At 33.6% G+C, this 144,179-nt stretch overlaps 4 long non-coding RNA genes across 4 annotated transcripts; 2 read left to right on the plus strand and 2 right to left on the minus strand.

Moving 5' to 3' along the window:
* Positions 1-18,102: 18,102 nt before the first annotated feature.
* On the plus strand, positions 18,103-20,653 carry LOC148764171 (uncharacterized). The gene is made up of 4 exons (XR_016024833.1): positions 18,103-18,199; positions 18,848-18,931; positions 19,766-19,831; positions 20,571-20,653. It is a non-coding gene; the product is annotated as an uncharacterized LOC148764171 (long non-coding RNA).
* Positions 20,654-25,700: 5,047 nt separating this feature from the next.
* On the minus strand, positions 25,701-105,824 carry LOC148764172 (uncharacterized). The gene is made up of 7 exons (XR_016024760.1): positions 105,664-105,824; positions 104,932-105,015; positions 103,999-104,062; positions 33,875-33,958; positions 32,939-33,006; positions 26,787-26,870; positions 25,701-25,918 (listed from the first exon to the last, which is right to left on the minus strand). It is a non-coding gene; the product is annotated as an uncharacterized LOC148764172 (long non-coding RNA).
* LOC148764173 (uncharacterized) lies at positions 74,977-76,814 on the plus strand. Its single transcript, XR_016024447.1, has 3 exons — positions 74,977-75,022; positions 75,673-75,756; positions 76,615-76,814. It is a non-coding gene; the product is annotated as an uncharacterized LOC148764173 (long non-coding RNA).
* On the minus strand, positions 81,350-85,125 carry LOC148764174 (uncharacterized). Its single transcript, XR_016024821.1, has 4 exons — positions 85,010-85,125; positions 84,280-84,364; positions 82,283-82,368; positions 81,350-81,453 (listed from the first exon to the last, which is right to left on the minus strand). It is a non-coding gene; the product is annotated as an uncharacterized LOC148764174 (long non-coding RNA).
* Positions 105,825-144,179: the final 38,355 nt, after the last annotated feature.

Genomic DNA, 144,179 nt, shown 5'->3' on the forward strand with positions numbered 1-144,179 from the left:
AGAGGACTGTGAACCTACGGTTTGGAAAATGCATATCCAATGGTAGTCCTCGATGAGATCAGCTATCTACAGTCTATACTGAACCTGAAATGGGTGGAAAGGAGTTGGGTGAGATTTTGTAATCCCAATTAGTAAACAGACATTATCATAAATATCTGAAGGCGAGTAAAATGGAGGCAAGTTTAAACAACAAATTTCAACCCATTTCATAATGTTTTCAATTTGTTTCTTAAACCATAAAATATTTGTAATTTACCAAAACAGTTGTTAAGGCTTATGTCTTTTATTAAAACAAGGCTCAAGCCAAAACTAATCCTCGGGGATACCTTGGCCGAGGCATCTAACTGAGTCCGCCAAGGGTGTTAAAATATTCACACGTGAAACACATTTTTATTTTTAAAACCAGTCGTTCATTGGTGTTGGCCGAGTTACACATTCACGTGGGGATTCGACGTGAAGTGAGCTCTAATACTACCCCGGGAGTTACCCTCCTCGCCTCTACAACCGGAGTAACTATATAATTGGGTTTACCGTACCCCTCTAATAGGCAATCCACGAAAACCCGTCACTGCAGTGACTAACCCACCAATTTTAATAAAATTTCGACAGTATAACGTGGCTTTTATTTATTTATCCAGCCTGCATAGTAAAATCAACTTACATAAATTTTCCAAATGCACTCACAAAATATAGCCACATATACTCATTTCTCATAAGCCATTCCTAGGAAAATATATATTTTTCAAGTCAATTTGCAGCCTCCAATTACTCAATTTCATAATCAATACAATATATTTTTATTTGTCACATTTATTCCTAAAACATCAAAAATCTCGTTTTAATCTCGTTCTCATTTCATAAAATACATAAAGGGCATTTAAAAATAAACTCTAGATAATTTACAATAATAATAAGTTTACTCACCGTTTGTACAAACTAAAAGCTTTTTAAGCGCCCCGATCACTACTCGTCGGGTACGACTTCTTTGCCTTTTCCGAAAGGCTCTCCTCCTAGACACATTAAAAAAATTTACACAATTCATCACATTGATGCTAAATCACTATATAATTAACTTAAATCCTATACTAATGCATGGTATGAAATGCAATAGCCTAAAACGGCTTAAACACGGTATTAACCTATTTTTGGCACTTTGCCCGATAAATTGCTAACGCGCTCCATTTTAGCTCTAAATGATCCCATTCTCTCTCCAACATTTCTAACCATTAAATATCAGCCAATAACCTTCTAAAAACAACAAAATCAGCTCACTCCCTTCCTTGGAAAATTCGGCCAAAAATGGGACATTAACTCGGTTAATTTTCTACTTTATTTTTCTATCACGTTTAATCGTTTTTCATCATTTTCTATTCATTTTCCTTAGAATAAAATCAATTCATCATCATTGTACAGCATTGAGCATCCAGCAAAGAGTGGGTATTGTGAAAATTTAATGATTTCTTGCCCAATTTAATTTCTAAACACATTTAACTAACTAAAACTATCAATTTAACTAAAAATCAAAACCTAAAAATTTCAATTTCTCTCCCCTAGAATTTCGTCCAGACCTTGATATCACTTTTTGATCTCTCTCCTCAAGCATGCTAAATGGAAATAAAGGCATAGGAAAGGTAGAAATCAAGCTAAAATCGAAAAATCTTACCGTTAGACGCGTAAACGATCGAAAACCGTGAATTTCCCTTTGAATTTTCTTGTTTCTCTTTGGTTTTTCTTTTTTTCTTCCTTTCCACTCTATTTCCTCTCTTGTTCTTCCTTATGGCCGGCCAGCACTTAAAATTTGGGTTTAAATGGGCTGACTTTTCATTAAAATAATATTATATCATTAAAAAAATGCCACATGTCACTTTCCCATTGGCCCATTTTTAAAATTTCATCCATTTGTTTCCAAATTTTCACCATACACTTGTCTCATATATTCATAGCTTAGATAAAATTCTCAGACTCATCCAAAGTCTCGGTGGAGTAATTTTTGAAATTTACACTTTTGCCCTCGTAAAAGTCAAAAATTACATTTTTGCCCCAAAAATTGAAAAATTGCCCATAGACATATTTTTCATCCCTTATACTCATACCATTCTCCAATTTGTCAAATTTGATCTAAATTCTCTCAAAATCTCAAATTTTGTTCGTGGATGGCAAAATTACGATTTTGCCCTTACACTCCAAAAATCACCAGAATTAAACTTTTTCAGTTCCTATCATTAAATTATACTTCAAATAGTTAATCTTGGTCAAAAATTGCACTCCATGATCAAATTATTATCTTAGGTGGTAAAATAACGATTTTGTCCTTGAATATCAAAATTTCTAATTTTACCCCAAATGAACCCTCGAACTCCGAACAATCATTTTTTGTCATTCCTGGACTATAAAATATTAAATTTCATCCTAAAATTCCTATTTGAACTAGTTCGAGGTTAAATCAACTCAAGTGTACCATTAGGTACAATACCGAGTTTCGTCTATTCTTAGGTGCTTTTCCTAGCATAATAACATACTACTCAGTGCATGTATGTCATGACATGTATTTATAGGGTCGGGTTTTACAGAAAGAAAGTGGACCCACAATGAAGATGTTGTACTAATATCATGTTTGGTTGATCTGCGCAATAAGGGAACATATAATGTAGACACCGGTTTCAAATGTAGTTATTTGTTAACGCTTGAACGAATGATTGCAAAAAGTTTGCCAAATGCGAACTTGAAGGCCAAACCTCATATAGAATCAAGGATTAAGACCTTGAAGAAATAATGGATAATTGTATATGATATGGTACAAGGGAGAGATACTAGTGGATTTGGTTGGGACCATGAAAGGAATATGGTTATTGCTGAAGATCTTGTATGGGATTCTTATATAAGTGTAAGCATGTTGTTTAATTTTTTTTCCATATTTGTATTTATTTTCTTATCAATTATTATACCTAATTATATTATTTATTTACTTTGATTAGAGTCACAAAGATGCTGCTTAGTTCAGAAAAAGGAGTTTTCCTTTTTTTAATGAGTTGTCTGATATTTATGCTAAAAACCAAGCAACAGATAAGATGCTCAAACTTCTACAAATGTCCTAGATGAAATTGAAGAAGATGTTGCTCATGGGATAGATTAAGGTTCTGCATGTGAACATCTAATTGGTTTGGATGATGGGGATGCCTTTGCTACCCAACCTCATCCATCAGTTGGTAGAAGAAATCAAAATTCTACAACAAGTAAGAAGCAAAGGACCAATGACATGAGTGAAGTGGATGGGTTTGAAAAATTTATGGATGCTACCATTTTATTGAGTGAGAAATTAGAAAATATTGGAAATTCATTGAGCCATGCTTTGGGGACTGAAGTTCTTGTGCATAAAAAAAAATCTTCAAGATTTGAATAGTGCATTACGTGAGGTTATGGGTTTGACAGAGGATGAAATTGATGAGGCATCTTACAAACTTACTAATAATCCATTCCAAATGACTTACCTTTTTACTCTTCCCCCTAGCAGCAGACTTAGATGGTTGAGAAAGATTATCTCAAGGCCTTGATGCTAAATATTTTCATCTTTCAAGACTTTGTTGTTAATTGTTGAGAACTTAAAAACTCATTATTAGTTGGTTTGTTCTTCTAGGACAACAATATTATTAAGGATGTTTGTGTTCTTCAATATTATTATGAATGTTTGTGTTCTTGAATGTTATTATGGATTTTTGTGTTCTTCATTAATAACTTCGCCAATCTCGTATCATTATAGATGAGGTTTTTGTAAATTGTAATCTATATGATGCCTTAGAATATTTCTCAAATTATTTTTTTTCTCCCTTGTTCTAAATCCAATAGAGACATGTGGATTTGAAGTAGCAATGAAGTAGTTTTAATGCTAAAAAAAATAGAAATTAGTTGCCAAACAAAACAAAATTAAAGAGCATGTATTATTAAAAAAAATTATTAAATTATTTTTCTATTATGATAAAAAAAATTACTTGTTTACAAGAAAAAGTATTTTTTTTCACATCATAGTAATTTTTTTAATTAAAAATCTTTAAATTTTAATAAAGGGTATTTTTATTATTTATTCATTATTCTTTAACTATTTTTAAAATTATTCCTGCCAACCAAACAATGGAATAAGCAATAATAAAACTTTTCATCCTATTCCATTCCCATGAACCAATCTACATAATAATTATTTTTTCCCTATTCTATTCTCTTAAAATGACTATTCTGTTCTCATTATATTCTTTCCACTGAACCAAGCATGCCCTTGGAGTTATATTTCTGAAGCAAAGTCCCTCACAGATCACACTTGGTTGCCTTTACTCGCAAAATCCATCAAGTCTCTTGAATATTATGTCTGGCGGAGCATAGGCACTATTTGCCAGCAGAGAAAAGCTTCACGCCACAAGCAAAACCAGATAAAATTAATCAGGCTCAAGGAAGAACATTATTGTAGAAAATGCAAGAAAAAAAAAAACTAACTTCTTACCTATATATAAAAATGTTGGAAGGCTGAAGTAGTCCGAAATACAGGGCAACAGAGCAAGGGCAATAAGTGTCTGTAAAATTTTTCCGAATGTTAACAAATAGTCCATTAAGATGAGCAACAAGAGCCTTAGATTTTGCTTGTGCAGTTTGTATTTCATAATACATACTATAACCAAGAGTTTAAAATCTTTTCCTTGTGCAGCATGGTAGAATTTTGCCAACAAGCCTTTAATTTTCTTGAATACAGATATAACTTTGGATTCTGATATCATAATTTCATCGAACCTTGGAGGACTCCTGAATGTGAAGAACAAGTTAGGGTAGCCAGTGTTCAAAACTTGTACCGCTAATTTATAATTCATGTGTTTTTCATTACCAGTTGATTAGTCTTGCTTCTGCCGCTTGTGACCAAACCAAGAGGAAGAGCATGGAATAAAAGAGTAATTTAGAAAGAATGGTAATCAAATACCATCCCCTGACCTGGAAAGCAAACCATGCGATTGAGAATAGGCATATGATGCAAGCATTGTTGTGTTTGTTCATGATCAACATCCGTATTTCATCAACTGCAAAATAAAATCAACTCAATTGTTATAATTAAGTGGATATGCTTCCACTTCTTTTTCTTCAATTGCCTCTTCTACACTGTTGTCACTTGTAATGAGATTCCAATATTGTTAACACTGTCGTTGGCAATAGCTTGTTGATGTGTATACATCAACAACAACGTTAGGAAAAAGAAAAAGTGAAATTTGTTTAATTTGTTTAATTGGATATTGATTCAATTAAAATTTTTGTATTTAAATAATAATTTAGAAATATAACAAAACGTTTATTTTTTTTGGTTCAGAAATCATTTACCAAAATGCAAATGTTTTTTTATATATATTAGCACATGGACTTAATACGTTTTTATACTATAAATTTGACGCATAAAGAAGTAGTTTTTAAAATTTTAGTTTATAAGTAATTCAATAATAATACAATTAGATTGAATAAACCTAGATTGAAAATAAAAAATATATATATAAATGATAGTGATCCACTTTTTCTAAAAATCATATCTAGCTTAATTACTAAGTTCAATTTTTAAATATATGTATAGATTTAAATTTTAAAATGTAAACTTTATATAAATAAATAAAACTTTAATTTTTTTTTACTTTATTTCAAGTGAATTTTAAATTTATTTAGAGGAAGTTACACTATATTAATGACTAATACTGATTATTTCTAACGAAAATATTGACAAAAATTAGTTACCTTTTTTTAAAAAAAATTAATTATAATATTGACATATTCATTGGATGTTAGATATATAGCAGAGATAATCGTTATAAATAAATGACTTCTTAATTATTGTAAATATCCTTTTCATTTTATTTCAAACGTTTTTAACTTAATATTGGTTACCATTTAAAAATATAAGAAATAAAAACTTTTATGTGAAATAAATCATTTTCCAGTGAAAGTGATTCAAACTAAAATTAATTTTTTTCTATACATCGAATTAATCTTATTATTATAAATTTATAATCACAATTAAAAACTATAATCAACAAAATGTATTCAAAATAACATTTAAAAATATAATGGAAAAAAATATCATTTTCATCAGTCAAAAGTTTTACACACGTATGTACATTTATATATTTTACAATGATGATAAATTATAAATTATGAATTATTTGTCTTACTGAATGCAACCATATATAGTTTATTTGTCAAACTTTTAAATGCTTAGTAGCTAGTTTCGTAAATTCATTTAATAACAATCTCTTCATGTTCCGAATAAAGAGCCAGAAATCTGATGGAGGGACATTGAGCTTTAAATGATGAAACAAGCTAAATATTGCAACAAAGAAATCGTTTGAGATTTTATTTCTTATTAAAAATATAAAATATTTCTAACTTTTCTCATATTTTTAAGATGAATTTCAGAATTTTGAGTTTTATTTTTTTAGAAAAGAATTTGGAGTTAAAATGTTACATGGATAGCAAATATAGAATAACAACATTTTTCTGGATAATAACAGATAGTTTTATTGGATATTTTCAATTATATATAACTATTAAAATAAGAAATTAAAAATATTAATGTTTACAGGAAAACTTTTGGATACTTGAATGGTACATATGGAATACCACTTTTTCTTTCTATTTCTTTATTTCCATCTTATCAAAATATTAAAACTATTACAACTACCTTATTTACACTTCGTTTAATTTATTTTTTACAATTGATTTTTTTTCTGTTACTTTACGAAAATTTTATAAAGCAAAAACAAAAGGCAAAAGTAATACTCTAATCGATTTACAATGCAAAAATAACTAAATTACAACAACAATTACAACATAATTAGTTTATACGAAAATAGAAAATGAATTTTGTTAAAATAAAAAAGCATTATGTATTTTATTATAGTCTTTCAAAATTTTAATTTTCTTTTTATATCAGAACGCACTTTATTATTATTAATTTTTTTTTTTACTTTCAAATGCAAGAAGCAAAAAAGTAAAAGATTAATATCCAAAACAGCAACCAAACATATCTTTTGGAATTTAATAATTTTAAAAATATGTAAAAAAATGGTTAAAAATACGAGAGTATTACAAGTTCACCTAAAAATTCAGTTCTTTCGTGACATACTCTTTTCCGTTTTACTTTCAATATAAAAATTGCAATTGTCTAATTGAGAAAATAAAAAGAAGAATAGGATACATCAAAGAACAAGTTTTGTGATTGTAAGAGAAAGGAAGAAACACCTTTTTGCATTCCATTGCCAAGCACAGCATGCACAATAGCTAGACCACTTTCCAAATAAGTGTCATAAATCGCCATGGTTTCGTTTGGATGCTACTCTGCCTCAATTCCTGAAGATTAAATTTATAGCAAAGAAACTTAATACAAGGGAATTAATAAGAAAACATGTGTTTGGCATGGGTTGGATCTCATAATTAGTGAAGATTTAAGGCATGCTCTCCGGGAATTTTTGTTATCCTTTATGAATTACAGATTCTAGTGACATGGGTTTTCGGTTTGGGTCTAGATCCAATCTGAGGCAGTTCGGTTTGGTAACAGGTTGGGTAGTTGGGATAAATGGGTTCATCTGGATCCTACGATTTATTTATTTATAAATTCATTAAAATTAAAAGAGAAAAAACATGTTAAAATGTTTCCATTTGAAGCAATAAATATTGAGGACAAATTATAGCATTTTATGTTAATGCATACGCTACGAACAAAGTTTTTTTTTTAATATAAAAGTAAAACTCGTTTTTTTATTATTTCCAACCTGCATAATTTCAAAATGTACTAAGAATTTTTTATTGTTTATAAATTCTAGTAGAAATGATAGTCTCAATGTGTTAAACAAAAAAAAAAAAGTATTAAATTAAGAATCACTACCAAAAACAATTTCTTTAACAAAATTTTTCATTCAAAAAAGTATAAAATGTTCACTGAACATACTTTTTTCCAAAGATTTTTTTTTGAAAATTCCATTCGATATACATAAATCGATAATGCATTTCATTGAAAATGAAAAATATACCATCAGTTATAGTTTAAAATCAATTTGTAATCATTTTTATATATTATTAAATTTCATGAATATAGTTGATAAATTTCATTGAAAATTTGTCGATAATAATTATGATCAGTAATCCATGTTTGTCAATATTTTCCATCCAAAGATTTTATAAAACGATAATGTAGTTTAGTGAAATTAATAAATTCTGTCAATATTGAATTTTTTTAATCTTATATTATTTTTAATATTTTTCTCTAATTTTTTATATATACTTTTAAAGTAATTACATGAAAATTAAAAATTTACCCAAACAGATAAAAGTGAAAAACAAAGTAAATTTCTCCATTTCATTAGTAAAAGATAATATTTTACAAAAATTTCAGAAAACAAAGAAATGGAAACCCTAAAACCACCCGAAATTTCAAGCTCAACAACTACATAAGGTTTAAGTAGTTTATCACCAAATGCATGAGAAATAGTAAGAACACCACGAACACACCACGTCTCTAAAATAGTTTTGAAACAAAAGAGCGGAATTAGTTAACTTTTGTTGGCAATCAAAAACAAAGGAATAAGGGTTAAAATTTTTAAAAACTAATATATTAAATTTAACTAACAATAAAAAAATTAACAAAATTTTTATATAACATGTAAATCAAGAAAAGAAAGCATTACAATAATCTTTTAGTAAAGTTGCGCTCGATGATGTTTTCTGAATTTAAATTCATCAATTATTGACTATGAAATACCCCATACTTTGATATGGTGATAAATAAAGCTTATCGATGCTAATTGAGACAAAATAAGATATTTTAGGTACCGATGAGACAAGATAAAATTTTTAGAATAAAATAATATTTTATTAATAAAATATTATTAAAATATTAATATTTAACTAGGTGTCGAAATTAGTCATGAAGAAGGATCATATGGTTGATCCAAGTGAGGGAGAAGAAATACAACTAAATTTTTGTAGAAATAAGCGACAAAAGTGAAATACGCGTGTTTTGTTAAGTCGAACCAACGCGGATAAGTAAATATTTAAATATTGTGATAATACCGCGTTGAGGTGCAATTTTTTTATATTTCGGTGGTACACGCACCGAGAAAGGAAGTTAGATAAAAATTGAAATTTTTAGACGCATCGAAAAGGATCGAAATTGAAATATAAAGATTAAAGGATATGTAGTGAAATTAATGAGAGAAATAAAATGAACATATAGTAAAGTAACAATAGTATATAAAAAAATATATATTAGAAGACCAACATGGGTAGCCGCCCATGTGGTCAATAAAAGAGTCAAAGACTCTTTACTTGGTTAATTGGAAGGGGTCGGCCATGTGGAGCAAAAAGGTGAACGGAGAAAAAAATTATTGGAGGGGCCGGTCATGTGGAACAATGTGGAAGATTCATAAAGGCATAATATATATATATATATATAATTGAATGAGTTAAGAGAAGAGGACAAAGAAGAAGAGAGAGGTCGGTTGTGAGGGAAAGTAAAAGAGAAACAAAAGAAGAAAAGGAAAGAAAGAGCCAAGAGAAAGAAAAACAAAAACAAAGAGAAAGCCGATAGAGAAACAAAAACAAAAGGAAAAGAGAGCTAAGTTGAGGGGCCGGTTTTGACACTATTTAAAAAGGAAAAGAGAGCCATTTAAAGGCTGGTTTTGGAGGCTGAAAAGTGTAAATTTTCTACTGATTTTGGAGGCCAAAAAGTACAAAATTTTGCAGTAAAATTTGAAGGTTGTAAAGTGCTGTTTTGGTGGTTAATTGTTGTTGTTTTGGCTGCTAATTTTTGGAGAGAAAAGTGCAGCTTAGTTGCTGAATTTTTAAGGAAAAATAGAGCAGCTTTAGCTACTGAAAAATTGAAAGATAAAAGGCAAGAAAGTGTGGCCGGTGGTGAGAGGAAGAGAGTGGGACGGTTTGTGCACGTGAAGAGAAGAAAAAGAAAGATAACAAGGGCTGCTGGACGGTGGAAGAAAGAAAGAAAAGAAAAGAAAAAACAAGAAAGGAAAATGGGCATGGCCCAACAAGCAAGAAAAATGGATATGGTCCAATAAAGGAAAAATTGACATGATCCAATAAAGGAAGAATGGGCATGGTCCAATCAAAAAGAAATGGGAGAAGTCCATAAATAAGGATCCAAAAACACCAAAGGAAGAAATGTCCAAAAGAAAAGGAAAGTGGAGACTTGGGCCAACCTAGCTTAATTGGGTAAAATTCTTTAGTTTTCTTCATGACTTATTGTGAAATTAGACTATATGGAGGCTAGCTTATTTTATTTAATTATGCATTGGCTAGTTGGTGATATGAAATAAATCTAAGTTGCTTAGAAGGTTGAAATAGACACTTAGTACCATAAATAAGTTACTGGTGTTAATAATCTAAAGAATTACGTGCACGAAGGATGCAATTAATTATAGTAAAAATATATTAAGATGTAAATTAGGTGAGTGGATTTATAATAGAATGAGAGAGAGAGAAGTGGAATTGATGCACTAAATATATTGGATTCAAATTGTTGTTAGGAAAGTTGTTGTGGGAGCGCGTCGAATGAAGTATAAGATTGGTAATTAGGAATAATTGTACGCGTATACGAATCAATAGCGACGTAAAAATCTCGCTATTGTGAGGTGAGTAACCTTACCATCATTTTAATTATCTAAAGTATGTTTTTTAATTGATTTTGGTGAAATTTTATGAAAATGAGTTTAAATGGTAAATCTTTGTGTTTTACAAACAAAATGTGTTTACATGAAAAGATTTTATAAATTGTCTTGAAACTAAATAATGATTTTGAAAAATAGAGTAATTGGAGACCACTTGTTATGTTGTAAAATTTATGATTTGAATCGAATGGCTTATGACAATATTTGCATGAATGGCTGAATTGATATTTGTGTTGAAATATATGAAATGTGTATTTAGCCTTAAAAGGCTGTGAATTACAATAATTGCCATATCATGTTATTGAATCTTATTGATTGGTGGGATAATTATTAGCTTACTGCAGTAGGCGGGTTTCTGTGGACTATCCTATTAGAAGGGCATGATAAATCCCGTTATATTTTACCTCGATTGGAGAGGCGAGTAGGGTAACTCTCGAGGTATAACTTTTAGGGTTCACTTCACGCCAAACCACCACGTGAGGTGGAACTCGGCCAACGCCAAGGAACGGCTATATTTTTAAAATCAAAACACGTTTATGCATAAGTAACTTTTTAATAGCCTTGGTGGACTCGGTTTGGGATAGCCTTTGGCCAAGGTATCCCTGATAACTGAGTATAAGAATAATTTTGGCACGAGCCATGCTTTTAAGAAATTCATAAGCCATACTGATTACTTTATTTAAATAAAATTGATTTCATTTGGTTGAAATAAGTTGAAAGGTGATAAATTACAGTTTAATGAAATGTTTTAATAGTCTATTTTTACTCGACTTTAGATATTTTGAATGATGTTTGTTTACTCACTAGGATTTCATAATCTCACCACCCTCCTTTCCACCCATTTCAGGCTCATAATATATTGTAGATAACTGATATCGGCGAGGACTATAGTTGGACTTGCCACATCCAAAAACTGTAAGTTCATTTCTTTTGATACTTTTAGTCATTCGTGGGCTCACGTGTCACTGTAAATTAAATTTTATACCTTGGTTATCTGTATTACAGTTGTAAAGCCCGACCTTATAAAATACTATTCATGACATTCATGTGATGATAGCATGATTGCATGCTAGGAGAGTCCCAAAAAAATTTACAAAAGTCGGTATTGTACCTAGAGGTACAACAAAGTTTATTTAATCATCAAACTAGATCAAATAGGAATTTTAAGGTGAGATTAAGAGTTTCACAGTTCATGGATGACTTAAAATGGTAATTTGGAGTTTGAGGATCAATTTGGAGTCAAATCGGAATTTTCACTAACTAGGGGCAAAATGGTCATTTGCCACCTGGGGACAAAATGAGAATTTTAGAAAAGAATTTGTTGGCCTCATTTGACTTATTGGAGTATAATTTGACTTATTGGAGTATGATTTGAGGTTTATAAGTGAAAAATTTTAATTTCGGTATAATTTGGAGTATAGGGGTAAAATGGTAATTTTACCACCTCAGGGGCAAAATTGTAATTTTCCACCACCAGGATATTTTTTCCAGCACATGGTCTTCCTTTGTCTTCATCTTTGACCCTTGACTAAACATGTGGCGGAGATAAAATGTTTAAATTTTTAAAATTTTAAAAACGGACCAATGACATGATGCCACGTGTCATGCCTTTATTAATTTATTATTTTCCTTTTTAAAAGGCACAAAAATCAGCTCATCTTCCACCCCATGGCCGGCCAAACCAGCAAGAAGAGAGAGAAAACAAAAACAAAACCCTAGAGAGAGAAAATCAAAGAAAAAGTGTGAATGTTCAAGGAAATTAAGTGAAAAAGGTGAGATTTTTCTATTAAGCTTGAGTTTTCTTATTCCCAAGCATTTCTCTTTATTTTCCATGATTAAATTACATGTTTTTATGATGAATTCAATTCTGAAAAAAATGGGTTAGGAGAGAGAAAGTTGTTGGATTTATTTGATTTTAATTTATGTTAGTGTTTTTAGTTAGTTTAGCATATTTGGAAACAAAACAACAAGAAAAGAATTTATTTTCTCCCCCAACCATTAATGGCTGAATTTACCATGTAGTGAGTGAGGATGCGTTTGATTTTATTCTAGGAGAATTGGTTAAGGAATAATGAATTATGAGCCTAGAAAAATAATGGGAATTTTCAGAGCAAAAATACGAATTTTTACCCACTAGGGGTATTTTCGTAATTTGCTATTGGGACTGATAATTTGCACCACACTGAGGGACATTAAGTTAATTTGGGTGCAATTGAGGTATAGAAACTGAAAAGAATTAAATTGGAGTTTAAACGGACGCGTTAGGAATTTAATCGGGTCATAAGATGAAATAGGCCAATATTGAGTTTAGATAGTTACCAATGCATTTTTGCATTCCATATCATGCATTGGTAGTCGAAATTAGTTTAATTTTGATTTAGTACCAACTTGGTGAAATTCTCGATTTTGTACTGTGTCAAGGTGGTGAGTCCTCCGATAAAGGCAAGGAAATTGCATCCGAGGACCAGTAGACAGAGTGCTTCGAAAGTCTGCATTCTAGACATTGTGAGTAAACTTACTATCATTTTAATTATCTAGGGTGGTGTTTAGATGCTTTCATGAATTCTATGGAAAAAGGAATTTAAAAAGATAAATTTTCATGTTTTATGAATAAATGAGTTTCAATGAAATTAAATTATAAATTATTTTGAAATTAATAGTGATTTTGAAAAATAAAGTACACGGAGACTGTTAATTGTGGCAATTTGATTGTTTAAATTAACTGGCTTATGATAAATCGAGCATGATTGGCTAGTTGGCAATTGTATTGAAATGCGAATTATTTGGTTACCTTGAAAAACTGCGAATTACAAAATTGCCATATCATGTTATTGAGTTTTATTATATGGTGGATTATATATTAATTAATCACTGCAGTAGGGGGTTTTTGTGGACCAGCCTTTTAAAAGGGCATTGTAAACCCCATTATATTCTTACCTCGAACGGAGAGGCGCGTAGGGTATCTCCTGAGGTAAAGTTTAGGGTTCACTTCACGCTAAACCACCACGTGAGGGGGAACTCAGCCAACGCCAAGGAACGGCTATGTTTTCAAAACAAAAACATGATTTATGTGAAATGTGAATTTTAATAGCCTTGGCGGTCTCGGTAGGATGCCTCGGCCAAGGTGTCCCTGAGAATGGATTTATGGCACAAGCCTAGATTTTTATGAGATTCATAAGCCTTTTTACGTATTTTGAACGAGATGTGTTCTAATTGTATAACCTAGTTTATGATGATTTACTTTATTGTCTCCATGTACTCAACTCTAGATGTTTATGATGATGTCTGTTTACTCATTGGGATTTTATAATCTCATCACCCTCTTTTCCACCCATTTCAGGTTCAGTATAGACTGTAGATAGCTGATCTCATCGAGGACTACAACGGGATCTACATTTTCCAAACCGTAGGTTCACAGTCCTCTTTACTTTTGTTTATTCGGGGGCACTCTTGTTATTGTAAATTAAATTAAATATTTTGGCTTACTGTATTTAAGTATGTATAAATTTATTTAGCTTTTACGCTATAAAAATTATTCACGTATAACTCTATAAATATTGTTTTATAAGAAAATAGGATATTTTACTTAATATTTCTTTTATTTTCTTATTATATTCAAATAACCATAATTTTGTTTTAAATGAAGATTTTAGACTTTTAAACTCATTTTGAATATGAATTATGTGTTTTGTACTTGTATATTACGTTTTAGCCAGTTTCAAAATTTTTGAGAAAAATGACCAAAATACCCCTGTGAGACGAAAAATTAATATTTTATTTGTTTAAAGTTGGAAACAGCTTAAAATCTTTTAGAACACAATATTTGACAATAGTTGCTCACAAGGGAATAGAGAAACTGATAGTAAAGCCTTACGGGGTTTCGGGTTGACATTTCGAGCAATAAGTGTCTACAGGGACACCGCGGCGGTTGTCACGGGCTCTAGGGGAGTACTGGGTCGTGACAACAGTATGTATGAATTTATTTTGCTTTTACGCTGTAAAAATTATTTACGCAGTGTTCTAAAAATATTGTTTTATAAGAAAATAGAATATTTTGCTTAATATTTCTTTTATTTTCTTATTATATCTAAATAATCATAATTTCGTTTTAAATGAAGATTTTAGACTTTTAAACTCATTTTGATTATGAACTATGTGTTTTGTACTTGTAAATTACATTTTTAGCCGGTTTCGAAATTTTTGGAAAAAATAACCAAAATACCCTTATGAGACGAAAATTATTATTTTATTTGTTTTAAGTTGAAAATAGCTTAAAAGCTCTTAGAACGTGATATTTGGCAACGGTTACTCACAGGGGAAATGACAAGTTGATATTAAAGCCTTGCGGGATTCCGATTGACATTCTAGGTAATGAATGTCGATTGGGACGTTGCGGCGGTTGTCACGAGCTCGATGGGAGTTCCGGGTCGTGATAGACTCTGTATTGAAAAACATCTATTTCTTTATGATTGAGTCTTGGACATTTTGATTCACATTGCTTTTATTCATGAGTTGAAGTATTGAGGCTTCGTGGTTGAAGTGTAAGATAATCATTTGGATAATTTGTATATTTTCTTTTAAAGAATTTGTCAATTATTTTCAAATTACTCATACTTTAATTAAACCTGAAAAAAGTTAATGTTGTCAATATCCACTATTCTTATTTTATTTCTATTTAAACTTATAATGCTAATATAAAACTATAATGCATAAAATATAAATAGTTAAATACAATATACAAGATTAATAATTTCCTCTTATATAATCAAGATTGTTTAAAGACTAAATACTCAAGATAATTTCTTCTTATATACTCAAGATAATTTCCTTTTAACTAAATATGAAACATAAAGCAAATAAAAAATGATACATTGATGAAATTTTAAGTAACAGTACAATACAACAAATTATATTTGAAAATTACATAATAATTTTTTAATTTTTAAAGATTAAAATGATAGAAAATAAAATCTACATAACAAAAAAAAGAAGAACATAGCAAATAAAAGATAGAATGCACATATGATATACCAAAAAAGAAAAAAAAGAATATGATTGATGGTTCATGATTTAGAGAAGAAATTTATAAAAACTTAGAACATATGAGCAAATAGAATAGAAATGAAAAAAAATAAACAAATATAAACAATAATAATATAAATTAAAAGAAAAAGATAAAAAAAAACTTTACCTTCCCTTTTGCACATAATGGTGGTGAGTGTTTCCCGTTTTTTCTTGTCCAAGTTGGCAAGCTTATAAATCTCTCTTAAAGAATAAAGTGTGTTTTGGTAGTAAGTTATAGAAAATAGAGTAAAATAAAGATGAAAAGAACAAAAGAGAAAAAAAAAAGAGAGAAAGAGATGTGGAGAAACTTAAGAGTTAAAAGAGGAAAGTTAAGTGGGGCATGTGTAGTCATTTTATTATTTTTTATTTGTATTAATTATTAAATAAAAAAATTATTTTGAAGAGGCCGTTAAGAGAAAATATAAAAAATTTTAAAAATTTTTTATGATATAAAAAGATTTTTAAAAATTTTAGGGCGACATAGCCTCCCATAACTACAAAAGGATTCACCTCTTTTGAAACACATTAGGAAAATCTTCAGCATAAACTTTAGTTCCATTCTGTGAGAAATACTAAGCAATTCATTGAAATCTCGACTAGTTTGATGCAATGAAGTGCAAAATCAATTCATAAATCAAACAAAAAAAAAATCTTTAGTCAGATGATGAAAACCTTTAGGGTATGTTCTGTTTGTGGAATGAAATAGAATGAGAATGAAATAGAGATTTCGTAGGAATTGAATAAGGGAGGAATAACAAATATATAGTTTGGTTCATGAAAATAGAATAGAATGTTTTCAAGAATAACTAAGGAATAAATTATAAATTACTAAAATACCCTTTATTAAAATTTAAGGTATATTTTACCAAAAGACAAAAACTTCAAACAATATATGATAAAGATGAAAATATCATTTATTATATTTGAATAATATTTTATAAACATTAAACTAAAATATGAACATAATTAAATTAGCAAACTAAGGAAACCCACACAAAAATGTAGAATGGGTTCTTGTTAAGAAAAAAAAAAACTTTACATTCTTGGGCAAAAACATACCAAAATTTGAAATTAATCATTAAATAAAAAAAATTCATTGACCTGCAAGTGAATAAATAGCATTTTCGTCTTCTTTTTGCTATGAGATCCCAAAATTCATAACCAATATCAGATCCTACAAGTTCGTGACTTAAGCTTCACAAAGCAAAAAGAAAATGGGAATTGTTTCTTAAAAGGAAATGATAATTTCTTAAAATGAACAAAGAGGTGCTGTCAATTGCTGCAAAAAAAAGCTACAATATAATCCTTTTGCTTTTTTCTTGGATAAAATTTTACTTCATATGTTCAACATAATTTTTAGACTTTTATTAGTCTTAAAGCTTGAAGGGATGATGTTGTTGGATTTACCACACAAATGCACGTATCATTAACAAGTAATATAATAAAGAATAGAGTATCATTCTCACAAAAAATTGCTCCAAAATCTTTTCACCAAAATCTTTTGCTATATACTAAAATTAACAAAATTTAAGTTTATCCAAACAACCAATTTTTAAAGCTACTAAAAATTAAAGAAACTAAATCTAAGAACAAGAATCACAATTTTGATAGAATTAATTAATCAAATAAAACCTAGAATTAAAATATCCTCTTAACACTTCATTTAAATCTCTTCTACTCTGTAAAGCCCGACCTTATAAAATACTATTCATGACATACATGTGATGATAGCATGATTGCATGCTAGGAGAGTCCCGAAAAATTTACAAAAGTCGGTATTGTACCTAGAGGTACAACAAAGTTTATTTAATCCTCGAACTAGATCAAATAGGAATTTTAAGGTGAGATTAAGAGTTTCACAGTTCATGGATGACTTAAAATGGTAATTTGGAGTTTGAGGATCAATTTGGAGTCAAATCGGAATTTTCACTAACTAGGGGCAAAATGGTCATTTGCCACCTGAGGACAAAATGAGAATTTTAGAAAAGATTTTTTTGACCCCATTTGACTTATTAGAGTATAATTTGACTTATTGAAGTATGATTTGAGGTTTAGAAGTGAAAAATTTTAATTTCGGTATAATTTCGAGTATAGGGGTAAAATGGTAATTTTGCCACCTCAGGGGCAAAATTGTAATTTTCCACCACCAGGATATTTTTCCCAGCACATGGTCTTCCTTTGTCTTCATCTTTGACCCTTGACTAAACATGTGGTGGAGATAAAATGTTTAAATTTTTAAAATTTTAAAAACGGGCCAATGACATGATGCCATGTGTCATGCCTTTATTAATTTATTATTTTCCTTTTTAAAAGGCACAAAATCAGCCCATCTTCCACCCCATGGCCGGCCAAACCAGCAAGAAGAGAGAGAAAACAAAAACAAAACCCTAGAGAGAGAAAATCAAAGAAAAAGTGTGAATTTTCAAGGAAATTAAGTGAAAAAGGTGAGTTTTTTCTATTAAGCTTGAGTTTTCTTATTCCCAAGCATTTCTCTTTATTTTTCATGATTAAATTACATGTTTTCATGATGAATTCAATTCTGAAAAAATGGGTTAGGAGAGAGAAAGTTGTTGAATTTATTTGATTTTAATTTATGTTAGTGTTTTTAGTTAGTTTAGCATATTTAGAAACAAAACAACAAGAAAAGAATTTATTTTCTCCCCCAACCATTAATGGCTGAATTTACCATGTAGTGAGTGAGGATGAGTTTGATTTTATTCTAGGAGAATTGGTTAAGGAATGATGAATTATGAGCCTAGAAAAATAATGGGAATTTTCTGAGCAAAAATACGAATTTTTACCCACTAGGGGTATTTTCGTAATTTGCTGTTGGGACTGATAATTTGCACCACACTGAGGGACATTAAGTTAATTTGGGTGCAATTGAGGTATAGAAACTGAAAAGAATTAAATTGGAGTTTAAACGGACCCGTTAGGAATTTAATCGGGTGATAAGACGAATTAGGCCAATACCGAGTTTAGATAGTTACCAGTGCAGTTTTGCATTCCATATCATGCATTGGTAGTCTAAATTAGTTTAATTTTGATTTAGTACCAACTTGGTGAAACTCTCGATTTTGTATTGTGTCAAGGTGGTGAGTCCTCCGATAAAGGCAAGGAAATTGCATCCGAGGACCAGTAGACAGAGTGCTTCGAAAGTCCGCATTCTAGACATTGTGAGTAAACTTACTGTCATTTTAATTATCTAGGGTGGTTTTTAAATGCTTTCATGAATTCTATGGAAAAAGAAATTTAAAAAGATAAATTTTCATGTTTTATGAATAAATGAGTTTCAATGAAATTAAATTATAAATTGTTTTGAAATTAATAGTGATTTGAAAAATAAAGTACACGGAGACTGTTAATTGTGGCAATTTGATTGTTTAAATTAACTGGCTTATGATAAATCGAGCATGATTGGCTAGTTGACAATTGTATTGAAATGCGAATTGTTTAGTTACCTTGAAAAACTACGAATTACAAAATTGCCATATCATGTTATTGAGTTTTATTATATGGTGGATTATATATTAATTAATCATTGCAGTAGGGGGTTTCTGTGGACCAGCCTTTTAGAGGGGCACGGTAAACCCCATTATATTCTTACCTCGAACGGAGAGGCGCGTAAGGTATCTCCTGGGGTAAAATTTAGGGTTCACTTCACGCTAAACCACCACGTGAGGGGGAACTCAGCCAACACCAAGGAACAGCTATGTTTTCAAAACAAAAACATGATTTATGTGAAATGTGAATTTTAATAGCCTTGGCGGTCTCGGTAGGATGCCTCGGCCAAGGTGTCCCCGAGAATGGATTTATGGCACAAGCCTAGATTTTTATGAGATTCATAAGCCTCTTTACGTGTTTTGAACAAAATGTGTTTTAATGCTATAACCCAGTTTATGATGATTTACTTTATTGTCTCCATGTACTCAACTCTAGATGTTTATGATGATGTTTGTTTACTCATAGGGATTTTATAATCTCACCACCCTCCTTTCCACCCATTTCAGGTTCAGTATAGACTGTAGATAGCTGATCTCATCGAGGACTACAGTGGGATCTGCATTTTCCAAACCGTAGGTTCACAGTTCTCTTTACTTTTGTTTATTCTGGGGTACTCTTGTTATTGTAAATTAAATTAAATATTTTGGCTTACTGTATTTAAGTATGTATAAATTTATTTCACTTTTACGTTATAAAAATTATTCACATATAACTCTATAAATATTGTTTTATAAGAAAATAGAATATTTTACTTAATATTTCTTTTATTTTCTTATTATATTCAAATAACCATAATTTCGTTTTAAATGAAGATTTTAGACTTTTAAACTCATTTTGAATATGAATTGTGTGTTTTGTACTTGTATATTACGTTTTAGCCAGTTTTAAAATTTTTGAGAAAAATGACCAAAATACCCTTGTGAGACGAAAAATTAATATTTTATTTGTTTAAAGTTGGAAACAGCTTAAAATATTTTAGAACACGATATTTGACAATGGTTGCTCAAAAGGGAACAGAGAAACTGATAGTAAAGCCTTGCGGGGTTTCGGGTTGACATTCCGGGCAATAAGTGTCTACCGGGACACCACGGCGGTTGTCACGGGCTCGAGGGGAGTACCGGGTCTTGACAATTCGATTGGTATCAGAGCTTTTGGTTTTCAAGATCAAAGTTTTTAGTTTTAAAGTTGTTTTAAATATTTACAATATCAGTGTGGCCCCGGATTAAGTTAAGTTAGGTTAGGTTGAATAGAATGCATGCATTTGCATATAGAGCCTAAGGTTACCTAAACTTGCTCGTATTTTTTTTATAGATTATAATGCCTCCTCGACGCGGACGCCCACCTCTCACTAGATCGGTTGGGAGGGGAAGAGGTCGTTCCCAACGTCATCAGCCAGATACATTAGAGGAGGAATCAGCTGCATCTACCATTCGGGCAGCACCTGCTGCTGAGCAGGCCGATAGTCCTCCACATCCTCCATCTCCTCAGCCACCTACTGGTATTCCCGCCATGCCTACTGAAGCAGCACAGGCATTGGCAGCTTTCTTTGCAGCAATAGCTGGTCAGGCTCAGACTGGTCAAGTTCCACCTGTAGTGCCTCCAGCTACTCATTTAGTTCCACCACCAATACAGGATGTATCCATTTCAAAGAAGTTGAAGGAGGCTAGGCAATTGGGTTGTGTATCTTTCACTGGTGAGTTGGATGCCACTGTGGCAAAGGACTGGATTAATTAGGTGTCCGAGACTCTTTCTGATATGGGATTAGATGATGACATGAAGCTGATGGTGGCTACGAGATTATTAGAGAAGAGGGCTCGTACTTGGTGGAATTCGGTGAAGTCCCGTTCCGCTACTCCTCAGACATGGTCCGATTTTCTCAGAGAATTCGATGGTCAGTATTTCACTTATTTCCATCAAAAAGAAAACAAGAGAGAATTTCTGAGTTTGAAATAGGGAAATCTAACTGTAGAGGAGTACGAGACTCGTTTTAACGAGTTGATGTTATATGTGCCGGATCTGGTGAAATCTGAGCAGGATCAGGCTAGCTATTTCGAGGAAGGGCTCCGTAATGAGATCAGAGAGCGAATGACAGTGATTGGTAGGGAGCCACATAAGGAGGTGGTACAGATGGCTTTACGGGCTTAGAAGCTCGCGACTGAGAATAGAAGGATTCGGACTGAGTTTGCAAAAAGGAGGAATCCTGGTATGTCTTCTAGTCAGCCAGTAAAAAGAGGCAAGGACTCAGCGACTTCAGGGAGCACTACTTCTGTTTCCGTGACATCTCCTCGACCTCCATTTCCACCATCACAGCAGAGACCTTCGAGGTTTAGCAGATCTGCTATGATTGGTTCTGGGAAGAGTCTCGGAGGTTCTGACAGATGCAAAAATTGTGGGAATTATCATAGTGGGCTATGTAGAGGGCCAACAAGATGTTTCCAATGTGGACAGACGGGTCACATTAGGAGTAATTGCCCACAGTTAGGACGAGCCACTGTAGCTGCATCATCTCCACCAGCTCGCACAGATATACAGAGGAGAGATTCTTCTAGGTTACCACCGAGACAGGGAGTAGCCATACGGTCTGGTGTGGAGAGTAATACCCCGTCACATCCACCTTCGAGACCACAGACTCGTACCGCGACAAGAGTTTTTGTTGTGACAGAAGATGAGGCACGAGTCCGACCTGGAGCAGTGACAGGTACTATGTCTTTATTTGATAAAGATGCTTATGTTTTGATAGATTCTGGCTCAGATAGATCTTATGTGAGTACGACATTTGCATCAATTACTGATAGAAACCTGTCACCATTAGAGGAAGAAATTGTAGTGCATACCCCTCTAGGAGAACAGTTGATTAGAAATACTTGTTATAGAGACTGTGGGGTAAGGGTAGGTGAGGAAGAATTTAGGGGTGACTTAATTCCTCTAGAGATCTTGGATTTTGATTTAATATTAGGTATGGACTGGTTAACTGCACATCAGGCGAACGTGGATTGTTTTCGAAAAGAAGTTGTTCTTCGGAATTCGGAGGGAGCAGAGATTGTGTTTGTAGGGGAACGTCGAGTATTACCATCTTGTGTAATCTCGGCCATCAAAGCTTCAAAATTAGTGCAAAAAGGGTATCCGACTTATTTGGCATACGTGATCGATACTTCAAAGGGGGAACCTAAGTTAGAGGATGTCCCAATAGTAAGTGAGTTTCCTGATGTATTTCCTGATGATTTACCGGGAATACCTCCTAATCGAGAGCTTGAGTTCCCTATTGATTTACTTCCGGGTACCGCACCTATTTCTATTCCTCCATATAAAATGGCTCCAGCAGAGTTGAAGGAACTGAAAGCCCAGTTGCAAGTTTTGGTGGATAAAGGTTTCATTCGCCCTAGCATATCTCCTTGGGGAGCACCAGTCCTATTTGTAAAGAAGAAAGATGGCACTCTTCGATTGTGTATTGATTACCGTCAGCTGAACCGAGTGACCATCAAGAATAAATACCCTTTACCCCGGATAGATGATCTTTTTGATCAATTACGAGGTGCTATGGTATTCTCTAAGATTGATTTGAGATCTGGGTACTATCAGTTGAGGATTAAGGAGCAGGATGTACCTAAGACTGCCTTCAGGACGCGTTATGGGCATTATGAGTTTCTGGTGATGCCGTTTGGTTTGACTAATGCCCCGGCAGTTTTTATGGATCTTATGAACAGGGTGTTCCATCCATACTTGGATAAGTTTGTGATAGTATTCATCGATGACATCCTGGTTTATTCGAAGAATGATGATGAACATGCTGCCCATTTGCGCATTGTGTTGCAAACTTTGCGCGAGAGACAACTTTATGCCAAGTTCTCTAAATGTGAATTCTGGTTGAAGGAAGTGGTTTTCTTGGGACATGTGGTGTCCGGAGCTGGAATTTATGTCGATCCCAAGAAGATTGAGGCAATCTTGCAATGGGAGCAACCGAGAACGGTAACTGAGATTCGTAGTTTCCTTGGCTTAGCCGGTTATTACCGGAGATTTGTTCAGGGATTTTCTTTGATAGCAGCTCCTCTGACTCGTTTGACTAGTAAAGGAGTTAAGTATGAGTGGGATGATGTTTGTGAGAATCGATTTCAGGAGCTAAAGAACCGGTTAACCTCCGCTCCCATTTTAACACTTCCTGTTAGTGGAAAAGAATTTGTGGTATATAGCGATGCATCTAAGTTGGGATTAGGGTGTGTGTTGATGCAGGATGAGAAAGTAATAGCTTATGCTTCCCGACAGTTGAAGAAGCACGAGACGAATTACCCTACTCATGACTTGGAGTTAGCAGCAGTAGTATTCGCATTGAAGATTTGGAGACATTATTTATATGGTGAGCGTTGTCGGATTTTTTCTGATCATAAAAGTTTGAAGTATTTGCTCACCCAGAAAGAGCTTAACTTGAGACAGAGACGATGGTTGGAGTTGATTAAGGATTATGACTTAGTGATTGATTATCATCCGGGAAAAGCAAATGTTGTAAAGGATGCTTTAAGTCGTAAATCCTCATCGTCGTTAGCAACACTTCGGAGTTCTTATTTTCCGATGTTACTTGAGATGAAATCTCTAGGGATCCAGTTGAATAATGGTGAGGATGGAACCCTACTTGCTAGTTTCATCGTGAGACCTTCATTGTTGAATCAAATCAGAGAATTGCAGAAATCTGATGATTGGTTGAAACAGGAAGTTCAAAAGCTGCAAGATGGAAAAGCTAGTGAGTTTAGACTCAGCGATGATGGTACTTTGATGCTTAGAGACCGAATTTGTGTCCCTAAGGATGATCAGTTGAGACGAGCTATTTTGGAGGAAGCTCATTCTTTCGCCTACGCTTTACATCCCGGAAGCACCAAGATGTATCGGACTATTAAAGAAAGTTATTGGTGGCCGGGTATGAAACGAGACATAGCAGAGTTTGTAGCGAAATGTCTCACCTGCCAACAGATCAAGGCGGAGCATCAAAAACCGTCAGGTACTCTTCAACCTTTACTGATTCCTGAATGGAAGTGGGAACATGTGACTATGGACTTTGTATTGGGTTTGCCGCGGACACAAAGTGGGAAGGATGCTATTTGGGTGATTGTGGATAGATTGACTAAGTCCGCCCATTTCTTGGCTATCCATAGCACGTATTCTATTGAGAGGCTGGCAAGACTTTATATAGATGAGATTGTGAGATTACACGGAGTCCCAGTTTCTATTGTGTCAGATCGAGACCCTCGATTTACTTCTCGATTTTGGCCGAAATTTCAGGAAGCTCTTGGAACTAAATTGAGATTTAGTACTGCCTTTCATCCACAGACAGATGGTCAATCTGAGAGAACTATTCAGACCTTGGAGGATATGTTACGGGCTTGTGTCATTGACTTTATCGGGAGTTGGGACAAACACTTGCCATTGGTGGAGTTTGCTTATAATAACAGTTTTCAGTCTAGTATTGGGATGGCACCATACGAGGCTTTGTATGGAAGGAAATGCCGAACTCCGCTCTGTTGGGATGAAGTAGGTGAGAGGAAATTGGTGAATGTGGAATTGATTGATTTGACAAACGATAAGGTCAAAGTTATCCGAGAGCGATTAAAGACAGCTTAAGATAGGCAGAAGAATTATTCGGATAAACGAAGGAAAGATTTGGAGTTTGAAGTCGACGATAAAGTTTTTCTTAAGGTTTCTCCTTGGAAAGGTAATAATTTGAAATTTCCAAGTATTAAATCTTATTTGATTATACTATTGTGATAATTTGTGGTATTTATTGGATGATGAAAGGTGTGATTCGATTCGCGAAGAGGGGAAAGCTCAATCCAAGATACATTGGACCTTTTCGTATCATTGAAAGGATTGGGCCAGTGGCTTACAGACTTGAATTACCCCCAGAGTTAGATCGAATTCATAATGTCTTCCATGTCTCGATGTTGAAAAAGTATGTTCCCGATCCCTCTCACATTTTAGAGACACCTCCCATTGAGTTGCATGAGGATTTAAAGTTCGAGGTGCAGCCTGTACGTATTCTAGATCGAAAGTGTCTCGACCCGGAACTCCCCATCGAGCCCGTGACAACCGCCGCGAAGCCTCGACGAACATTCTTCACCCCGAATGTCGATCGAAACCTCGCAAGGCTCTCGTATCAGCTTTCGCACTTCCCCGGTGAGCAATAGTTATCAAATAATCAAAATACGAAGGATTACAAATCATTTCCAAATCATAACATAACATATTGTTTTTTTTTTTTTTTGCTCACAGGGGCATTTTCGTCATTTTTATCGAAAACCTCGAAACTTACTAAAAATGTAGTAGGTAAGCAGAAAATATATATTTAATGATTTAAAAACAATTAAGTATCTAAAATGTTCATTTGAAGTGAAAATTTGACCATTTGAATATGATAAAAATATTCAATAAAATAAACTATTTTCTTGTAAAATAATTTTCATAAAACTATCGGTACATAATTCTTATAGCGTAAAAGATAATTATATTCATATATACTATAAAGCAAATAACCAAAGCATAAAATTTCTTTTACAGTGACACGTGGGCCCATATCTATCCAAAATGCATCGAAAGCTGGAAACCTACAGCTTTTACCGATTTGAGTCCAAATGAAGGTACTTGTTCAAGTCAGCTAACTACGAAATTCCCTGAGCCTGAAATGTGAGGAAATGAGGGTGGTGAGATTATAAAATCCCAGTGAGTAAACAGATACCATCTAAACTATCTAAAGTCGAGTAAATGGGGACAATTAAAATAAATCATCATACTGTAATTTCATTACCATTTAACTCATTTCAACCAAATAAAATCAATCCATAAAAATCGAGTAATCAACTTGGCTTATGAATTTCTTAAAACTTTGGCTCGTGCCAAAACTCATACTCGGTGATACCTTGCGCAGGGCATCTAACCGAGTCCGCCAAGGCTGTTAAAATTTTGTGTACACTTAAAATATATTTTTGTTTGAAAAAAATACAGCCGTTCCTTGGCGTTGGCTGAGTTCCCCTTCACGTGGTGGTTTGGCGTGAAGTGAACCCTAAGCTATACCCCAGGAGATACCCTACGCGCCTCTCCGTTCGAGGTAATAATATAATGGAGTTTACCGTGCCCCTCTAATAGGCTGGTCCACGGAACCCCCTCTGCAGTAAATAATTAATATACAATCCACCAATCAATAAAATTCATTCTAGCATGTCATGGCAATTTATCACAACCTAGCCTCTCAAGGCTGAATACACAGTATAAATAATTATAACACCAAAATCAGTTTAGCCATTCATGCTCATTTATTGTCATAAGCCATTCAATTCAGAACCATAAATTTGCAACCGAAACTAGCAGTCTCCAATTACTCTATTTTCAAAACCAATATTCGATTTTTCAGAAAATTTATAAAATCATTTTATAAAATCACAATTTCCCTTAAAACATAACAATTTACCATTTAAACCCATTTTTCATAAAATCACATAGTTGTATAAAACTACTCTAGATAATTAAGACGATAATAAGTTTACTCACAATGTCTAGAATGCAGACTTTCGAAGCACTCTGTCTACTGGTCCTCGGATGTAATTTTCTTGCCTTTATTGGAGGACTCACCACCTTGACACAGTACAAAATCGAGAATTCACTAAGTTGGTACTAAATCAAAATTAAACTAATTTGGACTACCAATGCATGATATGGAATGCAAAATTGCACTGGTAACTATCTAAATCCGGTATTAGCCTAATTCGTCTTATCACCCGATTAAATTCCTAACGGGTTCGTTTAAACTCCAATTTAATTCTTTTCAGTTTCTATACCTCAATTGCACCCAAATTAACTTAATGTCCCTCAGTGTGATGCAAATTATCAGTCCCAATAGTAAATTACGAAAATACCCCTAGTGGGTAAAAATTCGTATTTTTGCTCCGAAAATTCCCATTATTTTTCTAGGCTCATAATTCATTATTCCTTAACCAATTCTCCTAGAATAAAATCAAACTCATCCTCACTCACTACATGGTAAATTCAGCCATTAATGGTTGGGGGAGAAAATAAATTCTTTTCTTGTTGTTTTGTTTCTAAATATGCTAAACTAACTAAAAACACTAACATAAATTAAAATCAAATAAATCCAACAACTTTCTCTCTCCTAACCCATTTTTTCAGAATTGAATTCATCATGAAAACATGTAATTTAATCATGGAAAATAAAGAGAAATGCTTGGGAATAAGAAAACTCAAGCTTAATAGAAAAAATCTCACCTTTTTCACTTAATTTCCTTGAAAATTCACACTTTTTCTTTGATTTTCTCTCTCTAGGGTTTTGTTTTCTCCTTTCTCTCTCTTGTTTCTTGCTTGGCCGAATGTTGAAGAAGAAGAATGGGTGGGCTGATTTTTTTTATGCATTTTTATTGTTTAATGAAATAATATTATTTTATTCATATTTTAAATATTTTATTAATTCATTTCTTTTTTCTAGCCATCCACTTGTCCTATTTTCTTTCACCATGCATTCCCTTTGACTTATCCAAGTCTTAAGTGATATTTCCAGATTTTTCCAAAGTTTTGGTGGAGCAAATTTTTCAAAATTACACTTTTGCCCCCGAACTTTTCAAAAATTACATTTTTACCCCAAAAATTGAAAATTTTCCATAATGCATAATTTTCACTCCTCATACTCATTTCACACTCCAAATAATTAAATTTGATCAAAATCCTTTCAAAAAATTAAATTTTCGATTTCGAATGGTAAAATTACCATTTTACCCTTTTACTCCAAATTATACCGAAATTAAAATTTTTCACTTCTAAACCTCAAATCTTACTCCAATAAGCAAATGGGGCCAAAAATCTTTTCTAAAAATTTCCATTTTGTCCCCAGGTGGCAAATGACCATTTTGCCATTGGATAGCGAAAATCCCAGTTTGACTCCAAATTGATCCTCGAACTCCGAATCACCATATTAACCCATTCTGGGACTTTAAAATTCTTAATTTCATTGTAAATTCTCTATTTGATCTAGTTCGAGGCTTAAATCAACTTTATTGTACCTCTAGGTACAATACCGACTTTTGTAAATTTTTCGAAACTCTCCTAGCATGCAAACATACTATCCATCACATGTATGTCATGATAAATATTTTTATAGAGTCGAGCTTGTCATCTTCTCCCCCACTTGGATCAACCATATGATCTTTCTTCTTGATTGACTTCGACATCCGGCTAAATATTAATATTTTAATAATATTTTATTAATAAAATATTATTTTATTTTAAAAATTTTATCTTGTCTCTTTGGTACCCAAAATACCTTATTATGCCTCACTTGACTTCCAAATCGCCTTTTATCTCACAACTTCTCCTCTGATAAAATTATTATTATTTTATTATTATTTTCTCACTTGCGAAACATTTTATCCTAAACTACTCCTTTCGTCTTTTATCACTTCTAAACATTTTAATTGACCTCAATATGCATTCGATCAATTTTATTTATCACCATATCAAAGTATGGGGTATTTCAATCTCCCCCACTTAAATAGAATTCGTCCTCGAATTCCTGTCGATGTTGCATTATCAATCTCCTTCTATGATCCTACTCCTTGTTCCTTTTATAGGGACATTCAATTTATTTCCCTCGTTCACCTTCAGTTCAATTAAATGCTTTATTTAAAGCAATTATCATCCTTTGGAACCAGATCAGTAATACTTTTCACAACCATGATCTCTTATATCTAGACACTAAGCATGCCTTTATCTCCATTATTACATTTGAACCATAACTTCATCTCAATTATACCGATTTCGATCACATATCATACTTACTTATGTATACCTATTCATCGTTTTATTAATTTGCTCCATACCAATTTTCTCAACCTTGATTCATCCATCTTATACTGGTCCAAACCCTTCCTTTAATGGAGTTCCATTAAAAACTTAAACAATTTAAGGTTTACTTTCAAAGTCATTCATAACTTTAATCGTTCATTACATGTCTGTTAACACTTTAGCTCACTAACCTCTCTGGACACTATTTCAAAATCTCCCAATTACCGAGAACCATTCTTCACTTCAGTTAGTAAAATTATCAATTTCATATATACATATATACATGCATTTTCAAATGTCAACCTCTCTCTTTATATATAGGAATCCATGTGTTCACATGCCTTGGACTACATTCCCCCATTATTCATCTGTATCCCAATCCTAGTTTCAATATAATAATTCTTATAGTGCATGTCAACCTTCTTATTATACTTGTGTATAACTTCATATCATTCATATCATTTCCAACCATATGTTTGAGTTTCCTTATACTATATATCATTCATCACAATGTCATCTCCATTGAATTATAATCTATTATACGTGTATGCTTTATAATCCTATTGATGCCTCAAAGATTTATCTCAACTTGATCATTGCATCTCATGCAATACCACAATTCCTAAGAGTCATCCTTTTTGTCCTTAATCATCTTTCATGCCTCTATATTACCTTGTATCTTTCTTGCATTACGATATTGATTTGTCACTTAAGACTCAAACCCATTTGAATCATGTATGCCTTAAGCATTTTCGAATTCCAATTTCCATAATATATTAGGAAAGTTTCATTATCTGACTTCATTTTCAAGGTCAACTTCTATCATCCTTTGTTCCACTCCTTCATATGAACATAACATCATTCTTCCTTAACTAATTTATAAATTGTACTTGAAATTGTAAAACTTAAAACTAGATTCTCCTCAAGTATTTTTCAATACTAATACTAATATCACTCTCAGCTTACAACTTCTTTTTATAATCACATAACTTAGTGCTTGCTTTAACGAGATCCACAGCAAAACTTCTCTTGAGTATTTCCTTGGGAATATCTATCTTAAACTTATGTCTCACAGCATGTGATCCCTTAACTTGTGATTTAGCCGTTAGGCTTCTCAGCAAGTTTTTAAAAATTTTACGTTTCATACTTGCTGTGTATGATTATAATCTCTTCTCAAAGATGTTTATGTATTCCTAAAACATTTACTCTTAAAGATATATAAATACATACTCATCCATTCAATCCCTAACTCATCTTCAAAGGTTTCCAGGGTGCCACACAATTAGCCTCTTGTCGTTACTAACCCTTGTCATTTTACTGTATCAAAACAGATATTACAAATTCTCATAATGATATTCTATATAAACTGATTTTTTTATACCAGTCTCGTAATTCTTCCTTCACACTTTCATTACTTGGTATCTCATCTCAATATAGTCATCTCAAGAATCTTTCAAATTTTTTTTTAATTATATGCCCATATACAACGCAATAAAGAAGTTTTTCAATTCATTTGGGTAAACATTCTCCAGAATATTTAAGACTCCCAGATAACAAAACACAATGACCAACAACCAAAATTCAATTTGTAAGCTCATTATCATGTCACTCCCATCTTACTCATGCATCATAAGCGTGAGGTATTTGAAGCAGTATAGCGTTGAACAGTCAATGCTGAAGTATTGTAGCTATAAAAATTTTCTCATCAAAGCTATTTGTTTGCATTCAAAGTCACCACATCAATCATTCTCAACCAGTGGTTTCCCTTTTAGATATATATCATGAGTTCCATAAGTATAGGTACCTTCTATTTTCTTGTCATACACACTAAGCTAGATTAATACTTTCATCTCATGTCATCTTTTGACGTTTATCAACATTCATAAAATTCCACCTCAAAACATCCTTTCCATACAGTGTAATAAGTTCATGATAAATATACCACTCCACACATAAGTTGCTTACTATCTACAACTTTCCTCAAATTTATTGTCATCCTTATCCCATTTATCTTCTTTGTCTTATACTCCAATAATCTTATTGACTTTCGATATAATTAACTACGAAAACAGCTCAGCTTCCTCCTTATTTTATTCTCACAATCCTTACTGAATCAAAATTTTATATTCCCCATATTCCATAATTTAACTTCATTGGGTTATATTTGTGCCCAACTATTACCTCATAGTGTCATAACATCACTGAATAATCCCCTTCATGCTTAAATTACAATCATTAACTTAATCACATTATCCATTCCGAATGTCATTTATAACCTTATTGCTTCCTTCTATAACCTTCCTCAATAATTATATTACCAATTTATCTCTGTTATACTAAGAGATTCCCATACATATCCAATTATTTAAACTGCTATTTTACATTCCGTTCGAGTCATACAAAATAAAAGCCACTCCTAACTCCTTTACACAGGTAACTACTACATCTTCCCTTAAACGACACTTGCCTAGATTTATGACAATACAACTTCAACTAAAGTATTAAACATCTTTAGGTTCCTCATTGTCCTGATCCGGGCACATCAATGGATCCTCTTCCTCCTGAGATTTTCTCATTTGTTCTTCAATCCAGGCTTGTTGTATTCTCTTATATTCTTCATCACTCACCGGTGTAGCATTTCTTCCACAACCGGGAGGAAAATGTCGTACACCTGACACTTTTCTAAGAGGTTTACTTGCCACTGTTACTTTCTCCTTATCCTTTTCTGGTTGTCCCCTTACATTTCTCCCACAACTTGGTGGAAAGTGTCGGACTACTGTCACGCTCTTCCTAGAACAAATACCTCCTTCGGCTATCCTTAATTTCCCCCTTTCTTTAACATGTTCCTTAGATTCTCTCAAAAGGGAGCCTCTCATGCTAACATTAATATTATCACTATCTGCACTTTTTGGACTACTCGATTTGGGTTGCCATCGGCTCTTAGCAGTAGAATCTAGCGATCCCTCGCTAATACTATGAGAGGCGTCGGGAATACCGTCTCTCCTAGACATGGTGTATGTGTCACCAGCGCACCTCAAAACCTATATGCAATCAAATAGTAATTGTTTAATTATTTATGCATCTAAAAAATAGGTAGATTTCTATATGTAGATGCATATATTCTATTCCATCTAACCTAACTTAACTTAACTTAACTTATCTTAACTTAACTGGACTTGGGGCCACTCAGTGTCAGTGTAGATTTCTTAAAACAACCTTAAAATCAAAAACTTTAAAATCCAAAGCTTTAAAATCAAAATATCTGATCTTTAAACCATGCTCTGATATCAATCTAAATTGTCACGACCCGGAACTCCCCATCGAGCCTGTGACAACCGCCGCGAAGCCTCGACGAACATTCTTCACCCCGAATGTCGATCGAAACCTCGCAAGGCTCTCGTATCAGCTTTCGCACTTCCCCGGTGAGCAATAGTTATCAAATAATCAAAATACGAAGGATTACAAATCATTTCCAAATCATAACATAACATATTGTTTTTTTTTTTTGCTCACAGGGGCATTTTCGTCATTTTTATCGAAAACCTCGAAACTTGCTAAAAATGTAGTAGGTAAGCAGAAAATATATATTTAGTGATTTAAAAACAATTAAGTATCTAAAATGTTCATTTGAAGTGAAAATTTGACCATTTGAATATGATAAAAATATTCAATAAAATAAACTATTTTCTTGTAAAATAATTTTCATAAAACTATCGGTACATAATTCTTATAGCGTAAAAGATAATTATATTCATATATACTATAAAGCAAATAACCAAAGCATAAAATTTCTTTTACAGTGGCACGTGGGCCCATATCTATCCAAAATGCATCGAAAGTTGGAAACCTACAGCTTTTACCGATTCGAGTCCAAATGAAGGTCCTTGTTCAAGTCAGCTAACTACGAAATTCCCTGAGCCTGAAATGTGAGGAAATGAGGGTGGTGAGATTATAAAATCCCAGTGAGTAAACAGATACCATCTAAACTATCTAAAGTCGAGTAAATGGGGACAATTAAAATAAATCATCATACTGTAATTTCATTACCATTCAACTCATTTCAACCAAATAAAATCAATCCATAAAAATCGAGTAATCAACTTGGCTTACGAATTTCTTAAAACTTTGGCTCGTGCCAAAACTCATACTCGGTGATACCTTGCGCAGGGCATCTAACCGAGTCCGCCAAGGCTGTTAAAATTTTGTGTACACTTAAAATATATTTTTGTTTGAAAAAAATACAGCCGTTCCTTGGCGTTGGCTGAGTTCCCCTTCACGTGGTGTTTTGGCGTGAAGTGAACCCTAAGCTATACCCCAAGAGATACCCTACGCGCCTCTCCGTTCGAGGTAATAATATAATGGAGTTTACCATGCCCCTCTAATAGGCTGGTCCACGAAACCCCCTCTGCAGTAAATAATTAATATATAATCCACCAATCAATAAAATTCATTCTAGCATGTCATGGCAATTTATCACAACCTAGCCTCTCAAGGCTGAATACACAGTATAAATAATTATAACACCAAAATCAGTTTAGCCATTCATGCTCATTTATTGTCATAAGCCATTCAATTCAGAACCATAAATTTGCAACACAAACTAGCAGTCTCCAATTACTCTATTTTCAAAACCAATATTCGATTTTTCAGAAAATTTATAAAATCATTTTATAAAATCACAATTTCCCTTAAAACATAACAATTTACCATTTAAACCCATTTTTCATAAAATCACATAGTTGTATAAAACTACTCTAGATAATTAAGACGATAATAAGTTTACTCACAATGTCTAGAATGCAGACTTTCGAAGCACTCTGTCTACTGGTCCTCGGATGTAATTTTCTTGCCTTTATTGGAGGACTCACCACCTTGACACAGTACAAAATCGAGAATTCACTAAGTTGGTACTAAATCAAAATTAAACTAATTTGGACTACCAATGCATGATATGGAATGCAAAATTGCACTGGTAACTATCTAAATCCGGTATTAGCCTAATTCGTCTTATCACCCGATTAAATTCCTAACGGGTTCGTTTAAACTCCAATTTAATTCTTTTCAGTTTCTATACCTCAATTGCACCCAAATTAACTTAATGTCCCTCAGTGTGATGCAAATTATCAGTCCCAATAGTAAATTACGAAAATACCCCTAGTGGGTAAAAATTCGTATTTTTGCTCCGAAAATTCCCATTATTTTTCTAGGCTCATAATTCATTATTCCTTAACCAATTCTCCTAGAATAAAATCAAACTCATCCTCACTCACTACATGGTAAATTCAGCCATTAATGGTTGGGGGAGAAAATAAATTCTTTTCTTGTTGTTTTGTTTCTAAATATGCTAAACTAACTAAAAACACTAACATAAATTAAAATCAAATAAATCCAACAACTTTCTCTCTCCTAACCCATTTTTTCAGAATTGAATTCATCATGAAAACATGTAATTTAATCATGGAAAATAAAGAGAAATGCTTGGGAATAAGAAAACTCAAGCTTAATAGAAAAAATCTCACCTTTTTCACTTAATTTCCTTGAAAATTCACACTTTTTCTTTGATTTTCTCTCTCTAGGGTTTTGTTTTCTCCTTTCTCTCTCTTGTTTCTTGCTTGGCCGAATGTTGAAGAAGAAGAATGGGTGGGCTGATTTTTTTTATGCATTTTTATTGTTTAATGAAATAATATTATTTTATTCATATTTTAAATATTTTATTAATTCATTTCTTTTTTCTAGCCATCCACTTGTCCTATTTTCTTTCACCATGCATTCCCTTTGACTTATCCAAGTCTTAAGTGATATTTCCAGATTTTTCCAAAGTTTTGGTGGAGCAAATTTTTCAAAATTACACTTTTGCCCCCGAACTTTTCAAAAATTACATTTTTACCCCAAAAATTGAAAATTTTCCATAATGCATAATTTTCACTCCTCATACTCATTTCACACTCCAAATAATTAAATTTGATCAAAATCCTTTCAAAAAATTAAAATTTCGATTTCGAATGGTAAAATTACCATTTTACCCTTTTACTCCAAATTATACCGAAATTAAATTTTTTCACTTCTAAACCTCAAATCTTACTCCAATAAGTCAAATGGGGCCAAAAATCTTTTCTAAAAATTTCCATTTTGTCCCCAGGTGGCAAATGACCATTTTACCCTTGGATAGCGAAAATCCCAGTTTGACTCCAAATTGATCCTCGAACTCCGAATCACCATATTAACCCATTCTGGGACTTCAAAATTCTTAATTTCATTGTAAATTCTCTATTTGATCTAGTTTGAGGCTTAAATCAACTTTATTGTACCTCTAGGTACAATACCGACTTTTGTAAATTTTTCGAAACTCTCCTAGGATGCAAACATACTATCCATCACATGTATGTCATGATAAATATTTTTATAGAGTCGAGCTTGTCATCTTCTCCCCCACTTGGATCAACCATATGATCTTTCTTCTTGATTGACTTCGACATCCGGCTAAATATTAATATTTTAATAATATTTTATTAATAAAATATTATTTTATTCTAAAAAATTTATCTTGTCTCTTTGGTACCCAAAATACCTTATTATGCCTCACTTGACTTCCAAATCGCCTTTTATCTCACAAATTCTCCTCTGATAAAATTATTATTATTTTATTATTATTTTCTCACTTGCGAAACATTTTATCCTAAACTACTCCTTTCATCTTTTATCACTTCTAAACATTTTAATTGACCTCAATATGCATTCGATCAATTTTATTTATCACCATATCAAAGTATGGGGTATTTCAGAAAGGATCGAGTGCTAAGGAACAAGAGCATTCCAATGGTGAAAGTATTGTGGAAGAATGCTCGAATGGAGGAGATGACGTGGGAAGTCGAGAGCCAGATGAGAAACCAATATCCACATCTTTTATTCGAATCAGGTAAGTGAAATTTTGAGGTCAAAATTTTATTTTAAGGGGAGTAGTGCTGTAAAGCCTGACCTTATAAAATACTATTCATGACATACATGTGATGATAGCATGATTGCATGCTAGGAGAGTCCCGAAAAATTTACAAAAGTCGGTATTGTACCTAGAGGTACAACAAAGTTTATTTAATCCTCGAACTAGATCAAATAGGAATTTTAAGGTGAGATTAAGAGTTTCACAGTTCATGGATGACTTAAAATGGTAATTTGGAGTTTGAGGATCAATTTGGAGTCAAATCGGAATTTTCACTAACTAGGGGCAAAATGGTCATTTGCCACCTGGGGACAAAATGGGAATTTTAGAAAGGATTTTTTTGACCCCATTTGACTTATTAGAGTATAATTTGACTTATTGAAGTATGATTTGAGGTTTAGAAGTGAAAAATTTTAATTTCGGTATAATTTGGAGTATAGGGGTAAAATGGTAATTTTGCCACCTCAGGGGCAAAATTGTAATTTTCCACCACCAGGATATTTTTCCCAGCACATGGTCTTCCTTTGTCTTCATCTTTGACCCTTGACTAAACATGTGGTGGAGATAAAATGTTTAAATTTTTAAAATTTTAAAAACGGGCCAATGACATGATGCCATGTGTCATGCCTTTATTAATTTATTATTTTCCTTTTTAAAAGGCACAAAATCAGCCCATCTTCCACCCCATGGCCGGCCAAACCAGCAAGAAGAGAGAGAAAACAAAAACAAAACCCTAGAGAGAGAAAATCAAAGAAAAAGTGTGAATTTTCAAGGAAATTAAGTGAAAAATGTGAGTTTTTTCTATTAAGCTTGAGTTTTCTTATTCCCAAGCATTTCTCTTTATTTTTCATGATTAAATTACATGTTTTCATGATGAATTCAATTCTGAAAAAATGGGTTAGGAGAGAGAAAGTTGTTGGATTTATTTGATTTTAATTTATGTTAGTGTTTTTAGTTAGTTTAGCATATTTAGAAACAAAACAACAAGAAAAGAATTTATTTTCTCCCCCAACCATTAATGGCTGAATTTACCATGTAGTGAGTGAGGATGAGTTTGATTTTATTCTAGGAGAATTGGTTAAGGAATGATGAATTATGAGCCTAGAAAAATAATGGGAATTTTCGGAGCAAAAATACGAATTTTTACCCACTAGGGGTATTTTCGTAATTTGCTGTTGGGACTGATAATTTGCACCACACTGAGGGACATTAAGTTAATTTGGGTGCAATTGAGGTATAGAAACTGAAAAGAATTAAATTGGAGTTTAAACGGACGCGTTAGGAATTTAATCGGGTGATAAGATGAATTAGGCCAATACTGAGTTTAGATAGTTACCAGTGCATTTTTGCATTCCATATCATGCATTGGTAGTCTAAATTAGTTTAATTTTGATTTAGTACCAACTTGGTGAAATTCTCGATTTTGTACTATGTCAAGGTGGTGAGTCCTCCGATAAAGGCAAGGAAATTGCATCCGAGGACCAGTAGACAGAGTGCTTCGAAAGTGTGCATTCTAGACTTTGTGTGTAAACTTACTGTCATTTTAATTATCTAGGGTGGTTTTTAGATGCTTCATGAATTCTATGGAAAAAGGAATTTAAAAAAGTAAATTTTCATGTTTTATGAATAAATGAGTTTCAATGAAATTAATTTATAAATTGTTTTGGAATTAATAATGATTTTGAAAAATAGAGTACACGGAGACTGTTAATTATGGTAATTTGATTGTTTAAATTAACTGGCTTATGATAAATTGTCACGACCCGGAACCTCTCTCAAGCCCATGGCAATCGCCGCAACGTCCCTGATTGACACTCATTATTCGAAATGCCAACCGGAACCCCGCAAGGCTTACATATCAGTTTCTTTTCTTTCCTGTGAGCAATCGTTGTTAAATATCTAGTTTTTAGAGAATATACACTATTTTAGATCAAAAACAATCAAAATAAAATTTTCGCCATACAGGGGTATTTTGGTCATTTTTTTCTCAAAAATTTCGAAACTGGCTAAAACATAATATACAAGTACAAAACACATAATTCATATTGAAAATGAGTTTAAAAGTCTAAAATCTTCATTTAAAACGAAATTACGATTATTTGAATATAATAAGAAAATAAAAGAAATATTAAGAAAAATATTCTATTTTCTTATAAAACAATATTTATAGAGTTATACGTGAATAATTTTTATAGCGTAAAAGCTAAATAAATTTATACATACTGAAATACAGTAAGCCAAAATATTTAATTTAATTTACAATAACAAGAGGGCCCCCGAATAAATAAAAGTAAAGAGGACTGTGAACCTACGGTTTAGAAAATGCAGATCCAATGGTAGTCCTCGATGAGATCAGCTATCTACAGTCTATACTGAACCTAAAATGGGTGGAAAGGAGTTGGGTGAGATTTTGCAATCTCAATGAGTAAACAGACATTATCATAAATATCTAAAGGCGAGTAAAATGGAGGCAAGTTTAAACAACAAATTTCAACCCATTTCATAATGTTTTCAATTTATTTCTTAAACCATAAAATATTTGTAATTTACCAAAACAGTTGTTAAGGCTTATGTCTTTTATTAAAACAAGGCTCAAGCCAAAACTAATCCTCAGGGATACCTTGGCCGAGGTATCTAACCGAGTTCGTCAAGGGTGTTAAAATATTCACACGTGAAACACATTTTTATTTTTAAAACAAGCCGTCCTTTGGCGTTGGCCGAGTTACACATTCACGTGGGGGTTCGACGTGAAGTGAGCTCTAATACTACCCCGGGAGTTAACCTCCTCGCCTCTACAACCGGAGTAACTACATAACTGGGTTTACCGTGCCCTTCTAATAGGCAGTCCACGGAAACCCGTCACTGCAATGACTAACCCACCAATTTTAATAAAATTTCGACAGTATAACGTGGCTTTTATTTATTTATCCAGCCTGCATAGTAAAAACAAGTTACATAAATTTCCCAATGCATTCACAAAATATAGCCACATATACTCATTTCTCATAAGCCATTCCTAGGAAAATATATATTTTTCAAGTCAATTTGTAGCCTCCAATTACTCAATTTTATAATCAATACAATATATTTTTATTTATCACATTTATTCCTAAAACATCAAAAATCCCGTTTTCATTTCATAAAATACATAAAGGGCATTTAAAAATAAACTCTAGATAATTTACAATAATAATAAGTTTACTCACCGTTTGTACAAATTAAAAGCTTTCTAAGCGCCCCGATCACTACTCGTCGGGTACGACTTCTTTGCCTTTTTCGGAAGGCTCTCCTCCTAGACACATTACAAAAATTTACACAATTCATCACATTGATGCTAAATCACTATATAATTAACTTAAATCCTATACTAATGCATGGTATGAAATGCAATAGCCTAAACCGGCTTAAACGCGGTATTAACCTATTTTTAGCACTTTGCCCGATAAATTGCTAACGCGCTCCATTTTAGCTTTAAATCATCCCATTCTCTCTCCAACATTTCTAACCATTAAATATCAGCCAATAACCTTCTAAAAATAACAAAATCAGCTCACTCCCTTCCTTGGAAAATTCGGCCAAAAATGGGACATTAACTCGGTTAATTTTCTATTTTGTTTTTCTATCACGTTTAATCGTTTTTCATCATTTTCTCTTCATTTTCCTTAGAATAAAATCAATTCATCATCATTGTACAGCATTGAGGATCCAGCCAAGAGTGGGTATTGTGAAAATTTAATGATTTCTTGCCCAATTTAATTTCTAAACACATTTAACTAACTAAAACTATCAATTTAACTAAAAATCAAAACCTAAAAATTTCAATTTCTCTCCCCTAGAATTTCGTCCAGACCTTGATATCACTTTTTGATCTCTCTCCTCAAGCATGCTAAATGGAAATAAAGGCATAGGAAAGGTAGAAATCAAGCTAAAATCGAAAAATCTTACCGTTAGACGCGTAAACGGTCGAAAACCGTGAATTTCCCTTTGAATTTTCTTGTTTCTCTTTGATTTTTCTTTTTTTCTTCCTTTCCTCTCTATTTCCTCTCTTGTTCTTCCTTATGGCCGGCCAGCACTTAAAATTTGGGTTTAAATAGGCTGATTTTTCATTAAAATAATATTATATCATTAAAAAAATGCCACATGTCACTTTCCCATTGGCCCATTTTTAAAATGTCATCCATTTGTTTCCAAATTTTCACCATACACTTGTCTCATATATTCATAGCTTAGATAAAATTCTCAGACTCATCCAAAGTCTCGGTGGAGTAATTTTTGAAATTTACACTTTTACCCCCGTAAAAGTCAAAAATTACATTTTTGCCCCAAAAATTGAAAAATTGCCCATAGACATATTTTTCATCCCTTATACTCATACCATTCTCCAATTTGTCAAATTTGATCTAAATTCTCTCAAAATCTCAAAATTTGTCCCTGGGTGGCAAAATTACGATTTTACCCCTACACTCCAAAAATCACCAGAATTAAACTTTTTCACTTCCTATCATTAAATTATACTCCAAATAGTTAATCTTGGTCAAAACTTTCACTCCATGATCAAATTATTATCTTAGGTGGCAAAATGACGATTTTACCCTTGAATATCAAAATTTTTAATTTTACCCCAAATGAACCCTCGAACTCCGAACAATCATTTTTAGTTATTCCTGGACTATAAAATATTAAATTTCATCCTACAATTCCTATTTGAACTAGTTCGAGGTTAAATCAATTTAAGTGTACTGTTAGGTACAATATCAGGTTTCGTATATTCTTAGGTGCTTTCCTAGCGTAATAACATGCTACTCAATGCATGTATCTCATGACATGTATTTATAGGGTCGGGTTCTACAATTCTACCCCCCTTAAAATAAAATTTTGACCTCAAAATTTCACTTACCAGATTCGACAAATAGATGCGGGTATTGGTTCCTCATCTGATGCTCTACTTCCCATGTCATTTCCTCTATTCGAGCACTTTTCCACAACACTTTGACCATTGAAATACTCTTGTTTCTCAGTACTCGATCCTTTTAATCCAAGATACTCACAGGTTGTACCTCGAACTTCAAATCGTCATGCAACTCGATCGGAGGTGCTTCGAGGATGTGAGAGGGATCTGGTACATATTTCTTAAGCATGGAGACATGAAAAACGTTGTGGATCCGATCTAACTCCGGAGGTAATTCTAACCGATAAGCCACTGGTCCAATCCTTTCAATGATTCGGAATGGTCCAATATATCTCGGGTTGAGCTTTCCCCTCTTCGCAAATCGAATCACACTTTTCATTATCCAATAAAACACCATAATTTATCATGATAGTATAATCAATAAGATTTAATACTTCAAAGTATTCAAATTATTACCTTTCCAAGGAGAAACCTTAAGAAAAACTTTATCATCGATCTCAAACTCCAAGTCTTTTCTCCGTTTATCTGCATAGCTCTTCTGCCTATCCTGGGCTACCTTTAGCCTCTCTCGTATAACCTTGATCTTGTCATTAGTTAGCTCGATCAATTCCACACTCACTAACTTTCTTTCACCTACTTCATCCCAACAGAGCGGAGTTCGGCACTTCCTTCCATACAAAGCCTCATATGGTGCCATCCCAATATTAGAGTGAAAACTGTTATTATACGCGAACTCCACCAATGGCAAATGTCTGTCCCAACTCCCAATAAAGTCAATGACACAAGCCCGTAACATATCCTCTAATGTTTGAATAGTTCTCTCAGATTGACCATCTATCTGCGGATGAAAGGCAATACTAAATCTCAATTTAGTTCCAAGAGCTTCCTAAAATTTCGGCCAAAATCGAGAAGTAAATCGAGGGTCTCGATCTGACACAATAGAAATTGGAACTCCATGTAATCTCACAACCTTATCTATATAAAATCTTGCCAGCCTCTCAATAGAAAATGTGCTATGGATAGCCAAGAAATGGGCGGACTTAGTCAATCTATCCACAATCACCCAAATAGCATCCTTCCCACTTTATGTCCGCGGTAAACCCAATATAAAGTCCATAGTCATGTGTCCCCACTTCCATTCAGGAATCGGTAAAGACTGAAGTGTACCTGCTGGCCTCTGATGCTCCGCCTTAACTTGTTGACATACGAGACACTTTGCTACGAATTCTGCTACGTCTCGCTTCATACCCGGCCACCAATAATTCTCCCTGATAGTCCTATACATCTTGGTGCTTCCGGGATGTAATGCATAGGCAGATGAATGGGCTTCTTCCATGATCGCCTGTCTCAACTGGTTTCCCTCAGGAACACAAACTTGATCTTTAAACATCAAGACGTTATCCTCTCCAAATCTGAACTCACTGACTCCCTCATCGGTCAGTTTTTGAATTTCTTTTCTTAACTCATCATCAGACCTTTGAATGTCCTTGATCTGATTAAGTAACGAAGGTCGCACAATGAAGTTTGCCAATAAGGATCCATCCTCACCATTTCTCAACTGGACCCCAAGAGATTTCATCTCTATTAATGCTGAAAAATAACAACTCTGAAGTGTTGCTAAAGATGATGAAGACTTACGACTTAAGGCATCAGCTACAACGTTCGCCTTTCCCGGATGATAGTCTATCACCAAGTCATAATCTTTTATCAACTCCAACCATCGCCTTTGCCTCAAATTAAGCTCCTTTTGGGTGAGCAAATATTTTAAACTTTTGTGATCCGTAAATATCCGACAATGCTCACCATACAAGTAATGCCTCCAGATTTTTAAAGTAAACACCACTGTTGCTAACTTTAAATCATGGGTAGGGTAATTTGCTTCATGCCTCTTTAGCTGTCTAGAAGCATAAGCCACAACTTTTTCATCCTGCATCAATATGCACCCCAACCCCAACTTTGAGGCATCACTATATACTACAAATCCCTTACCATTAATAGGAAGTGTTAAAATGGGAGCGGTGGTTAACCGGTTCTTTAGCTCCTGAAATCGATTCTCACAAACATCATCCCACACAAACTTAACTCCCTTATGAGTTAGACGGGTCAAAGGAGTTGCTATTAAGGAAAACCCTTGAACAAACCTCCGATAATAACCGGCTAATCCGAGGAAACTATGAATCTCCGTCACTGTCTTAGGTTGCTCCCATAGTAAAATTGCCTATACTTTCTTAGGATCAACATATATTCCAGTTCTCGGTACTACGTGTCCCAAGAATACCACTTCCTATAACCAAAACTCACACTTCGAAAACTTTGCATACAATTGTCTTTCCCGCAAAGTTTGTAATACTATACGCAAGTGGGTAGCGTGCTCATCATTATCTCTCGAGTAAATCAGTATGTCATCAATGAACACAATAACAAACTTGTCCAAGTAAGGGTGGAACACCCTATTCAAGAGATCTATAAAAGCTGCCGATGCGTTAGTTAACCCGAAAGGCATGACCAAGAACTCATAATGACTGTACCGAGTCCTGAACGCTGTCTTGGGTACATCCTGTTCTTTAATCCTCAACTGATGATACCTAGACCTTAGGTCAACCTTGGAAAACACTGTAGCTCCCTGTAATTGATCGAAAAGATCATCAATCCTCGGTAACGGATACTTGTTCTTAATGGTCATTTTGTTAAGCTGTCGGTAATCGATACATAACCGAAGTGTACCGTCTTTCTTTTTCACAAATAAAATCGGTGCTCCCCACGGAGATATACTAGGGCGTATAAAACCCTTGTCCACCAACTCTTGCAATTGTACTTTCAACTCCTTCAACTCCTTCAACTCTGCCGGAACCATTCTATATGGAGGGATAGAAATAGGTGCGGTACCCGGAAGTAAATCAATAGGGAACTCAAGCTCTCGATCAGGAGGCAGTCCCGGTAAATCATCAGGAAATACATCAGGAAACTCACTTACTATCGGGACATCCTCTAACTTAGGTTCCCCCTTTGAAGTATCAATCACGTATGCCAAATAAGCCGGATACCCTTTCTGCACTAATTTCGAAGCTTTGATGGTCGAGATTACACAAGAAGGTAATACTCGACGTTTCCCTACAAACACAATCTCTGCTCCCTCCGAATTTCGAAGAACAACTTCCTTTCGAAAACAATCCACGTTCGCCCGATTTGCAGTTAACCAGTCCATACCCAATATTAGATCAAAATCTAGGATCTCTAGAGGAATTAAGTCACCCCTAAATTCTTCCTCGCTTACCCTTACCCCACAGTCTCTATAACAACTGTTTCTAACTAGCTTTTCTTCTAAAGGGGTGTGAATTACAATTTCTTCCTCTAATGGTGACAAGTTTCTATCAGCAATTGATGCAAATGTGGTGCTCACATAAGACCTATCTGAGCCAGAATCTATCAAAACATAAGCATCTTTATCAAATAAAGACATAGTACCTGTCACTGCTCCAGGTCGAACCCGTGCCTCATCTTCCGTCACAGCGAAAACTCTTGTCGAGGTACGAGTCTGTGGTCTCGAAGGTGGATGTGCCGGGGTATTACTCTCCACACCGGACCGTATGGCTACTCCCTGTCTCGGTGGCAACCCAGAAGAATCTCTCCTCTGCATATCAGTGTGAGCTGGTGAAGATGATGCAACTACCGTGGCTCGTCCTAACCGTGGGTAATTACTCCTAATATGACCCGTCTGTCCACATTGGAAACATCTTGTTGGCCCTCTACATAGCCCACTATGATAATTCCCACAATTTTTGCATCGATCAGAACCTCCGAAACTCTTCCCAGAATCAGTCATAGCAGATCTGCTAAACCTCGAAGGTCTCTGTTGTGATGGTGGAAATGGAGGTCGAGGAGATGTCACGGAAACAGAAGTAGTACTCCCTGAAATCTCTGAGTCCTTGCCTCTTTTTACTGGCTGACTAGAAGACATACCAGGATTCCTCCTTTTTGCAAACTCAGTCGGAATCCTCCTATTCTCAGTCGCGAGCTTCTCAGCTTGTAAAGCCATCTGTACCACCTCCTTATGCGACTCCCTACCAGTCACTGTCATCCGCTCTCTAATCTCATTACGGAGCCCTTCCTCAAAATAACTGGCCTGATCCTGCTCAGATTTCACCAGATCCGGCACATATAACATCAACTCGTTAAAACGAGTCTCGTAATCCTCTACAGTTAGATTCCCCTGTTTCAAACTCAGAAATTCTCTCTTCTTTTCTTTCTGATGAAAATAAGTGAAATACTGACCATCGAATTCCTTGAGAAAATCGGACCACGTCTGAGGAGTAGTGGAACGGGACTTCACTGAATTCCACCAAGTACGAGCCCTCTTCTCTAATAATCTCTAGCCACCATCAGTTTCATGTCGTCGTCTAATCTCATATCAGAAAGAGTCTCTGAAACCTGATTAATCCAGTCCTTTGCCACAGTGGCATCCAACTCACCGGTGAAAGACACACAACCGAGCTGTCTAGCCTCCTTTAGCTTCTTGGAAATGGATACATCTTGTACCGGTGGTGGAACTAAAGGAGTAACTGGTGGTACTATAGGTGGAACTTGACCAGTCGGAGCTCCACCAGCCATTGCGGTAAAGAAAGCTGCCAATGCCTGTGCTGCCTCAGTAGGCATGGTGGGAATACCCGTAGGTGGCGGAGGAGGTGGAGGATGTGGAGGACTATCGGCCTGCTCAGCAATAGGTGCTGCCCGAATGGTAGACGCAGCTGATTCTTCCCCTACTGCATCTAGCTGACGATTTTGGGAACGACCTTTTCCCCTCCCAACCGATCTAGTGAGAGGTGGGCGTCCGCGTCGAGGAGGCATAATAATCTATAAGAGAAAACGAGCAAGCTTAGGGAACCTTAGGGTCTATATGAAAATGCATGCATTCTATTCAACCTAACTTAACTTAATCCGGGGCCACACTGGTATTGTAATTTTTTTTAAAACCACTTTAAAACCAAAAACTCTTATCTTTAAAACTAAAAGCTCTTATCTTTAAAACCAAAAGCTCTGATACCAATAGAATTGTCACGACCCGGAACCTCTCTCAGGCCCATGACAATCGTCGCAACGTCCCTGATTGACACTCATTATTCGAAATGCCAACCGGAACCCCGCAAGGCTTACATATTAGTTTCTTTCCTTTCCTGTGAGCAATCGTTGTTAAATATCTAGTTTTTAGAGAATATACACTATTTTAGATAAAAAACAATCAAAATAAAATTTTCGCCACACAGGGTTATTTTGGTCATTTTTTTCTCAAAAATTTTGAAACTGGCTAAAACGTAATATACAAGTACAAAACACATAATTCATATTCAAAATGAGTTTAAAAGTCTAAAATCTTCATTTAAAACGAAATTACGATTATTTGAATATAATAAGAAAATAAAAGAAATATTAAGGAAAATATTCTATTTTCTTATAAAACAATATTTATAGAGTTATACGTGAATAATTTTTATAGCGTAAAAGCTAAATAAATTTATACATACTGAAATACAGTAAGCCAAAATATTTAATTTAATTTACAATAACAAGAAGGCCCCCAAATAAATAAAAGTAAAGAGGACTGTGAACCTACGGTTTAGAAAATGCAGATCCAATGGTAGTCCTTGATAAGATCAGCTATCTACAGTCTATACTGACCTAAAATGGGTGGAATAGAGTTGGGTGAGATTTTGCAATCCCAATGAGTAAACAGACATTATCATAAAAATCTAAAGGCGAGTAAAATGGAGGCAAGTTTAAACAACAAATTTCAACCCATTTCATAATGTTTTCAATTTATTTCTTAAACCATAAAATATTTGTAATTTACCAAAACAGTTGTTAAGGCTTATGTCTTTTATTAAAACAAAGCTCTAGCCAAAACTAATCCTCAGGGATACCTTGGCCGAGGCATCTAACCGAGTCCGTCAAGGGTGTTAAAATATTCACACGTGAAACACATTTTTATTTTTAAAACAAGCCGTCCCTTGGCGTTGGCCGAGTTACACATTCACGTGGGGGTTCGACGTGAAGTGAGCTCTAATACTACCCCGGGAGTTACCCTCCTCGCCTCTACAACCGGAGTAACTATATAACTGGGTTTACCGTGCCCCTCTAATCGGCAGTCCACGGAAACCCGTCACTGCAGTGACTAACCCACCAATTTTAATAAAATTTCGACAATATAACGTGGCTTTTATTTATTTATCCAGCCTGCATAGTAAAAACAATTTACATAAATTTCCCAATGCATTCACAATATATAGCCACATATACTCATTTCTCATAAGCCATTCTTAGGAAAATATATATTTTTCAAGTCAATTTGCAGCCTCCAATTACTCAATTTCATAATCAATACAATATATTTTTATTTATCACATTTATTCCTAAAACATCAAAAATCCCGTTTTCATTTCATAAAATACATAAAGGGCATTTAAAAATAAACTCTAGATAATTTACAATAATAATAAGTTCACTCACCGTTTGTACAAACTAAAAGCTTTCTAAGCGCCCCGATGACTACTCGTCAGGTACGACTTCTTTGCCTTTTTCGGAAGGCTCTCCTCCTAAACACATTACAAAAATTTACACAATTCATCACATTGATGCTAAATCACTATATAATTAACTTAAATCCTATACTAATGCATGGTATGAAATGCAATAGCCTAAACCGGCTTAAACGCGGTATTAACCTATTTTTGGCACTTTGCCCGATAAATTGCTAACGCGCTCCATTTTAGCTCTAAATCATCCCATTCTCTCTCCAACATTTCTAACCATTAAATATCAGCCAATAACCTTCTAAAAACAACAAAATCAGCTCACTCCCTTCCTTGGAAAATTCGGCCAAAAATGGGACATTAACTCGGTTAATTTTCTATTTTGTTTTTCTATCACGTTTAATCGTTTTTCATCATTTTCTCTTCACTTCCCTTAGAATAAAATCAATTCATCATCATTGTACAGCATTGAGCATCTAGCCAAGAGTGGGTATTGTGAAAATTTAATGATTTCTTGCCCAATTTAATTTCTAAACACATTTAACTAACTAAAACTATCAATTTAACTAAAAATCAAAACCTAAAAATTTTAATTTCTCTCCCCTAGAATTTCATCCAGACCTTGATATCACTTTTTGATCTCTCTCCTCAAGCATGCTAAATGGAAATAAAGGCATAGGAAAGGTAGAAATCAAGCTAAAATCGAAAAATCTTACCGTTAGACGCATAAACGGTCGAAAACCGTGAATTTCCCTTTGAATTTTCTTGTTTCTCTTTGGTTTTCCTTTTTTTCTTCCTTTCCTCTCTATTTCCTCTCTTGTTCTTCCTTATGGCCGGCCAGCACTTAAAATTTGGGTTTAAATGGGCTGATTTTTCATTAAAATAATATTATATCATTAAAAAAATGCCACATGTCACTTTCCCATTGGCCCATTTTTAAAATTTCATCCATTTGTTTCCAAATTTTCACCATACACTTGTCTCATATATTCATAGCTTAGATAAAATTCTCAGACTCATCCAAAGTCTCGGTGGAGTAATTTTTGAAATTTACAGTTTTACCCCCGTAAAAGTCAAAAATTACATTTTTGCCCCAAAAATTGAAAAATTGCCCATAGACATATTTTTCATCCCTTATACTCATACCATTCTCCAATTTGTCAAATTTGATCTAAATTCTCTCAAAATCTCAAATTTTGTCCCTAGGTGGCAAAATTACGATTTTGCCCCTACACTCCAAAAATAACCATAATTAAACTTTTTCACTTCCTATCATTAAATTATACTCCAAATAGTTAATCTTGGTCAAAACTTTCACTCCATGATCAAATTATTATCTTAGGTGGTAAAATGACGATTTTGCCCTTGAATATCAAAATTTCTAATTTTACCCCAAATGAACCCTCGAACTCCGAACAATCATTTTTAGTCATTCCTGGACTATAAAATATTAAATTCCATCCTACAATTTCTATTTGAACTAGTTCGAGGTTAAATCAATTTAAGTGTACCGTTAGGTACAATATCTGGTTTTGTCTATTCTTAGGTGCTTTTCTAGCGTAATAACATGCTACTCAATGCATGTATGTCATGACATGTATTTATAGGGTCGGGTTTTACATGAATCGAGCATGATTGGCTAGTTGGCAATTGTATTGAAATGCGAATTGTTTGGTTACCTTGAAAAACTGCGAATTACAAAATTGTCATATCATGTTATTGAGTTTTATTATATGGTGGATTATATATTAATTAATCACTACAGTAGGAGGTTTCTGTGGACCAGCCTTTTAGAGGGGCACGGTAAACCCCATTATATTCTTACCTCGAACGGAGAGGCGCGTAGGGTATCTCCTAGGGTAAAGTTTAGGGTTCACTTCACGCTAAACCACCACATGAGGGGGGAACTCAGCCAACGCCAATGAATGACTATGTTTTCAAAACAAAAACATGATTTATGTGAAATGTGAATTTTAATAGTCTTGGCGGTCTCGGTAGGATGCCTTGGCCAAGGTGTCCCCGAGAATGGATTTATGGCACAAGCCTAAATATTTATGAGATTCATAAGCCTTTTTACGTATTTTGAACGAGATGTGTTCTAATTGTATAACCCAGTTTATGATGATTTACTTTATTGTCTCCATGTACTCAACTCTAGATGTTTATGATGATGTCTGTTTACTCATTGGGATTTTATAATCTCACCACTCTCCTTTCCACCCATTTCAGGTTCTGTATAGACTGTAGATAGCTGATCTCATCGAGGACTACAGTGGGATCTACATTTTCCAAACCGTAGGTTCACAATCCTCTTTACTTTTGTTTATTCGGGGGCACTCTTGTTATTGTAAATTAAATTAAATATTTTGGGTTACTGTATTTAAGTATGTATAAATTAATTTAGCTTTTACGCTATAAAAATTATTCACGTATAACTCTATAAATATTGTTTTATAAGAAAATAGAATATTTTACTTAATATTTCTTTTATTTTCTTATTATATTCAAATAACCATAATTTCATTTTAAATGAAGATTTTAGACTTTTAAACTCATTTTGAATATGAATTATGTGTTTTGTACTTGTATATTACGTTTTAGCCAGTTTCAAAATTTTTGAAAAAAATGACCAAAATACCCCTATGAGACAAAAAATTAATATTTTATTTGTTTAAAGTTGGAAACAACTTAAAATCTTTTAGAACACGATATTTGACAATGGTTGCTCACAAGGGAATAGAGAAACTGATAGTAAAGCCTTGCGGGGTTTCGAGTTGACATTCCGAGCAATGAGTGTCTACTGGGACACCACGACGGTTGTCATGGGCTCGAGGGGAGTACCGGGTCGTGACATTTATCTATAAATCATTATAAAATATTTTTGTCTTTTGATTTACTTGAGCAGGAAACTACTGAAAATTGTTTAAAATGGAATGTTTAAAAACGATTGCTCACAGAAAAGGTAAGAAACTGCTATGTAAGCCTTGCGGGGTTCTGATTGGCATTTCGGGTAATGAGTGTCAATTGGGACGTCACGACGGTTGTCATGGGCCCGAGGGAGGTTCCGGGTCGTGACATATTCTGACAGAAAAAATTTCGTTGAAAATTTCCAACCAAATAAATTTTGACATTTTCCAACGGATTTTCCGATGGGATGTTTCCAATGGAAAAATTCCATTAGAAATTCGTCGAAAAAATTTTTGATGCAAAAAAACAAAATTCAACTGCCAATTTTTCCAACAAAATTTCCTATGGATTTCTGACAAAAATTTTCGACGGAACTTATCTCATCGAAAATCCGTTGGAAATATTTTAGGTGCCAAAACATTTAATCTTGCCAAATTTTCCAAAGGAATTTTCCGTTGGAAAAAGCTATTACCAACGGAAGTTTACTTACAAAATTTTCTGTAGGACTATTTTATCAAAATTGACTCTTTTATATATTTTTATTTTTTATTAAAAATATGTTAATAAATTTAGTCATTTATTTATATTTATTATTTGTCTCCATTAATTATGATTGTATATAAATATTAATCTTTGACTACATTTATATATGTGTGCATACATATATCAATTTTTTACATATTTATTAATAATGTTTCATCCATTGTAAATTTTATTTAGAAATAAATTAAATGTTAATAAATTATAAATATTAAATAATAATATTTAATTGTTGACATTTGGTTAAACTTTCCATTTACATATATAGATTATTTGTCACGACCCGGAACTCCCCATCAAGCCCGTGACAACCGCCGCGAGGCCTCAACAGACATTCTTCACTCAGAATGCCGATTGAAACCCCGCAAGGCTTAGCATCAACTTCCGCATCTCCCCGGTGAGCAACAATTATTAAATCTCGCATTTAAAAAAATCATAAGTCATTTTCAAATAAGAACAATAAAATATTATTTTTTGGCTCATAGGGGCATTTTCGTAATTTTTCATCAAAAATCTCAAAACTTGCTAAAAATGTAGTAGGTAAGCAGAAAATATATATTTAATGATTTAAAAACACATTAAGTATCTAAAACATTCATTTGAAAGCAAATTGTTGACAACTAGTACTATTCAAAAAATAATAAATAAAATATTCTATTTTCTCATAAAATAAATTTTTATAGAAATATTCGTAAATAATTTTTCGCACATGAAAGTAAACTAAAAATTGTATGAATAGAAATACAGATAACCAAAATATAAGTTTTGATCTGCAATGACACATGGGCTCCAATTGACCAAGAGGATGTAAGACTGTGAACTCTTACTTTCTATAATGCAGTTCCGAGCTTAATTCTCGTCCTACTCGACTATCTACAAACTGTCCTGAGCCTGAAAATGTATAGGAAGAAGGGGTGAGATTTTACAATCCCAGTGAGTAAACAGATACCATCTAAAGTATCTAAAGCCGAGTAAATGGAGATAATTAAAATAAGTCACCATATTGTAATTTCATTACCTTTCAGTTCATTTCAACCAAATAAAATCAATCCATATAAATCGAGTAATCAACTTGGCTTATGAATTTCATAAAACTTTGGCTCGTGCCAAAACTCATACTCGGTGATACCTTGCGTAGGGCATCCAACCAAGTCCGCCAAGGCTGTTAAAATTTTTGTATACACTTAAAATATATTTTTAGTTTGAGAAAATACAGCCGTTCCTTAGTGTTGGCTGAGTTCCCCTTCACGTGGTGGTTTAGCGTGAAGTGAACCCTAAGCTTTACCCCAGGAGATACCATACGCGCCTCTCCGTTCGAGGTAATAATATAATGGAGTTTATCGTGCCTCTCTAATAGGCTTGTCACGACCCGGTACTCCCCTCGAGCCCATGACAATCGCCGCGACGTCCCGATTGACACTCATTATCCGGAATGCCAACCGGAACCCCGCAAGGCTTACATATCAGTTTTTTTCCTTTCCTGTGAGCAATCATTGTTAAATATCGAGTTTTTAGAGAATATATACTATTTTAGATAAAAAACAATCAAAATAAAATTTTCGCCACACAGGGGTATTTTGGTCATTTTTTTCTCAAAAATTTTGAAACTGCCTAAAACGTAATATACAAGTACAAAACACATAATTCATATTCAAAATGAGTTTAAAAGTCTAAAATCTTCATTTAAAACGAAATTACGGTTATTTGAATATAATAAGAAAATAAAAGAAATATTAAGAAAAATATTCTATTTTCTTATAAAACAATATTTATAGAGTTATACGTGAATAATTTTTATAGCGTAAAAGCTAAATAAATTTATACATACTGAAATACAGTAAGCCAAAATATTTAATTTAATTTACAATAACAAGAGGGCCCTCGAATAAACAAAAGTAAAGAGGACTATGAACCTACGATTTGGAAAATGCAGATCCAATGGTAGTCCTCGATGAGATCAGCTATCTACAGTCTATACTGAACCTGAAATGGGTGGAAAGGAGTTGGGTGAGATTTTGCAATCCCAATGAGTAAACAAACATTATCATAAATATCTAAAGGCGAGTAAAATGGAGGCAAGTTTAAACAATAAATTTCAACCCATTTCATAATGTTTTCAATTTATTTCTTAAACCATAAAATATTTGTAATTTACCAAAACAATTGTTAAGGCTTATGTCTTTTATTAAAACAAGGCTCAAGCCAAAACTAATCCTCGGGGATACCTTGGCCGAGGCATCTAACCGAGTCTGCCAAGGGTGTTAAAATATTCACACGTGAAACACATTTTTATTTTTAAAACCAGTCGTTCCTTGGCGTTGGCCGAGTTACACATTCACGTGGGGGTTCGACGTGAAGTGAGCTCTAATACTACCCCAGGAGTTACCCTCCTCGCCTTTACAACCGGAGTAACTATATAACTGGGTTTACCGTGCCCCTCTAATAGGCAGTCCACGAAAACCCGTCACTGCAGTGACTAACCCACCAATTTTAATAAAATTTCGACAGTATAACGTGGCTTTTATTTATTTATCCAGCCTGCATAGTAAAACAACTTACATAAATTTCCCAATGCATTCACAAAATATAGCCACATATACTCATTTCTCATAAGCCATTCTTAGGAAAATATATATTTTTCAAGTCAATTTGTAGCCTCCAATTACTCAATTTCATAATCAATACAATATATTTTTATTTGTCACATTTATTCCTAAAACATCAAAAATCCTGTTTTAATCTCGTTCTCATTTCATAAAATACATAAAGGGTATTTAAAATAAACTCTAGATAATTTACAATAATAATAAGTTTACTCACTGTTTGTACAAACTAAAAGATTTCTAAGCGCCCCGATCACTACTCGTCAGGTACGACTTCTTTGCCTTTTCCGGAAGGCTCTCCTCCTAGACAGATTACAAAAATTTACACAATTCATCACATTGATGCTAAATCACTATATAATTAACTTAAATCCTATACTAATGCATGGTATGAAATGCAATAGCCTAAAACGGCTTAAACGCGGTATTAACCTATTTTTGGCACTTTGCCCGATAAATTGCTAACGCGCTCCATTTTAGCTCTAAATCATCCCATTCTCTCTCCAACATTTCTAACCATTAAATATCAGCCAATAACCTTCTAAAAACAACAAAATCAGCTCACTCCCTTCCTTGGAAAATTTGGCCAAAAATGGGACATTAACTCTGTAAATTTTCTACTTTGTTTTTCTATCACGTTTAATCGTTTTTCATCATTTTCTCTTCACTTCCCTTAGAATAAAATCAATTCATCATCATTGTACAGGATTGAGCATCCAGCCAAGAGTGGGTATTTTGAAAATTTAATGATTTCTTGCCCAATTTAATTTCTAAACACATTTAACTAACTAAAACTATCAATTTAACTAAAAATCAAAACCTAAAAATTTCAATTTCTCTCCCCTAGAATTTCGTCCAGCCCTTGATATCACTTTTTGATCTCTCTCCTCAAGCATGCTAAATGGAAATCAAGGCATAGGAAAGGTAGAAATCAAGCTAAAATCGAAAAATCTTACCGTTAGACGCGTAAACGGTCGAAAACTGCGAATTTCTCTTTGAATTTTCTTGTTTCTCTTTGGTTTTTCTTTTTTTCTTCCTTTCCTCTCTATTTCCTCTCTTTTTCTTCCTTATGGCCGGCCAGCATTCAAAATTTGGGTTTAAATGGCTGACTTTTCATTAAAATAATATTATTTCATTAAAAAATGCCATGTGTCACTTTCCCATTGGCCCATTTTTAAAATTTCATCCATTTGTTTCCAAATTTTCACCATACACTTGTCCCACATATCCATAGCTTAGATAAAATTCTCAGACTTATCCAAAGTCTCGGTGGAGTAATTTTTTGAAATTTACACTTTTGCCCCCGTAAAAGTCAAAAATTACATTTTTGCCCTAAAAATTGAAAAATTGCCCATAGACATATTTTTCATCCCTTATACTCATACCATTCTCCAATTTGTCAAATTTGATCTAAATTCTCTCAAAATCTCAAATTTTGTCCGTGGGTGGCAAAATTACGATTTTGCCCCTACACTCTAAAAATCACCAGAATTAAACTTTTTTCACTTCCTATCATTAAATTATACTCCAAATAGTTAATCTTGGTCAAAAATTTCACTCCATGATCAAATTATTATCTTAGGTGGCAAAATGACGATTTTGCCCTTGAACATCAAAATTTCCAATTTTACCCCAAATGAACCCTCGAACTCCGAACAATCATTTTTTTCATTCCTGGACTATAAAATATTAAATTTCATCCTACAATTCCTATTTGAACTAGTTTGAGGTTAAATCAACTCAAGTGTACCGTTAGGTACGATATCGGGTTTCGTCTTTTCTTATGTGCTTTCCTAGCATAATAACATGCTACTCAGTGCATGTATGTCATGACATGTATTTATAGGGTTGGGTTTTACAATTCTACCCCCCTTAAAATAAAATTTTGACCTCAAAATTTCACTTACCAGATTCGACAAATAGATGCAGGTATTGGTTCCTCATCTGATGCTCTACTTCCCATGTCATTTCCTCCATTCGAGCATTTTTCCACAATACTTTGACCATTGAAATACTCTTTTTTCTCAGTACTCGATCCTTTCGATCCAAGATACTCACAGGTTGTACCTCGAACTTCAAATCGTCATGCAACTCGATCGGAGGTGTTTCGAGGACGTGAGAGGGATCTGGTACATATTTCTTAAGCATGGAGACATGGAAAACGTTGTGGATCCGATCTAACTCTAGAGGTAATTCTAACCGATAAGCCACTGGTCCAATCCTTTCAATGATTTGGAATGGTCCAATATATCTCGGGTTGAGCTTTCCCCTCTTCGCAAATCGAATCACACCTTTCATTATCCAATAAAACACCATAATTTATCATGATAGTATAATCAATAATATTTAATACTTCAAAGTATTCAAATTATTACCTTTCCAAGGAGAAACCTTAAGAAAAACTTTATCATCGATCTCAAACTCCAAGTCTTTTCTCCGTTTATCTGCATAGCTCTTCTGCCTATCCTGGGCTACCTTTAGCCTCTCTCGTATAACCTTGATCTTGTCATTAGTTAGCTCGATCAATTCCACACTCATTAACTTCCTTTCACCTACTTCATCCCAACAGAGCGGAGTTCGGCACTTCCTTCCATACAAAGCCTCGTATGGTGCCATCCCAATACTAGACTGAAAACTGTTATTATACGCGAACTCCACCAATGGCAAATGTCTGTCCCAACTCCCAATAAAGTCAATGACACAAGCCCGTAACATATCCTCCAAGGTCTGGATAGTCCTCTCTGACTGACCATCTGTCTGTGGGTGAAAAGCAATGCTAAATTTCAATTTGGTTTAGAGAGCTTCTTGAAATTTCGGCCAGAATCGAGAAGTGAATCGAGGATCTCGGTCTGACACTATAGAAACGGGAACTCCATGTAGCCTCACAATCTCATCTATATAGAGCTGAGCCAGCTTCTCAATAGAGTATGTACTATGGACAGCTAAAAAATGAGCGGAATTAGTCAACCGTTCTACAATCACCCAGATCGCATCCTTTCCCCTCTGTGTCCGCGGCAATCCCAAAACAAAATCCATAGTTACATGCTCCCATTTCCACTCGGGAACAGGTAAAGACTGAAGTGTACCTGCTGGCCTCTGATGCTCCGTCTTAACTTGCTGACATACGAGACACTTTGCTACGAATTCTGCTACGTCTCGCTTCATACCCGGCCACCAATAATTCTCCCTGATAGTCCTATACATCTTGGTGCTTCCGGGATGTAATGCATAGGCAGCTGAATGGGCTTCTTCCATGATCGCTTGTCTCAACTGGTTTCCCTTAGGAACGCAAACTCGATCTTTAAACATCAAGACGTTATCCTCTCCAAATCTGAACTCACTGACTCCCCCATCGGTCAGTTTTTGAATTTCTTTTCTTAACTCATCATCAGACCTCTGAATGTCCTTGATCTGATTAAGTAACGAAGGTCGCACAATGAAGTTTGCTAATAAGGATCCATCCTCACCATTTCTCAACTGGACCCCAAGAGATTTCATCTCTATTAATGCTGAAAAATAGCAACTCTGAAGTGCTGCTAAAGACGATGAAGACTTACGACTTAAGGCATCAGCTACAACGTTCGCCTTCCCCGAATGATAGTCTATCACCAAGTCATAATCTTTTATGAACTCCAACCATCGCCTTTGCCTCAAATTAAGCTCCTTTTGGGTGAGCAAATATTTTAAACTCTTATGATCCGTAAATATCCGACAATGCTCACCATACAAGTAATGCCTCCAGATTTTTAAAGCAAACACCACTGCTGCTAACTCTAAATCATGGGTAGGGTAATTTGCTTCATGCCTCTTTAGCTGTCTAGAAGCATAAGCCACAACTTTTTCATCCTGCATCAATACGCACCCCAACCCTAACTTTGAAGCATCACTATATACTACAAATCCTTTACCATTAACAGGAAGTGTTAAAACGGGAGCGGAGGTTAACCGGTTCTTTAGCTCCTGAAATCGATTCTCACAAACATCATCCCACACAAACTTAACTCCCTTACGAGTTAGACGAGTCAGAGGAACGGCTATCAAAGAAAATCCCTGAACAAATCTCCGGTAATAACCAGCTAAGCCAAGGAAACTACGAATCTCCGTCACAGTCTTAGGTTGCTCCCATTGTAAGATTGCCTCAATCTTCTTGGGATCGACATAAATTCCAGCTCCAGACACCACATGTCCCAAGAAAACCACTTCCTTCAACCAGAATTCACATTTAGAGAACTTGGCATAGAGTTGTCTCTCGCGTAAAGTTTGCAACACAATGCGCAAATGGACCGCATGTTCATCATCATTTTTCGAATAAACCAGGATGTCATCTATGAATACTATCACAAACTTATCCAAGTGTGGATGGAACACCCTGTTCATAAGATCCATAAAAACTGCCGGGGCATTAGTCAAACCAAACGGCATCACCAGAAACTCATAATGCCCATAACGCGTCCTGAAAGCAGTCTTGGGTACATCCTGCTCCTTAATCCTCAACTGATAGTACCCAGATCTCAAATCAATCTTAGAGAATACAATAGCACCTCGTAATTGATCAAACAGATCATCTATCCAGGGTAAAGGATATTTATTCTTGATGGTCATTCGGTTCAGCTGACGGTAATCAATACACAATCGAAGAGTGCCATCCTTCTTCTTGACAAATAGAACTGGTGCTCCCCAAGGAGAAATGCTAGGGCGAATGAAACCTTTATCCACTAAATCTTGCAACTGGACTGTCAGTTCCTTCAACTCTGCCGGAGCCATTCTATATGGAGGGATAGAAAGAGGTGCGGTACCCGGAAGTAAATCAATAAGGAACTCAAGCTCTCGATTAGGAGGTAGTCCCGGTAAATCATCTGGAAATACATCAGGAAACTCACTTACTATCGGGACATCCTCTAACTTAGGTTCCCCCTTTGAAGTATCAATCACGTATGCCAAATAAGTCGGATACCCTTTCTGCACTAATTTTGAAGCTTTGATGGCCGAGATTACACAGGACGGTAATACTCGGCGTTTCCCTACAAACACAATCTCTGCTCCCTTCGAATTTCGGAGAACAACTTCCTTTCGGAAACAATCCACGTTCGCCCGATGTGTAGTTAACCAGTCCATACCCAATATTAGATCAAAATCTAGGATCTCTAGAGGAATTAAGTCACCCCTAAATTCTTCCTCGCCTACCCTTACCCCACAGTCTCTATAACAACTGTTTCTAACTAGCTTTTCTCCTAAAGGGGTGTGAATTACAATTTCTTCCTCTAATGGTGACAGGTTTCTATCAGCAATTGATGCAAATGTGGTGCTCAAATAAGACTTATCTGAGCCAGAATCTATCAAAACATAAGCATTTTTATCAAATAAAGACATAGTACCTGTCACTGCTCCAGGTCGGACTTGTGCCTCATCTTTCATCACAGCGAAAACTCTTGTCGAGGTACGAGTCTGTGGTCTCGAAGGTGGATGTGCCGGGGCATTACTCTCCACACCAGACCGTATAGCCACTCCCTGTCTCGGTGGCAACCCAGAAGAATCTCTCCTCTGTATATCAGTGCGAGCTGGTGAAGATGATGCAACTACTGTGGCTCGTCCTAACCGTGGGCAATTACTCCTAATATGACCCGTCTGTCCACATTGGAAACATCTTGTTGGCTCTCTACATAGCCCACTATGATAATTTCCACAATTTCTGCATCTGTCAGAACCTCCGAAACTCTTCCCAGAACCAGTCATAGCAGATCTGCTAAACCTCGAAGGTCTATGTTGTGATGGTGGAAATGGAGGTCAAGGAGATGTCACAGAAACAGAAGTAGTACTCCCTGAAATCGCTGAGTCCTTGCCTCTTTTTACTGGCTGACTAGAAGACATACCAGGATTCCTCCTTTTTGCAAACTCAGTCCGAATCCTTCTATTCTCAGTCGCGAGCTTCTCAGCCCGTAAAGCCATCTGTACCACCTCCTTATGTGGCTCCCTACCAGTCACTGTCATTCGCTCTCTAATCTCATTACGGAGCCCTTCCTCGAAATAGCTGGCCTGATCCTGCTCAGATTTCACCAGATCCGGCACATATAACATCAACTCGTTAAAACGAGTCTCGTACTCCTCTACAGTTAGATTTCCCTGTTTTAAACTCAGAAATTCTCTTTTCTTTTCTTTTTGATGAAAATAAGTGAAATACTGACCATCGAATTCCTTGAGAAAATCAGACCATGTCTGAGGAGTAGCGGAACGGGACTTCACCGAATTCCACCAAGTACGAGCCCTTTTCTCTAATAATCTCGTAGCCACCATCAGCTTCATGTCGTCGTCTAATCTTATATCAGAGAGAGTCTCTGAAACCTGATTAATCCAGTCCTTTGCCACAGTGGCATCCAACTCACCCGTGAAAGACACACAACCCAATTGCCTAGCCTCATTCAGCTTCTTGGAAATGGATACATCATGTACTGGTGGTGGAACTAAAGGAGTAGTTGGAGGCACTACAGGTGGAACTTGACCAGTCTGAGCTTGACCAGCCATTGCTGCAAAGAAAGCTGCCAATGCTTGTGCTGCCTCAGTAGGCATGGCGGGAATACTCGTAGGTGGCTGAGGAGATGGAGGATGTGGAGGACTATCGGCCTGCTCAGCAGCAGGTGCTGCCCGAAGGGTAGATGCAGCTGATTCCTCCTCTACTGTATTTGGTTGATGACGTTGGGAACGACCTTTTTCCCTCCCAACCGATCTAGTGAGAGGTGGACGTCCGCGTCGAGGAGGCATTGTAATCTATAAAAAATACGAGCAAGTTTAGATAACCTTAGGCTCTATATGCAGATGCATGCATTCTATTCAACCTAACCTAACTTAACTTAATCCGGGGCCACACTGATATTGTAAATTTTTAAAACAACTTTAAAACTAAAAACTTTGATCTTTAAAACCAAAAGCTCTGATACCAATCGAATTGTCACGACCCGGTACTCCCATCGAGCCCATGACAATCGCCGCGACGTCCGGATTGACACTCATTATCCTGAATGCCAACCGGAACCCCGCAAGGCTTACATATCAGTTTCTTTCCTTTCCTGTGAGCAATCATTGTTAAATATCGAGTTTTTAGAGAATATATACTATTTTAGATCAAAAACAATCAAAATAAAATTTTCGCCACACAGGGGTATTTTGGTCATTTTTTTCTCAAAAATTTTGAAACTGGCTAAAACGTAATATACAAGTACAAAACACATAATTCATATTCAAAATGAGTTTAAAAGTCTAAAATCTTCATTTAAAACGAAATTATGGTTATTTGAATATAATAAGAAAATAAAAGAAATATTAAGGAAAATATTCTATTTTCTTATAAAACAATATTTATAGAGTTATACGTGAATAATTTTTATAGCGTAAAAGCTAAATAAATTTATACATACTGAAATACAGTAAGCCAAAATATTTAATTTAATTTACAATAACAAGAGAGCCCTCAAATAAACAAAAGTAAAGAAGACTGTGAACCTACGATTTGGAAAATGCAGATCCAATGGTAGTCCTCGATGAGATCAGCTATCTACAGTCTATACTGAACCTGAAATGGGTGGAAAGGAGTTGGGTGAGATTTTGCAATCCCAATGAGTAAACAAACATTATCATAAATATCTAAAGGCGAGTAAAATGGAGGCAAGTTTAAACAATAAATTTCAACCCATTTCATAATGTTTTCAATTTATTTCTTAAACCATAAAATATTTGTAATTTACCAAAACAATTGTTAAGGCTTATGTCTTTTATTAAAACAAGGCTCAAGCCAAAACTAATCCTCGGGGATACCTTGGCCGAGGCATCTAACCGAGTCCGCCAAAGGTGTTAAAATATTCACACGTGAAACACATTTTTATTTTTAAAACCAGCCGTTCCTTGGCGTTGGCCGAGTTACACATTCACGTGGGGGTTCGACGTGAAGTGAGCTCTAATACTACCCCAGGAGTTACCCTCCTCGCCTTTACAACCGGAGTAACTATATAACTGGGTTTACCGTGCCCCTCTAATAGGCAGTCCACGAAAACCCGTCACTGCAGTGACTAACCCACCAATTTTAATAAAATTTTGACAGTATAACGTGGCTTTTATTTATTTATCCAGCCTGCATAGTAAAACAACTTACATAAATTTCCCAATGCATTCACAAAATATAGCCACATATACTCATTTCTCATAAGCCATTCCTAGGAAAATATATATTTTTCAAGTCAATTTGTAGCCTCCAATTACTCAATTTCATAATCAATACAATATATTTTTATTTGTCACATTTATTCCTAAAACATCAAAAATCCCGTTTTAATCTCGTTCTCATTTCATAAAATACATAAAGGGTATTTAAAATAAACTCTAGATAATTTACAATAATAATAAGTTTACTCACTGTTTGTACAAACTAAAAGATTTCTAAGCGCCCCGATCATTACTCGTCGGGTACGACTTCTTTGCCTTTTCCGGAAGGCTCTCCTCCTAGACACATTACAAAAATTTACACAATTCATCACATTGATGCTAAATCACTATATAATTAACTTAAATCCTATACTAATGCATGGTATGAAATGCAATAGCCTAAAACGGCTTAAACGCTGTATTAACCTATTTTTGGCACTTTGCCCGATAAATTGCTAACGCGCTCCATTTTAGCTCTAAATCATCCCATTCTCTCTCCAACATTTCTAACCATTAAATATCAGCCAATAACCTTCTAAAAACAACAAAATCAGCTCACTCCCTTCCTTGGAAAATTCAGCCAAAAATGGGACATTAACTCGGTAAATTTTCTACTTTGTTTTTCTATCGCGTTTAATCATTTTTCATCATTTTCTCTTCACTTCCCTTAGAATAAAATCAATTCATCATCATTGTACAGCATTGAGCATCCAGCCAAGAGTGGGTATTGTGAAAATTTAATGATTTCTTGCCCAATTTAATTTCTAAACACATTTAACTAACTTAAACTATCAATTTAACTAAAAATCAAAACCTAAAAATTTCAATTTCTCTCCCCTAGAATTTCGTCCAGCCCTTGATATCACTTTTTGATCTCTCTCCTCAAGCATGCTAAATGGAAATAAAGGCATAGGAAAGGTAGAAATCAAGCTAAAATCGAAAAATCTTACCGTTAGACGCGTAAACGGTCGAAAACCGCGAATTTCTCTTTGAATTTTCTTGTTTCTCTTTGGTTTTTCTTTTTTTCTTCCTTTCCTCTCTATTTCCTCTCTTTTTCTTCCTTATGGCCGGCCAGCATTCAAAATTTGGGTTTAAATGGCTGACTTTTCATTAAAATAATATTATTTCATTAAAAAATGCCATGTGTCACTTTCCCATTGGCCCATTTTTAAAATTTCATCCATTTGTTTCCAAATTTTCACCATACACTTGTCCCACATATCCATAGCTTAGATAAAATTCTCAGACTTATCCAAAGTCTCGGTGGAGTAATTTTTTGAAATTTACACTTTTGCCCCCGTAAAAGTCAAAAATTACATTTTTGCCCTAAAAATTGAAAAATTGCCCATAGACATATTTTTCATCCCTTATACTCATACCATTCTCCAATTTGTCAAATTTGATCTAAATTCTCTCAAAATCTCAAATTTTGTCCGTGGGTGGCAAAATTACGATTTTGCCCCTACACTCTAAAAATCACCAGAATTAAACTTTTTCACTTCCTATCATTAAATTATACTCCAAATAGTTAATCTTGGTCAAAAATTTCACTCCATGATCAAATTATTATCTTAGGTGGCAAAATGACGATTTTGCCCTTGAACATCAAAATTTCCAATTTTACCCCAAATGAACCCTCGAACTCCGAACAATCATTTTTTTCATTCCTGGACTATAAAATATTAAATTTCATCCTACAATTCCTATTTGAACTAGTTCGAGGTTAAATCAACTTAAGTGTACCGTTAGGTACGATATCGGGTTTCGTCTTTTCTTATGTGCTTTCCTAGCATAATAACATGCTACTCAGTGCATGTATGTCATGACATGTATTTATAGGGTTGGGTTTTACAAGGCTGGTCCACGGAACCCCCTCTGCAGTAAATAATTAATATATAATCCACCAATCAATAAAATTCATTCTAGCATGACATGGTAATTTATCGCAACCTAGCCTCTCAAGGCTGAATACATAGTATAAATAATTATAACACCAAAATCAGTTTAGCCATTCATACTTAGTTATTGTCATAAGCCATTCAATTCAAAACCATAAATTTGCAACACAAACTAGCAGTCTCCAATTACTCTATTTTCAAAACCAATATTCGATTTTTCAGAAAATTTATAAAATCATTTTATAAAATTACAATTTCTCTTAAAACATAGCAATTTACCATTTAAACTCATTTTTATAAAATCACACAATTGTATAAAACTACTCTAGATAATTAAGACGATAATAAGTTTACTCACAGTATTAGGAGTAGAAATACTCCTATATTCCGCCCTCGGGTGCAGTCTCTTACTCGAAACAATTGACTCACCACTTATCCATAATCTATGACACAAAATTCAATAAATTGTGTCAATTTATCATAAATTATTTTAGGCTCTTATCCATGCGTATGCACTAGATAGGATTTGAAATGTTTAAACAATCGCTTAATTGCGGTGTCTGACCTAACTCGCCTATACACGGTGTAAAGTCTTAAAATCCCCAATTCGACTCAAATTCCATCCATTTCAATTTCAATTATCCAATTATATCCACAATACCTCAATGACTGTGAATTTGGTCCAATTTATCAGTCCGGACTATAAATTACGCTTTTACCCCTAGTGGGTAAAAATTTCAATTTATTGCACCGAAAATTCCCATTTAATTTCCAACCTCATAATTCATCATTTTTCCACCCAATTCTCTTAAAATAAAGTCAACCTCATCCTCACATACCATTGGCTAGATTCGGCCTAGAGAAATTCATGGAGAAGATAAATATTTTTCTTGTTGTTTTACTCATAAACATGCTAAACTAACACTAAACACTAACATAACTCAAAATCAAATTTATCTAACAACTTTCTCTCTCTAAACCCATATGACCAGAATTGAAATCATCCTCAAATCACATGATTCAACCATGAAAAATGATGGGAAATGCATGGGAAAGGTAAAGCACAAGACAAATTTAAGAAATGTTACCTTTTTTCACTTGATTTTTGAATTTCCACCTATTTTCCCTTTAAATTTCTTAGCTAGGGTTTTATTTTCTCCTTTCTCTCTCTTGTTTCTTGCTTGGCCGAATGTTGAAGAAGAAGAATGGGTGGGCTGATTTTTTTATGCCTTTTTATTGTTTAATGAAATAATATTATTTTATTCATATTTTAAATATTTTATTAAGTCATTTTTTTTCTAGCCATCCACTTGTCCTACTTTTTCCACCATGCATTCCCTTTGACTTATCCAAGTTTTAAGTAAAATTTCCAGATTTTTCCAAAGTTTTGGTGGAGCAAATTTTTCAAAATTACACTTTTGCCCCCGAACTTTTCAAAAATTACATTTTTACCCCAAAAATTGAAAATTTGCCATAATGCATAATTTTCACTCCTCATGCTCATTTCACACTCCAAATAATTAAATTTGATCAAAATCCTTTCAAAAATTAAATTTTCGATTCCGGATGGTAAAATTATCATTTTACCCTTTTACTCCAAATTATACTGAAATTAAAATTTTTCGCTTCTAAACTTCAAATCTTACTCCAATAAGTCAAATGGGGCCAAAAATCTTTTCTAAAAATTCTCATTTTGTCCCCAGGTGGCAAATGACCATTTTACCCCTAGATAGCGAAAATTCTGGTTTGACTCCAAATTGATCCTCAAACTCCGAATCACCATATTAAACCACTCTGGGACTTTAAAATTTTTAAGTTCATTGTGAATTCTCTATTTGATCTAGTTCGAGGCTTAAATCAACTTTATTGTACCTCTAAGTACAATACCGACTTTTGTAAATTTTTCAAGACTCTCTTAGCATGTAAACATGTTATCCACCACATGTATGTCATGACAAATATTTCTGTAGAGTCGGGCTTGTCATCTTCTCCCCCACTTGGATCAACCATATGATCCTCCTTCTTGATTAACTTCGACATCCGGCTAAATGTTAATATTTTAATATTATTTTATTAATAAAATATTATTTTATTCTAAAAATTTTATCTTGTCTCCTTGATACCCAAAATACCTTATTATGCCTAACTTGACTTCCAAATTGCTTTTATCTCACAAATTCTCCTTCCATAAAATTATTATTATTTTATTGTTATTTTTTCACTTGCGAAATATTTTATCCTAAACTACTCATTTCATCTCTTATCACTTTTAAACATTTTAATTGACCTCAATTTGCATTCGATCAACTTTATTTATCACCATATCAAAGTTTGGGGTATTTCAATCTCCCCCACTTAAATAGAATTCGTCCTCGAATTCCCGTCGATGTTGCGTTATCAATCTCCCTCTATGATCCTGCTCCTTGTTCCTTCTATAGGGACATTCAATTTGTTCACCTCGTTCACCTTCAGTTCAATTAAATGCTTTATTTATGGCACTTATCATCCTTTGGAACTGGATCAATAATACTTTTCATAACCATGATCTCTTATATCGAGACACTAAGCATGCCTTTATCACCATTATTAAATTTGAACCATAACTTCACCTCAATTATACTGATTTCAATCACATATCATACTTACTTATGTATACCTAATCATCATTTTATTAATTTGCTCCGTACCAAATTTCTCAACCTTGATTCGTCCATCTTATACTGGTCCATACCCTTCTTTTATTAGAGTTCCATTAAGAACTTAAACAATCCAAGGTTTACCTTCAAAGTCATTCATAACTTTAATCGTTCATTACATGTTCGTTAACACTTTAGCTCACTAACCTCTCTGAACACTATTTCAAAATCTCTCAATTACTGATAACCATTCTTCACTTTAGTTAGTAAAATTATCAATTTCATATATACATAGATACATGCATTTTCAAATGTCAACATCTCTCTTTATATATAGGAATCCATGTGTTCACATGCCTTGGACTACATTCCCCCTTTATTCATCCATATCCTAATCCTAGTTTCAATATAATAATTCTTATAGTGCATGTCAACCTTCTTATTATACTTGTGTATAACTTCATATCATTCATATCATTTCCAACCATATGTTTGAGTTTCCTTATATTATATATCATTCAGCACAATGTCATCTCCATTGAAATATAATCTATTATGCGTGTATGCTTTATAATCCTATTGATGCCTCAAAGATTTATCTCAACTTGATCATTGCATCTCATGCAATACCATAATTCCTAAGAGTCATCCTTTTGTCCTTAATCATCTTTCATACCTCTATATTACCTTGTATCTTTCTTGCATTACGATACTAATTTGTCACTTAAGACTCGAACCCATTTGAATCATGTATACCTTAAGCATTTTCGAATTCCAATTTCCATAATATATTAGGAAAGTTTCATTATCTGTGTCAAGCCTGACCTTATAAAATACTTTCCATGTCATTCATATGATTGACAATATGTTTGCATACTTGGAAAGCCCTGAAAGAAAAATCGTTAAAAGACGACAATGTACCAAATGGTACAATTAAGTTAATTTAAGTCTCGAACTAGATCAAATAGAGAATTTAAAATGAAATTAAGAATATTAAAGTCCCAGAATGGTTTAATATGGTGATTTGGAGTTCGAGGATCAATTTGAAGTCAAACTAGAATTTTTACTGTCCAGGGGCAAAATGGTCATTTGCCACCCAAGGACACAATGGGAATTTTTAGAAAAGAATTTTTTTAGCCCCATTTGACTTATTGGAGTATGATTTGAGTATTGAAGTATAATTTGAGGGTTTGGCAGTGAAAAAGTTTAATTCCAGTGATTTCTAGAGTGTAGAGGCAAAATCGTAATTTTGCCACCTGCGAACAAAATTTGAGATTTTGAGAGAATTTAGATCAAATTTGACAAATTGGAGAATGGTATGAGTATAAAGGATGAAAAATATGTCTATGGGCAATTTTTCAATTTTTGGGGCAAAAAATGTAATTTTTGACTTTTACGGGGGTAAAAGTGTAAATTTCAAAAATTACTCCACCAAGACTTTGGATAAGTCTGAGAATTTTACCTAAGCTATGGATATGTGGGACAAGTGTATGGTAAAAATTTGGAAACAAATGGATGGCTAGAATTTAAGGAATTAATAAAACATTAAAAAATGAATAAAATAATATTATATTATTTTAGCCTTTAAAAAGGTAAAAATTCCAGAATTCTCATCTTCTTCAGCTGTCCAAACCAGGGGAGAAAAGGGAAAAAAAAACAAGAATCCTACCTGAAAAATTTGGGGAAAATCAAGAGAAATCAAGAAATCAAGCATTAAAAAGGTAAATTTCATTGATTTTCCTTGTCATTTTCACTACCCATGCATTTTTTTCTCATTTCCATGCAAAATTAGAAAGTGGGTATGGACACCCATGCTGGCCAAACCTCCATGGATGAGTTTTGAGCTTGATTTTTGGTTGATTTTAATTGAATTAAGTGATTTTAGTTAAGTTATATTGAAATATAGCAAAAATAAGCTACAAATATAATTTTCTCCCATTGAAACCCATTATGCTGAATTTTCTAGGGGAATATTGGCTGCTGATCTTGATGGTTATTTGAGGAATTATGATGAATAATGATGAATTATGAGCCTAGAAAAATAATGGAAATTTTTGGAGCAAAAATATAAATTTTTACCCACTAGGGGTATTTTCGTAATTTGTTATCGAGATTGATAATTCGTACCACACTGAGGGACATTAAGTCAATTTGGGTGCAATTGAGGTATAGAAACTGAAAAAAATTAATTTGGAGTTTAAACGGACGCGTATATCAATTTATCGGGTAAAAGACCGAAATAGGCTAACACCGCATTTAGGCAAAAATTTAGACATTTTTGCATTCCATATCAAGCATTAGTAGTCTAAATTAGTTTAATTTCAATTTAGTACCAATGTGGTGAATTTCTCGATTTTGTACTGTGTCAAGGTGGTGAGTCCTCTGATAAAGGCAAGGGAATTTCACCCGAGGACCAATAGTCTGAGTATTTCGAAAATCCTCACTCTAGACACGGTGAGTAACCTTACCATCATTTTAATTATCTAAAGTATGTTTTTATTTGGTTTTGGTGATTTTATGAAAATGAGTTCAAATGGTAAATTTTTATGTTTTGTAAACAAAATGAGTTTAAATGAAAATATTTTATAAATTGTCTTGAAACGAAATAACGATTTTGAAAATAGAGTAATTGGAGACCACTGATATGTTGTAAATTTAAAATTGAATTAATGGCTTATGTTATTGTATTGGCATGACTGGCTGGGCTGTGTTTTTTATGAATTATATGAATTGCTTTATTTTACCCTTGCAGGCTGGGTAGTAATATATTAGCCCTGTCATGCTGTCAAAATTTTATTGTATGGTGGGTTTGACCTGCTGCAGTGGGCTGGATTCTGTGGACTAGCCTATTAGAGGGGCACGGAATCCTGTTATATTTTTACCTCGGTTGGAGAGGCAAGTAGGGTAACTCTTGAGGTATAACTTTTAGCGTTCACTTCACGCCAAACCACCTCGTGAAGGGGAACTCGGCCAACGTCAAGGAATGGCTATGTTTTCAAAATAAAAACATGACTTTCTAATAGCCTTGGCGGACTTAGTTGGGATAGCCCTCGGCCAAGGTATCCCACATAACTGAGTATGATAATAATTTTTGGCATGAGCCAAGCTTTTTAAGAAATTCATAAGCCATACTGGTTACTTGCTTTAAATAAATTGATTTCATTTGGTTGAAATAAGTTGAAAGATGATAAATTACAGTTTGATGAAATGTTTTAATAGTCTCCTTTTACTCGACTTTAGATATTTTGAGTGATGTTTGTTTACTCACTGAGATTTTATAATCTCACCACCCTCATTTCCACCCATTTCAGGCTCAGAATAGATTGTAGATAACTGATATCGGTGAGGATTACAGTTGAACTTGCCACATCCAAAGACTGTAGGTTCATTTCTTTTGATACTTTTGGTCATTCGTGGGCCCACGTGTCACTGTAAATTAAATTCTATCCTTTGGTTATCTGTATTATGGTATGTAAGAATTTACTTTGCTTTTACGCTATAAAAATTATTTATACAGTGTTCTTAAAATATCTTTTTATGTGAAAATTGAATATTTTATTTAATATTTTTATTTTATTATAACAGTCATAATTCCATTTTAAACGAATGTTTTAGACATCCAAAATTATTTTTGATTATGAAATATGTGTTTTCCACTTACATACTATATTTTTAGATGATTTTGAGATTTTTGGGATAAATGACCAATATACCCCTGTAAGACGAAAATTATTATTTTATTTGTTTAAGTTGGAAACAGTTTAAAATCTTTTAGAATGTGGTATTTGGAAACAGTTACCCACAGGGGAAATGAGAAGCTGATATTAAAGCCTTGCGGGGTTTCGGTTGACATTCCGGGTAATGAATGTCGATCGAAACGTCGCGGCGGTTGTCACGAGCTCGATGGGAGTTCCGGGCCGTGACAATTAAGTTGGTATCAGAGTTGTTGGTTTGAAAGATTAGAGTTTTGGGTTTAAAGTTATTTTAAAGCTGTTTTAAAAATTTACAGTGTCAGTGTGGCCCCGAGTTAAGTTAGGTTAGGTTGAATAAAATACATGCATAAGCATATAGAGCCTGAGGTTGCCTAAACTCACTTTGTTCCCTCTTATAGATTATTATGTCTTCTCAACGCAAACAACCACCTTTCACTAGATCAGCTGGGAGGGGAAGAGGTTGTTTTCAACGTCGTCAGTTAGGTGCAATAGAGGAGGAATCAACTGCATCCACCATTCGGGCAGCACCTGCTGCTGAACAAACCGAGACTCCTCCACATCCTCCACCTCCTCTGCCACTTACTAGTATTCTTGCTATGCCTCTTGAGGCAGTTCAGGCATTAGCAGCCTTCTTTACTGCTATTGCTGGCCAGGCTCAAGCTGGTCAAGCTCTTCCTATAGTTCCTCTGGCTGCTCCTTCAGTACCACCATCCCCACCTCCTGTCCCACCACCAGTGCTGGATGTTTCTGATTCTAAGAAGCTTAAAGAGGCTAGGCAACATAGTTGTGTTTCTTTTATGGGTGAGTCGGACGCAACCGTGGCTAAAGAGGTGGTGCGAATGGCTTTAAGAGCCGAGAAGCTTGCGAATGAAAATAAGAGTCTGCGAGCTGAGTTAGCAAAAAGGAGAAATCTAAGTGTATCTTTTAGTCAGCCACCAAACAGGGGCAAAAACTCCTCTATTTCAGGAAGTTCACGTAGATGCAGAAATTGTGGGAATTATCATGTTGCGTCATGCAGAGGGCCTGCACGATGTTTTCATTGTGATCAACTGGGTCACATTAGGAGAGATTGTCCACAGTTAGGACGGGCTACGGTAGCTGCTCCATCTCCACCAGCTCATATGGATATACAGAGGAGAGATTCCTCTGGATTGCAATCGAGATAGGGATGATTTTGACATACCACCAAGGGTAGATTAAATAAGTTGAAATTAGTGCTCTAATAAAGTACGTATGATAGAAAGCTAGTTTGTAAGTTGTAGTTTTCATGCTCATGAAATATATAAAGATTATCAATATATGGACATACATTTGGAGTTGTAATTTACAAGTTTGAAGTATTTAAGATATGATTAAATGGAATTAGCATTAGTTAGGGTACGTAAATCTTTTAATTAATTTCTATGGAGTATCCATGATAGTAGAATGGAGGAACATCGTGCAGTGATGCTATATGGTGAAATCACTATACAATATGGAAATGGTATTTTCGAGTGGGATTTATTGACTGATGATAAGTGATGAACAATTTGAGATACATGTAGCTATGAATAAATTTGGAGATTTTTGCTTAAGCAAACTTGTATTAAATGTTATGGTAAAGATATATGAATGCTAGTGGCAAAATAAATACGTTAAATCAATGTTTTGATCGCAAACTTGTGATGGAAAGTTAGTCTTACTAATTGTGGTATAGACTCGAAGGGAAGCCACACGATTGTGAATAATTGAGGTAGTAGCTTTAAAGGTAGAAGAGTTGCTGGGATAAAGTGAAATCAAATAGTTGCAACGCCACAGTACTGACTCTCAAACACTGTCGTGTTAAGAACCCCTAATGGCTAGCAAGCAAGAGCAAATTGAGAGTGGCATGAAGATGAAACTCACGAGTTGAAGAATGGTCATTGGTTTTCATGCTAAGCTTTGTTGTTTGGAGTCTTAAGTGCATTGGGAGGTATTAAGATAAAGATGATGAGTGAAATTGCAAAGTTTTTTTTATTTTATTTTATTGCCTTATATATATTGGCATGTAAGAGAAAGAAAGTTAGAGAATTTTTGAGATGGTTACAGAAAAATAAATTAACATGGGGAGTGTTAAGATGAATAATATGATGACTGAAGTCAAATCTTAAGAAATAAGAAAAACAAGAGATTAAGTCTTGTTAAAGACTAAAGAGGAAGCGAGCGAAAGGTTAGATGAAAGTATGAGATACTGATAAGAGATGTCAATAGCAAGTGAGGAAAATGTAAATAAAGATTTCAATAATGATATAGCAAATGAGTTTATATAGAATATTGTTATGAGAATATACTGCTCTTGTCTTGACCTTGTTGAAAGGAAAGGATTAGTAACAACACAAGTAAACTAGGTGACATGCTAGAAACCCATGGAGATAAATTGAAGCATGAGTAGTTGGGCATGCCTTTATGGAAATGATATACTTGGTGTATAAAAGAGTAAATAAGTTATTAAGTGTTTCAAGAATGTTTACACGCCCTTGAGAAAGAATTATAAGTTATACATGATGGGCATAAGATGCGTGACTTTGAAACTTGCTAAGGAGCCAAATGGCTAAGTTACGGGTTAAATGATCATATGTTGTGAGACATAAATTTAAAATAAATATCCCTAAGGAAATACTCAAGAGAAGTTCTGCCATGGATCTTGTGAAAGCAAGCACTAAGTTATGTAGTTATAAAAAGGAAGCTATAAGCTGAGAGTGGTATAAGTATTAACATTAAAAAGTACTTGAGGAGAATTTAGTTTCAAGTCTTGTAATTTCAAGTACAATTTGTAAATTAGTTAAGGAAGAATGATGTTATATTCATATGAAAGAGTGGAATAAAGGATGATAGAAGTTAACCTTGATAATGAAGTCAGATAATGAAACTTTCTTAATATATTATGGGAATTGGAATTCGAAAATGCGTGAGGCATACATGATTCAAATGAATCTGAGTTTTAAGTGACAAATCAATATCGAAATGCAATAAGGATACAATATATAGGAGACATGAAGGATAATCGAGGAATAAGGATGACTTTTAGGAATTGTAGTATTGCATAAGATGCAATGATCAAGTCAAGATAAATTTTTGAGATACCAATGGGATTATAAAACATACACGCATAATAGATTATAATTCAATGGAGATGACATTGTGATGCAATGATATACAGTACAAGGAAACTTAAGCATATAATTGGAAACGATAAGAAGAGAATATAAGTATATAAATGATGAAGAACTATACACAGGCATGATGAGAATTTGTATGAATTATGAAGCTTATTCTATTGAATCTTGATTGTGGATGGGAATGAATTAAGAGAAATTAGTCTGAAGGCATTTGAAAACAGAGACTCGTATACATAATGAGGAATATAGACATTTGAATGTATATGTATATGTATGTGTGGAGTAGTGATGTACCCAACTAAATGAATAATGGTTTTAGTGGTTCACGATTTGAACTCAATATATTTGATGAGTTGTATAGATAATGTAACGATTAAGAATCTTATCAGAAGACGATTTATGGTGACCTAAGGAATTTTGGAGAAATAGTTAAGGGAATATAATCTATAGTACGATTAAGCCATATGAGATGGATTAATAGGATTAAGAAGATTGAAATTTCCTAAATGCAAAGTAAACATGAAATATGTAGAAATAATTAAAGCCATTAATTTTCCTGAACGCTGAGGATATGTACAGGAATGAGTATGGCGTGTTAATGATGTTGTAAACTACACAATAGTGTATGAGGATAGGATGAATGAATGAAAGTCGAGAAGTTTGATATGGAATGAAGTAATAAGATAGTGATTGGTATACCTAAATAAGAATAAAATGCGATCGAAATTGGTATGATTGAGATGGAGTTATGGTTCAAGCTTAATGATAGTAATAGAAGCATGCTTAATGTCTCAATATAAGAGATCATAATTGTGAAGGTTATTATTGATATGATTTTAAAGGATAATAATAGACATAAGCGACGTACTTGAGTTGAATTGGAGGTAAATGAGGTGAACAAATCGAAATTCCCTATAAAAGGGAGGACATAAGAAGTCGAGCATTAGATGAGAAAACAATACCCCCACATTTTCTCTGAGTTCAGTACATGAAATTTTGAGGTCAAAATTTTATTTTAAGGGGGGTAGTGTTGTCAAGCCCGACCTTATAAAATACTTTCCATGTCATTCATATGATTGACAATATGTTTGCATACTTGGAAAGCCCTGAAAGAAAAATCGTTAAAAGACGACAATGTACCAAATGGTACAATTAAGTTAATTTAAGTCTCGAACTAGATCAAATAGAGAATTTAAAATGAAATTAAGAATATTAAAGTCCCAGAATGGTTTAATATGGTGATTTGGAGTTCGAGGATCAATTTGAAGTCAAACTAGAATTTTTACTGTCCAGGGGCAAAATGATCATTTGCCACCCAAGGACACAATGGGAATTTTTAGAAAAGAATTTTTTTAGCCCCATTTGACTTATTGGAGTATGATTTGAGTATTGGAGTATAATTTGAGGGTTTGGCAGCGAAAAAGTTTAATTCCAGTGATTTCTAGAGTGTAGGGGCAAAATCGTAATTTTGTCACCTGCGAACAAAATTTGAGATTTTGAGAGAATTTAGATCAAATTTGACAAATTGGAGAATGGTATGAGTATAAGGGATGAAAAATATGTCTATGGGCAATTTTTCAATTTTTGGGGCAAAAAATGTAATTTTTGACTTTTACGGGGGTAAAAGTGTAAATTTCAAAAATTACTCCACCAAGACTTTGGATAAGTCTGAGAATTTTACCTAAGCTATGGATATGTGGGACAAGTGTATGGTGAAAATTTGGAAACAAATGGATGGCTAGAATTTAAGGAATTAATAAAACATTAAAAAATGAATAAAACAATATTATATTATTTTAGCCTTTAAAAAGGTAAAAATTCCAGAATTCTCATCTTCTTCAGCTGTCCAAACCAGGGGAGAAAAGGGAAAAAAAAAACAAGAATCCTACCTGAAAAATTTGGGGAAAATCAAGAGAAATCAAGAAATCAAGCATTAAAAAGGTAAATTTCATTGATTTTCCTTGTGATTTTCACTACCCATGCATTTTTTTTCTCATTTCCATGCAAAATTAGAAAGTGGGTATGGACACCCATGCTGGAAAAACCTCCATGGATGAGTTTTGAGCTTGATTTTTGGTTGATTTTAATTGAATTAAGTGATTTTAGTTAAGTTATATTGAAATATAGCAAAAATAAGCTACAAATATAATTTTCTCCCATTGAAACCCATTATGCTGAATTTTCTAGGGGAATATTGGCTGCTGATCTTGATGGTTATTTGAGGAATTATGATGAATAATGATGAATTATGAGCCTAGAAAAATAATGGAAATTTTCGGAGCAAAAATACAAATTTTTACCCACTAGGGGTATTTTCGTAATTTGTTATCGAGATTGATAATTCGCACCACACTGAGGGACATTAAGTCAATTTGGGTGCAATTGAGGTATAGAAACTGAAAAAAATTAATTTGGAGTTTAAACGGACGCGTATATCAATTTATCGAGTAAAAGACCGAAATAGGCTAACACCGCATTTAGGCAAAAATTTAGACATTTTTGCATTCCATATCAAGCATTAGTAGTCTAAATTAGTTTAATTTCAATTTAGTACCAATGTGGTGAATTTCTCGATTTTGTACTGTTTCAAGGTGGTGAGTCCTCTGATAAAGGCAAGGGAATTGCACCCGAGGACCAATAGTCTGAGTATTTCGAAAATCCTCACTCTAGACACGGTGAGTAACCTTACCATCATTTTAATTATCTAAAGTATGTTTTTATTCGGTTTTGGTGAATTTTATGAAAATGAGTTCAAATGGTAAATTTTTATGTTTTGTAAACAAAATGAGTTTAAATGAAAATATTTTATAAATTGTCTTGAAACGAAATAACGATTTTGAAAATAGAGTAATTGGAGACCACTGATATGTTGTAAATTTAAAATTGAATTAATGGCTTATGTTATTGTATTGGCATGACTGGCTGGGCTGTGTTTTTTATGAATTATATGAATTGCTTTATTTTACCCTTGCAGGCTGGGTAGTAATATATTAGCCTTGTCATGCTGTCAAAATTTTATTGTATGGTGGGTTTGACCTGCTGCAGTGGGCTGGATTCTGTGGACTAGCCTATTAGAGGGGCACGGAATCCTGTTATATTTTTACCTCGGTTGGAAAGGCGAGTAGGGTAACTCCTGAGGTATAACTTTTAGAGTTCACTTCACGCCAAACCACCTCGTGAAGGGGAACTCGGCCAACGTCAAGGAATGGCTATGTTTTCAAAATAAAAACATGACTTTCTAATAGCCTTGGCGGACTTAGTTGGGATAGCCCTCGGCCAAGGTATCCCAAATAACTGAGTATGATAATAATTTTTGGCATGAGCCAAGCTTTTTAAGAAATTCATAAGCCATACTGGTTACTTGCTTTAAATAAATTGATTTCATTTGGTTGAAATAAGTTGAAAGATGATAAATTACAGTTTGATGAAATGTTTTAATAGTCTCCTTTTACTCGACTTTAGATATTTTGAGTGATGTTTGTTTACTCACTGAGATTTTATAATCTCACCACCCTCATTTCCACCCATTTCAGGCTCAGAATAGATTGTAGATAACTGATATCGGTGAGGATTACAGTTGAACTTGCCACATCCAAAGACTGTAGGTTCATTTCTTTTGATACTTTTGGTCATTCGTGGGCCCACGTGTCACTGTAAATTAAATTCTATCCTTTGGTTATCTGTATTATGGTATGTAAGAATTTACTTTGCTTTTACGCTATAAAAATTATTTATACAGTGTTCTTAAAATATCTTTTTATGTGAAAATTGAATATTTTATTTAATATTTTTATTTTATTATAACAGTCATAATTCCATTTTAAACGAATGTTTTAGACATCCAAAATTATTTTTGATTATGAAATATGTGTTTTCCACTTACATACTATATTTTTAGATGATTTTGAGATTTTTGGGATAAATGACCAATATACCCCTGTAAGACGAAAATTATTATTTTATTTGTTTAAGTTGGAAACAGTTTAAAATCTTTTAGAATGTGGTATTTGGAAACAGTTACCCACAGGGGAAATGAGAAGCTGATATTAAAGCCTTGCGGGGTTTCGGTTGACATTCCGGGTAATGAATGTCGATCGAAACGTCGCGGCGGTTGTCACGGGCTCGATGGGAGTTCCGGGCCGTGACAATCTGACTTCATTTTCAAGGTCAACTTCTATCATCCTTTGTTCCACTCCTTCATATGAACATAACATCATTCTTCCTTAACTAATTTATAAATTGTACTTGAAATTGTAAAACTTAAAACTAGATTCTCCTCAAGTATTTTTCAATATTAATACTAATATCACTCTCAGCTTACAACTTCCTTTTTATAATCACATAACTTAGTGATTGCTTTAACGAGATCCAGAGTAAAACTTCTCTTGAGTATTTCCTTGGAAATATCTATCTTAAACTTATGTCTCATAGCATGTGATCCCTTAACTTGTGATTGGCCGTTAGGCTTCTCAGCAAGTTTTAAAAATTTTACGTTTCATACTTGCTATGTATGATTAGAATCTCTTCTCAAAGATGTTTATGTATTCCTAAAACACTTACTCTTAAAGATATATAAATACGTACTCATCCATTCAATCCCTAACTCGTCTTCATAGGTTTCTAGGGTGTCACACAATTAGCCTCATGTTGTTACTAACCCTTGTCATTTTACTGTATCAATACAGATATTACAAATTCTCGTAATGATATTCTATATAAACTGATTTTCTATACTATTCTCGTAATTCTTCCTTCACACTTTCATTACTTGGTATCTCATCTCAATATAGTCATCTCAAGAATCTTTCAATTTTTTTTTCTTTTAATTATATGCCTATATACAAGGCAATAAAGAAGTTTTTCAATTCATTTAGGTAAACATTCTCCAGAATATTTAAGACTCCTAGATAACAAAACACAATGACCAACAACCAAAATTCAATTTGTAAGCACATTATCGTGTCACTCCCATCTTACTCATGCATCATAAGCATGAAGTATTCGGAGCATTACAGCGTTGAACAGTCAATGTTGAAATACTGTAGCTATTAGAAATTTTCTCATCAAAGCTATTTGTTTGCATTCAAAGTCACCACATCAATCATTCTCAACCAGTGGTTTCCCTTTTAGATATATATCATGAGTTCCATAAGTATAGATACCTTCTATTTTCTTGTCATACACATTAAGCCAGATTAATACTTCCATCTCATGTCATCTTTTGACGTTTATCAACATTCATAAAATTCCACCTCAAAACATCATTTTCATATAGTGTAATAAATTCAAAATACATATACCACTCCACAAATAAGTTGCCTACTATCTACAACTTTCCTCAAATTTATTGTCATCCCTATCCAATTATCTTCTTTGTTTCATACTCCAATAATTTTATTGACTTTCGGTATAATTAACTACGAAGACAGCCCAGCTTTCTCCTCACTTTATTCTCGCAATCCTTACTGAATCAAAATTTTATATTCCCCATATTCCATAATTTAACTTCATTGGGTTATATTTAGCCCAACTATTGCCTCATAGTGTCATAACATCACTGAATAATCCCCTTCATGCTTAAATTACAATCATTAATGTAATCACATTATCCATTCCGAATGTCATTTATAACCTTATTGCTTCCTTCTATAACTTTCCTCAATAATTATATCACCAATTTATCTCTGTTATACTAAAAGATTCCCATACATATCCAATTATTTAAACTGCTATTTTACATTCCGTTCGAGTCATACAAAATAAAAGCCACTTCAACTCCTTTACACAGGTAACTACTACATTTTCCCTTAAACGACACTTACCTAGATTTATGACAATACAACTTCAACTAAAGTATTAAACATCTTTAGGTTCCTCATTGTCCTGATCTGGGCACATCAATGGATCCTCTTCCTCTTGAGATTTTCTCCTTTGTTCTTCAATCTAGGCTTGTTGTATTCTCCTACGTTCCTCATCACTTATCGGTGCAGCATTTCTTCCACAACCGGGAGGAAAATATCGTACAACGTTCACCCCCTTCCTAAGACGAATATCTCCCCTTGCAATTGCCTTCTTCATATGTTCTCTATGGTACTCTTTGGATTGTTTCAAAAGGAAATCCATTTCAGTTTTAGAATATTGGAGCTACTCTCACTTTCAAAATTCTGGCTACTCTCAAAGCGTTCCTTATTATGAACCTATTCTGCTAAGTTTTGATGAATTCTGTTATTAGGAATTCGGGATGGACCACCTTCCGAATCACCTGTATCAGGGTACCATTTGCTTCTAGTCGTAGAATCTAGAGATCCCTCGTTATCACTATGAGAGGTATCGGGACTACCACCTCTTCTAGACATGGTGTGTATGTCACCAGTGTACCTCAAAACCTATATGCAATCAAATAGTAATTACTTAATCATTCATGTATCCAAAAAATAGGTAGGTTTATATATGTAGATGCATGCATTCTATTCAATCTAACCTAACTTAACTTATCTTAACTTAATTGGACTTGGGGCCACGCAGTATCAGTGTGGATTTCTTAAAACAATCTTAAAATCAAAAACTTTAAAATCCAAAGCTTTAAAATCAAAATATCTGATCTTTAAACCATGCTCTGATACCAATCTAAATTGTCACGACCCGGAACTCCCCATCGAGCCCGTGACAACCGCCGCGAGGCCTCAACAGACATTCTTCACCCCGAATGCCGATCGAAACCCCGCAAGGCTTAGCATCAACTTCCGCATCTCCCCGGTGAGCAACAATTATTAAATCTCGCATTTAAAAAAATCATAAGTCATTTTCAAAAAAGAACAATAAAATATTATTTTCTGGCTCATAGGGGCATTTTCGTAATTTTTCATCAAAAATCTCAAAACTTGCTAAAAATGTAGTAGGTAAGCAAAAAATATATATTTAATGATTTAAAAACACATTAAGTATCTAAAACGTTCATTTGAAAGCAAATTGTTGACAACTAGTACTATTCAAAAAATAATAAATAAAATATTCTATTTTCTCATAAAATAAATTTTTATAGAAATATTCGTAAATAATTTTTCGCACATGAAAGTAAACTAAAAATTGTATGAATAGAAATACAGATAACCAAAATATAAGTTTTGATCTGCAATGACACGTGGGCTCCAATTGACCAAGAGGATGTAAGACTGTGAACTCTTACTTTCTATAATGCAGTTCCGAGCTTAATTCTCGTCCTACTCGACTATCTACAAACTGTCCTGAGCCTGAAAATGTATAGGAAGAAGGGGTGAGATTTTATAATCCCAGTGAGTAAACAGATACCATCTAAAGTATCTAAAGCCGAGTAAATTGAGATAATTAAAATAAGTCACCATATTGTAATTTCATTACCTTTCAGTTCATTTCAACCAAATAAAATCAATCCATATAAATCGAGTAATCAACTTGGCTTATGAATTTCTTAAAACTTTGGCTCGTGCCAAAACTCATACTCGGTGATACCTTACGCAGGGCATCCAACCAAGTCCGCCAAGGCTGTTAAAATTTTTGTATACACTTAAAATATATTTTTAGTTTGAGAAAATACAGCCGTTCCTTGGCGTTGGCTGAGTTCCCCTTCACGTGGTGGTTTAGCGTGAAGTGAACCCTAAGCTTTACCCCAGGAGATACCCTACGCGCCTCTCCGTTCGAGGTAATAATATAATGGAGTTTATCGTGCCCCTCTAATAGGCTGGTCCACGGAACCCCTTCTGCAGTAAATATGTCACGACCCGGAACCTCCCTCAGGCCCATGACAATCGCCGCGACGTCCCGATTGACACTCATTATCCGGAATGCCAACCGGAACCCCGCAAGGCTTACATATCAGTTTCTTTCCTTTCCCGTGAGCAATCATTGTTAAATATCGAGTTTTTAGAGAATATTTACTATTTTAGATCAAAAACAATCAAAATAAAATTTTCGCCACACAGGGGTATTTTGGTCATTTTTTTCTCAAAAATTTCAAAACTGGCTAAAACGTAATATACAAGTACAAAATGCATAATTCATATTCAAAATGAGTTTAAAAGTCAAAAATCTTCATTTAAAACGAAATTACGGTTATTTGAATATAATAAGAAAATAAAAGAAATATTAAGGGAAATATTCTATTTTCTTATAAAACAATATTTATAGAGTTATACGTGAATAATTTTTTATAGCGTAAAAGCTAAATAAATTTATACATACTGAAATACAGTAAGCCAAAATATTTAATTTAATTTACAATAACAAGAGGGCCCCCGAATAAACAAAAGTAAAGAGGACTGTGAACCTACGATTTGGAAAATGCAGATCCAATGGTAGTCCTCGATGAGATCAGCTATCTACAGTCTATATTGAACCTGAAATGGGTGGAAAGGAGTTGGGTGAGATTTTGCAATCCCAATGAGTAAACAGACATTATCATAAATATCTAAAGGCGAGTAAAATGGAGGCAAGTTTAAACAATAAATTTCAACCCATTTCATAATGTTTTCAATTTATTTCTTAAACCATAAAATATTTGTAATTTACCAAAACAATTGTTAAGGCTTATGTCTTTTATTAAAACAAGGCTCAAGCCAAAACTAATCCTCGGGGATACCTTGGCCGAGGCATCTAACCGAGTCCGCCAAGGGTGTTAAAATATTCACACGTGAAACACATTTTTATTTTTAAAACTAGCCGTTCCTTGGCGTTGGCCGAGTTACACATTCACGTGGGGGTTCGACGTGAAGTGAACTCTAATACTACCCCAGGAGTTACCCTCCTCGCCTCTACAACCGGAGTAACTATATAACTGGGTTTACCGTGCCCCTCTAATAGGCAGTCCACGGAAACCCGTCACTGCAGTGAGTAACCCACCAATTTTAATAAAATTTCGACAGTATAACGTGGCTTTTATTTATTTATCCAGCCTGCATAGTAAAATCAACTTACATAAATTTCCCAAATGCACTCACAAAATATAGCCACATATACTCATTTCTCATAAGCCATTCCTAGGAAAATATATATTTTTCAAGTCAGTTTGCAGCCTCCAATTACTCAATTTCATAATCAATACAATATATTTTTATTTATCACATTTATTCCTAAAACATCAAAAATCCCGTTTTCATTTCATAAAATACATAAAGGGCATTTAAAAATAAACTCTAGATAATTTACAATAATAATAAGTTTACTCACCGTTTGTACAAACTAAAAGCTTTCTAAGCGCCCCGATCACTACTTGTCGGGTACGACTTCTTTGCCTTTTCCGGAAGGCTCTCCTCCTAGACACATTACAAAAATTTACACAATTCATCACATTGATGCTAAATCACTATATAATTAACTTAAATCCTATACTAATGCATGGTATGAAATGCAATAGCCTAAAACGGCTTAAATGCGGTATTAACCTATTTTTGGCACTTTGCCCGATAAATTGCTAACGCGCTCCATTTTAGCTCTAAATCATCCCATTCTCTCTCCAACATTTCTAACCATTAAATATCAGCCAATAACCTTCTAAAAACAACAAAATGAGCTCACTCCCTTCCTTGGAAAATTCGACCAAAAATGGGACATTAACTCGGTAAATTTTCTACTTTGTTTTTTAATCACGTTTAATCGTTTTTCATCATTTCTCTTCATTTTCCTTAGAATAAAATCAATTCATCATCATTGTACAGCATTGAGCATCCAGCCAAGAGTGGGTATTGTGAAAATTTACTGATTTCTTGCCCAATTTAATTTTCTAAACACATTTAACTAACTAAAACTATCAATTTAACTAAAAATCAAAACCTAAAAATTTCAATTTCTCTCTCCTAGAATTTCATCCAGCCCTTGATATCACTTTTTGATCTCTCTCCTCAAGCATGCTAAATGGAAATAAAGGCATAAGAAAGGTAGAAATCAAGCTAAAATCAAAAAATCTTACCGTTAGACGCGTAAACGGTCGAAAATCGTGAATTTCCCTTTGAATTTTCTTGTTTCTCTTTGGTTTTTCTTTTTTTCTTCCTTTCCTCTCTATTTCCTCTCTTGTTCTTCCTTATGGCCGGCCAGCACTCAAAATTTGGGTTTAAATGGCTGACTTTTCATTAAAATAATATTATTTCATTAAAAAATGCCATGTGTCACTTTCCCATTGGCCCATTTTTAAAATTTCATCCATTTGTTTCCAAATTTTCACCATACACTTGTCCCACATATCCATAGCTTAGATAAAATTCTCAGACTTATCCAAAGTCTCGGTGGAGTAATTTTTTAAAATTTACACTTTTGCCCCCGTAAAAGTCAAAAATTACATTTTTGCCCCAAAAATTGAAAAATTGCCCATAGACATATTTTTCATCCCTTATACTCATACCATTCTCCAATTTGTCAAATTTGATCTAAATTCTCTCAAAATCTCAAATTTTGTCCGTGGGTGGCAAAATTACGATTTTGCCCCTACACTCCAAAAATCACCAGAATTAAACTTTTTCACTTCCTATCATTAAATTATACTCCAAATAGTTAATCTTGGTCAAGAATTTCACTCCATGATCAAATTATTATCTTAGGTGGCAAAATGACGATTTTGCCCTTAAACATCAAAATTTCCAATTTTACCCCAAATGAACCCTCGAACTCCGAACAATCATTTTTTTCATTCCTGGACTATAAAATATTAAATTTCATCCTACAATTCCTATTTGAACTAGTTCGAGGTTAAATCAACTCAAGTGTACCGTTAGGTACGATATCGGGTTTCGTCTTTTCTTATGTGCTTTCCTAGCATAATAACATGCTACTCAGTGCATGTATGTCATGACATGTATTTATAGGGTTGGGTTTTACAAAATAATTAATATATAATCCACCAATCAATAAAATTCATTTTAGCATGACATGGTAATTTATCGCAACCTAGCCTCTCAATAATTATAACACCAAAATCAGTTTAGCCATTCATGCTTAGTTATTGTCATAAGCCATTCAATTCAAAACCATAAATTTGCAACACAAACTAGCAGTCTCCAATTACTCTATTTTCAAAACCAATATTCGATTTTCCAGAAAATTTATAAAATCATTTTATAAAATTACAATTTCTCTTAAAACATAGCAATTTACCATTTAAACTCATTTTTTATAAAATCACACAATTGTATAAAACTACTCTAGATAATTAAGACGATAATAAGTTTACTCACAGTATTAGGAGTAGAAATACTCCTATATTCCGCCCTCGGGTGCAGTCTCTTACTCGAAACAATTGACTCACCACTTATCCATAATCTATGACACAAAATTCAATAAATTGTGTCAATTTATCATAAATTATTTCAGGCTCTTATCCATGCATATGCACTAGATAGGATTTGAAATGTTTAAACAATCGCTTAATTGCGGTGTCCGACCTAACTCGCCTATACACGGTGTAAAGTCTTAAAATCCCCAATTCGACTCAAATTCCATCCATTTCAATTTCAATTATCCAATTATATCCACAATACCTCAATGATTGTGAATTTGGTCCAATTTATCAGTCCGGACTATAAATTATGCTTTTACCCCTAGTGGGTAAAAATTTCAATTTATTGCACCGAAAATTCCCATTTAATTTCCAACCTCATAATTCATCATTTTTCCACCCAATTCTCTTAAAATAAAGTCAACCTCATCCTCACATAACATTGGCTAGATTCGGCCTAGAGAAATTCATGGAGAAGATAAATATTTTTCTTGTTGTTTTACTCATAAACATGCTAAACTAACACTAAACACTAACATAACTCAAAATCAAATTTATCTAACAACTTTCTCTCTCTAAACCCATATGACCAGAATTGAAATCATCCTCAAATCACATGATTCAACCATGAAAAATGATGGGAAATGCATGGGAAAGGTAAAGCACAAGACAAATTTAAGAAATGTTACCTTTTTTCACTTGATTTTTGAATTTCCACCTATTTTCCCTTTAAATTTCTTAGCTAGGGTTTTATTTTCTCCTTTCTCTCTCTTGTTTCTTGCTTGGCCGAATGTTGAAGAAGAAGAATGGGTGGGCTGATTTTTTTATGCCTTTTTATTGTTTAATGAAATAATATTATTTTATTCATATTTTAAATATTTTATTAATTCATTTTTTTTCTAGCCAACCACTTGTCCTACTTTTTCCACCATGCATTCCCTTTGACTTATCCAAGTTTTAAGTAAAATTTCCAGATTTTTCCAAAGTTTTGGTGGAGCAAATTTTTCAAAATTACACTTTTGCCCCCAAACTTTTCAAAAATTACATTTTTACCCCAAAAATTGAAAATTTGCCATAATGCATAATTTTCACTCCTCATGCTCATTTCACACTCCAAATAATTAAATTTGATCAAAATCCTTTCAAAAATTAAATTTTCGATTCCAGATGGTAAAATTACCATTTTACCCTTTTACTCCAAATTATACTGAAATTAAAATTTTTCGCTTCTAAACTTCAAATCTTACTCCAATAAGTCAAATGGGGCCAAAAATCTTTTCTAAAAATTCTCATTTTGTCCCCAGGTGGCAAATGACCATTTTACCCCTAGATAGCGAAAATTCTGGTTTGACTCCAAATTGATCCTCAAACTCCGAATCACCATATTAAACCACTCTGGGACTTTAAAATTTTTAAGTTCATTGTGAATTCTCTATTTGATCTAGTTCGAGGCTTAAATCAACTTTATTGTACCTCTAAGTACAATACCGACTTTTGTAAATTTTTCAAGACTCTCTTAGCATGTAAACATGCTATCCACCACATGTATGTCATGACAAATATTTCTGTAGAGTCGGGCTTGTCATCTTCTCCCCCACTTGGATCAACCATATGATCCTCCTTCTTGATTGACTTCGACATCCGGCTAAATATTAATATTTTAATATTATTTTATTAATAAAATATTATTTTATTCTAAAATTTTTTTCTTGTCTCCTTGGTACCCAAAATACCTTATTATGCCTAACTTGACTTCCAAATTGCTTTTTATCTCACAAATTCTCCTTCCATAAAATTATTATTATTTTATTGTTATTTTTTCACTTGCGAAATATTTTATCCTAAACTACTCCTTTCATCTCTTATCACTTTTAAACATTTTAATTGACCTCAATTTGCATTCGATCAAATTTATTTATCACCATATCAAAGTATGGGGTATTTCATTATTTGTTACTTATAACTTCAAAATTATCATTATGATATATTATAAATTAATAAATAATATATATGTATGTATATATAAACAATATATATAAAAGAATAATATATATGATTATATATATAAATGCATTTATAGAAGAAGACTATATATATTTATATATTTTCATAAAAGAGTAATAATTTATTAAATTATATATATGATATACATATATAATACATATCATAAATAAATAAAAAGGGACTAAATTATTGTACATAATTAAGATATAGATATGTATATATATATATATATATATATATATATATATTAGTAATTGTAAACATTCATAAAAGAATAGATTATATATATATATGTATAAGAATAATATATTAATATTATTATTATTGATATGTATATTTCATAAAAGAAGACTATACATGTGTGTTTATGAAATATATATATACATACATACATATGTATATATATATGTATATATATCATTAGATCGATTAATTATATTAGCTATAAAAGTAAGTTATATTTTACAAAAAAAGTATACTTCGTTAGTAATAAGTAATAAACTATATATATATATATAGTAATTATAAACTTTCATTAAAGAATATACTATATATATAAGAATAATATATTAATAATATTATTATTTATATATATTTCATAAAAGAAAACTAAATATATGTTTGTTTATGAAATATATATATATATATATATACATACATATGTACATGTAGATATTTATGCATACATATATATTCATTAGATCAATGAATTATATTAACTATATAAGTAAGTTATAGGCTATATATAATATATTAATAATATTATTATTATTTTTATATATTTCATAAAAGAAGACTATATATGTGTTTATGAAATATATATATGTATATATACATACATACATACATACACACACACACACACACACACACACACACACACACATATATAGTATTATTAGATCAATGAATTATATTAACTGTAAGTAAGTTATATTTTACAAAATAATAAACTTAGTTAGTAATAATTAATTAAAAAAATACTATATAAACAACAAATAATAATGTTATATATTTTGTTTGGAATAATTAATATATATTAATATTATTAAATATACATAAATAATTTCATAAAATTAAAAGAGTATATATATAATATAATAGAGTAGTTATTATATATACCAACTATGTAACATATAAAACTATAACATATATTAGTTTGATATACTATATAATATTAATATGTAATTTAATTATATATAATGCTATATAATTAAGCAAGTTATATTTTACAAAATAATATATTTAATTAATAATTAGTCATAAACAATATATTATATAATCAACTAAATAATATATTACCTATATATTTTATATTATTATATTTATATAATATATTATGATTATCTATAATACATATATAAAATATTATGTATAATTATGTTTATAAATTAATAATATAGTTTCTTGCTAATGGTTCATGAAATACCCCATACTTTGATATGGTGATAAATAAAGTTGATCGAATGTAAATTGAGGTCAATTAAAATGTTTAAAAGTGATAAAAGACGAAAGGAGTAGTTTAGGATAAAATATTTCGAAAGTGAGAAAATAATAATAAAATGATAATAATTTTATCGGAGGAGAATTTGTGAGCTAAAAGGCGATTCGGAAGTCAAGTGAGGCATAATAAGGTATTTTGGGTACCAAGGAGACAAGATAAAATTTTTAGAATAAAATAATATTTTATTAATGAAACAATATTAAAATATTAATATTTAGCCGGATATCGAAATCAGTCATGAAGAATGATCATATGGTTGATCCAAGTGGGGGAGAAGATGACAAGCCCGACTCTATAAAAATATTTGTCATGACATACATGTGATGGATAGCATGTTTGCATGCTAAGAGAGTCGAAAAATTTACAAAAAAAGTCGGTATTGTACCTAAACGTACAACAAAGTTGATTTAAGCCTCGAACTAGATCAAATAAAGAATTCATGATGAAATTAAGAATTTTAAAGTCCCAGAATGGTTTAATATGGTGATTTGGAGTTCGAGGATCAATTTGGAGTCAAACCGAAACTTTCGCTATATAGGGGTAAAATGGTCATTTGCCACCTGGGGACAAAATGAAAATTTTAGAAAAGATTTTTTTTTGTCCCCATTTGACTTATTGGAGTAGGATTTGAGGTTTAGAAGTGAAAAATTTTAATTTCGATATAATTTGGAGTAAAGGGGTAAAATGGTAATTTTATCACCCAATGGGCAAAATTGTAATTTTCCACCACCAGGACATTTTTCCAGCACATGGTCTTCCTTTATCCTCATTTTGACTATTGACTAATTGTGTGGTGGAGATAAAAAGGATTAAAATTTTAAAATTTTAAAAATGGACCAATAAGAAAATGCCATGTGTCATACCTTTATTATTTTATTGTTTCTTTATAAAAAGGCATAAAATCAGCCCATTTTCTTCATATGGCCGGCCAAGCAAGGAAGAGAGAGAAAGAGAGGAAGAACAAAGGGAAAAACAAGAAAACCTTGGTGAAAATTTAAAGGAAAAGTGAAGAAATCAAGGAAACAAGCTAGGTAAGTTAGAATTTCTTTAGTTCTCCTTGATACCTAGCTTACCCATGCTTTTGTTTTTGATTTTCATGGTTGAATATTGAGTTATTATGATGAATTAAATTCTGAAAAATGGGTTAGGAGAGAGAAAATTATTAGATTAATTTGATTTTAAGTTATGTTAGTGTTTTAAGTTAGTTTAGCATATTTAGAAATAAAACAACAAGAAAAGAATTTATTTTCTCCCACAACCCTTAATGGCCGAATTTACCATGTGTTGAGTGAGGATGAATTTGATTTTCATTCTAGGAGAATTGGTTAAGAAATGATGAATTATGAGCCTAGAAAAATAATGGAAATTTTCAGAGCAAAAATACGAATTTTTACCCATTAGGGGTATTTTAGTAATTTGCTATCGAGGCTGATAAATTAAATCTCATTCACAGTCATTAAGGTAATTTAGGTATAATTGGAGTGTAGAAAGTGAGAAAAATTGATTTGGAGTTAAATTGGAGATAATAGGCCGAATTAGGTCAGTATCGCATTTAAACGGTAGTTTGATAAGTTGTATATCATATCATGTATATATACCGAGCCTGAATTGATTTTATAATGGTCAAGCATTGATGTGATGAATTATGTATTGTACATTGTGGATAGGTGGTGAGTAAAGTACACTGATAAAAGTACAGAAATTATGCTTGAAGATTGAGATTAGGAGTACATCGACTCCTAAAACTGTGAGTGAACTTATTTTCGTCTTAATTATCTAGAGTAGTTTTATACAATTGTGTGATTTTATGGAAAATGGGTTTAAAATGATAAATTGCTATGTTTTAAGAGAAATTGTGATTTTATAAAATGATTTTATAAATTTTTTGAAAAATCGAATACTGGTTTTGAAAATAGAGTAATTGGAGACTTCTTGCTTGTGTTGTAAATTTATGGTTTTAAATTGAATGACTTATGACAATAAATGAGCATGAATGGCTAAACTGATTTTGGTGTTAGAATTATTTGTACTGTGTATTTAGCCTTGAGAGGCTAGGTTGCAATAAATTGCCATATCATGCTAGAATGAATTTTATTGATTGGTGGAATATATATTAATTATTCACTATAGAGGGAGTTCCATGGACCAACCTATTAGAGGGGCACGGTAAAGTCCATTATATTCTTACCTCAAACGGAGAGGCGCGTAGGGTATCTCCTGGGGTAAAGCTTAAGGTTCACTTCACGTCAAACCACCACGTAAAGCGGAACTCAGCCAACGCCAAGGAACGACTATATTTTTCTTAAACTAAAAATATATTTTAAGTGTATACAAAAATTTTAACAGCCTTGGGGACTCGGTTGGATGCCCTGCGCAAGGTATCACCGAGTATGAGTTTTGGCACGAGCCAAAGTTTTAAGAAATTCATAAGCCAAGTTGATTACTCGATTTTTATGGATTGATTTTATTTGGTTGAAATGAGTTGAAAGGTAATGTAATTACAGTATGATGATTTATTTTAATCGTCTCCATTTACTCGACTTTAGATAGTTTAGATGGTATCTGTTTACTCACTGGGATTTTATAATCTCACCACCCTCATTTCCTCACATTTTAGGCTCGGGGAATTCCATAGTTAGTTGACTTTGACAAGGACTTTCATTTGGACTCGAATCGGTAAAAGTTGTAGGTTTCTAGCTTTCGATGCATTTAAGTTAAAGGTGGGCCCACGTGTCACTATAAAAGAAATTTTATGCTTTGGTTATTTGCTTTATAGTATATATGAATATAATTAACTTTTACGCTATAAGAATTATGTACCGATAATTTTATGAAAATTATTTTACAAGAAAATAGTTTATTTTATTGAATATTTTTATTATATTTAAATGGTCAAATTTTCACTTCAAATGAATGTTTTAGATACTTAAATTGTTTTTAAATCATTAAATATATATTTTCGGCTTACCTACTACATTTTTAGCAAGTTTTGAGATTTTTGAAGATAAAAATGATGAAAATGCCCCTGTGAGCCAAAAAACAATATGTTATGTTCTGATTTGAAAATGATTTGTAATCCTTCGAATTTTGATATTTGATAACTATTGCTTACCGGGGAAGTGCGAAAGCTGATACGAGAGCCTTGCGAGGTTTCTATCGACATTCGGGGTGAAGAATGTTTGTCGAGGCCTCGCGGCGGTTGTCATTGGCCCGATGAGGAGTTTCGGGTCGTGACAGTTCATATATAGTTAATATAAAATTATATATATTATACATTAGTATATGATATATTATGATTTTCTTTGTTAAAAATTAAAACTCTTACCCTTTTAATTTTAAACCAAAAAAAAAAGCCTAATTAACCTGGCAACCTTGCCGCCCAATGTTTTCCCCAAATTTTCAAGCTTTTAGAATCTCTCTACCCACGAAACCCTTACTACCCGTTGCCGCCCCTTGTCGAGCTGAACCTTGCTGACCTCCGATGAACCTCGCTGAACTTCAGTGCACCTCGTTGACCCACGCTTCCTCTTGCTGCCTTGTCTTCTATCTAAAGTGTTAGTGCCTCATTAACCCATGCTGCCTCTTATTTCAGTCAGCATTTTTACCTTGTTTCTTGTTTAATTGTTGCCTTGTTGTTTGTCAGTGGATAAAGAATTGTCGTTCTGCCTTATTGTTTGTTTAATTGCATCTAATTTTTCATAGAGCTTTCACTTGGTCTTTTTATGCTTGGAAAAAGTAACTTGAGTATGAAAAACTTACTGCCCATGAGCAGAAAAGACCAATGCTGTTCCCTTCCAAACATCAGTAGACTCTTGCAAGTAATGTAACAAAAACTTTTAGCAAACAATGTGAACAGTAGTGCCCCTGCCCTTTGCCGCCCCTTGCTGCCTTTTGTTGACCCTTGGTGACCCTCGATGCGCCTTGCTCCTCTGTGTGCTTCTTTTAGAAAAGACTAGGCAAATGTCAGTGAATGAACACAACACATTTTTAGATATTCTTACTTGATCTTCTGCTTCTTTTCTTTGTTTAAGTTTAGATATATTATGTTACCAAATCTTAGAAGGTTGTATGCTTAGTTATTCTTATTTTTTTGCATCATTGTCTAGCATTGATTTGTGTGACTAAAGATGCCAATTAGAAATGCTTAATCATTCATCCTTTTGCTTTATGTTATAAGAGTAGGCAACCCCGAGTTGATCTAATAAAGGTATAACTTTTTTCATATCTTGATAGAATGACTTGTTGGGTGGCGTAGCCTAGGAAATAAAACTCAATCTCAAGAATTTTGGCCATCCCATGTTTCGTATTGGAACTTTCGTTGGTTTTTAATAACTTCTTTCTAGACACTACAGTGCATTATGTAATTTGACTGCATGACCAAAGCTTTGGGAGAAATAGGCAAAGTGATAACTTGGAGAAGGTTAATTAAATTCGGGTTAAGATTGAATATGATAGAGAAAAAAGAATGAGAGGAAAAGGTATGTTCGATTCTTTCTAGCTAATTTCTTTTCAATACAAAAAATTCTATTTTCTGCTCTTGCTTCTATTGGATAGATCTAGAGGTGGCAAGAGCTGAATTGACCCAATCAACATGCTCAATCTATATGAACGAACCTGAATTTAGTAGAGAAGGCAATTACTTGAAAATCTGGTCTTGACCTAAAACTTGAAATAGTTTGAACCCAAATAAGATGACTGTATGCTTTTAGAGTAAAATGCAGTGAAAGTTGGTCCAAACTCAAAAGATGTTGTGAAAAATTTATCTTTTGATTATGCAATATGGGATACACCCAAAATTCAATGCAAAATACAAGCAAAGATTACGTGCAAGCGTGCATGATCGCAACAAGTAGTAAAGTGATAAGTTGAGTTGTCGATCCTCAAGGAGTTGATTTAATAGTTGTTGTTAACTACTAAAATTAAAACAAGCGAATTTTATCCAAGTATCAAATTTTGATCTATGATTAAAATGTAATCTAATTAACTAACTCTAATCTAAATGGTGCAAATAATAAATTGAGGTGGAAACAATGGTCTAATAGTCTAGGATTATGGTATCTTTTAATATTTCACTTGGAATTGGGTTTGCTTAATTACTTAATCTCAATGAAAGTTGATGTTAGTCTAGAATTTCAAAGTATGTGTAATTCTCCGTCGAGATATTACACACTTGCTTTGTCATGACCCGGTACTCTCTTCGAGTCCATGACAACCGCCGCGATGTCTTGATAGACATATCTTACCCTGAATGTCAACTGAAATCTCGCAAGGCTCTAGCATCAGTTCTCCATCTCCCCTGTGAGCAGCAGTTACTAAATATTATATTTTAAAGGAATATAGACTATTTTCAAATCAAAGTCAATCAAAAAGTAATTTCTACCGTCCAGGGGTATTTTAGTCATTTTACCTAAAATTTTCGAAACCTGCTAAAAATACAATATATAAATGAAAAATATATATTTCATATCTAAAAATAAATTTAGGTATCTAAATCATCCATTTAAAGTGAAATTATAGCTAATCAAACAAAATAAAAATATTGAATAAAATATTTCATTTTCATATAAAACAATATTTATAAAAATTTACGTAAATAGTTAATGAAAAGTAATAACAAAATAAATTCGTATATATAATAGCACATTGCGCCAAGGTATACAAAAATATTCTACAATGACATGAGAGCCCCAAAATAACAAAAATAAACATGACTGTAAACCCCCGATTTCTAAGGTTGTGAATCCACAAGCAAACCCTCAACAAAATCGACGGTCTACAGACTGCCCTGAGCCTAAAATGGGTGAAAGAAGGGTGGTGAGTTTTTATAAACCCGGTGAGCAAGCAAAGATCATCTATAACATCTAAAGTCGAGTAAATGAAGATAGTTAAAACATTTCATCATAATATGATTCATAACATTAAAACTCATTTCAACTCATATAAAACAGTTACATTTCATAAAAAAATCAATATGGCTTATGACTTTCTTAAAACTTGACTCATGCCAAAACTCATACTCGGTGACACCTTGCGCAGGACATTCAACTGAGTCCGTCAAGGCTATTAAAACGACATATACACATAAAACATGTTTTTACGTTAAAAAACATAGTCGTTCCTTGGCCTTGGCTGAGTTTCACTCTCACGTGGTAGTTCGACGTGAAGTGAACTCTAAACTACCTTAGGAGATACCCTTCGTGCCTCTCATACTAAGGTAAAATATAACAGGATTTATCGTGCCCCTCTAATAGGTCGGTTCATGGAAACTCACCCACTACAATAAGCTAATCAATTACCTCACCAAATTAATAAAATTTTTGATAGTATGACATGGCTAATATGATATTACCCAGCCTGTCAAGGTAAAACAAAACAGTTCATATATTCCACACAAACACAAATTGTCACACCCCGAAACCTCCCTCAGGCCCATGACAACCGTCGCGACGTCCCGATTGACACTCATTATCCGGAATGCCAATCGAAACCCTGCAAGGCTTACATATCAGTTTCTTTCCTTTCCTGTGAGCAATCGTTGTTAAACATTCCATTTAAAACAATTACCGGTCGTTTCTGGCTCAAATAAATCCAAAGAATTTTTTTTAAAAGGGATTTATAGACAAATATCACTATTCAAAATATTGATTAAAATGTAGCATTTTTATATAAAATAATATTTATAGAAACGCGTGTAAGAAATCTTTTGTAATGTGTAAGTAAAATAAATTCATACATACAAAAATTTACTAAGTTATAATGTACAATAATGGTTACAATGACAAGTGGCCCAAAATACGCCCAGTGTTGGTGCTAGAAACCTACTGTCTGTGTGGTAGAGATGTCAACTGGAATCCTTGACAAAATAGGGTATCTATAAGCTACCACAGACCTGAAATGTTTGGAAAGGAGGTGGGTGAGATTTTGCAATCCCAATGAGTAAACAGACATTATCATAAATATCTAAAGGCCAGTAACAGGGAGGCAAGTTTAAACAACAAATCACAAACCATTTCATAATGTTTTCAATTTATTTCTTAAACCATAAAATATTTATAATTTACCAAAACAGTTGTTAAGGCTTATGTCTTTTATAAAAGAAAACAATGCTCAAGCCAAAACTAATCCTCGGGGATACCTTGGCCGAGGCATCTAATCGAGTCCGTCAAGGTTGTTATAACATTTACATGTGAAACACATTTTTATTTTTAAAACAAGTCGTTCCTTGGAGTTGGCCGAGTTACATATTCACGTGGGGGTTCGACGTAAAGTGAGCTCTAATACTACCCCGAGAGTTACCCTCATCGTCTCTACAACTGGAGTAACTATATAACCGGGTTTACCGTGCCCCTCTAATAGGCAGTCCACGGAAACCCGTCACTGCAGTGACTAACCCACCAATTTTAATAAAATTTCGACAATATAACGTGATTTTTATTTATTTATCCAGCCTGCATAGTAAAAACAGCTTACATAAATTTCCCAATGCATTTACAAAATATAGCCACATATACTTATATCTCATAAGCCATTCATAGGAAAATATATAATTTTCAAGACAGTTAACAGCCTCAAATTACTCAATTTCATAATCAACCCAATATATCTTTATTTGTCACATTTATTTGTAAAACATCAAAAATCCTGTTTTAATCTCGTTTTCATTTCATAGAATACATAAAGAGCATTTAAAAATAAACTCTAGATAATTTACAATAATAATAAGTTTACTCACCGTTTGTACAAATTAAAAGCTTTCTAGGTGCCCCGATAACTACTCGTCAGGTACGATTTTCTTGCCTTTACCGGAAGGCTCTCCTCCTAGACACATTGCAAAAATTTACTCAATTCATCACATTAATGCTAAATCACTATATATTTGACTTAAATCCTATACTAATGCATGGTATGAAATGCAATAGCCAAAAACGGCTTAAACGCGGTATTAACCTATTTTTGGCACTTTACCCGACAAATTGCTAATGCGCTCCATTTTAGCTCTAAATTGTCCCATTCTCTCTCCAACATTTCTAACCATTAAATATCAGCCAATAACCTTCTAAAATCACCAAAATCAGTTCACTTTCCTCTTGAAAAAATTCAGCCAAAAATGGGACATTAACTCGGTAAATTTTCTACTTTGTTTTTCTATCACATTTAACCATTTTTCATCATTTTCTCTTCATTTCTCTTAGAATAAAAATCAGATTATCATCATTTTACCTCATTGCAGATTCAGCCAAGGGTGGGTATTGTGAAAATTTAATGCTTTCTTGCCCAATTTAATTTCTAAACACATATAACTAACTAAAACTACCAATTTAACTAAAAATCAAAACATAAAAATTTCAAAATCTCTCCCCTAGAATTTCGTCCAGCCCTTGATGTCACTTTTAGATCTCTCTCCTCAAGCATGCTAAATGGAAACAAAGGCATAAGAAAGGTAGAAATCAAGCTAAAGTCAAAAAATCTCACCGTTAGACGCGTAAACGGGCGAAAAACGCGAATTCCCCTTTGAATTTTCTTGTTTCTCTTTGGTTTTTCTTTTTTTCTTCCTTTCCTCTCTATTTTCTCTCTTGTTCTCCCTTATGGCCGGCCAGCACTTAAAATGGGGTTTAAATGGACTGATTTTTCATTAAAATAATATTATATCATTAAAAAATACCACGTGTCACTTTCCCATTGGTCCTTTTTTAAAATTTCTTCCATTTGTTTCCAAATTTTCACCATACACTTGTCCCACATATCCATAGCTTAGATAAAATTCTCAGACTTATCTAAAGTCTTGGTGGAGTAATTTTTGAAATTTACACTTTTACCCCCGTAAAAGTGAAAAATTACATTTTTGCCCAAAAAACTGAAAAATTGCCCATAGACATATTTTTCATCCCTTATACTCATACCATTCTCCAATTTATCAAATTTGATCTAAATTCTCCCAAAATCTCAAATTTTGTCCGCGAGTGGCAAAATTACGATTTTACCCCTACACTCCAAAAATCACCAGAATTAAACTTTTTCACTTCCTATCATTAAATTATACTCGAAATAGTTAATCTTGATCAAAAATTTCACTCCATTATCAAATTATTATCTTAGGTGTCAAAATGATGATTTTACCCCTGAACATCAAAATTTTTAATTTTACCCCTAATGAACCTTCAAACTCCGAACAATCATTTTTAGTCATTCCTGGATTATAAAATATTAAATTTCATTCTACAATTTCTATTTGAACTAGTTCGAGGTTAAATTAACTCAAGTGTACCGTTAGGTACGATACCGGGTTTCATCTTTTCTTAGGTGCTTTCCTAGCATAATAACATGCTACTCAGTGCATGTATGTCATGACATGTGTTTATAGGGTCGGGTTTTACACAAATCCAGCCATTCATGCCATCACATTGTCATAAGCCATCAATTCAAACCATATATCAATTTCAAATCTCGTTATGCCGAAACATTCATTACAAAGCAGGGTCGGCATAACGAACAATAGCCAAAATATATATATATATAATACAAGTATATAGTCTCAACTTACTCAATTTCCAAAACCATCATTAAATTTCAAAACAATTTATGAGCCTTATTTCATTTAGCCAACACTTCAATTTTAAAACATAATAATTTACAGTTTAAGTTCATTATTCTTTAAAATCATAAGAACGAGTATAAACTACTTTAGATAATTAAGATGATACTCTGTTCACTCACTATAATGGGAGTATTCCTGCTTTTGGTCCTCGGCCACGAAATCCTTACCTTTACCAGAGGGCTTACCACCTATACATGATATACAACAAGTAATTCAATATATTTGTACCAAACTATTATAGAACTATTTCAGGCTCTATATGAATGCATGAAATTGAATGAGAAATATTCGAATAATCACTTAAAGTTGGTATTCTACGTAGGTTCAATTGTTATCGGATTGAAATGGTATTTGACTTAACTCAAACTATACACTATTTAATTAGCCAAAACATCCAATTCATCATCAATATATGCCCTATTAAATTCGGCTAAGGAGGGTTTAGTGAAGGACATGTGGTTTTCTTACTTGTTTTGCATACCGAATATCACAAAATAACTAAAAACATCTAGATAGCATGAAATCTAACAAAAACCATCATCAAAACCTCCCCCCCTTGATTCGGCCAACATGACTTCGTTCACAAAAATTTGGGTTTCTACCATAGAAAATGAAAAAGAAAGCATGGGAAAGGTAAATCCTAAGCCAAAATTGTGAAATCTTACCTCAGATCACGTCGTTTTTCGGTAACTGATGAATTCCTCTTGAATTTTCTTCCTCAAGGTTTGTTTCTATTCTTTCTCCCTTTTTCTTTGGCTTGCACGGCAATGAAAGAATGAATTGGGAAAGGTTTATGCTGGTTCATAAAGAAAATTATAAAAGAATTAAAGCTTGACACGTGTCGATGTGTGATTGGTTCATGGTTAAAACTTAACTATTAAGCATTTTCTTACCACCACATATAATACCTTAATTATCCAAGGTATAAAAATGATAATAGGTGAAATTTATGGGCTTGACAAGTGTCTAGGTGGTGTAAAATTTAAAAAATTCCAATTATGTAAAACCCGACCCTATAAATACATGTCATGACATACATGCACTAAGTAGCATGTTATTATGCTAGGAAAGCACCTAAGAAAAGACGAAACCCGATATCGTACCTAACGGTACACTTGAGTTGATTTAACCTCGAACTAGTTCAAATAGGAATTGTAGGATGAAATTTAATATTTTATAGTCCAGGAATGACTAAAAATGATTGTTCGGAGTTCGAAGGTTCATTTGGGGTAAAATTAGAAATTTTGATATTCAAGGGCAAAATCGTCATTTTTCCACCTAAGATAATAATTTGATCATGGAGTGAAATTTTGACCAAGATTAACTATTTGGAGTATAATTTAATGATAGGAAGTGAAAAAGTTTAATTCTGGTGATTTCTGGAGTGTAGGGGCAAAATCGTAATTTTGCCACCCACGGATAAAATTTGAGATTTTGAGAGAATTTAGATCAAATTTGACAAATTGGAGAATGGTATGAGTATAAGGGATGAAAAATATGTCTATGGGCAATTTTTCAGTTTTTTTGGCAAAAATGTAATTTTTCACTTTTACGGGGGCAAAGGTGTAAATTTCAAAAATTACTCCACCGAGACTTTGGATAAGTCTGAGAATTTTATCTAAGCTATGGATATGTGGGACAAGTGTATGGTGAAAATTTGGAAACAAATGGATGAAATTTTAAAAACGGGCCAATGGGAAAGTGACACGTGGCATTTTTAAAATGAAATAATATTATTTTAATGAAAAGTCAGCCCATTTAAACCCAAATTTTGAGTGCTGGCCGGCCATAAGGAAGAACAAGAGAGGAAATAGAGAGGAAAGGAAGAAAAAAAAGAAAAACCAAAGAGAAACAAGAAAATTCAAAGGGAAATTCGCGGTTTTCGACCGTTTACTCGTCTAACGGTGAGATTTTTCGATTTTAGCTTGATTTTTACCTTTCCTATGCCTTTATTTCCATTTAGCATGCTTGAGGAGAGAGATCAAAAAGTGATATCAAGGTCTGGACGAAATTCTAGGGGAGAGAAATTGAAATTTTTAGGTTTTGATTTTTAGTTAAATTGATAGTTTTAGTTAGTTAAATGTGTTTAGAAATTAAATTGGGCAAGAAATCATTAAATTTTCACAATACCCACTCTTGGCTGGATGCTCAATGCTGTACAATGATGATGAATTGATTTTATTCTAAGGGAAATGAAGAGAAAATGATGAAAAACGATTAAACGTGATAGAAAAACAAAGTAGAAAATTTACCGAGTTAATGTCCCATTTTTGGCCGAATTTTTCAAGGAAGAGAGTGAGCTGATTTTGTTGTTTTTAGAAGGTTATTGGCTGATATTTAATGGTTAGAAATGTTGGAGAGAGAATGGGATGATTTAGAGCTAAAATGGAGCACGTTAGCAATTTATCAAGCAAAGTGCCAAAAATAGGTTAATATCGCGTTTAAGCCGTTTTAGGCTATTGCATTTCATACCATGCATTAGTATGGGATTTAAGTTAATTATATAGTGATTTAGCATCAATGTGATGAATTGTGTAAATTTTTGTAATGTGTCTAGGAGGAGAGCCTTCCGGAAAAGGCAAAGATGTCGTACCCGACGAGTAGTGATCGGGGCGCTTAGAAAGCTTTTAGTTTGTACAAATGGTGAGTAAACTTATTATTGTTGTAAATTATCTAGAGTTTATTTTTAAATGCCCTTTATGTATTTTATGAAATGAAAACGGGATTTTTGATGTTTTAGGAATAAATGTGATAAATAAAAATATATTGCATTGATTATGAAATTGAGTAATTGGAGGCTGCAAATTGACTTGAAAAATATATATTTTCCTAGGAATGGCTTATGACAAATGAGTATATGTGGCTATATTTTGTGAATGCATTTGGGAAATTTATGTAAGTTGATTTTACTATGCAGGCTGGATAAATAAATAAAAGTCACGTTATACTGTCGAAATTTTATTAAAATTGGTGGGTTAGTCACTGCAGTGACGGGTTTCCGTGGACTGCCTATTAGAGGGGCACGATAAACCCAGTTATATAGTTGCTCCGGTTGTAGAGGCGAGGAGGGTAACTCCCGGGGTAGTATTAGAGCTCACTTCACGTCGAACCCCCACGTGAATGTGTAACTCGGCCAACGCCAAGGAATGGCTGGTTTTAAAAATAAAAATGTGTTTCACGTGTGAATATTTTAACACCCTTGGCGGACTCGGTTAGATGCCTCGGCCAAGGTATCCCCGAGGATTAGTTTTGGCTTGAGCCTTGTTTTAATAAAAGACATAAGCCTTAACAACTATTTTGGTAAATTACAAATATTTTATAGTTTAAGAAATAAACTGAAAACATTATGAAATGGGTTGAAATTTGTTGTTTAAACTTGCCTCCATTTTACTCGCCTTTAGATATTTATGATAATATCTGTTTACTCATTGGGATTTTATAATCTCACCACCCTCCTTTCCACCCATTTCAGGTTCAGTATAGACTGTAGATAGCTGATCTCATTGAGGACTACCATTGGATCTGTATTTTCTAAACCGTAGGTTCACAGTCCTCTTTACTTTTGTTTATTCGGGGGCCCTCTTGTTATTGTAAATTAAATTAAATATTTTGGCTTACTTTATTTCAGTATGTATAATTTTATTTAGCTTTTACGCTATAAAAATTATTCACGTATAACTCTATAAATATTGTTTTATAAGAAAATAGAATATTTTCCTTAATATTTCTTTTATTTTTTTATTATATTCAAATAACCGTAATTTCGTTTTAAATGAAGATTTAGACTTTTAAACTCATTTTGAATATGAATTATGTGTTTTGTACTTGTATATTACGTTTTAGCCTGTTTCGAAATTTTTGAGAAAAAAATGACCAAAATACCCCTGTGTGGCGAAAATTTTATTTTGATTGTTTTTGATCTAAAATATTATATATTCTCTAAAAACTCGATATTTAACAATGATTGCTCACAAGAAAGGAAGGAAACTGATATGTAAGCCTTGCGGGGTTCCGGTTGGCATTCCGGATAATGAGTGTCAATCAGGACGTCGCGACGATTGTCATGGGTCTGAGGGAGGTTCCGGGTCGCGACAAATTATGTCCTTATGGACATGTGAAATGATCGTTTTGCCTTTATGCTTGGAAAAAATATCAGAATTGAAAAGTTTCACTTCTCAAATTCAAATTATGCTTCAAATAGTCAAACTTGGTCAACAATCTCATCCAACATTCCAATTTTTGCCCTCGGGTGGCAAAATGACCATTTTGCCCCTACGTTATAAAAATTCCTGATTGGATTCCAAATTAATCCCCGAACTCCGAATCACCATTTTAAGACATTCCAAAGTTCAATAACTCTCAAATACAACCTAAAGTCTCTATTTGGACTAGTTCAAGGTTTTAATCAACTTAATTATATCACTAGGTACGATACCGACTTTTAACGATTTTTCGAGGCATCCAAGTATGCAGACATGTTATCAAGTACATGAATGACATGACAAGTATATATTAGAGTTGGGCTTGACATGCTTAACCTAATTGAATCACTATATGTCTATAGGAGACAATTAAATTAAGTTCTTTAAGTCAAGGTTCTACAAATTGACTATGTGTGGCAATTACATGTTTATCTACTTTAATTGCACATTAAAACACTGAAATTCATTTTAAGTGTATTAAACACACATTACACAAATCAAGGTCTAATTTAGACTAACTTTCTCAAGTGTCATCTAAATACTTGACACATATAAATGTTGATCAAGCAAATAAATGGGCAATAAACTCCAATTTGAGTAAACATCAATATTTCCACTGAGAATAAGCGACAAACCAACACAATATCCAAGCTACATATTAAAATCAACCATAATCTTAGATTAAAGGTTTTAGCTCAACATGTCAAAGAGGAAAGTACACATTTCAGCAAACAAAAGCATTGCTTTACAAAATGAGATAGAGAGAGAGAATAAAATATAGAGAGAGGAAGATGTTTTGTTGTAGCTTTTCAAGCCTCCAGCACTTGATTCTTCTTCTTTTTCCCCTTTTTGTTCTTGCCTCTTCTTGCCCAAAGTGTCTCTCCGAATCCTCCCTCTTTTTTAGTGCAAAACTTTCTATTTATACCCCCTCTCATTTTTAGCTTGACTTGAAATCCCGTGCCAAAAATATTCTTTACTGACGTGTTCTTACTGCAACGAGAATAGAATTTTGCTGCAGCGAGAAACTTTTTGACTTGGCATTGCAAACAACTTCATTTTCGCTACAGCGAGAATGGATTTTTGTTGCAGCGAAAATCCTTCTGACTTCATTTACCCTGTTTCTCACTGCAGCAAAAATGAAATTTCGCTGTAGTGAGAAACTCTCTGCCTTGGACATTTTGCCTTTCTTCACTGGACAGTGTTGCAACACTAGAAGCTTGGTGCTGTAGTCTTAGGCTTGTTGTTTCCATGTTTTCCTCCTTCAAGTTGCCTAGTGCAGAGTTGCTGTGGTCCTCACTTTCAGCTTCATTTTTGGCCATCATTCCTTAATATTAAGAGGTTAAATGATCAAAGGCTGAATTGAGGGATTTTGACAAAAAAAATTAAGCTAGAATTTCATAAATGGATCTTGATACTATATAAGCTAAACTACTACTAAAAAGCATAGAAATTTCTTAAAGATTACACAAAAACTAAAAAAACCTAAGCAAAATTCATGCTTTAAAAGAACCATATGATAACTCTATATAATAGAGTTATCACACCCCAAACTTAATCTTTTGTTAGTCCTCGAGCAAAACTTAAAGCAATCAGAGACACTTGAGACTGAAAACATTAAATTATAAATTCATTGCACCAACTCAAAGATTACTTTTAAATTCCTCATAAGTTGCCTAATTTTCCAAGCTCACAGCAAATCACAAGTATTGTTCAAATATATGTATCAACAAAATTGCAAGCTCATTTTGAATTGGTTTCCCGTGGGTGTGTGTAAAATTCCTTGCAATACACATCATGTCACTCAGATTAGTTTATGCTTATGTCACGACCCGAAACTCCCCATCGAGCCCGTGACAACCGCCACGAGGCCTCGACAGACATTCTTCACCCCGAATGCCTATCGAAACCCCGTAAGGCTTAGCATCAACTTTCGCATCTCCCCGGTGAGCAACAATTATTAAATCTCGCATTTAAAAAAAATCATAAGCCATTTTCAAATAAGAACAATAAAATATTATTTTCTGGCTCATAGGGGCATTTTTGTAATTTTTCTTCAAAAATCTCAAAACTTGCTAAAAATGTAATAGGTAAGCAGAAAATATATATTTAATGATTTAAAAACAAAATAAGTATCTAAAACGTTCATTTGAAAGCAAATTGTTAACAACTAGTACTATTCAAAAATAATCAATAAAATATTCTATTTTCTCATAAAATAAATTTTTATAGAAATATTCGTAAACAATTTTTCGCACATGAAAGTAAAGTAAAAATTGTATGAATACAAATACAGATAACCAAAATATAAGTTTTGATCTGCAATGACACGTGGGCTCCAATTGACCAAGAAGATGTAAGACTGTGAACTTTTACTTTCTATAATGCAGTTCCGAGCTTAGTTCTCGTCCTACTCGACTATCTACAAACTGTCATGAGCCTGAAAAATGTATAGGAAGAAGGGGTGAGATTTTATAATCCCAGTGAGTAAACAGATACCATCTAAAGTATCTAAAGCCGAGTAAATGGAGACAATTAAAATAAGTCATCATACCATAATTTCATTACCTTTCAGTTCATTTCAACCAAATAAAATCAATCCATATAAATCGAGTAATCAACTTGGCTTATGAATTTCTTAAAACTTTGGCTCATGCCAAAACTCATACTCGGTGATACCTTGCGCAGGGCATCTAACCGAGTCCGCCAAGGCTGTTAAAATTTTGTGTACACTTAAAATATATTTTTGTTTGAAAAAAATACAGCCGTTCCTTAGCGTTGGCTGAGTTCCCCTTCACGTGGTGGTTTGGCGTGAAGTGAACCCTAAGCTTTACCCCAGGAGATACCCTACGCGCCTCTCCGTTCGAGGTAATAATATAATGGAGTTTACCGTGCCCCTCTAATAGGCTGGTCCACGGAACCCCCTCTGCAGTAAATAATTAATATATACTCCACCAATTTAATAAAATTCATTCTAGCATGACATGGCAATTTATCGCAATCTAGCCTCTCAAGGCTGAATACACAATACAAATAATTCTGACACCAAAATCAATTTAGCCATTCATGCTCATATATTGTCATAAGCCATTCAATTTAAAACCATAAATTTGCAACACAAACTAGCAGTCTCCAATTACTCTATTTTCAAAACTAATATTCGATTTTCCAGAAAATTTATAAAATCATTTTATAAAATCACAATTTCCCTTAAAACATAACAATTTACCATTTAAACCCATTTTTCATAAAATCACATAGTTGTATAAAACTACTCTAGATAATTAAGACGATAATAAGTTTACTCACAATGTCTAGAATGCAGACTTTCGAAGCACTCTGTCTACTGGTCCTCGGATGTAATTTTCTTGACTTTATTGGAGGACTCACCACCTTGACACAGTACAAAATCGAGAATTCACTAAGTTGGTACTAAATCAAAATTAAACTAATTTGGACTACCAATGCATGATATGGAATGCAAAAATGCACTGGTAACTATCTAAATCCGGTATTAGCCTAATTCGTCTTATCACCTGATTAAATTCCTAACGGGTTCGTTTAAACTCCAATTTAATTCTTTTCAGTTTCTATACCTCAATTGCACCCAAATTAACTTAATGTCCCTCAGTGTGATGCAAATTATGAATCCCAATAGTAAATTACGAAAATACCCCTAGTGGGTAAAAATTCGTATTTTTGCTCCGAAAATTCCCATTATTTTTCTAGGCTCATAATTCATTATTCCTTAACCAATTCTCCTAGAATAAAATCAAACTCATCCTCACTCACTACATGGTAAATTCAGCCATTAATGGTTGGGGGAGAAAATAAATTCTTTTCTTGTTGTTTTGTTTCTAAATATGCTAAATTAACTAAAAACACTAACATAAATTAAAATCAAATAAATCCAACAACTTTCTCTCTCCTAACCCATTTTTTCAGAATTGAATTCATCATGAAAACATGTAATTTAATCATGGAAAATAAAGAGAAATGCTTGGGAATAAGAAAACTCAAGCTTAATAGAAAAAATCTCACCTTTTTCACTTAATTTCCTTGAAAATTCACACTTTTTCTTTGATTTTCTCTCTCTAGGGTTTTGTTTTCTCCTTTCTCTCTCTTGTTTCTTGCTTGGCCGAATGTTGAAGAAGAAGAATGGGTGGGCTGATTTTTTTTTATGCATTTTTATTGTTTAATGAAATAATATTATTTTATTCATATTTTAAATATTTTATTAATTCATTTCTTTTTTCTAGCCATCCACTTGTCCTATTTTCTTTCACCATGCATTCCCTTTGACTTATCCAAGTCTTAAGTGATATTTCCAGATTTTTCCAAAGTTTTGGTGGAGCAAATTTTTCAAAATTACACTTTTGCCCCTGAACTTTTCAAAAATTACATTTTTACCCCAAAAATTGAAAATTTTCCATAATGCATAATTTTCACTCCTCATACTCATTTCACACTCCAAATAATTAAATTTGATCAAAATCCTTTCAAAAAATTAAATTTTCGATTCCGAATGGTAAAATTACCATTTTACCCTTTACTCCAAATTATACCGAAATTAAAATTTTTCACTTCTAAACCTCAAATCTTACTCCAATAAGTCAAATGGGGCCAAAAATCTTTTCTAAAAATTTCCATTTTGTCCCCAGGTGGCAAATGACCATTTTGCCCCTAGATAGCGAAAATTCCAATTTGACTCCAAATTGATCCTCGAACTCCGAATCACCATATTAGCCCATTCTGGAACTTTAAAATTCTTAATTTCATTGTAAATTCTCTATTTAATCTCGTTCGAGGCTTAAATCAACTTTATTGTACCTCTAGGTACAATACCGACTTTTGTAAATTTTTCGAAACTCTCCTAGCATGCAAACATACTATCCATCACATGTATGTCATGATAAATATTTTTATAGAGTCGAGCTTGTCATCTTCTCCCCCACTTGGATCAACCATATGATCTTTCTTCTTGATTGACTTCGACATCCGGCTAAATATTAATATTTTAATAATATTTTATTAATAAAATATTATTTTATTTTAAAAATTTTATCTTGTCTCTTTGGTACCCAAAATACCTTATTATGCCTCACTTGACTTCCAAATCGCCTTTTATCTCACAAATTCTCCTCTGATAAAATTATTATTATTTTATTATTATTTTCTCACTTGCGAAACATTTTATCCTAAACTACTCCTTTCGTCTTTTATCACTTCTAAACATTTTAATTGACCTCAATATGCATTCGATCAATTTTATTTATCACCATATCAAAGTATGGGGTATTTCAGCTTATGCAAGAATTTAAATTAGTCAAGAGTTTCATAAGTTTGATTTTCGTTTCTCTCTCCACTAGTGTAGGCTAACACTCAATCAAGGATCCTTAAGACTTTATATAGCTTGTAATGAGTGGTTAGGGTCAAGGTACGATAAAGGATAAAATGTAGCTTAAATCACCCTAAGCACATGATTATTTTAGGATCTCTAATAAGCTTTGCTTTTCACTTCTTCTAATCACACCTTTTTCCTTCAATTCATCATCCTCTAAATTCATCAAACACTTTATTCTGTTTTTGGATTGTTCATTTTAGTCTCTTTTTTTTTTTTGAATTGACACCCTTAAACTTATATCATTTTATGACAAGTAGTGGGGTGAATTTGTATACCATTTTTTTTACTCCAATTCCACTTCTCTACCTTTTTCACCATTTCTAAGCTCAAAACATATCCTAAAAATAATCTATGCACTTAGAAGTGATGGATGTTAAAAGTGGAAATTTTATTTATAGGTTAAGGCTTTTTACTAAGTGTGTAATGAAAGAAAGGAAAAAAAATTTCGCTTAAACAAGGGTGGCTAAGGATATAATTATATATGGTAGGCTTGAAAAGCTCAATTGATCCAAAGATGGCCTAAGTCATTTCCTTAACTAAGTGTAGCCTAGGATTTCGCCTTGAGAGAAACTAAAACAAATTCTAAAACTCAAGATTTTATTGAAAAATTCACATTTGCATAAACTCTCTCTAAGTGATCACAATTAGTTAAAGCAAGAAACATGTGCATAATAAGGTGGAAAAACACAATTTACAATGATGCTTAGCAATAAAGTTCAACAAAATACTTACACAATATTCATATTCACTAAGAGCATAAGAATAAAAGGCAACTATTTTTCTTCTTGGATAAGTAAATCTAAACTATTGGTGCAATGAATCATTAAATCCAACATTTTTAGAAATTAGATAAGCTAATTTCCTAACTTGAAATTCAAAAGCAAAAACTATCACTAACACCTAAAAGCAAGAAATATAAAAGCAAAGTTAAAAAAATTTTAAACTCCCCTCCAAACTTAAATGTAACATTGTCCCCAATGTTAATTAAAGTTAAGGATAGAGCACTCCCCTTCAAAAAGATTTGCTGTCCTCCTCCCCGTCCTTATCATCAGTTGTGTCCTTTGTTGGTTGTGGGAAATTTGCCATATCCATCCCCATGTGCTTTGCAATAGCTCATAACATCTGCACCATGTTACCCATTCGTCGCTCTAAGCAGTTCATTCGTTGTGGCAATGTAATTTGTCTACTACGAGATGAAGGTCTTGACGGAGCAGATGAACTTGCACTAGTAGCTTGAGATTCATGGAGTTGCATCCTTTGTACAATCCCACTGTCTACTGGAGCTTTGCTTTTGGTTGCATGATTTCCTCGTCTTGGCTCAATTGGACACTCGCTTGTTTGCACAACACGGTGATGAGTGACAGGTACCATAAGCCATCCCTAGTAGAACTAGTAGTGTGAAGAATGTTAGTGAAAATTAATTGACTAATGTTAATGGACTTACCTGAGAGGATGGAATATATTAAGACAGCCCGGTCTTTGGTCACATCACTTGTATGCTTGTTTGGTAACATCTTGGTTGAAACAAAGTGGTGCCAAACCTTATATTCACTTTTGAGAGCGCTTGCCTTAAACGTTGCCGGAACCCCCTAGCTAATCTCCATGTGGTTCCCAGGTTGCCGAACAAGCTAATTACCTCCATTAAGTCCACCTCCCCATTAATGTATTGTGTGTACCCATCATTTTCTAAATTCGGGGTATTGTAAAACCTATTAATGGTGTAACTGTCAAATGGTACTCTCTTTCCTCTACAAAATGCCACTCCATTTTCATGTTCTACTACATTGGCATAAAACTCCCTAACTACAAGAATGACTATCTGTTCAGGTTGTGCATAAAAAGTGACCCATATTCTTTCCTCAATTATATTCGAGATATGGCGATAACGGATTTGGGGTAAATTAATCCCTTTTTCAAGTATCGGAGATTTGTGTAGCAAGAACTGAGTGTGTCTGTGTAAAGCCTCAGCTGACACAAATTTAGTTCTATCAAACCCAACATTACCCATCCTAACACTTTTAGGGGCCATGGTTTTCTCAAAATTATCCAATTTACAAATCCTAATACAAGTCTAGTACTACCTAATACCCACTAATCACCAAATTTTTATCACAATCAACCACAATCCACAATTCTCTCAAAATTTCCTTCCAGCAGCCTTAAAATATTTCTAATGCAGATAACTCTCAAATACCATACACTATGCAAAAAATTACCAATATCCCAATTCAACAATTATCAAAATTCTCTAAATCCATCATATAAACTTCATCAAATTTCAAAGAGTTTGCCACTACTCTTAAAGATAAGCAAAGCCCAATAAAAGTTAGTCACCAAAATTTCCAATACAATCACTTCCTTAAAAATTAAAAATTTAGGCAAAACTAAAGAGTAGCTTACCCAAACCTTGATTTTTTCTATGAAGAACCCTTGATTAAAATCCTTAAACCTTGAATTTGGTGGTAGTTATTTGATGATTTGTGAAGATTTTATGAATGGGTGTGAGAGAAATTGGAGTTTGTGGGAGAAGATTTTGGAAGGAGAGTGGAGTTAGGTTTTAAAATTTGAGAGAATGGAAGAGGGGGAAAAATGCAACATTTATAGTGAGGAAGGCTCGACATCTCATTGCAGCAAGAATGGATTCTCGTTGTAGTGAAAAACTCGGGTAAGGAGTGTAGCCTCAAAACAAGTTCTCACTGTAGCGAGGTAGAGTTCTTGCTGCAGCGAAAAACTTTCTGTTTCTTACTTTGTTTTCTTAGCTTTTATCTAGCTACATCAAGGTTGGATTCTCGTTGCAGCGAGAAACTTTCTGTGTCTCTTGGTCTTCTCTACACTAACTTCATTACAACAAGAATTGGAGTTCACTATAGCAAGAAACTTTCTATTTTGCCCATTTTTTGTTGTCTAAAATTCGTTGCAGTGAGAATAAAAATTTGCTGTAGCGAGAAACTTTCTGTGTTGCCCCCCTTCTTTCTGTCAAAAAGTTTATAAAGAACAAAGTTAAAACTCTACTGCTATGTATGAAAATGATAAGTAAATAAGACTAAAAATGATAGTATCAAAGCAAAAATGGAAGAAAGAGAGAATAAAAATGTAAAGCATTCTATAACCTAATGATTAAACTTTAAAACAAGAGAATTAGGAGTGAGGAACTTGGGTTGCCTCCCAAGAAGTGCTTGCTTTAAAGTCTTCAGCCAGACTTTTCGAAGGCTTAGTGAGGGTCGGCTAGGTGGATTGATGAACGTTGACGATCAACGTTCCCTCCGAAATAGTGCTTCAAACGTTGTCCATTAACCTTGAATGTTTCATTTGTCTTGCTATCCATTACTTCCACAGCACCATGTGGAGAGACTTTTGAAACAATGAAAGGCCCTAACCACCTTGATTTTAGTTTTCCCGAGAATAATTTCAAGCAAAAATTATACAACAACACTAATTGACTGGGCTCAAAGCTTCGTTCCACTATCTTCCTATCATGCCATTGTTTTGTCTTCTCTTTATACAATTTGGCAATCTCGTAAGCTTGAAGGCGAAACTCATCAAGTTCATTCAAATGCAACAACCTTTTCTCACCCGCTGCTTGTAGGTCCAAATTTAATTTCTTCACTGCCCAATAAGCCTTATGCTCAAGTTCCACCGGTAAATGACAAACTTTTCCAAAGATTAACTTGTATGGAGACATGCCAATTGGTGTCTTGTAAGTAGTTCGATAAGCCCACAATGCATCATCCAATCTTCTTGCCTAGTCCTTTCTTGAGGGACAAACTATTTTCTCCAAAATTCTTTTGATTTCTCTATTGGACACTTTTGTTTGCCCACTAGTTTGAGGATGGTACGCAGTTACAACCTTGTGTTTAACTCCATATTTTGAAAGGAATGCATCGACATATTTGTTGCAAAAGTGACTCCTCTCATCACTAATAACTACCCTTGGAGTGCCAAATCAAGTGAAAATGCTTCTCCTGATAAACTTCATCACCACCTTAGAATCATTGTGAGGAAAGGCTGCTGCTTCAACCCATTTGGAGACATAATCCACAACAAGCAAGATATATTTATTGTTAAATGAAGATATAAACAGACCCATGAAGTCAATACCCCACATGTCAAAAATTTTTACTTCAAACATGTTTTGGAGGGGAATTTCTTGTCGCCTAAAGATATTACCCACTCTTTGGCATTTGTCACAATGCAAAACAAACTTGTAAGCATCTTTAAACAATGTAGGCCAATACAAACCTGATTGGAGGACTTTAACAGCAGTTCTTGTTCCTCCAAAATGTCTTCCATAATATGAAGAATGGCAATGATGAAGCCCGCTTTGAACTTCTTCTTCTGGGACACATTTTCTAAGAATTTGATCATTACACTACTTAAACAAGAAAGGCTCATCCCACACATAAGATTTAACATCATGCAAAAATTTTTTTTTTGATGAAAATTTAAATCTGGGGGAATAATGTTGCTTACCAAATAATTTACAAAGTCAGCATACCAAGGAATCAATTTCTTACTTATTTGAGAAATTAGGCTATGTTGACAAAAAAAATTAAACTAAAATTTCATAAATGGATCTTGATACTATATAAGCTAAACTACTACTAAAAAGCATAGAAATTTCCTAAGGATTACACAAAAACTAAAAAAAAACTAAGCAAAATTCATGCTTCAAAAGAACCATATGATAACTCTATATAAAAGAGTTATCAAAATACATATCTTACCATCTACAAGCAAACTTGAATTGACTTTAAAAGCTAGCAATCAAAACCTGACCCTAACCAGAAACAACTTGCCCAATTATTAGGGATGTCAACGGGTACCTTATTATAGGGCACCCGCGGGTATTCGACCCGATTAAACCGGGTTAGGGTATCCAATAAATGAATTCGGGTAGGGTTCAGGTATCACTCTTAGGGTACCCGTTACCCGAACCCGATTATGTTATATTCAGAGTTTGGCGGGTACTCACCCCAAACCCGTTTTTTTATTCTTTAAATAATGGAATAAAATTGATGTTGATTGGATTCGAACACAGGTAAGGAAGGAAGACAACCAAAGTCTATACCATCTTGACCAACAGTTTCTTTTGTTAAATGTTGACAAAAATATTAAAAATATACTTAGTTAAATTATTAATGTGATGACATTAATATATATAAATAAAAAAATTATTAGATTACCCAAGAAGAAGATTTTAATAATTTTTTAATTTAATCGGGTTTTTAAATGGGTTAGGGTAATTATAGGGTAGTAAAAATGTAATAGGGTTAGGGTAGTAATTTTAAAATTATTTGGGTAGTTAATAGGGTTAGGGTAGTTGATTTTTAATAAGGTTAGGGTTTGGGTACCTCAAAATTATAAGGTACCCTACTCTTTGACATCTTTAGCAATTACCACCTCTAAATGGATCCCTTGGTCTCAATTTGTCAAAAAGGTGTCCATGTTGGTTGAAGAAAGCAACTTAAAATATATTCAATAGTTTTTTGAGCTATTTTGTATCTTTGCTTGTTAATAAGGTACTAAGGCTTAGCCAAAGTTCTTAACTAACTAAATGAACTAAGCTTGAGGTTTCCCATAACTTATCTCTGGTAGGCTTGTAAATATGTTTGTTTTTACGCCACTTAAAAACAAGTTTAATTTGGGTCCTTGAGCTCCTTAGAATGTTAAGGATATTATCATACGAAAGAGGTGTTTGGGAATCTTTCATGTGTTAAATGTGAATTTGTGTTCCCACTATGTTGATATATAGTTGATAAGCATTAGGTTTTTAGATTTTGAAATTTTAATTGATTAAAAATAAATTCCTTTTTTTCCCTAAAACTACTTGCCAGCTCTAATTCTTTTTAGCAAGTGTTTGAAAGGAACTGGTTGAAGCATTGTACTTAGTTGAGCCAAGCTGAGTGTGAACTCTTCCTATAATGATGCCAACATTGAATAGTCAAATGGTAAATTTGTTTTAAACTTAAATAATTATAAGCTTTTGTAGTTTATGGTTTTGTGGTTTTCTCAATTCAATTTTAAATGTCAGCTTGATATTTTCATTAAATTACCACACTTTGCAAATTTTTACTCTTCTCCTACTTTTTAAGCTTTTAGAGATAAACTCTTTTGCAGAAGTTTTTGGCCTTGTCAAGATCAAGGTTTGGACTACTGTGACTCTTAACTGATGAAAATGCATTAAACTCTTTGCCAATTGTTTGATATAGAGTTTGATGCTTAAGCTAATTTCTTCCTATGACTGCACATTACTGATCATGTTGATGAGGAGGCCTTTCATCAATATGCATTTCCATCTAGCTGATAAATTACACAATGTGATTTACAAATATTTCTACTTACTATGTGAAATTATATCTTTAATATGCTGTAATTTTAGATCCTTTCATTGTATTTTTTGCAATATTAGAATGCTTAGCCATACATTACAAGGTTGTCATAGACAATTGATGTCATTACTGCAAAACTGAAGCTTAAAATATCCATGAAATTCACATATGCACTGAACTCATCAATAAATTTATTCATGCAGAACCTTAACTTTTAGTAATGGTTCAAGAGTGTAATAAATTTTCACAACATGTCATATAAAATGCTTGAGAATTTTATTTATGCATGACATGCAAAAATTATCTGAGATGGATTATTGTCTGCCTACTTTCTCTTTTTTTAATAGTATAAAATATGTGAATCAATCATGTTTTTATAGTCTTGATGTACATGTATTTTCCAGCATTTGCACCAATGGAGAAACAACCTTGATTAGCTATGATACAAACTCCAAAAACCAGCCGTTTGACACTCAGAGATACTTTTCTGGTAGTGGCTAACAGTATAATGAAAGAAATGGAAATATAAGAACTAACATGAGAACTTTTTATGTTTAGATATTTCATGTACATTTAACTTTATGTTTAAATATTTTGTGTTTATGATGATTTATAAAAGCATCAATTTGATTTTGAATTTCATATTTTAATGCATATTTTTGTTATGAATATTGGATGTTAATTGTGAGTTGCATAGATTAATTATGATGACTAATAAAATTTCATTAGTAATTTCCAACAGGAAATTTGTAGGTAACGACTAAATTAGCAACAAAAATTTTGTTGGTAATTTCCAATGAAATTTCGCTGAAAACAATTAAATTACCAACAAAAATTTTGTTGGTAATTTCCAATGGGAATTCCACCAAAAAAGACTAAATTATCAACAAAAATTCCTTTTGTAATTTTTAATGGAATTCCATCGGCAACATATTACTGATGGAAAATTTCATTGGTAATTTTTGATAGATTTTCGTTGGAACTATATTTTCAATGAAATTTTCGTCGATAATTTTAGTCTTTTCTAATGGATTGATATTAAAATATTTGAAAATATTATTGCTTTTTTAGAGGGAATTTTCTGATGGAAATTTTCTGTTAGAAATTTCCAATGGATTTTCGACAACAAGCTTTTCTGATGACCCCTTTGGTGATGGAATTTCCAATAGATGTTTTGTCGAAAATTCGTTGGAAATAGTCAATTCCACAAAAATTAGACTTTTTCCTATGAAATTTTCCATTGGAATTAACAAGATTTTTAATAGTGCTTAGAATCCTCGTCGAAATAGAAGTCTGAAAATTGTAAAACTCGAGATACCGTGTTGTCGTTTTGGAGCCACACCCTCAAGGCCTCAACGTTGAGCTCTTTGACTTGACCTATGGACTCCTTTTCTTCATGGCATTGTGGCGCCCATTGATCCATGCTTGCACACCCAACATTTTTTCTTGCCACATGTTATCTGTTGCACTACTTCAATTTGTAATGCGATTTTCTCCTTCTTCCAAGCTGATATGGGAAGAGTGGTAAACATGAAAGTTGTAACTTTGTCTCTCAATTTTCTAATGGTTTAAGAATCACATCAATTTTACTTCTAGAATGAAAGATATAATCAAAATACTGAAACATTTACAGAAGAAGCATGGGCCTTTTATGCACTTTTCTTCATCAATTTAAGCCCTTTCAAGTGCACACTTACAAGAACAAAAAACTAACTTAAAGAATAACTAAAATTATGGTAAATTATTATAAAATAACTTAAAACATTTTAAATTAAATTGACCCAACATGAGTTACCGAAATAAAATAAATAAATAAAAATAGCTAATTCCTAAATTAAATCTCAAGAACTTAGTCCATTCAATACTAAAAATGTGACAAAATGACTATATGAAATAGAGTTATCACACTCCTAAACTTAAGATTTTGCTAGTCCTCAAGCAAAACATAAAAGAAAACTTAAACAAAATAAAAAAATGTAAATGATGAAAACACTTAAATAAAGAAAACAATTAGCTAACTAGAGATGAGTTGCACTAAGCCAATGATCTCCCCTAATTTCCTCATATGTTATCTTCAAATCTGAACTCGAGGTAAAACATAGATATCATTTAAATTCATGTTTCAATTCATATGCAAGCTCATTTTGAGATGAATTTTTCTATGTGCAATCTTTTACAAAGGACATCATTTAATCCGGATGAGTTTATACCAATGCAAAATTTGAATTAGTACGAGAATGTCATAAGTTTAATTTTCATCTCTCTCTCCACTAATACTAAGTCAAGGATCATTATGTCTTTATTAAGCTTGTAATGTATGGCTAGGGTCAAGATAGGATAAAGGATATATTAAGGCTCAAATCACCCTAAGCACATAATCATTCTAAGACCTATATAGAGCTTTAGTCAAACTTCCTAGTAACACCCTTCTTTTTTTATGTCAACTTTTACTTTTATTCAACACTTTATTCTTTTATTTTTTTTCTTCATAATTTTAGACCCTTCAACTTATTTCTTTCTATGATAGATAGTGGGGTGAATGCTAAGCATTTTTAAGCTTTTCCATCAACTTCACCTTGTACCTTATTCAACACCAAGTTCAATACACTTCTTAAAATGATTAATGTACTTAGAAGTGAAGGATGCAAAATTGGAAATTTATTTTATGGGTTAGGCTAATTATGTCAAACCCTACATTGTAAAATAATTATAATGTCATTCACATGCTCGATAGAATATTTGTATATTTAGGAAGTTCGAGAAATCGTTAAAAGACGATATTGCCCCTAATGGTACCATTGAGTCGATTAAGCATCAAACTAGTTCAAATAGGAATTTTAAGGTGAAATTAAGAGTTTCACAGTTCAGGGATGACTCAAAATGGTAATTCGGAGTTCGAGGATCAATTTGGAGTCAAACCAAAATTTTCACTCTCTAGGGGCAAAATCGTAATTTTTTCACTCGCAGACAAAATTTGAGATTTTGAGAGAATTTAGATCACATTTGATAAATTGGAGAATGGTATGAGTATAAGGGATGAAAAATATGTCTATGGGTAATTTTTCAATTTTTGGGGCAAAAACGTAATTTTTCACTTTACGGGGGTAAAAGTGTAATTTTTAAAAATTTGCTCCACCAAAACTTTGGAAAAGTCTAGAAATTTCATGGAAGACATGGATAAGTGAAGAGGATTGAGTGGTAGAAAAAGAAAGTAAAAAAGATGGCTAGAAAAAATAAAATAATAAAATATTCAAAAGGTAAATAAAATAATAATATTTTATTAAGCCTATTAAAAGGCTTGAAAATTCCAGAATTATTCATTGGGAGGGTCAGCCAAAACCAGCAGGAGAGAGAGAGAAATAAGAACAAACCCTAGAGTGAGAAAATTCAAAGAAAAAATGTGATTTTTCAAGGAATCAAGTGTTTAAAGGCATGATTTTTCAAGCTTAGCTTAAGATTTATCATTTCCATGCATTTCTCCTTATTTTTCATGGTTAAATTATGTGTTTTGATGATGGATTCAAATATGATCATATGGGTTTAGAGAGAGAAAGTTGTTAGATTAATTTGATTTTGAACTATGTTAGTGTTTAGTGTTAGTTTAGCATGTTTATGAGTGAAACAACAAGAAAAATATTCATTTTCTCCATGAATTTCTCTAGGCCGAATCTAGCCAATGGTGTGTGAGGATGAGGTTGACTTTATTTTAAGGGAATTAGATGGAAAAATGATGAATTATGAGGTTGGAAATTAAATGGGAATTTTTTGTGCAAAAAAAATTGAAATTTTTACCCACTAGGGGTAAAAGCGTAATTTGTGGTCCGAATTGATAAATTGGACCACATTCATAGTCATTGAGGTATTGTGGATATAATTGGATAATTGAAATTGAAATGGATGGAATTGGAGTTGCATTGGAGATTTTAGAAATTTACACCGTGTATAGGCGAGTTAGGTCGGACACTGTGATTAAGCGATTGTCCAAACATTTCACACCCTATTTAGTGCATACGCATGGATAAGAGCCTTAAATAATATATATTGATTTGACATATATTATTAAATTTTTTGTGTCATGTATTGTGGATAGGTGGTGAACTATCTGATACAGGTAAAAGACTACACCCGAGGACTGAGAATAGGAGTATATCTACTCCTAGTACAGTGAGTAAACTTACTTTCGTCTTAATTATCTAGAGTAGATTTATTTAATTGTGTGATTTTATGAAAAAATGGTTTAATTGGAAAATTATTGTGTTTTATGGGAAAATGGGATTTTATAAAATAATTTTATAAAATTTTTGAAAATTTAATAATGATTTCAAAAATAGAGTAATTGGAGACCTATACTATGATTGTGTTGTTTATCCATGATTTTACATTAAATGGCTTATGATAAATGTGGGTGTGACTGGTTATTTTTATGATTTAAAGAATATGCGAACTGCTTTCATTTGCCTTGAATATTTTAAGTGAGCCATGTCATACTATTGTGATTTTATTGGTTGGTGGATTATAAAGTGGGCACTGTAGTGACAAGGGTTCCATGGGCCAACCTAATTAGAGGGGCACGGTTCCCAATTATTGAGCTTACCTCGATTGGAGAGGCGCGTAGGATAACTCCCGAGGTAGGATTTGAGTACAGTTCACGCTGGCCACCACATGAAATTGGGACTCAGCCAACGCCGAGGAACGCCTGTGTTGTCAGAGGTGAAATGTGTTTGTGTGTGTGACAATAAATAGCCTTGGCGGTTTCGGTAAGATGCCTTCGCGGGGTATCCCCGAGAATGGATTTTTGGCAAGGGCCAAGTTTTTGAAAAGTACATAAGCCATGTTGAGTAATTGGATGAAATCCAATTATTTATATGGGTTGGGATGAATTATTTTAATTGTCTCTTATTACTCGGTTTTAGATTATTTTGATGATGTCTGTTTACTCACTGAGATTTTATAATCTCACCCCTTCTTCCTATACATTTTTCAGGCTCAGAATAGGCAGTAAACTGTCAATTGCATTGAGAAGTAAATTTCAGAGTTGCATCCTAGAAAGTAAGGTTATAGACTTAAACATTCTTAGTTATTTGAGGGCCCACGTGTCATTATAATTTAAATTGCATACTTCAGTTTTCTATATTACAGTATGTATAAATTTATTTTGTTTTTATGTGCAGAAAAATAATTTTTGATGTTTCAAAAATATACATATATATATATATATTGTTTTACATTAAAATAGATTATTTTAATTAATATTTTTTTTATTTTATTATTCAAAAAAAAAAAAAAGAAAGAGAGAGGAATGGAAAAATTGGTACAAAAGCCTTGCGAGGTCTCAAAAGGCATTTGGGGGAAGAATGTCTGTCGAGGCTTCGCGGCGGTTGTCATGGGCTCGATGGGAGTTCCGGGTCATGACAAATTAAAATAAATGTTTAACAAAGAAAAGATAATATTAGGCTCAAAGGGGGTATGTTAGGGATAAAAAAATATAAAGGTAGGCTCAAAAGGCTCAAATGGTCCAATGATGACCTAATTCATTTCCTTAACTAAGTATTACCTAAGATTTCGCCTTGATAGTGAATCAAACAAATTCTAGAATTCATGACATAACCAAATTGACATCAAAATAAACCATTTTTAAATATGCACAACAATTCTAAGCGAAAGACAATGTGCTCAATTTATTAGAAATCTCATTCTAACAATGATACTTAGCATAAGAATTTAGCACAAACCAAACAATTTCCATCTTTACCAAAAGCTAAAGATAACAAGATAACTACATTTTCATCATTGGATAGGAAAATTATTAGAAAATTGGCATAATCAACTCTAGCTTAAAATTCTTAAAACAAAACATAAAGAAAAGTAAATGATAAACTTAAAGCCTAAAAACGTAAATACAAATAGATAAAATCATACTAAAAAGAAATAGGCCATAGTTTAGGAAAAAAAATTCAAACTTCCCCCAAACTTAATTTCAACGTTATCCTCAATGTTAGAAATAGATAAAAAAATGGTAAAAGAATACTCCCTTGGTTTGTGGAGAGACTCTACTTTTCCTCATCTTTTTCATTGTTGCCTATGCTTGGAGGATTTGGTAAAGTAGAAAAGTTGCTCATATCCATCCCCATGTAGTTGGCATAGCCTCAGAATATCTGCTTAATGGCTTGATTGCACTCCATTTGATATGACATTTGCTATGTATATTGGAGCTTAAGACCTTCCATTCTTTGAGGCAATGTCAAATTCTGAGCTCGAGGCTGAGTGGCTCTAGGTCTAGGTGCAAAGGAAGAACTACCACTAGTAGCAGAGGGATCATAATATCTCTGAATAAGTCCCACATCAATGGGAGCTTTTGGATACAACTTTTCACTTTTTTTTGAGTGGACACCAACTTTTCCACATAAAGAGGTTATTAAAGAATGGAACCATAGACCATCTTATTTTGAACGAGCTATTGGTAGTATGGCGTTGAAGATCACTTAGCTAATGTTGATGGATTTTCCCGTAACAATGGCATAAATAAGGATTGCTTTCTCTCGTGTAACATTGCTAATGTGTGTGGATGGAAACATCTTGGTTGCTATAAAGTATAGCCACACCTTTATATCCCTCTTCATCGCACTAGCTTTGAAGGATACTAGCTCACCCTTCGACAACTTCCATTATGCACCCTCTTCATAATGTAGGGAGACAATTTTATTTAAATCTTGATGATCGCATAGATTTTGCCCATAACCATTGTTCTTAATATCAGGAGCCTTGTAAAAAGTGTTGATGGCTTGGCTATGAAAGGGTATCTATTTACCTGGTATAAAAACAACACCATCATTATGTTAAAAAACAATAGCGTAAAATTCTATTGCCAATAGAATGACGACAGCCTTCGGTTAGGCACAGAATTTTTACTAGTGCTTTTCTTCAATATAGGCTTATATCCCAAGGTAGCGTAGTAGACCATTATCAAATCCCTTTTCTTGAATTGGGAATTTGTTGACGAAGGAATTATTATGTCTTTTGGCAACATCCATAGAGACAATGAGCTACTCGAACTAACTTATGCTCTCTTTGGTGCCATTATCAATTTTTCTACAATAAATCTCAAGAAACAACCAAAGCAAAGAAAAACCCAAACAAAGCAAAAATTTGCAGCAACTATTTAAGACCTTAAATCTCAAAATCAAATAATCATAATTATTAATTTCACCAACTCTCAATCCTTCAAACAAATTGCAAGAATAATATCTTTTAAAATTTTAATAATCAACACAAGTAATCAACCTAAAATCTAAGCCACAATTGAATCTAAAATCAAGTCACCCAAATCAAAATTTTCAACTTTTGTAAGAACCCAATAATATCTAAACATAGTCTACTCAAAATCATGAACTCTATAAAAAACTAACAACGCTATTATATAGAGTTATTTTGACACATTTTGGGGACTTAAGTCACTAGGTCTTTGAGATTTTAGATTCAGATTTTAGTATTTTAGGTGTTTTTCTTAGTTAAGTTGGATTACATGTTGTCTAGTTTAATTTAAGTTATTTTAGTTTTATTTTATGCTATTTTTCTTTAAATTGCTTTAAGTTTGGTTATTGTTGATTTCTTTTGTTGTTTTTGTAGGAAATCTTATGCGAAAGGCTTATTTGATGAAAAATCATGCAAGTATGGTAATGACTTCATTACATGCTGCAGTATTTCAAGGATAAGTTAAGATAAAAAGATCTAATTGACATGATTCTTAAGCCAATGGAAAGGTAAGAGATAGGGATACAACTTTTATATTTACCATTTTGCCCAATTTGGATTAGATCAATGTAAAAATCACATTGGAAGAGGTTGGAGTGATGTAGTTTTGCACAAGGCAGCATGAGGAAGTGAAGGCTGCGGCCTTGAGTTACTCAAGGTTATTGCGTCAAGATGCATTAGTGTCCCATAGTAAGACTTAAGAGTAAAGTGCCACGATGTTGGAAAATTGAGGTCGCGGTGCTAATGGATGTGAAACAATCTATAGGTGGACTCGAGAGTGGAAGGTTGTGGCGTTAAGGAACGTGGTGTTATGTCGCCACAAGGAAGTTGACACCGTATTAGAGTCCGTGAGCGCGGTGTCGTGACGTTAAGGAAGGTAGGGTCGTGGCACTAAACGAGATTCCAAAAATAAACTTGTGACGAGATTTCAAAAATTAGGGATTTTGGAGCATATTTAAAGAGCCTTTTTTAGAGGTTTCAAGAGATGGATTGCAAGTAACTATTCTAGAGAAAAAAGCCAATAACAAAGCAAGAAAGCAAGAGAATTTGAGAGAGAATTGAGATCGAAAAGTTTAACTATTAGTTTCTCTTTTAACTTTTGTGTTTCTCATATTTTCTTTGACTTGGATTGCTAATTTGCTTTGGATAATGGTTTTAAGAGATTATGAGCTAAGCTATTTTTCTAGGATTGTGGTGGATTTCAACATGTAGTTTGAATATTTGTTTCTCTTTTATTTATTGTGAATGGGTGTGATTTTGTTTAGTCAAATTTGTTAATAATATTTTTGTTTGTCTAGCTAACGATTGAATGATTTGTTAATTTGAGTGAGAGTCGATAAAGTAATTTTACATTAGACTAAAGTTTGAAAGTATATGTTCACGTCATTTAAGTGATTTGATTTGCAATTAGAGTAGACATGCGCCTAAATGCCATATATAGCCAATTTAGAGCACTGGCTTAATGAACTTTATTTAATTAATTACTATAGACATATAGTGACCCAATTAAGTTAGGTATTTGTGCAAGCATCTTGATGGAGACTTGTGCATAAATTTAGATTCTAGGTTAGCAAAACTATCCATAAATGTAAATATTGAGGGAAACAGATGTTAGATGAAGTGTTGAATGAACCCATAATCCTAGGTTTTAATTTATTGCCTTTCTCTAGTGAATTTTTAGTTTTGGTAATTAGTTTAGTTTTTGATTGAATTTAGTTTTAATTCATTGTTGTCGATTTTGCACATGCAAGTATATGTATCGAACAAGTAATATGGTGATGAAGGAAAGTATCGTTTCCATGGAGATTTGTTTCTAAAGTTTCTGTAAGTACTAAAATTATAAAACAAATTAATCTTATTTAAGTAATCCAAAAATTGAAGAAAAACTAATTAAAAACAATTAAAAATCAACACTAAATAAACTAATAAACTAAATAAGTTGAGCAAAACAGTATATTAAAGACCTAAGATTATGGGTTTATTCAAGATTTCATCTGATACTAGCTTTTCTTGTTATTTATCTTTTTTGGGTGGTTTTATTAACCTAGAATCCAAAGCTATTGACAAGTCTCCGTCGAGTTGCTTGTGCAAATATCTAACTTAATTAGTTCACTATATGTCTATAGGAATAAATTAAATTAAGTTCATTAAGCAAGTGTCATAATGTGTTTATGTATGGCAATTGGCGTATGTCTACCCAAATCGTGAATCAGATCACTTAAACGACGTGAACATACACTATTCAAACCTTAGTCTAATTTAAAATCTCTTTGTCGAGTCTCAATTAGGTTCACAAATCAGTTAATTGTTAGCCAGACAATCAAAAGCATTAAGAACATATTTAAATAAACAAAACTACATTCATTCATGATAAATAAATGAGAAACTAATATTCAAACTGTATGTTGAAATCCACCATAATCCTAGAAAAAAAAGATTAGTTTATAATATCTAACAAAAACAACATCCAAATAAATTTAGCCATGAATCCAAGTCAAATAAAATAGGAAAAACTCAGGAGTAGAGAAAGAAGCTAAGTGTTGAAGGTTTGCAATCTCAATTCTCTCTCAAATTCTCTTGTTTCCTTGCTTTGTTCTTGGCTTTAAATCTCCAGAATGGTTCCGTGCTACCTCTGTCAAACCCTTCTTTGTAAAATAATTATAATATCATTCACATGCTCGATAGAATGTTTGTATATTTAGGAAGTTCGAGAAATCGTTAAAAGACGATATTGCCCCTAATGGTATCATTAAGTCGATTAAGCCTCGAACTAGTTCAAATAGGAATTTTAAGGTGAAATTAAGAGTTTCACAGTTCAGGGATGACTCAAAATGGTAATTAGGAGTTCGATGATCAATTCGGAGTCAAATTGAAATTTTCACTATATAGGGGTAAAATTGTAATTTTTCCACTTGCGGACAAAATTTGAGATTTTGAGAGAATTTAGATCACATTTGACAAATTGGAGAATGATATGAGTATAAGGGATAAAAAATATGTCCATGGGCAATTTTTCAGTTTTTGGGGCAAAAATGTAATTTTTGATTTTTACGGGGGCAAAAGTGTAAATTTCAAAAATTACTTCACCAAGACTTTGGATAAGTTTGAGAATTTTATCTAAGTTATGGATATTTTAAGGAATAATGTGTGGTGGAGATTTAAAGCTTAAAAGATAAGAATTTAAAAAAATGGACCAATAATGTAGTGACATGTGGCAAGTTTAGATTATTATATTATTTAACTATAAAAATCAGCCCACACCACCATTTTCTCTTCATTATAGCCGGCCATAGCAAGAAAACAAAGGGGAAAAGAAAAACAAAAACCTAGGGGGAGAAATTCAAGGAAAAATTGGTGAAAATTCAAGGAAACAAGTGACCAAAGGTAAAATTTCTTGATTTTGACTTGTGCTTTACCTTTCCCATGCATTTCCCATCATTTTCCATGGTTGAATCATGTGATTTGAGGATGAATTCAATTCTGGAAAAATGGGTTAGGAGAGAGAAACTTGTTAGATTAATTTGATTTTAAGTTATGTTAGTGTTTTAAGTTAGTTTAGCATATTTAGGAACAAAACAACAAGAAAAGAATTTATTTTCCTCCATTACCATTATTGGCTGAATTTTCTAGGAGAATATTGGCTGATGATCTTGATGTTTATTTGAGGAATTATGATGAATAATGATGAATTATGAGTCTAGAAAAATAATGAGAATTTTCGGAGCAAAAATACGAATTTTTACCCATTAGGGGTATTTTCGTAATTTGCTATCGGGACTGATAATTTGCACCACACTGAGGGACATTAAGTCAATTTGGGTGCAATTGAGGTATAGAAACTGAAAAAAATTAATTTGAGATTAAATTGGACGCGTTAGTAATTTAATCGGGTAATAGGCCGAATTAGGTTAGCACTGCATTTAAACGGTAGTCGGATAAGTTGCATGTCATATCATGCATATATACCGAGCCTGAATTGATTTTATAATGGTCAAGCATTGATGTGGCGAATTATGTATTGTACATTGTGGATAGGTGGTGAGCAAATTACACTGGTAAAAGTACAGAAATTGTGCTTGAAGACTGGGATTAGGAGTACATCGACTCCTAGAACTGTGAGTGGACAATTTATCGTCTTAAATATCTAGAGTAATTATACTTGTTTGATGCTTTTATTGAATGATGAGTTTAAATTATAAAATATTATGTTTTCCAATTAAAATGTTTTTTTAATAAAAATGACATTTATACTGGTTTTGAAAACTAATATTGTTTTGGGAAAATTGAGTATATGGAGACTGTGTTGAAATTTATGATCTTATATGTTATTGAAATTGTGGCTTATGACACTATGGTAGCATGATGGCTAAATTTTTGGGGTTGGCATGAAATATATGAACAATTTTGGATTGGTCTCGGTAGATTGGATTAAATTTTATTCGCCATATTAAGCTACTGGAAATTTTATGGGTCTGGTGGTATATTAAACGGTCACTGCAGTGGTGGGGGTTTCCGTGGACTGCCTATGAGAGGGGCACGGTAACTCAATTATATACTTACCTCCGGGGGGAGATGTTGGGTGAAGTATCTCCCGAGGTATGATTTGAGTGCACCTCACGTTCGGGCCACCACGTGAGAGTGAGACTCAGCCAACGCCAAGGAACGGCTGTGTGTCAAATGTGGAAACATGTTTATGGGTATGGGTCATTGAACAGCCTTGGCGGTCTCAGTGGGATACCTTGACGAATGTACCCGCGAGAATAATTATGGTAGGGGCCAAGTTTAAGAAATTCATAAGCCGGGAAATTTTGATGAAAATAAATTGTTTGGTATAGATTGAAACGAAATTTGTGTTATGAACATTATTGAGATATAACGTTTTTATATTATCTCCATCTACTCGGCTTTTGATGGTAATTGTTTACTCACTGAGATTATTTAATCTCACCCCTCTTCCTATCCATTTTTCAGGCTCAGGACAGTTTGTTGATAGTTGATTAAGATGACAATTAATCTCGAAGTTGCATCATAGGAAGTAAAGGTTCGTAGCTCTACACTTTCTTGGTTAGTTAGGGGCCCACGTGTCGCTGTAAACGAAATTTCATACTTTAATTATCTTTATTACTATATGAATAAATTTATTTTACTTTTACGCTACAAAAGTTATTTTAGGAAGACTTTGAAAATATTGTGTTTTAAGAAAATAGAATATTTTATTTAATATTTTTATTATATTCAAATAGCTATAATTTTACTTTAAACGAATATTGTAGACTTTAAAATTTAATTTAAATCATGAAATATGTGTTTCCACTTACATATTACATTTTTCGGATTTCAAAATTAAAAAAAAAAAAACAAAAAACGAAAATGCCCCTGTGAGCTAGAAAATAATATCTTATTGTTTTGAGTTGGAACCAACTTATGATTTCTTGAAATGCGAGATTTAATAATTGTCGCTCACCGGGGAGATGCGAAAGTTGATGCTAAGCCTTGCGGGGTTTCGATCGGCATTCGGGGTAATGAGTGCTTATCGGGACGTCGCGGCGGTTGTCACTGGCTCGATGAGAGTTCCGGGTCGTGACAATTAGATTGGTATCAGAGCATGGTTTAAAGATCAAAGATTTTGATTTTAAAGCTTTGGATTTCAAAGTTTTTGATCTTAAAGTTGTTTTAAGAAATCCACACTGACACTGCGTGGCCCAAGTTAAGTTAAGTTAAGTAAGTCAAGTTAAGTTAGGTTATATCGAGTTAGTTGCATATAGAATTTAAAGTCATCTAAGTCTATTCCATTTCTTATTGTAGAGTACCACGCCTCCTCGACGTGGGCGTCCACCTCTCTATTGGTCAGTAGGGAGGGGAAGAGGCCGTGCTAGACTTAGTCAGCCAGATCCAGTGGAAAGGGAGTCTGCTGCACCTACTTTTCGAGCAGCAGCGGCTGTTGAGTCTACTGAGATTCCTCCACCTCCTCCACCACCTACTGCTACTCCTGGTGTTCATGCCATGTCTCTTGAGGCAGTCCAAGCATTAGCAGCTTTTCTTAATGTCATTATGGGCCAAGCTCAAGCTGGTCGAGTCCCTCATACTGTTCCCCCAGCAGTATCTCCAGTGCCACCACCACCACCTCTTGTTCCACCACCAATGCCAGATGTCTCCATTTCCAAAAAGCTTAAGGAAGCTAGGCAGTTGGGTTGCACTTCTTTTGTTGGTGATTTGGATGCAACCGCAGCTAAAGATTGGATTACTCAAGTAACGGAGACATTTGTGGATATGAAATTGGATGATGATATGAAATTAATGGTGGCCACAAGATTACTAGAGAAGAGGGCTCGTACATGGTGGAGCTCGCTAAAATCACGTTCCATTACTTCGTTGACTTAGATAGACTTCCTACAAGAATTCGACGGTCAATACTACACCTACTTTCATCAAAAAGAGAAGAAGAGAGAATTCCTAAGTTTACAACAAGGGAATTTGACCATAGAAGAGTACGAGGCTCGTTTTAATGAGCTTATGTTATATGTGCCAGACCTAGTGAAGTCTGAGCAAGATCAAGCTAGTTATTTTGAAGAAGGGCTCCATAACGAGATCAGAGAGAGGATGACTGTGACAGGCCGGGAGCCTTATAAAGAAGTTGTACAGATGGCTTTAAGGGCCGAAAAACTCACGAATGAAAATCGGAGAATGCGAGCTGAGTTTGCAAAGAGGAGAAACCCGAATGTATCCTCTAGTCAACTGCCCAAAAGAGGTAAGGACACATCTGCTTCTGAGAGTACTGTTTCTGTTCCGGTGATATCTCCTCGACCCCCACTTTCACAGTTACAGCAGAGACCTCCGAGATTTAACAGGTCTGGGATGAGTAGTACTTCCGAGAAGAGTTTTGGAGGTTTAAATAAATGCGAAAAATGTGGGAGATATCATGTTGGGGAGTGTTGGGGCATAAGATGCTTTCATTGTGACCAGCCGGGCCACATTAGGAGTGACTGCCCACAGTTAGGACGGGCTACAGTAGCTGCTCCATCCCCACTAACTCATACGGATATGCAGAGGAGAGATTCCTCTGGAGTACACCCGAGGCAGGGGGTAACTGTACGATCTGAAATGGGTAGCAACACCCCAGCACACCACCTTTGAGGCCATTGACTCGTTCTTCAACAAGAGTTTTCGCTGTAACGGAAGATGAAGCACGAGTCCGATCTGGAGAAAGTGAGTGAAAAGTTAGACGAAGGTGTAAAATAGTGATAGGGGATGTAAATACCAAGTGATGGACGTGTAAATAAAGGTTTCAAGAATAATATAGTAAATGAGTTCATATGGAATATGGTTGTAAGAATTTCTTACTATATTGTGGAAATTAGAACTCAAAAATACTTGAGGTATACAAAGTTCAAATGAACTTAAATCTTAAGCAATAAATTGATGTCGAAATACAAGAAGGATACAAAGCAATATAGAGGCACGAAAGATGATTAAGGACAAAGGGATGACTCTGAGGAATTATGATACTGCATCGTATGCGATGATTAAATCAAGATAGATCTTGGATGCATAAATGGGATTATAAAGCATATACACATATGTGGGGTTGATATTGTGATTAACTAAAATAAATAATGATTTTTAGTGAATTAAGATTCCCTATAAAGGAGATAACAGGAGAAGTTGAGCATCGAATAAAAGATAATACCCCGCCTTTTCTTTGAGTTAATAAGTGAAATTTTGAGGACAAAATTTTATTTTAAGGGGGGTAGTATTGTCAAACCCTGCTTTGTAAAATAATTATAATATCATTCACATGCTCGATAGAATGTTTGTATATTTAGGAAGTTCGAGAAATCGTTAAAAGACGATATTGCCCCTAATGGTATCATTAAGTTGATTAAGCCTCGAACTAGTTCAAATAGGAATTTTAAGGTGAAATTAAGAGTTTCACAGTTCAGGGATGACTCAAAATGGTAATTAGGAGTTCGAGGATCAATTTGGAGTCAAATTGAAATTTTCACTATATAGGGGTAAAATTGTAATTTTTCCACTTGCAGACAAAATTTGAGATTTTGAGAGAATTTAGATCACATTTGACAAATTGGAGAATGATATGAGTATAAGGGATAAAAAATATGTCTATGGGCAATTTTTCAGTTTTTGGGGCAAAAATGTAATTTTTGATTTTTACGGGGGCAAAAGTGTAAATTTCAAAAATTACTTCACCAAGACTTTGGATAAGTTTGAGAATTTTATCTAAGTTATGGATATTTTAAGGAATAATGTGTGGTGGAGATTTAAAGCTTAAAAGATAAGAATTTAAAAAAATGGACCAATAATGTAGTGACATGTGGCAAGTTTAGATTATTATATTATTTAACTATAAAAATCAGCCCACACCACCATTTTCTCTTCATTATAGCCGGCCATAGCAAGAAAACAAAGGGGAAAAGAAAAACAAAAACCTAGGGGGAGAAATTCAAGGAAAAATTGGTGAAAATTCAAGGAAACAAGTGACCAAAGGTAAAATTTCTTGATTTTGACTTGTGCTTTACCTTTCCCATGCATTTCCCATCATTTTTCATGGTTGAATCATGTGATTTGAGGATGAATTCAATTCTGGAAAAATGGGTTAGGAGAGAGAAACTTGTTAGATTAATTTGATTTTAAGTTATGTTAGTGTTTTAAGTTAGTTTAGCATATTTAGGAACAAAACAACAAGAAAAGAATTTATTTTCCTCCATTACCATTATTGGCTGAATTTTCTAGGGGAATATTGGCTGATGATCTTGATGTTTATTTGAGGAATTATGATGAATAATGATGAATTATGAGTCTAGAAAAATAATGAGAATTTTCGGAGCAAAAATATGAATTTTTACCCATTAGGGGTATTTTCGTAATTTGCTATCGGGACTGATAATTTGCACCACACTGAGGGACATTAAGTCAATTTGGGTGCAATTGAGGTATAGAAACTGAAAAAAATTAATTTGAGATTAAATTAGACGCGTTAGTAATTTAATAGGGTAATAGGCCGAATTAGGTTAGCACTGCATTTAAACGATAGTCGGATAAGTTGCATGTCATATCATGCATATATACCGAGCCTGAATTGATTTTATAATGGTCAAGCATTGATGTGGCGAATTATGTATTGTACATTGTGGATAGGTGGTGAGCAAATTACACTGGTAAAAGTACAGAAATTGTGCTTGAAGACTGGGATTAGGAGTACATCGACTCCTAGAACTGTGAGTGGACAATTTATCGTCTTAAATATCTAGAGTAATTATACTTGTTTGATGCTTTTATTGAATGATGAGTTTAAATTATAAAATATTATGTTTTCCAATTAAAATGTTTTTTTAATAAAAATGACATTTATACTGGTTTTGAAAACTAATATTGTTTTGGGAAAATTGAGTATATGGAGACTGTGTTGAAATTTATGATCTTATATGTTATTGAAATTGTGGCTTATGACACTATGGTAGCATGATGGCTAAATTTTTGGGGTTGGCATGAAATATATGAACAATTTTGGATTGGTCTCGATAGACTGGATTAAATTTTATTCGCCATATTAAGCTACTGGAAATTTTATGGGTCTGGTGGTATATTAAACGGTCACTGCAGTGGTGGGGGTTTCTGTTGACTGCCTATGAGAGGGGCACGGTAACTCAATTATATACTTACCTCCGGGGGGAGATGTTGGGTGAAGTATCTCCTGAGGTATGATTTGAGTGCACCTCACGTTCGGGCCACCACGTGAGAGTGAGACTCAGCCAACGCCAAGGAACGGCTGTGTGTCAAATGTGGAAACATGTTTATGGGTATGGGTCATTGAACAGCCTTGGCGGTCTCAGTGGGATACCTTGACGAAGGTACGCGCGAGAATAATTATGGCAGGGGCCAAGTTTAAGAAATTCATAAGCCGGGAAATTTTGATGAAAATAAATTGTTTGGTATAGATTGAAACAAAATTTGTGTTATGAACATTATTGAGATATAACGTTTTTATATTATCTCCATCTACTCGGCTTTAGATGCTTTTGATGGTAATTGTTTACTCACTGGGATTATTTAATCTCACCCCTCTTCCTATCCATTTTTCAGGCTCAGGACAGTTTGTTGATAGTTGATTAAGACGACAATTAATCTCGAAGTTGCATCATAGGAAGTAAGGGTTCGTAGCTCTACACTTTCTTGGTTAGTTAGGGGCCCACGTGTCACTGTAAACGAAATTTCATACTTTAATTATCTTTATTACTATATGAATAAATTTATTTTACTCTTACGCTACAAAAGTTATTTTAGGAAGACTTTGAAAATATTGTGTTTTAAGAAAATAGAATATTTTATTTAATGTTTTTATTATATTCAAATAGCTATAATTTTACTTTAAACGAATGTTGTAGACTTTAAAATTTAATTTAAATCATGAAATATGTGTTTCCACTTACATATTACATTTTTCGGATTTCAAAATTAAAAAAAAAAAAAAACGAAAATGCCCCTGTGAGCTAGAAAATAATATTTTATTGTTTTGAGTTGGAACCAACTTATGATTTCTTGAAATGCGAGATTTAATAACTGTCGCTCACCGGGGAGATGCGAAAGTTGATGCTAAGCCTTGCGGGGTTTCGATCGGCATTCGGGGTAATGAGTGCTTATCGGGACGTCGCGGCGGTTGTCACTGGCTCGATGAGAGTTCCGGGTCGTGACAACCTCCCTCTTAAAACCTCTGAAAAAGATCCCTTAAATAGGCTCCAAGTGACCTAATTTCCAAAATCCTGTCAAATTTTTATTTTTGGAAAATCGTCCAACGTCGCGACCTTGATTTCTTGGTGTTGCAGTGCTAATTTTTTTCCTTGGGAGCATCGCAGCGCTACACTTTCAGCACCATGGTGCTATGCTTTCGAGAAAATGTTTGGTGAGCTTTTTTTCACCAGTGTTGTAGCCATGTTCTCCCAGCATTATCGTGGTCTATCAACTTTGAACATAATTTTCATCCTGATCTGTTCCAAACAAGGAAAAATGGTAAATATAAAAGTTGTAGCCCTAGCTCTTAACTCAATGGCTTAAGAATCAAGTCAATTAAACTTCTAGGTTGAAAGATATGCTCCCAATATCGAATCATGTTCAGTCCAAGCATACTGTTGCAGTGCTTTGACTTAGACAAATATTTTGACCACGATCCTATCAGAACTGGGTGAAGTGGTAAATATAAAAGTTGTAGCCCTTCCTCTTAAAGTTCTAGTGGTCTATGAATCACCTCAACATATACAAATGAAGCCATCACTATACTTGCATGGATTTTCATCAAATGAGCATTTTTCATCAAATTTTCTAGAAAAGTAATAAGAGAAATTAGCAATACCACTTTTAAAGTAATTTAAAACAAAATAACATAAAATTAAACTCAAATATCTTAAATTACATACTGAACATGTAATCAAACTTAAACTTAAAAAACATCTAAAATGCTAAAATTCAAACAAAAACTCTCAGAATAGTTACTTAAGCTCCCAAAAAGTGTCAAAATAACTCTATATAATAGAGTTATCATTTATTGTTTACAAAATCGAGTTACTTGAATAAGATTGATCTGTCATAATTGATCTGTGAGATACGATTCTAGACTTGCTGTCTATATTACTTGTTTGATAGGAATATTTTTGTGTACTAAATCCACAACAAAAACTATCAACAAACTATTATAAATATCAATAAACCACAAATTCCTCAAAGTTGCATAAAATCTTCCAAAAGTGAGAAAACTTGAAACATTTGTAGCACTTGTTTATTGATGGTTTGGTGGAGTTTGGATGGGTTTTTGATGTGCTAAGCGGCAAGAAATTGCAGAAGTTTGAATGGGTGTGTGAGATATTTAGAGAGAAAGAGTGTTTTTGGTGGAGTAAGAGAGTTTTTGAAGGCTAGGGTTTGAAATTGGGAGAGAAAAAGGGTTTAAGGGGGATGGTTTAGGCTTGGATAGGCATCCCTGTGTTATGGTTAGGGTGCCGTGGTGTTGAGTAATTTGCCATGCAGTTATTTTTTTGCATTTGGGCACTACGACGTTGTGTCATGGGCACCGCGACACCCACCTTGTTGTCCTTGGTGTCGTTTGTTTTGGATTTGAGGATTGCGATGTTGTCCTTTAGGCATCGCGGTGCTAGCTTTTTTTATATAGTACTTGCAAATAAAATAAAAAAATTTTATTAGCAAATAAAAGAAATAAAGTATAAAGAAAAATAAATTAACAAAGAAAGTTTAAATGTAGAAAGCTTGGGTTGCTATTCAAAAAGCGCTTGATTTATAGTCATCGACTTGATTTTCTCAGGCTCATTTGGTGTTGAGAAGAGTGATTGAGGATCTTTGATGATTAACTTTGTCTCCCTAATTGTGTTTAAGATGCTGCCCATTCACCTAAATTTATCATTTGAGCTTACATCGGCTACTTCTACTGCACCATGACGGAATACTGTCGTAACAATGAATAGTCCTGACCACCTAAACTTGAGCTTACCAAGAAATAATCTCAATCGAGAATTATAAAAGAGAACATGTTGGCCTAGTTCGAAGTGACATTTGATGATCTTTTTGTCATGCCATCGCTTTGTTTTCTTCTTGTAGATATTTGCATTCTCATAAGCTTGAAGGCGAAACTCATCCATCCCATTGAGTTGCAAGAGACGCTTTTCACTAGTTGCATAGAGATCAAAATTCAGTTTTTTAATGGTCCAATATGCATTATGCTTAAGTTCAACTGACAGATGGTAAGCTTTACCAAAAATTAGTCTAAATGGAGACATCTTAATTAGAGTTTTGAAGGCAGTCCTATAAGCCTATAATGCATCATTCAACCTCTTGGACCAATCTTTTCTAGATGGATGACTTGTCTTCTCCAAAATTCTCTTGATTTCTCTATTAGATACTTCAACTTGACCACTAGTGTGCGGATGGTATGCTATGCCAATCTTATGTTTAACTTCGTATTTGGCAAAGTGGGCCTCAAAATACTTGTTGCAAAAGTGAGAACCTTCATCACTAATAATAGCTCTAGGGGTGTCAAAACGAGTGAAGATATTCTTTTTCAAGAAGTTCATCACCACCTTAGAGTTATTAGTTGGGAGTGCTGTAGCTTCAACCCATTTAGACACGTAATCAATGGTAACCAAGATATATTGATTATTAAATGAAGGTATAACGGACACATGAAGTCAATTCCCTAAACATAAAAAATCTCCACCTCGAGGATATCATTGAGAGGCATCTCGTGTCTTCATGAGATGTTGCCAACTAACTGACATCTATCACACTTTTCAACAAAATAATAAGCATCTTTAAAAAGTGTAGGCCAACAAAAACCTAATCAAAGAACCTTTGCAACGGTTCTTTGACCTCCATAATCGGAAGAGTGACAATGGTGAAGTATATTCTCAATTTCCTCCTTTGAAACACACTTTCTAAAATTTTGATCTCCACATTGCTTAAACAAGAAAGGCTTATCCCAAACATAATATTTAGCATCATGCAAGAATTTCTTCTATTGTTGAGAATTCAAATCGAGAAGAAAAAGATTACTTACAATGTAGTTCACAAAATTAGCATACCAATGTAATCATTTCAGCTTTTTCACATGAAACAACTGTTCATTTGGAAAATTCTCATTGATAACAGTTGAGTTACCAGCTTGTGTCCCATTCTCCAATATTGAAAGATGGTTTGTCAATTGATATTCTATACCTTTTTTGTCTCAAATTTCTAAGTTAAATTCTTGTAGCAAAAGCACTCATCTTGTCAAATAGGGTTTGGCATCTTTCTTTTCAATTAGACATTTGATTGCAGAATAATCAGTATAAACAAAGACTTTAGTGCCAACAAGGTAAGAGCGAAGTTTATCAAATGCAAACACTATAACAAGTAGCTCATTTTCAATGGTGGTGTAGTTCATTTGGGCTTCAGTCAATGTTCTGTTGGCATAATAAATCAAATGAGTATTTTCTCTTTTCGATGACGTAGGATTACACCAACCACTTGATCACTTGCATCACACATAAGCTCAATTAGAAGACTCTAATTCAGGACTATGATAATAGGTGAAGAAACTAATCTCTTTTTTAGCTCCATAAATGCCTCAAGGCATGCATCATCAAAGTAAAAAGGTGTCTTTTTCCAAAAAATTACACAGTGGCTTGAAGAATTTAGAGAATTTTTAATAAAACGTCGATAAAAACTGGCATGACCAAGAAAATTTCGAATTCCTTTCACCGATACTGGAGGTGGAAGTTTATCGATTGTCTCAAGCTTTGCCTTATCTACTTCTAAACTTTTCCTAGAAACTCTATGTCCAAGAACTATACCTTTTTGCAGCATGAAGTGACATTTTTTCCCAATTTAATGCCAAGTTGGTTTCTTCACATCTCTTAAACACTCTAGCAAGATTTCATAAACAATCATAAAAAAATCTTCAAAAACTAAATAATCTTCCATAAATACCTCTAAACATTGCTCAATCATATCAGTGAAAATAGCCATCATGCATTTTGAAAAGTAGTTAGAGCATTACAAAGTCCAAATAACATTCTTCGAAAAGAAAAGCCCCATAAAAGACAAGTGAAAGTGGTTTTCTCTTGATCTTTAGGTGCAACAGCAATTTGGTTGTACCTAGAATAACCATCCAAAAAGTAGCAAAAATCCTTACCAATACGTGTATCAAGCATCTGATCGATAAATGGAAGAGGAAAGTGATGCTTTTGAGTAACTTTGTTGAGCTTTCAATAGTCCATAGAAACCCTTCAGCCAGTCACAATTCTAGTAGGAATGAGTTCATTGTTGGCATTGGAAACTATAGTCATCCTTTCTTTCTTTGTCACACATTAAACTAAACTTACCCATGTATTATTTAAGACAAGATATACAGTACCAGCATCTAACCACTTAATAATCTCCTTCTTAACCACTTCTTTCATGATTGGATTCAACCGACATTGATGCTCAATGGTTGCTTTGTGGTTATCTTTAAAATGGATTTTATGCATCTAAATAGATTGACTAATTCCTCTGATGTCTGCAATGGTCCACCCTATTGCCTTTTTATATTCTCTTAGTACACGAAGGAGCTTGTTTTCTTGCATGTTAGTAAGAGAAGTAGAAATAATGACCAGTAAAGTAGATGAATTTCCCAAAAAGGCGTACCTTAAATGATTAGACAATGGCTTAAGCTCAATTGTGGGTGGCTCTTCAATGGAAGGCTTGGTTGATGATGATGAAGAAGCTAGTTATTCCAAAGACTCAAATTGAGGTTTAATTAAGTGTGATGAGGCATCCAATAATTTTGCACATTCAAGAACTTCATCATCATCACTTTCACAAGTAGAGATTAAGAAGCCTCAAGTGGATTATTAGAATAATTCTCCATAAATACCTCATTGGTGACTTAATTCACCACATTAATTACAAAACACTTATAAGAATCTTTTAAAAATTTTAAAGCTCCAAAATATTAAAAGATACTTATTGGTTTTGAACCCTTAAGGTAAGTTCACATTTTTTAAAATCAATTAGAGCTCTACTAGTAGCTAAGAATAGTCTTCTATGATCTTCCTCCATGTAAAACATAATAAAATCTACTAGAAAAATAAACTTCCAAACTTTTACCAAGGCATCTTCCATAATACCTTTTGGGTAGGTAAAGCTTCGATCAACAAGTTGTAAAGTCACAGAAGTAGGCTTAATCTCTCCTAAACTAAGTTGCCGATAAACGAGTAGTGACATTAAATTTATAATTCCACCCAAATCACATAAAGCTTTTGCAAAACACTATGTACCAATAGTGCATGGTGTCATGAGCCAACCTTGTACTAGACTATGATAGGGTAAAGTTGTTTATGAGATTGAGTCTTTTGTACCTATAAGGGAAATGTCTCTCTTTCAAACAATGTAATGTTTCGTGGTGACACCTTAACAAATACTTGTTAAGTCTTTAGAGGGAAAGACCCTTTAGGTAAGGAATGTCTTTATTTCAAGCATTGTAATGGCTACTGGTAGAATTCTTGTAAAATCTTGTAAACTCTTTATAGGGGGTGAGCAGTCGACGGATTATTGGGTTGCCTCACCGGTAAAGGTATGTTTGTAGTGAATCATCTAGGGCTGCCCTTATGGCTCGACGATGGCATGTCTTGGTCCCTTTGTAATTAACTTTATATTAATATAACATTTTTCCTTGTTATGACTCAGTGGTTGCATATATGGCATTTGGTATGCCTTTTGATTTTGATACGTGTTCCCTTAGTCTGATTTGTTACTATTATGATTCTTGGAATAGATATAATCGAGTATTGGTTGACTTGCGTGAAAGCGTCTACTCAAATGCCGCACGAACTATCGCATACTTAGGCGAAGGAGAGTAGTCCAGGACACATGGAATGATAAAACTGCCAAGATCTTTAAGCTTTGGTGGAAGCTTAATCTAAATTATGGGATTGCACTCCTCATTAAATGCAATAGTCTCAAATTCGCCCAATTTCATCTTTTTGGTTAAAATATCTTTCAAGAACTTCATATAGCTTGACATATTTTCCAAAGCTTTTGTAAAAAGAATATTAATACGAAGCTTTTTAAATACCTCAAGAAATCTTTGAAATTACTTGTTAAGCTTCTAGTTCTGAAAACATTAAAGGAAGGGTGGTGGCGGTTGTGATAGATTTAATTAAGGTTTCTTGTCTTGAGTTTGTTCATCAGAACTTTCAACCACAATATCTTTCAACATTGCCACTTTCAAACTTTTTTCAACAGGCTTAATTGGATCATCAGATTGCAAATTACTATCTTTTACCTCTTTACCATTCTTGAGTGTAATTACATTACAATCATTCTTACCTTCTCTTCTAGGATTAAGTTCAGTGTCAATAGGTAAAGTACCCTGAGGTTTATTATTAATGGCATTAGTTAACTGATCTATTTGTGTCTCAAGATTTTTAAGTGGTGTTGTTTTGACTCTTGATGATAGTATCATTCTTGGCATGTACTCCATGAACATCTCTTCCATTGTTGGCTTTTTTTCAAGCATAGAAGTTTTAGCTTGTGGTGAAAAAGCAATTGGAAAATTTGGTTTTGCTATTGATAAGGATCCTTGGTTGTTACTTTATGAGAAATTATGATGATTCCTCCAACGAAGATTGTTGTTGGAATATGGGTTATGTGTTGTCTATTAAATTTTTAACAAACTATATGGATTCAGTACTAATTGGACACTGATCACTGGAATGCCTATCTCCACATAACTCACATGTTATAAAAGGACTTTGAATAACATGAATACCTAGTGTATCAATTTTCTTAGTGAGAGCAATCATTTGTGCAATGAAGGCATTAATTGCATCAAGTTCATGAATACTAGCAACTTTTCTTAAATCCAATCTCTCAGATGGCCATTGATAATTGTTAGAAGCCATCTTCTCTAATAAGTCATAAGCTTTATCAATAAATTTACCCATTAGTGCCTCTTCTGTTGCAACATCAATGGTAGTTCTGTAACACCCCATAGCCCCGCATAGTAGTCAATGTAACCGTATCGATAAGACGAAGGATTAATTGACGAATTTATGTGCTAAAAAGCGGTGAAGGGTGAAAGGAATGTTCAAGAGTAAAATATTTCGCACGTGCGAAAATAATAATAAATAATATTATTTCTGTCAAGGACAAATTAGTGCGTTAAAAGGTGATTTGGAAGTGAACTGGGGCATAATAAGACGTTTTGAGCCCCAAGAAGACAAGTGAAAAATTTTAGAATAAAATAATATTTTATTAATAAAATAATATTAAAATATTAATATTTTATTTAATGTTGAGATTAGTCATGAAAGAGAAGTATAAGGTCAATCTAAGTGGGGAAGAAGAAGAACGAGAGAATTTTTAGAGAAGAACAACGTAAGTGGGATTGTGTGTCTTTACTTAATAGAGCACAAGCAGGTAAGTATATATTTAAATATTGTGGTGATATTTTGGTGAAGTGCAAGTTATATATTTTAATTGTATACATGTAAAGGAAGAAAGATAGGAGGAAATTGGAATTAAAAGAAATGATCGATGATTAAATTGTAAAGGATGAAAAGTTTGGTGGGACAAATGGTAAATAAGGAAAAGTCAAGGACTTATGTGCAATTACTATAATTTGGAGCTAAGTGGAAATTTACTAACCGAGGGAAGTTAAATTATGTGGAATGATGGAATTTGCACACAAAATTCACTATTACATGCAAATGATGGCATGTAAAAAGGAGGAAGTTAGTGGGGAACATGTGGGACCCCTATCATACATGGTAAAAAGGAAAAATAGTAAAAGTAAGATTAAATCTATTTCGCATGCAATGGTATTGGTGCATTAGGTGGCCAAATAAGAAAAGGAAGATGAGATGTGTATATGACTTGAATAAATTAATAGAAGACCAAATAAAATATAAGATTAAGTTGTGCATGAAGTATGATTGGTGGAATAAAGAAATAAAGGATAATGAAGGATGGATATTTAGCCGATGGGGAAGAAAGGAAATTGGTGCATGAAAGCTTATTGCTTGGCAAAATGGCCAAATAAGAATAAAAGGAAATTGATACCTGTATTTTGATTGGTCTTGGAAGTTGGCCAAATCAAATGAAGAGAAAAAGAATGCTTGAAATGTGATTAGTCCAAATGAGTGGCAATGTAATAAATAATTAAAAAGAAAGAGAAAGGAAAAAAAATGGCTTGAAGGCTTAGCAAAACCGTGCCTTTGAGTGAGTAAAAGAGAAAGAGATGTGGTTAGCTTGAGAAATTGAGAGAGAAGGCCAGCCATTTAGAGAAGGAAAGAAAGAAAGAAAGCTTCACAAAATTCCACCCGAGAGCAAGAAAAAAAGAGAAAGAGAAAGAAAAGAAAAACAAGAAGAAAGGGGAAGGAAGGAACGAGAAGAAAAGCTTAGAGGGGGGGGCTCAACCTTGGAGGAGAAAGGAGAAAACTGAGAGGTTTTGCTCCCCACCCACACACCATTGTTGAGGTTTGGAAAGATTTTGGTGGTTTGTCTCGAAGATTCCAAGGTAAGGAAGGTAGAAATTGTTGTTTTGTTTGAATTCATGCATTTTGAACCAATTGTAATGTGAGGTTTTGTTTGTGGTAGCAAGGGTCAACAAAGATCCAAGGAACCCGAGGCATGCATGTGGAAGAATCTTGGAATGCATGGTGGTTTTAAGCTAGATTACGCGGTGGGTAAGTGTTCTAACCTCTAAATCACAAGTAGAAAGCAAAAATGAGATATATGTTGATTTTTTGTGCTTGTGGCAGCAAAGATAGGCTAGATTTGGAGACCATTTGGTGACATGCAAGCCACCAAACTCGTGGGTGTCTAGTGGAATTAAGGTGAGAGAAAAATTGTAAGACATACAAAGTGTGATGTTAATTGATGTTGTGGGTACGGTTAGGAGCAATTGTGGTAGTTTAAAGTTTAGAACAATGTAATGTGTGAAAGCGTGTTGTTGTGAGAGGTTTCAAAGGCTATGAATATTGGTGTGCATGAATGAATATTGATATTATGATTGGTGGCAGCATGTAGATGTAAATTGTGGTGCATGTGGATTTAGAAAATGCTTAATGGAAGTAAATTATACTTACTACCATATGCTAGGTTATTGGTGTGAAAATGATGGTTGAATATGATAAATACCCTTAGAAAAGATTAATATGTGTGCTAGAGTCGTGAATAAGTTGCTGGTGTTTATAATCTAAAGAATTACGCAAATAAAGGATATAAATGACTTTGGTAAAAATGTGTCAAGATATAAGTTAGTTGAATAAGGATTCATGATTGAATGAGAAAGATAAGTGGAAATGATATACACTAAAGATATTGAATTTGGATTGTTGCTAGGAAGTGCAAAAGTAAAGATAGTGTGCTGTGGTGGCGTGTCGAAAGAAGTAACGAGCGACTGGCAAGTAGGAATAGCTAGATACGCCTTCGAACTAATAGCGACGTAGTATCCCGCTATCGTAAGGTGAGTATGGGGTATTTATTTTAAAATTCCCATACCTATTTATATATGCGTATGGTTTACTTTAAATGTAAATTTATGGAAAGCATGAGCTGGTAGAATCCTAGGTATTTTGTGGATGCGAAAATGTTTGAAAATGCTTTGATTATGTATACATATAAAAGCTATATACGTAAAGGATTTTAAAGCCGGGAAACAAGCTTTTCAATACGATTTCTATCCAAAATTTGCCTTATAATTTGTGTGGTGTGCCTTTATGAATGAATTTCGTATTCACCATGCTGATTTGACTCTCAAACGTCATGCAAAAGGTTTTATGTTGCAAAGTTTTACAAAGAGGGGTTTTAGTATGCGACTTGATCGGTATTTTGAAAATGATTTGAAATGATCCATTGAAAACCCGATTTGGATTTTAAATGGTTTTATCAAATCGGGAGATTCGAGAGTAAGCCAGATGTCACTTCGGTTAAGTGTGACCCTTGTGCATGAGTGAGCTCTAGCTAGAAAACCTTTGGGTCACCGACGTGCTATTAGACATGGCTGGGGCCATGGTTTGTGATATATATGGCAAGGCCACGGGTTGTTATATGTGGCTCAGCCACAAGTGATATTCGCAGTTGCGACCGCTTGATTTCTCCAATGTCGGCCAACATCGTTGAGATTGCCATGGCATGTGAGAATTCGGTGGAAACAATGCTCCCAGATGTTATTACGTGGTAGCGGGATCACTAGTTTTATTTCTATTTCCTACTCGAAAGTGGCATCTCTTTGGGTTTTTAAACTTGTATTTCTACGCATGGTGAAAAACTACAAGATTTTCTACAGCTCCTTTCTTTATACGATGATATGGATTTAACTCCTTGCGTATGAGGTGATTTGTGGTTTGTGTATAAGCTTGATTAATATTTGATTTCGCTGGAGCTTGCTTGATTCTATGGATTTGATTTGAGTATGTCGACAAATGATTTCGATGGTAGAAATCTTTTACTTACATTGGATTTAAAGTGATACTTAAAATGACTTACTTTGAATAAGGTTATTAATCTGTTTGGATGTGGAAAATTTTACCTACCCTGATTTGGTATACTTCTTGGAATGATTGCAATGCATAAGAAATTCTCGATTTTTCATATAAGGCACAAACGTCCTTTGGATTAATTTGTTTATATAATCTTGCATTTTAATGTTCAAATTTATTTGCTTCATGCTTGTTTTCCATCCACACCCTACTCACGGAGTCATGATCACTGAATTTGTGAGACTCACCCCCTTTATTTCCTTTGTAGATAAGTAATTTTCTCAATGCACTGTTCAGCACATCGAGACTTACTGCACTGTAGGTAATTGCACCTCTTAGCCTTCCATTCCAAGTCGCTCCGTTGTTAGAAGTCTAGTTGTAGTATTTTGTTTATAAATATGTAAATGGATATTGGTATTGATATAAATGACAAATTGGAGACTTTAGACTTCATTGTATACACTTATGATTGTATGAATTAAGGAGCAAATTGATTCATTATGTCTATGGTTCAAATTATGTCACGAGAATACATGGTGTAAGCGTTAATATTTGGATTGGTGGTAGTGTATAGTGAACTATTGGGAATTTTTTTAGTAAGGCTTGTTCGAGACTTAGCGGGTCTGTCCCTGAGGTCTCGAACACCGGTAGTGACAAAAGAGTGGTCGTTACAGGTTCTAATTGGTTCCAACAAACCATTATAAAAAGTTTGTACTTGCAACCATTTAGGTTACCCATGGTGAGGACATCTTCTAAGTAAATCCTTATACCTCTTCCAAGCCTTATATTGTGATTCCACATTTTTGCCGTCTAAGCTGGTGGAAAGAACTTAGCCATGAATTTTTGAGCCAAATTATCCCAAGTACCAATAGATCCAACTGGAAGTGAATTCAATCAATTATTTGTCTTGTCTCTTTATGAAAACGAGAAAACCTCAATTTAATTGCATCATCAGAAACACCATTGGTTTTAAATGTATTGTAAATCTCTAGGAAATTCACAGTATGTGTTTAAGATTATCATTCGACAATCCCCCAAACTGAACTGAAGTTTAAATTATTTGAATTATTGCTGGCTTAATCTCAAAATTATTAGCTTGGATGGTAGGTCTACAAATGCTAGAAGGAAGACCTTGGGCAAGACGAACAACATAATTCCTCAAGAATTTGTTCTTTTTTTGTTGATCAGCCATTGTGTTGCGGTGAGTCAAAACTAGTAGATTCTCCTTTTGTAGTCTTTGAAAAGTCTTTTCAATTGTTGGATAAAAAAGAAAAATTTCCAAATTTATAACTCTTTGCATACGATGACCAAAAGTACCTGAAACAAAGAAAAAGAAAGTTTGAATTAAGACAAGGATTACTTGGAATAAATATTAACAAAAAAAAATTTTGGCAAACAACTCCCCAGTAATAGTGCCAAAAACTTGTTGTCTGATTTACCGCGCAATGCATGTATTGTTAATAAGGAATATAATAAAGGGTAGAATATCGTTCCCATAGAGAATTGCACCAAAATCTTTTACTAAGTACTTAAATTAACTTAACTTAAGCTTATCCAAACAACCGATTTTAAGGCTACTAAAAATTGAAGAAACTGAAGCTAAGAACAAGAATCATAATTTAAATAGAATTAATCAATCAAACAAGACCTAGAATTACAGTATCCCTTCAACACTTCATTTGAATCTCTTTTACCATCTCTTTACTTACTAGATAGCTGAATTGTTAACCTAGAATTCTAATGTATTTATAAGTCTTCGTTGAATTTCTTATAAAAATATCTCTCTAAACCAATTCACTATACAAATTGCAATTAAGAAAGAATCATTAAGTTTAAATTCTAATATTGGCTACATATGACATGCAAGTGCATGTCTACCTCACATGCAAATTAAATTTGTAAAGCCCGACCTTATAAAATACTTGTCATGACATACATGTGATGGATAGCATGTTTGCATGCTAGGAGAGTCTCAAAAAATTTATAAAAGTCGATGTTGTACCTAGAGATACAACAAAGTTGATTTAAGCCTTGAATTAGATCAAATAAAGGTTTTAGGGTGAAATTGAAAATTTTACAGCCTAGGAATGATTTAAAATGGTGATTTGGGGTTTGAGGATCAATTTGGAGTCAAACCAGAAATTTCACTATCTAGGGGCAAAATGGTAATTTTGTCACTTGAGGACAAAATGGGAAATATTTGAAAGATTTTGATCACATTTGACTTATTAGAGTATGATTTGAGGTTGAGAAGTGAAAAATTGTAATCTCGGTGTTTTTCGGAGCATAGGGGTAAAATGGTAATTTTGCCACCCTAGTGGCAAAATTGTAATTTTACACCACCAACACTTGTCATGCTCATAGAATTCATCCATTGACTTTTTATGTTATGGATAGGTGAGAGAATATATGTGGTGGAGATAAAAAGTTTAAATTTTTAAAGTTTTAAAAATGGATCAATAATAAAATGACACTTGTCAAGCTTAGAATATTTTATTATTTTCTTTAAAAATCAGCCTATAAACCTCTCACTTCTCTCCAAATATTCGG

This window comes from Theobroma cacao, chromosome 2, assembly GCF_053813885.1.
Source record: "Theobroma cacao isolate CCN51 chromosome 2, ASM5381388v1, whole genome shotgun sequence".
NCBI classification, from domain to species: domain Eukaryota; kingdom Viridiplantae; phylum Streptophyta; class Magnoliopsida; order Malvales; family Malvaceae; genus Theobroma; species Theobroma cacao.